This window comes from Paramacrobiotus metropolitanus, unplaced genomic scaffold, assembly GCF_019649055.1.
Source record: "Paramacrobiotus metropolitanus isolate TYO unplaced genomic scaffold, Prichtersi_v1.0 Parri_scaffold0000078, whole genome shotgun sequence".
Taxonomy (NCBI): Eukaryota; Metazoa; Tardigrada; class Eutardigrada; order Parachela; family Macrobiotidae; genus Paramacrobiotus; species Paramacrobiotus metropolitanus.
In genome coordinates this window covers 1-110,081 of record NW_026570298.1, presented here as the reverse complement: position 1 = coordinate 110,081, position 110,081 = coordinate 1, and the positions used below count along the sequence as shown (strand labels likewise).

The window sequence follows — 110,081 nt, the reverse complement described above, 5'->3', positions numbered from 1 at the left end:
TTTTGGAATATCAGGGAGTAAACTGCTAACGGGTTGACTAAAAACTTCCTAACAATGACGAGTTAGGCATTTGCAACAAAAAAAAATTTAATTTGTTCACCTTGTCATTTTGTCACCCGTCTGTCAGTTTGTCTAACGCTTTTCAAATTGGCATCCAACCTATAAACTTCGCTCAGCTTTCTTCAAAAATTACGTTCCTAGATTCGTTTGACGTGTTTCCTGTTTTGAAGCGAAAATCAGTTTGTTCTTTTTAGCAAAAGATGATTTTGAAATCTCTCCGTAAACATCCGGATGTTTCGAAGATATTGCTGTTACCATTCGGGTTTTTTGGAATATCAGAGAGTAAACCGCTACCGGGTTGACTAAAAACTTCCTAACAATGACGAGCTAGTCATTTGCAACAAAAAACAAATTTAATTTGTTCACCTTGTCATTTTGTCACCCGTCTGTCAATTTGTCTAACGCTTTTCAAATTGGCATCCAACCTATAAACTTCGCTCAGCTTTCTTCAAAAATTACGTCTCTAGATTCGTTTGACGTGTTTTCTGTTTTGAAGCGAAAATCAGTTTGTTCTTTTTAGCAAAAGATGATTTTGAAATCTTTCCGTAAACAACAAGTTGACAGACGGGTGACAAATTGACAAGGTGAACAAGTAAGTTTGTTTTTGTTGCAAATAACTAGCTCGTCATTGTTAGGAAGTTTTTAGTTAATCCGTCAGTAGTTTCCTCCCTGATATTCCAAAAAAACCGAATGGTAACAGCAATATCTTCGAAACATCCGGATCTTTACAGACAGGATTCAAAATATTCTTTTGCTAAAAGGAACAAGCTGGTTTTCGCTTCAAAACAAGAAACACGTCAAACGAATATCTAGACGTAAATTTTGAAGAAAGCTGAGCGAAGTTTATAGGTTGGATGCCAATTTTTAAAAAAGTTTGACAAATTGACTGACGGGTGACAAATTGACAGGGTGAACAAATAAATTCGTTTTTTGTTGCAAATGACTAGCTCGTCATTGTCAGGAAGTTTTTAGTTAATCCGTCAGTAGTTTCCTCCCTGATATTCCAAAAAAAGCGGAATGGTAACAGCAATATCTTTGAAACATCCAGTGTTTACAAGCAGATTTCAAAATTCTCTTTTGCTAAAAAGAATAAGCTGATTTTCGCTTCAAAACAAGAAACACGTCAAACGAATCTGGAGACGTAATTTTTGAAGAAAGCTGAGCGAAGTTTATAGGTTGAATGAAAATTTGAAAACAGTTTGACAAATTGACAGACGGGTGACAAATTGACCAGGTGAACAAATAAATTTGTTTTTTGTTGCAAATAACTAGCTTGTCATTGTCAGGAAGTTTTTAGTTAATCCGTCAGTAGTTTCCTCCCTGATATTCCAAAAAAACCGAATGGCAACAGCAATATTTTCGAAACATCCGGATGTTTAGTGACAGATTTCAGAATCTTCTTTTGTTCAAAAGAGCAAGCTGATTTTGTTTCCAAACAAGAAACACGTCAAACGAATCTAGATACGCAATTTTGGAAGAAAGCTGAGCGAAGTTTATAGGTTGGATGCCAATTTTTAAAAGAGTTTGACAAACTGACTGACGGGTGACAAATTGACAGAGTGAACAAATGAATTCGTTTCTTGTTGCAAATGACTAGCTCGTAATTGTCAGGAAGTTTTTAGTTAATCCGTCAGTAGTTTCCTCCCTGATATTCCAAGATAACCGAATGGCAACAGCAATATTTTCGAAACATCCGGATGTTTAGTGACAGATTTCAGAATCTTCTTTTGTGCAAAAGAGCAAGCTGATTTTGTGTCCAAACAAGAAACACGTCAAACGAATCTGGATACGCAATTTTGGAAGAAGGCTGAGCGAAGTTTATAGGTTGGATGCCAATTTGAAAAGAGTTCGACGAATTGACAGACGAGTGGCAAATCGACAAGGTAAAAAAATTAAATTGTTATTTGTTGCAAATGACTCGCTCGTTGTTGTTAGGAAGTTTTTAGTTAATCCGTCAGTAGTTTCCTTTCTGATATTCCAAAAAAAAACCGAATGGTAACTGCAATATCTTCGAAACATCCGGATGTTTACAGACAGATCTCAAAATCATCTTTTGCTAAAAGGAACAAACTGATTTTTGCTTCAAAACAGGAAACACGTCAAACGAATCTAGAGAAGTAATTTTTGAAGAAAGCTGAGCGAAGTTTCTAGGTTGGATGCCAATTTAAAAAGAGTTTGACAATTTGACTGACGGGTGACAAATTGACCAGGTGAACAAATAAATTGTTTTTTGTTGCAGATGACTAGCTCGTCATTGTTAGGAAGTTTTTAGTCAATCCGTCAGTAGTTTCCTCCCTGATATTCCAAAAAAACCGAATGGCAACAGCAATACTTTCGAAACATCCGGATGTTTACAGACAGATCTCAAAATCATCTTTTGCTAAAAGGAACAAACTGATTTTTGCTTCAAAACAGGAAACACGTCAAACGAATCTAGAGAAATAATTTTGAAGAAAGCTGAGCGAAGTTTCTAGGTTGGATGCCAATTTAAAAGAGTTTGACAATTTGACTGACGGGTGACAAATCGACAAGGTGAACAAATAAATTTGTTATTTGTTGCATATGACTAGTTCGTCATTGTTAGGAAGTTTTAGTCAATCCGTCAGTAATTTCCTCCCTGCTATTCCAAAAAAAACCGAATGGCAACAGCAATATTTTTGAAACATCCGGATGTTTACAGACAGATTTCAAAATCCTCTTCTGCTTGAAACATCAAACCGATTTTCGTTTTAAAACAAGAAACACGTCAAACGAATCTGGTGACGCACTCTTTGAAGAAAGCTGAGCGAAGTTTATAGGTTACTTGCCAATTTGAAAAGAGTTTGACAAATTGACAGACGGGTGACAAATTGACAAGGTGAACAAGTAAATTCGTTTTTTGTGCAAATAACTAGCTCGTCATTGCCAGGAAGTTTTTAGTTAACCCCTCAGTAGTTTCCTCCTTGATATTCCGAAAAAAAGCGGAATGGTAACAGCAATATCTTTGAAACATCCAGTGTTTACAAGCAGATTTCAAAATCCTCTTCTGCTTGTAACATCAAACCGATTTTCGTTTCAAAACAAGAAATACGTCAAACGAATCTGGTGACGTACTCTTTGAAGAAAGCTGAGCGAAGTTTATAGGTTACTTGCCAATTTGAAAAGAGTTTGACAAATTGACAGACGGGTGACAAATTGACAAGGTGAACAAGTAAATTCGTTTTTTGTTGCTAATAACTAGCTCGTCATTGTTAGGAAGTTTTTAGTCAATCCGTCAGTAGTTTCCTCCCTGATATTCCGAAAAAAACCGAATGGCAACAGCAATATTTTGAAACATCCGGATGTTTACAGGCAGATTTCAAAATCCTCTTCTGCTTGAAACATCAAACCGATTTTCGTTTTAAAACAAGAAATACGTCAAACGAATCTGGTGACGCACTCTTTGAAGAAAGCTGAGCGAAGTTTATAGGTTACTTGCCAATTTGAAAAGAGTTTGACAAATTGACAGACGGGTGACAAATTGACCAGGTGAACAAGTAAATTCGTTTTTTGTGCAAATAACTAGCTCGTCATTGCCAGGAAGTTTTTAGTTAATCCCTCAGTAGTTTCCTCCTTGAAATTCCGAAAAAAAGCGGAATGGTTAGAGCAATATCTTCGAAACATCCAGTGTTTACAAGCAGATTTCAAAATCCTCTTCTGCTTGTAACATCAAACCGATTTTCGTTTCAAAACAAGAAATACGTCAAACGAATCTGGTGACGTACTCTTTGAAGAAAGCTGAGCGAAGTTTATAGGTTACTTGCCAATTTGAAAAGAGTTTGACAAATTGACAGACGGGTGACAAATTGACAAGGTGAACAAGTAAATTCGTTTTTTGTTGCAAATAACTAGCTCGTCATTGTTAGGAAGTTTTTAGTCAATCCGTCAGTAGTTTCCTCCCTGATATTCCAAAAAAACCGAATGGCAACAGCAATATTTTTGAAACATCCGGATGTTTACAGGCAGATTTCAAAATCCTCTTCTGCTTGAAACATCAAACCGATTTTCGTTTTAAAACAAGAAATACGTCAAACGAATCTGGTGACGCACTCTTTGAAGAAAGCTGAGCGAAGTTTATAGGTTACTTGCCAATTTGAAAAGAGTTTGACAAATTGACAGACGGGTGACAAATTGACAAGGTGAACAAGTAAATTCGTTTTTGTGCAAATAACTAGCTCGTCATTGTCAGGAAGTTTTAGTTAATCCCTCAGTAGTTTCCTCCTTGAAATTCCGAAAAAAAGCGGAATGGTAACAGCAATATCTTCGAAACATCCAGTGTTTACAAGCAGATTTCAAAATCCTCTTCTGCTTGTAACATCAAACCGATTTTCGTTTCAAAACAAGAAATACGTCAAACGAATCTGGTGACGTACTCTTTGAAGAAAGCTGAGCGAAGTTTATAGGTTACTTGCCAATTTGAAAAGAGTTTGACAAATTGACAGACGGGTGACAAATTGACCAGGTGAACAAATAAATTTGTTTTTTGTTGCAAATAACTAGCTTGTCATTTTCAGGAAATTTTTAGTTAATCCGTCAGTGGTTTCCTCCCTGATATTCCAAAAAAACCGAATGGTAACAGCAATATCTTCGAAACATCCGGATGTTTACAGACAGATTTCAAAGTCATCTTTTGCTAAAAAGAACTAGCTGATTTTCGAATCGAAAAAAGAAACACGTCAAACGAATCTCTAGACGTAATTTTTGAAGAAAGCTGAGCGAAATTTATAAGTTGGATGCCAATTTGAAAAGAGTTTGACAAATTGACAGATGGTCGACAGATTGACAAGACAAACAAATAAATTTGTTTTTGGTTGCAAGTGACTAGCTCGTCATTGTTAGGAAGTTTTCAGTTAATCCCTCAGAAGTTTCCTCCCTGATATTCCAAAAAAACCGAATGGTAACAGTAATATCTTCGAAACATCCGGATGTTTACAGACAGATTTGAAGATAATCTTTTGCTAAAAGAACAAGCTGATTTTGTTTCCAAACAACAAATACGTCAAACGAATCTAGGCGTAATTTTCGAAGAAGGCTGAGCGAAGTTTAAAGGTTGGATGCCAATTTGAAAAGAGTTTGACAAATTGACAGACGGGTTACAAATTGACAAGTTGAACTAATAAATTTGTTTTTTTGTTGCAAATGACTAGCACCCTCCTGACGTTCCAAAAAAGGGGAATGGTAACAGCAGTATCTTTGAAACATCCTGTGTTTTTAAGCAGATTTCAAAATTCTCTTTTGCTAAAAGAACAACCTGATTTTCGCTTCAAAACAAGAAACACGTCAAACGAATCTGGAGACGTAATTTTTGAAGAAAGCTGAGCGAAGTTTATAGGCTGAATGAAAATTTGAAAACAGTTTGACAAATTGACAGACGGGTGACAAATTGACCAGGTGAACAAATAAATTTGTTTTTTGTTGCAAATAACTAGCTTGTCATTGTCAGGAAATTTTTAGTTAATCCGTCAGTGGTTTCCTCCTGATATTCCAAAAAAAACCGAATGGCAACAGCAATATTTTCGAAACATCCGGATGTTTACAGACAGATTTCAAAATCCTTTTCTGCTTGAAACATCAAACTGATTTTCGTTTCAAAACAAGAAATACGTCAAACGAATCTGGTGACGTACTCTTCGAAGAAAGCTGAGCGAAGTTTATAGGTTACTTGCCACTTTGAAAGAGTTTGACAAATTGACAGACGGGTGACAAATTGACAAGGTGAACAAGTAAATTCGTTTTTTGTTGCAAATAACTAGCTTGTCATTGTCAGGAAGTTTTAGTTAATCCGTCAGTGGTTTCCTCCCTGATATTCCAAAAAAACCGAATGGTAACAGCAATATCTTCGAAACATCCGGATGTTTACAGACAGATTTCAAAGTCATCTTTTGCTAAAAGAACTAGCTGATTTTCGAATCGAAAAAGAAACACGTCAAACGAATCTCTAGACGTAATTTTTGAAGAAAGCTGAGCGAAATTTATAAGTTGGATGCCAATTTGAAAAGAGTTTGACAAATTGACAGATGGTCGACAGATTGACAAGAAAAACAAATAAATTTGTTTTTGGTTGCAAGTGACTAGCTCGTCATTGTTAGGAAGTTTTCAGTTAATCCCTCAGAAGTTTCCTCCCTGATATTCCAAAAAAACCGAATGGTAACAGTAATATCTTCGAAACATCCGGATGTTTACAGACAGATTTGAAGATAATCTTTTGCTAAAAGAACAAGCTGATTTTGTTTCCAAACAACAAATACGTCAAACGAATCTAGGCGTAATTTTCGAAGAAGGCTGAGCGAAGTTTAAAGGTTGGATGCCAATTTGAAAAGAGTTTGACAAATTGACAGACGGGTTACAAATTGACAAGTTGAACTAATAAATTTGTTTTTTGTTGCAAATGACTAGCACCCTCCCTGACGTTCCAAAAAAAGGGGAATGGTAACAGCAGTATCTTTGAAACATCCTGTGTTTTTAAGCAGATTTCAAAATTCTCTTTTGCTAAAAAGAACAAGCTGATTTTCGCTTCAAAACAAGAAACACGTCAAACGAATCTGGAGACGTAATTTTTGAAGAAAGCTGAGCGAAGTTTATAGGCTGAATGAAAATTTGAAAACAGTTTGACAAATTGACAGACGGGTGACAAATTGACCAGGTGAACAAATAAATTTGTTTTTTGTTGCAAATAACTAGCTTGTCATTGTCAGGAAATTTTTAGTTAATCCGTCAGTGGTTTCATCCCTGATATTCCAAAAAAAACCGAATGGCAACAGCAATATTTTCGAAACATCCGGATGTTTACAGACAGATTTCAAAATCCTTTTCTGCTTGAAACATCAAACTGATTTTCGTTTCAAAACAAGAAATACGTCAAACGAATCTGGTGACGTACTCTTCGAAGAAAGCTGAGCGAAGTTTATAGGTTACTTGCCAATTTGAAAAGAGTTTGACAAATTGACAGACGGGTGACAAATTGACAAGGTGAACAAGTAAATTCGTTTTTTTGTTGCAAATAACTAGCTTGTCATTGTCAGGAAGTTTTTAGTTAATCCGTCAGTGGTTTCCTCCCTGATATTCCAAAAAAACCGAATGGTAACAGCAATATCTTCGAAACATCCGGATGTTTACAGACAGAATTCAAAGTCATCGTTTGCTAAAAGAACTAGCTGATTTTCGAATCGAAAAAAAGAAACACGTCAAACGAATCTCTAGACGTAATTTTTGAAGAAAGCTGAGCGAAATTTATAAGTTGGATGCCAATTTGAAAAGAGTTTGACAAATTGACAGATGGTCGACAGATTGACAAGACAAACAAATAAATTTGTTTTTTGGTTGCAAGTGACTAGCTCGTCATTGTTAGGAAGTTTTCAGTTAATCCCTCAGAAGTTTCCTCCCTGATATTCCAAAAAAACCGAATGGTAACAGTAATATCTTCGAAACATCCGGATGTTTACAGACAGATTTGAAGATAATCTTTTGCTAAAAAGAACAAGCTGATTTTGTTTCCAAACAACAAATACGTCAAACGAATCTAGGCGTAATTTTCGAAGAAGGCTGAGCGAAGTTTAAAGGTTGGATGCCAATTTGAAAAGAGTTTGACAAATTGACAGACGGGTTACAAATTGACAAGTTGAACTAATAAATTTGTTTTTGTTGCAAATGACTAGCACCCTCCCTGACGTTCCAAAAAAAAGGGAATGGTAACAGCAGTATCTTTGAAACATCCTGTGTTTTAAGCAGATTTCAAAATTCTCTTTTGCTAAAAAGAACAAGCTGATTTTCGCTTCAAAACAAGAAACACGTCAAACGAATCTGGAGACGTAATTTTTGAAGAAAGCTGAGCGAAGTTTATAGGCTGAATGAAAATTTGAAAACAGTTTGACAAATTGACAGACGGGTGACAAATTGACCAGGTGAACAAATAAATTTGTTTTTTGTTGCAAATAACTAGCTTGTCATTGTCAGGAAATTTTTAGTTAATCCGTCAGTGGTTTCCTCCTGATATTCCAAAAAAACCGAATGGCAACAGCAATATTTTCGAAACATCCGGATGTTTACAGACAGATTTCAAAATCCTTTTCTGCTTGAAACATCAAACTGATTTTCGTTTCAAAACAAGAAATACGTCAAACGAATCTGGTGACGTACTCTTCGAAGAAAGCTGAGCGAAGTTTATAGGTTACTTGCCAATTTGAAAAGAGTTTGACAAATTGACAGACGGGTGACAAATTGACAAGGTGAACAAGTAAATTCGTTTTTTGTTGCAAATAACTAGCTTGTCATTGTCAGGAAGTTTTTAGTTAATCCGTCAGTGGTTTCCTCCCTGATATTCCAAAAAAACCGAATGGTAACAGCAATATCTTCGAAACATCCGGATGTTTACAGACAGAATTCAAAGTCATCGTTTGCTAAAAAGAACTAGCTGATTTTCGAATCGAAAAAAGAAACACGTCAAACGAATCTCTAGACGTAATTTTTGAAGAAAGCTGAGCGAAATTTATAAGTTGGATGCCAATTTGAAAAGAGTTTGACAAATTGACAGATGGTCGACAGATTGACAAGACAAACAAATAAATTTGTTTTTGGTTGCAAGTGACTAGCTCGTCATTGTTAGGAAGTTTTCAGTTAATCCTCAGAAGTTTCCTCCCTGATATTCCAAAAAAACCGAATGGTAACAGTAATATCTTCGAAACATCCGGATGTTTACAGACAGATTTGAAGATAATCTTTTGCTAAAAGAACAAGCTGATTTTGTTTCCAAACAACAAATACGTCAAACGAATCTAGGCGTAATTTTCGAAGAAGGCTGAGCGAAGTTTAAAGGTTGGATGCCAATTTGAAAAGAGTTTGACAAATTGACAGACGGGTTACAAATTGACAAGTTGAACTAATAAATTTGTTTTTTGTTGCAAATGACTAGCACCCTCCCTGACGTTCCAAAAAAAGGGGAATGGTAACAGCAGTATCTTTGAAACATCCTGTGTTTTTAAGCAGATTTCAAAATTCTCTTTTGCTAAAAGAACAAGCTGATTTTCGCTTCAAAACAAGAAACACGTCAAACGAATCTGGAGACGTAATTTTGAAGAAAGCTGAGCGAAGTTTATAGGCTGAATGAAAATTTGAAAACAGTTTGACAAATTGACAGACGGGTGACAAATTGACCAGGTGAACAAATAAATTTGTTTTTTGTTGCAAATAACTAGCTTGTCATTGTCAGGAAATTTTAGTTAATCCGTCAGTGGTTTCCTCCCTGATATTCCAAAAAAAACCGAATGGCAACAGCAATATTTTCGAAACATCCGGATGTTTACAGACAGATTTCAAAATCCTTTTCTGCTTGAAACATCAAACTGATTTTCGTTTCAAAACAAGAAATACGTCAAACGAATCTGGTGACGTACTCTTCGAAGAAAGCTGAGCGAAGTTTATAGGTTACTTGCCAATTTGAAAAGAGTTTGACAAATTGACAGACGGGTGACAAATTGACAAGGTGAACAAGTAAATTCGTTTTTTGTTGCAAATAACTAGCTTGTCATTGTCAGGAAGTTTTAGTTAATCCGTCAGTGGTTTCCTCCCTGATATTCCAAAAAAACCGAATGGTAACAGCAATATCTTCGAAACATCCGGATGTTTACAGACAGAATTCAAAGTCATCTTTTGCTAAAAGAACTAGCTGATTTTCGAATCGAAAAAGAAACACGTCAAACGAATCTCTAGACGTAATTTTTGAAGAAAGCTGAGCGAAATTTATAAGTTGGATGCCAATTTGAAAAGAGTTTGACAAATTGACAGATGGTCGACAGATTGACAAGACAAACAAATAAATTTGTTTTTTGGTTGCAAGTGACTAGCTCGTCATTGTTAGGAAGTTTTCAGTTAATCCCTCAGAAGTTTCCTCCCTGATATTCCAAAAAAAACCGAATGGTAACAGTAATATCTTCGAAACATCCGGATGTTTACAGACAGATTTGAAGATAATCTTTTGCTAAAAAGAACAAGCTGATTTTGTTTCCAAACAACAAATACGTCAAACGAATCTAGGCGTAATTTTCGAAGAAGGCTGAGCGAAGTTTAAAGGTTGGATGCCAATTTGAAAAGAGTTTGACAAATTGACAGACGGGTTACAAATTGACAAGTTGAACTAATAAATTTGTTTTTTGTTGCAAATGACTAGCACCCTCCCTGACGTTCCAAAAAAAGGGGAATGGTAACAGCAGTATCTTTGAAACATCCTGTGTTTTTAAGCAGATTTCAAAATTCTCTTTTGCTAAAAAGAACAACCTGATTTTCGCTTCAAAACAAGAAACACGTCAAACGAATCTGGAGACGTAATTTTTGAAGAAAGCTGAGCGAAGTTTATAGGCTGAATGAAAATTTGAAAACAGTTTGACAAATTGACAGACGGGTGACAAATTGACCAGGTGAACAAATAAATTTGTTTTTGTTGCAAATAACTAGCTTGTCATTGTCAGGAAATTTTTAGTTAATCCGTCAGTGGTTTCCTCCTGATATTCCAAAAAAACCGAATGGCAACAGCAATATTTTCGAAACATCCGGATGTTTACAGACAGATTTCAAAATCCTTTTCTGCTTGAAACATCAAACTGATTTTCGTTTCAAAACAAGAAATACGTCAAACGAATCTGGTGACGTACTCTTCGAAGAAAGCTGAGCGAAGTTTATAGGTTACTTGCCACTTTGAAAAGAGTTTGACAAATTGACAGACGGGTGACAAATTGACAAGGTGAACAAGTAAATTCGTTTTTTGTTGCAAATAACTAGCTTGTCATTGTCAGGAAGTTTTTAGTTAATCCGTCAGTGGTTTCCTCCCTGATATTCCAAAAAAACCGAATGGTAACAGCAATATCTTCGAAACATCCGGATGTTTACAGACAGATTTCAAAGTCATCTTTTGCTAAAAGAACTAGCTGATTTTCGAATCGAAAAAAAAACACGTCAAACGAATCTCTAGACGTAATTTTTGAAGAAAGCTGAGCGAAATTTATAAGTTGGATGCCAATTTGAAAAGAGTTTGACAAATTGACAGATGGTCGACAGATTGACAAGAAAAACAAATAAATTTGTTTTTGGTTGCAAGTGACTAGCTCGTCATTGTTAGGAAGTTTTCAGTTAATCCCTCAGAAGTTTCCTCCCTGATATTCCAAAAAAACCGAATGGTAACAGTAATATCTTCGAAACATCCGGATGTTTACAGACAGATTTGAAGATCATCTTTTGCTAAAAAGAACAAGCTGATTTTGTTTCCAAACAACAAATACGTCAAACGAATCTAGGCGTAATTTTCGAAGAAGGCTGAGCGAAGTTTAAAGGTTGGATGCCAATTTGAAAAGAGTTTGACAAATTGACAGACGGGTTACAAATTGACAAGTTGAACTAATAAATTTGTTTTTTGTTGCAAATGACTAGCACCCTCCCTGACGTTCCAAAAAAAGCGGAATGGTTACAGCAGTATCTTTGAAACATCCTGTGTTTTTAAGCAGATTTCAAAATTCTCTTTTGCTAAAAAGAACAACCTGATTTTCGCTTCAAAACAAGAAACACGTCAAACGAATCTGGAGACGTAATTTTTGAAGAAAGCTGAGCGAAGTTTATAGGCTGAATGAAAATTTGAAAACAGTTTGACAAATTGACAGACGGGTGACAAATTGACCAGGTGAACAAATAAATTTGTTTTTTGTTGCAAATAACTAGCTTGTCATTGTCAGGAAGTTTTTAGTTAATCCGTCAGTGGTTTCCTCCCTGATATTCCAAAAAAACTGAATGGTAACAGCAATATCTTCGAAACATCCGGATGTTTACAGACAGATTTCAAAGTCATCTTTTGCTAAAAAGAACTAGCTGATTTTCGAATCGAAAAAAGAAACACGTCAAACGAATCTCTAGACGTAATTTTTGAAGAAAGCTGAGCGAAGTTTATAAGTTGGATGCCAATTTGAAAAGAGTTTGACAAATTGACAGATGGTCGACAGATTGACAAGACAAACAAATAAATTTGTTTTTGGTTGCAAGTGACTAGCTCGTCATTGTTAGGAAGTTTTCAGTTAATCCTCAGAAGTTTCCTCCTGATATTCCAAAAAAACCGAATGGTAACAGTAATATCTTCGAAACATCCGGATGTTTACAGACAGATTTGAAAATCATCTTTTGCTAAAAAGAACAAGCTGATTTTGTTTCCAAACAACAAATACGTCAAACGAATCTAGGCGTAATTTTCGAAGAAGGCTGAGCGAAGTTTAAAGGTTGGATGCCAATTTCCTCCCTGATATTCCAAGATAACCGAATGGCAACAGCAATATTTTCGAAACATCCGGATGTTTAGTGACAGATTTCAGAATCTTCTTTTGTGCAAAAGAGCAAGCTGATTTTGTGTCCAAACAAGAAACACGTCAAACGAATCTGGATACGCAATTTTGGAAGAAGGCTGAGCGAAGTTTATAGGTTGGATGCCAATTTGAAAAGAGTTCGACGAATTGACAGACGAGTGGCAAATCGACAAGGTAAAAAAATTAAATTGTTATTTGTTGCAAATGACTCGCTCGTTGTTGTTAGGAAGTTTTTAGTTAATCCGTCAGTAGTTTCCTTTCTGATATTCCAAAAAAAAACCGAATGGTAACTGCAATATCTTCGAAACATCCGGATGTTTACAGACAGATCTCAAAATCATCTTTTGCTAAAAGGAACAAACTGATTTTTGCTTCAAAACAGGAAACACGTCAAACGAATCTAGAGAAGTAATTTTTGAAGAAAGCTGAGCGAAGTTTCTAGGTTGGATGCCAATTTAAAAAGAGTTTGACAATTTGACTGACGGGTGACAAATTGACCAGGTGAACAAATAAATTGTTTTTTGTTGCAGATGACTAGCTCGTCATTGTTAGGAAGTTTTTAGTCAATCCGTCAGTAGTTTCCTCCCTGATATTCCAAAAAAACCGAATGGCAACAGCAATACTTTCGAAACATCCGGATGTTTACAGACAGATCTCAAAATCATCTTTTGCTAAAAGGAACAAACTGATTTTTGCTTCAAAACAGGAAACACGTCAAACGAATCTAGAGAAATAATTTTTGAAGAAAGCTGAGCGAAGTTTCTAGGTTGGATGCCAATTTAAAAAGAGTTTGACAATTTGACTGACGGGTGACAAATCGACAAGGTGAACAAATAAATTTGTTATTTGTTGCATATGACTAGTTCGTCATTGTTAGGAAGTTTTTAGTCAATCCGTCAGTAATTTCCTCCCTGCTATTCCAAAAAAACCGAATGGCAACAGCAATATTTTTGAAACATCCGGATGTTTACAGACAGATTTCAAAATCCTCTTCTGCTTGAAACATCAAACCGATTTTCGTTTTAAAACAAGAAACACGTCAAACGAATCTGGTGACGCACTCTTTGAAGAAAGCTGAGCGAAGTTTATAGGTTACTTGCCAATTTGAAAAGAGTTTGACAAATTGACAGACGGGTGACAAATTGACAAGGTGAACAAGTAAATTCGTTTTTTGTGCAAATAACTAGCTCGTCATTGCCAGGAAGTTTTTAGTTAACCCCTCAGTAGTTTCCTCCTTGATATTCCGAAAAAAAGCGGAATGGTAACAGCAATATCTTTGGAAACATCCAGTGTTTACAAGCAGATTTCAAAATCCTCTTCTGCTTGTAACATCAAACCGATTTTCGTTTCAAAACAAGAAATACGTCAAACGAATCTGGTGACGTACTCTTTGAAGAAAGCTGAGCGAAGTTTATAGGTTACTTGCCAATTTGAAAAGAGTTTGACAAATTGACAGACGGGTGACAAATTGACAAGGTGAACAAGTAAATTCGTTTTTTGTTGCAAATAACTAGCTCGTCATTGTTAGGAAGTTTTTAGTCAATCCGTCAGTAGTTTCCTCCCTGATATTCCAAAAAAACCGAATGGCAACAGCAATATTTTTGAAACATCCGGATGTTTACAGGCAGATTTCAAAATCCTCTTCTGCTTGAAACATCAAACCGATTTTCGTTTTAAAACAAGAAATACGTCAAACGAATCTGGTGACGCACTCTTTGAAGAAAGCTGAGCGAAGTTTATAGGTTACTTGCCAATTTGAAAAGAGTTTGACAAATTGACAGACGGGTGACAAATTGACCAGGTGAACAAGTAAATTCGTTTTTTGTGCAAATAACTAGCTCGTCATTGCCAGGAAGTTTTTAGTTAATCCTCAGTAGTTTCTCCTTGAAATTCCGAAAAAAAGCGGAATGGTTAGAGCAATATCTTCGAAACATCCAGTGTTTACAAGCAGATTTCAAAATCCTCTTCTGCTTGTAACATCAAACCGATTTTCGTTTCAAAACAAGAAATACGTCAAACGAATCTGGTGACGTACTCTTTGAAGAAAGCTGAGCGAAGTTTATAGGTTACTTGCCAATTTGAAAAGAGTTTGACAAATTGACAGACGGGTGACAAATTGACAAGGTGAACAAGTAAATTCGTTTTTTGTTGCAAATAACTAGCTCGTCATTGTTAGGAAGTTTTAGTCAATCCGTCAGTAGTTTCCTCCCTGATATTCCAAAAAAAACCGAATGGCAACAGCAATATTTTTGAAACATCCGGATGTTTACAGGCAGATTTCAAAATCCTCTTCTGCTTGAAACATCAAACCGATTTTCGTTTTAAAACAAGAAATACGTCAAACGAATCTGGTGACGCACTCTTTGAAGAAAGCTGAGCGAAGTTTATAGGTTACTTGCCAATTTGAAAAGAGTTTGACAAATTGACAGACGGGTGACAAATTGACAAGGTGAACAAGTAAATTCGTTTTTTGTGCAAATAACTAGCTCGTCATTGTCAGGAAGTTTTTAGTTAATCCCTCAGTAGTTTCCTCCTTGAAATTCCGAAAAAAAGCGGAATGGTAACAGCAATATCTTCGAAACATCCAGTGTTTACAAGCAGATTTCAAAATCCTCTTCTGCTTGTAACATCAAACCGATTTTCGTTTCAAAACAAGAAATACGTCAAACGAATCTGGTGACGTACTCTTTGAAGAAAGCTGAGCGAAGTTTATAGGTTACTTGCCAATTTGAAAAGAGTTTGACAAATTGACAGACGGGTGACAAATTGACCAGGTGAACAAATAAATTTGTTTTTTGTTGCAAATAACTAGCTTGTCATTTTCAGGAAATTTTTAGTTAATCCGTCAGTGGTTTCCTCCCTGATATTCCAAAAAAACCGAATGGTAACAGCAATATCTTCGAAACATCCGGATGTTTACAGACAGATTTCAAAGTCATCTTTTGCTAAAAAGAACTAGCTGATTTTCGAATCGAAAAAAGAAACACGTCAAACGAATCTCTAGACGTAATTTTTGGAAGAAAGCTGAGCGAAATTTATAAGTTGGATGCCAATTTGAAAAGAGTTTGACAAATTGACAGATGGTCGACAGATTGACAAGACAAACAAATAAATTTGTTTTGGTTGCAAGTGACTAGCTCGTCATTGTTAGGAAGTTTTCAGTTAATCCCTCAGAAGTTTCCTCCTGATATTCCAAAAAAACCGAATGGTAACAGTAATATCTTCGAAACATCCGGATGTTTACAGACAGATTTGAAGATAATCTTTTGCTAAAAAGAACAAGCTGATTTTGTTTCCAAACAACAAATACGTCAAACGAATCTAGGCGTAATTTTCGAAGAAGGCTGAGCGAAGTTTAAGGTTGGATGCCAATTTGAAAAGAGTTTGACAAATTGACAGACGGGTTACAAATTGACAAGTTGAACTAATAAATTTGTTTTTTTGTTGCAAATGACTAGCACCCTCCCTGACGTTCCAAAAAAAGGGAATGGTAACAGCAGTATCTTTGAAACATCCTGTGTTTTTAAGCAGATTTCAAAATTCTCTTTTGCTAAAAGAACAACCTGATTTTCGCTTCAAAACAAGAAACACGTCAAACGAATCTGGAGACGTAATTTTTGAAGAAAAGCTGAGCGAAGTTTATAGGCTGAATGAAAATTTGAAAACAGTTTGACAAATTGACAGACGGGTGACAAATTGACCAGGTGAACAAATAAATTTGTTTTTTGTTGCAAATAACTAGCTTGTCATTGTCAGGAAATTTTTAGTTAATCCGTCAGTGGTTTCCTCCTGATATTCCAAAAAAACCGAATGGCAACAGCAATATTTTCGAAACATCCGGATGTTTACAGACAGATTTCAAAATCCTTTTCTGCTTGAAACATCAAACTGATTTTCGTTTCAAAACAAGAAATACGTCAAACGAATCTGGTGACGTACTCTTCGAAGAAAGCTGAGCGAAGTTTATAGGTTACTTGCCACTTTGAAAAGAGTTTGACAAATTGACAGACGGGTGACAAATTGACAAGGTGAACAAGTAAATTCGTTTTTTGTTGCAAATAACTAGCTTGTCATTGTCAGGAAGTTTTAGTTAATCCGTCAGTGGTTTCCTCCCTGATATTCCAAAAAAACCGAATGGTAACAGCAATATCTTCGAAACATCCGGATGTTTACAGACAGATTTCAAAGTCATCTTTTGCTAAAAAGAACTAGCTGATTTTCGAATCGAAAAAAGAAACACGTCAAACGAATCTCTAGACGTAATTTTTGAAGAAAGCTGAGCGAAATTTATAAGTTGGATGCCAATTTGAAAAGAGTTTGACAAATTGACAGATGGTCGACAGATTGACAAGAAAAACAAATAAATTTGTTTTTGGTTGCAAGTGACTAGCTCGTCATTGTTAGGAAGTTTTCAGTTAATCCCTCAGAAGTTTCCTCCCTGATATTCCAAAAAAACCGAATGGTAACAGTAATATCTTCGAAACATCCGGATGTTTACAGACAGATTTGAAGATAATCTTTTGCTAAAAAGAACAAGCTGATTTTGTTTCCAAACAACAAATACGTCAAACGAATCTAGGCGTAATTTTCGAAGAAGGCTGAGCGAAGTTTAAAGGTTGGATGCCAATTTGAAAAGAGTTTGACAAATTGACAGACGGGTTACAAATTGACAAGTTGAACTAATAAATTTGTTTTTTGTTGCAAATGACTAGCACCCTCCCTGACGTTCCAAAAAAAGCGGAATGGTAACAGCAGTATCTTTGAAACATCCTGTGTTTTTAAGCAGATTTCAAAATTCTCTTTTGCTAAAAAGAACAAGCTGATTTTCGCTTCAAAACAAGAAACACGTCAAACGAATCTGGAGACGTAATTTTTGAAGAAAGCTGAGCGAAGTTTATAGGCTGAATGAAAATTTGAAAACAGTTTGACAAATTGACAGACGGGTGACAAATTGACCAGGTGAACAAATAAATTTGTTTTTTTGTTGCAAATAACTAGCTTGTCATTGTCAGGAAATTTTTAGTTAATCCGTCAGTGGTTTCCTCCTGATATTCCAAAAAAACCGAATGGCAATAGCAATATTTTCGAAACATCCGGATGTTTACAGACAGATTTCAAAATCCTTTTCTGCTTGAAACATCAAACTGATTTTCGTTTCAAAACAAGAAATACGTCAAACGAATCTGGTGACGTACTCTTCGAAGAAAGCTGAGCGAAGTTTATAGGTTACTTGCCAATTTGAAAAGAGTTTGACAAATTGACAGACGGGTGACAAATTGACAAGGTGAACAAGTAAATTCGTTTTTTGTTGCAAATAACTAGCTTGTCATTGTCAGGAAGTTTTTAGTTAATCCGTCAGTGGTTTCCTCCCTGATATTCCAAAAAAACCGAATGGTAACAGCAATATCTTCGAAACATCCGGATGTTTACAGACAGAATTCAAAGTCATCGTTTGCTAAAAAGAACTAGCTGATTTTCGAATCGAAAAAAGAAACACGTCAAACGAATCTCTAGACGTAATTTTTGAAGAAAGCTGAGCGAAATTTATAAGTTGGATGCCAATTTGAAAAGAGTTTGACAAATTGACAGATGGTCGACAGATTGACAAGACAAACAAATAAATTTGTTTTTGGTTGCAAGTGACTAGCTCGTCATTGTTAGGAAGTTTTCAGTTAATCCTCAGAAGTTTCCTCCTGATATTCCAAAAAAACCGAATGGTAACAGTAATATCTTCGAAACATCCGGATGTTTACAGACAGATTTGAAGATAATCTTTTGCTAAAAGAACAAGCTGATTTTGTTTCCAAACAACAAATACGTCAAACGAATCTAGGCGTAATTTTCGAAGAAGGCTGAGCGAAGTTTAAAGGTTGGATGCCAATTTGAAAAGAGTTTGACAAATTGACAGACGGGTTACAAATTGACAAGTTGAACTAATAAATTTGTTTTTTGTTGCAAATGACTAGCACCCTCCTGACGTTCCAAAAAAGGGGAATGGTAACAGCAGTATCTTTGAAACATCCTGTGTTTTTAAGCAGATTTCAAAATTCTCTTTTGCTAAAAAGAACAAGCTGATTTTCGCTTCAAAACAAGAAACACGTCAAACGAATCTGGAGACGTAATTTTTGAAGAAAGCTGAGCGAAGTTTATAGGCTGAATGAAAATTTGAAAACAGTTTGACAAATTGACAGACGGGTGACAAATTGACCAGGTGAACAAATAAATTTGTTTTTTGTTGCAAATAACTAGCTTGTCATTGTCAGGAAATTTTTAGTTAATCCGTCAGTGGTTTCCTCCCTGATATTCCAAAAAAACCGAATGGCAACAGCAATATTTTCGAAACATCCGGATGTTTACAGACAGATTTCAAAATCCTTTTCTGCTTGAAACATCAAACTGATTTTCGTTTCAAAACAAGAAATACGTCAAACGAATCTGGTGACGTACTCTTCGAAGAAAGCTGAGCGAAGTTTATAGGTTACTTGCCAATTTGAAAAGAGTTTGACAAATTGACAGACGGGTGACAAATTGACAAGGTGAACAAGTAAATTCGTTTTTGTTGCAAATAACTAGCTTGTCATTGTCAGGAAGTTTTAGTTAATCCGTCAGTGGTTTCCTCCCTGATATTCCAAAAAAAACCGAATGGTAACAGCAATATCTTCGAAACATCCGGATGTTTACAGACAGAATTCAAAGTCATCGTTTGCTAAAAGAACTAGCTGATTTTCGAATCGAAAAAGAAACACGTCAAACGAATCTCTAGACGTAATTTTGAAGAAAGCTGAGCGAAATTTATAAGTTGGATGCCAATTTGAAAAGAGTTTGACAAATTGACAGATGGTCGACAGATTGACAAGACAAACAAATAAATTTGTTTTTGGTTGCAAGTGACTAGCTCGTCATTGTTAGGAAGTTTTCAGTTAATCCCTCAGAAGTTTCCTCCCTGATATTCCAAAAAAAACCGAATGGTAACAGTAATATCTTCGAAACATCCGGATGTTTACAGACAGATTTGAAGATAATCTTTTGCTAAAAGAACAAGCTGATTTTGTTTCCAAACAACAAATACGTCAAACGAATCTAGGCGTAATTTTCGAAGAAGGCTGAGCGAAGTTTAAAGGTTGGATGCCAATTTGAAAAGAGTTTGACAAATTGACAGACGGGTTACAAATTGACAAGTTGAACTAATAAATTTGTTTTTTGTTGCAAATGACTAGCACCCTCCCTGACGTTCCAAAAAAAGGGGAATGGTAACAGCAGTATCTTTGAAACATCCTGTGTTTTTAAGCAGATTTCAAAATTCTCTTTTGCTAAAAAGAACAAGCTGATTTTCGCTTCAAAACAAGAAACACGTCAAACGAATCTGGAGACGTAATTTTTGAAGAAAGCTGAGCGAAGTTTATAGGCTGAATGAAAATTTGAAAACAGTTTGACAAATTGACAGACGGGTGACAAATTGACCAGGTGAACAAATAAATTTGTTTTTTGTTGCAAATAACTAGCTTGTCATTGTCAGGAAATTTTTAGTTAATCCGTCAGTGGTTTCCTCCCTGATATTCCAAAAAAACCGAATGGCAACAGCAATATTTTCGAAACATCCGGATGTTTACAGACAGATTTCAAAATCCTTTTCTGCTTGAAACATCAAACTGATTTTCGTTTCAAAACAAGAAATACGTCAAACGAATCTGGTGACGTACTCTTCGAAGAAAGCTGAGCGAAGTTTATAGGTTACTTGCCAATTTGAAAAGAGTTTGACAAATTGACAGACGGGTGACAAATTGACAAGGTGAACAAGTAAATTCGTTTTTTTGTTGCAAATAACTAGCTTGTCATTGTCAGGAAGTTTTTAGTTAATCCGTCAGTGGTTTCCTCCCTGATATTCCAAAAAAACCGAATGGTAACAGCAATATCTTCGAAACATCCGGATGTTTACAGACAGAATTCAAAGTCATCTTTTGCTAAAAAGAACTAGCTGATTTTCGAATCGAAAAAAGAAACACGTCAAACGAATCTCTAGACGTAATTTTTGAAGAAAGCTGAGCGAAATTTATAAGTTGGATGCCAATTTGAAAAGAGTTTGACAAATTGACAGATGGTCGACAGATTGACAAGACAAACAAATAAATTTGTTTTTGGTTGCAAGTGACTAGCTCGTCATTGTTAGGAAGTTTTCAGTTAATCCCTCAGAAGTTTCCTCCCTGATATTCCAAAAAAACCGAATGGTAACAGTAATATCTTCGAAACATCCGGATGTTTACAGACAGATTTGAAGATAATCTTTTGCTAAAAGAACAAGCTGATTTTGTTTCCAAACAACAAATACGTCAAACGAATCTAGGCGTAATTTTCGAAGAAGGCTGAGCGAAGTTTAAAGGTTGGATGCCAATTTGAAAAGAGTTTGACAAATTGACAGACGGGTTACAAATTGACAAGTTGAACTAATAAATTTGTTTTTTGTTGCAAATGACTAGCACCCTCCTGACGTTCCAAAAAAAGGGGAATGGTAACAGCAGTATCTTTGAAACATCCTGTGTTTTTAAGCAGATTTCAAAATTCTCTTTTGCTAAAAAGAACAACCTGATTTTCGCTTCAAAACAAGAAACACGTCAAACGAATCTGGAGACGTAATTTTTGAAGAAAGCTGAGCGAAGTTTATAGGCTGAATGAAAATTTGAAAACAGTTTGACAAATTGACAGACGGGTGACAAATTGACCAGGTGAACAAATAAATTTGTTTTTTTGTTGCAAATAACTAGCTTGTCATTGTCAGGAAATTTTTAGTTAATCCGTCAGTGGTTTCCTCCCTGATATTCCAAAAAAACCGAATGGCAACAGCAATATTTTCGAAACATCCGGATGTTTACAGACAGATTTCAAAATCCTTTTCTGCTTGAAACATCAAACTGATTTTCGTTTCAAAACAAGAAATACGTCAAACGAATCTGGTGACGTACTCTTCGAAGAAAGCTGAGCGAAGTTTATAGGTTACTTGCCACTTTGAAAAGAGTTTGACAAATTGACAGACGGGTGACAAATTGACAAGGTGAACAAGTAAATTCGTTTTTTGTTGCAAATAACTAGCTTGTCATTGTCAGGAAGTTTTTAGTTAATCCGTCAGTGGTTTCCTCCCTGATATTCCAAAAAAACCGAATGGTAACAGCAATATCTTCGAAACATCCGGATGTTTACAGACAGATTTCAAAGTCATCTTTTGCTAAAAAGAACTAGCTGATTTTCGAATCGAAAAAAAAAACACGTCAAACGAATCTCTAGACGTAATTTTTGAAGAAAGCTGAGCGAAATTTATAAGTTGGATGCCAATTTGAAAAGAGTTTGACAAATTGACAGATGGTCGACAGATTGACAAGAAAAACAAATAAATTTGTTTTTGGTTGCAAGTGACTAGCTCGTCATTGTTAGGAAGTTTTCAGTTAATCCCTCAGAAGTTTCCTCCCTGATATTCCAAAAAAAACCGAATGGTAACAGTAATATCTTCGAAACATCCGGATGTTTACAGACAGATTTGAAGATCATCTTTTGCTAAAAGAACAAGCTGATTTTGTTTCCAAACAACAAATACGTCAAACGAATCTAGGCGTAATTTTCGAAGAAGGCTGAGCGAAGTTTAAAGGTTGGATGCCAATTTGAAAAGAGTTTGACAAATTGACAGACGGGTTACAAATTGACAAGTTGAACTAATAAATTTGTTTTTTTGTTGCAAATGACTAGCACCCTCCTGACGTTCCAAAAAAAAGCGGAATGGTTACAGCAGTATCTTTGAAACATCCTGTGTTTTTAAGCAGATTTCAAAATTCTCTTTTGCTAAAAGAACAACCTGATTTTCGCTTCAAAACAAGAAACACGTCAAACGAATCTGGAGACGTAATTTTTGAAGAAAGCTGAGCGAAGTTTATAGGCTGAATGAAAATTTGAAAACAGTTTGACAAATTGACAGACGGGTGACAAATTGACCAGGTGAACAAATAAATTTGTTTTTGTTGCAAATAACTAGCTTGTCATTGTCAGGAAGTTTTTAGTTAATCCGTCAGTGGTTTCCTCCCTGATATTCCAAAAAAACTGAATGGTAACAGCAATATATTCGAAACATCCGGATGTTTACAGACAGATTTCAAAGTCATCTTTTGCTAAAAAGAACTAGCTGATTTTCGAATCGAAAAAGAAACACGTCAAACGAATCTCTAGACGTAATTTTTGAAGAAAGCTGAGCGAAGTTTATAAGTTGGATGCCAATTTGAAAAGAGTTTGACAAATTGACAGATGGTCGACAGATTGACAAGACAAACAAATAAATTTGTTTTTGGTTGCAAGTGACTAGCTCGTCATTGTTAGGAAGTTTTCAGTTAATCCCTCAGAAGTTTCCTCCCTGATATTCCAAAAAAACCGAATGGTAACAGTAATATCTTCGAAACATCCGGATGTTTACAGACAGATTTGAAAATCATCTTTTGCTAAAAAGAACAAGCTGATTTTGTTTCCAAACAACAAATACGTCAAACGAATCTAGGCGTAATTTTCGAAGAAGGCTGAGCGAAGTTTAAAGGTTGGATGCCAATTTGAAAAGAGTTTGACAAATTGACAGACGGGTTACAAATTGACAAGTTGAACTAATAAATTTGTTTTTTGTTGCAAATGACTAGCACCCTCCCTGACGTTCCAAAAAAAGCGGAATGGTAACAGCAATATCTTTGAAACATCCTGTGTTTTTAAGCAGATTTCAAAATTCTCTTTTGCTAAAAAGAACAAGCTGATTTTCGCTTCAAAACAAGAAACACGTCAAACGAATCTGGAGACGTAATTTTTGAAGAAAGCTGAGCGAAGTTTATCGGCTGAATGAAAATTTGAAAACAGTTTGACAAATTGACAGACGGGTGACAAATTGACCAGGTGAACAAATAAATTTGTTTTTTGTTGCAAATAACTAGCTTGTCATTGTCAGGAAGTTTTTAGTTAATCCGTCAGTGGTTTCCTCCCTGATATTCCAAAAAAACCGAATGGTAACAGCAATATCTTCGAAACATCCGGATGTTTACAGACAGATTTCAAAGTCATCTTTTGCTAAAAAGAACTAGCTGATTTTCGAATCGAAAAAAAAACACGTCAAACGAATCTCTAGACGTAATTTTTGAAGAAAGCTGAGCGAAATTTATAAGTTGGATGCCAATTTGAAAAGAGTTTGACAAATTGACAGATGGTCGACAGATTGACAAGACAAACAAATAAATTTGTTTTTGGTTGCAAGTGACTAGCTCGTCATTGTTAGGAAGTTTTCAGTTAATCCCTCAGAAGTTTCCTCCCTGATATTCCAAAAAAACCGAATGGTAACAGTAATATCTTCGAAACATCCGGATGTTTACAGACAGATTTGAAAATCATCTTTTGCTAAAAAGAACAAGCTGATTTTGTTTCCAAACAACAAATACGTCAAACGAATCTAGGCGCAATTTTTGAAGAAGGCTGAGCGAAGTTTAAAGGTTGGATGCCAATTTGAAAACAGTTTGACAAATTGACAGACGGGTTACAAATTGACAAATTGAACTAATAAATTTGTTTTTTGTTGCAAATGACTAGCTCGTCATTGTTAGGAAGTTTTTAGTCAATCCGTCAGTAGTTTCCTCCCGGATATTCCAAAAAAACCGAATGGTAACAGCAAAATCTTCGAAACATCCAGATGTTTACAGACAGATTACAAAATCATCTTTTGCTAAAAAAAACAGGCTGGTTGTCACTTCAAAACAGGAAATACGTCAAACGAATCTCTAGACGTAATTTTTGAAGAAAGCTGAGCGAAGTTTATAGGTTGGATGCCAATTTTTAAAAGAGTTTGACAAACTGACTGACGGGTGACAAATTGACAGGGTGAACAAATAAATTCGTTTTTCGTTGCAAATGACTAGCTCGTCATTGTCAGGAAGTTTTTAGTTAATCCGTCAAAAGTTTCCACCCTGATATTCCAAAAAAAGCGGAATGGTAACAGCAATATCTTTGAAACATCCAGTGTTTACAAGCAGATTTCAAAATTCTCTTTTGCTAAAAAGAACAAGCTGATTTTCGCTTCAAAACAAGAAACACGTCAAACGAATCTGGAGACGTAATTTTTGAAGAAAGCTGAGCGAAGTTTATAGGCTGAATGAAAATTTGAAAACAGTTTGACAAATTGACAGACGGGTGACAAATTGACCAGGTGAACAAATAAATTTGTTTTTTGTTGCAAATAACTAGCTTGTCATTGTCAGGAAGTTTTTAGTTAATCCGTCAGTGGTTTCCTCCCTGATATTCCAAAAAAACCGAATGGCAACAGCAATATTTTCGAAACATCCGGATGTTTACAGACAGATTTCAAAATCCCCTTTTGCTAAAAGGAACAAACTGATTTTCGCTTCAAAACAAGAAACACGTCAAACGAATCTCTAGACGTAATTTTTGAAGAAAGCTGAGCGAAGTTTATAGGCTGAATGAAAATTTGAAAACAGTTTGACAAATTGACAGACGGGTGACAAATTGACCAGGTGAACAAATAAATTTGTTTTTTGTTGCAAATAACTAGCTCGTCATTGTCAGGAAGTTTTTAGTTAATCCGTCAGTGGTTTCCTCCCTGATATTCCAAAAAAACCGAATGGCAACAGCAATATTTTCGAAACATCTGGATGTTTACAGACAGATCTCAAAATCATCTTTTGCTAAAAGGAACAAAGGCTGATTTTCGCTTCGAAACAAGAAACACGTCAAACGAATCTCTAGACGTAATTTTTGAAGAAAGCTGAGCGAAGTTTATAGGTTGGATGCCAATTTTTAAAAGAGTTTGACAAACTGACTGACGGGTGACAAATTGACCAAGTGAACAAATAAGTTTGTTTTTTGTTGCAGATGACTAGCTCGTCATTGTTAGGAAGTTTTTAGTCAATCCGTCAGTAGTTTCCTCCCTGATATTCCAAAAAAAACTGAATGGTAACAGTAATATCTTCGAAACATCCGGATGTTCACGGAGAGATTTCAAAATCATCTTTTGCTAAAAAGAACAAACTGATTTTTGCTTCAAAACAGGAAACACGTCAAACGAATCTAGAGAAGTAATTTTTGAAGAAAGCTGAGCGAAGTTTCTAGGTTGGATGCCAATTTAAAAAGAGTTTGACAATTTGACTGACGGGTGACAAATCGACAAGGTGAACAAATAAATTTGTTTTTTGTTGCAAATAACTAGCTTGTCATTGTCAGGAAGTTTTTAGTTAATCCGTTAGTAGTTTCCTCCCTGCTATTCCAAAAAAACCGAATGGCAACAGCAATATTTTTGAAACATCCGGATGTTTACAGACAGATTTCAAAATCCTCTTCTGCTTGAAACATCAAACCGATTTTCGTTTCAAAACAAGAAATACGTCAAACGAATCTCTTGACGTACTCTTTGAAAAAAGCTGAGCGAAGTTTATAGGTTACTTGCCAATTTGAAAAGAGTTTGACAAATTGACAGACGGGTGACAAATTGACAAGGTGAACAAGTAAATTCGTTTTTTGTTGCAAATAACTAGCTCGTCATTGCCAGGAAGTTTTAAGTTAATCCGTCAGTAGTTTCCTCCTTGATATTCCAAAAAAACCGAATGGTAACAGTAATATCTTCGAAACATCCGGATGTTTACAGACAGATTTCAAAGTCATCTTTTGCTAAAAAGAACTAGCTGATTTTCGAATCGAAAAAAAAACACGTCAAACGAATCTCTAGACGTAATTTTTGAAGAAAGCTGAGCGAAATTTATAAGTTGGATGCCAATTTGAAAAGAGTTTGACAAATTGACAGATGGTCGACAGATTGACAAGACAAACAAATAAATTTGTTTTTGGTTGCAAGTGACTAGCTCGTCATTGTTAGGAAGTTTTCAGTTAATCCCTCAGAAGTTTCCTCCCTGATATTCCAAAAAAACCGAATGGTAACAGTAATATCTTCGAAACATCCGGATGTTTACAGACAGATTTGAAAATCATCTTTTGCTAAAAAGAACAAGCTGATTTTGTTTCCAAACAACAAATACGTCAAACGAATCTAGGCGCAATTTTTGAAGAAGGCTGAGCGAAGTTTAAAGGTTGGATGCCAATTTGAAAACAGTTTGACAAATTGACAGACACAAATTGACAAATTGAACTAATAAATTTGTTTTTTGTTGCAAATGACTAGCTCGTCATTGTTAGGAAGTTTTTAGTCAATCCGTCAGTGGTTTCCTCCCGGATATTCCAAAAAAACCGAATAGTAACAACATTAAAATCTTTGAAACATCAGATGTTTACAGACAGATTACAAAATCATCTTTTGCTAAAAAAACAGGCTGGTTGTCACTTCAAAACAGGAAATACGTCAAACGAATCTCTAGACGTAATTTTTGAAGAAAGCTGAGCGAAGTTTATAGGTTGGATGCCAATTTGAAAAGAGTTTGACAAATTGACAGACGGGTGACAAATTGACAGGGTGAACAAATAAATTCGTTTTTCGTTGCAAATGACTAGCTCGTCATTGTCAGGAAGTTTTAGTTAATCCGTCAAAGTTTCCACCCTGATATTCCAAAAAAAAAGCGGAATGGTAACAGCAATATCTTTGAAACATCCAGTGTTTACAAGCAGATTTCAAAATTCTCTTTTGCTAAAAAGAACAAGCTGATTTTCGCTTCAAAACAAGAAACACGTCAAACGAATCTGGAGACGTAATTTTTGAAGAAAGCTGAGCGAAGTTTATAGGCTGAATGAAAATTTGAAAACAGTTTGACAAATTGACAGACGGGTGACAAATTGACCAGGTGAACAAATAAATTTGTTTTTTGTTGCAAATAACTAGCTTGTCATTGTCAGGAAGTTTTTAGTCAATCCGTCAGTGGTTTCCTCCCTGATATTCCAAAAAACCGAATGGCAACAGCAATATTTTCGAAACATCCGGATGTTTACAGACAGATTTCAAAATCCCCTTTTGCTAAAAAGGAACAAACTGATTTTCGCTTCAAAACAAGAAACACGTCAAACGAATCTCTAGACGTAATTTTTGAAGAAAGCTGAGCGAAGTTTATAGGCTGAATGAAAATTTGAAAACAGTTTGACAAATTGACAGACGGGTGACAAATTGACCAGGTGAACAAATAAATTTGTTTTTTGTTGCAAATAACTAGCTCGTCATTGTCAGGAAGTTTTTAGTTAATCCGTCAGTGGTTTCCTCCCTGATATTCCAAAAAAACCGAATGGCAACAGCAATATTTTCGAAACATCTGGATGTTTACAGACAGATCTCAAAATCATCTTTTGCTAAAAGGAACAAAGGCTGATTTTCGCTTCGAAACAAGAAACACGTCAAACGAATCTCTAGACGTAATTTTTGAAGAAAGCTGAGCGAAGTTTATAGGTTGGATGCCAATTTTTGAAAAGAGTTTGACAAACTGACTGACGGGTGACAAATTGACCAAGTGAACAAATAAGTTTGTTTTTTGTTGCAGATGACTAGCTCGTCATTGTTAGGAAGTTTTTAGTCAATCCGTCAGTAGTTTCCTCCCTGATATTCCAAAAAAAACTGAATGGTAACAGTAATATCTTCGAAACATCCGGATGTTCACGGAGAGATTTCAAAATCATCTTTTGCTAAAAAGAACAAACTGATTTTTGCTTCAAAACAGGAAACACGTCAAACGAATCTAGAGAAGTAATTTTTGAAGAAAGCTGAGCGAAGTTTCTAGGTTGGATGCCAATTTAAAAAGAGTTTGACAATTTGACTGACGGGTGACAAATCGACAAGGTGAACAAATAAATTTGTTTTTTGTTGCAAATAACTAGCTTGTCATTGTCAGGAAGTTTTTAGTTAATCCGTTAGTAGTTTCCTCCCTGCTATTCCAAAAAAACCGAATGGCAACAGCAATATTTTTGAAACATCCGGATGTTTACAGACAGATTTCAAAATCTCTTCTGCTTGAAACATCAAACCGATTTTCGTTTCAAAACAAGAAATACGTCAAACGAATCTCTTGACGTACTCTTTGAAAAAAGCTGAGCGAAGTTTATAGGTTACTTGCCAATTTGAAAAGAGTTTGACAAATTGACAGACGGGTGACAAATTGACAAGGTGAACAAGTAAATTCGTTTTTTGTTGCAAATAACTAGCTCGTCATTGCCAGGAAGTTTTAAGTTAATCCGTCAGTAGTTTCCTCCTTGATATTCCAAAAAAACCGAATGGTAACAGCAATATCTTTGGAAACATCCAGTGTTTACAAGCAGATTTCAAAACTCTCTTTTGCTAAAAAGAATAAGCTGATTTTCGCTTCAAAATAAGAAACACGTCAAACGAATCTAGAGACGGAATTTCTGAAGAAAGCTGAGCGAAGTTTATAGGCTGAATGAAAATTTGAAAACAGTTTGACAAATTGACAGACGGGTGACAAATTGACCAGGTGAACAAATAAATTTGTTTTTTGTTGCAAATAACTAGCTTGTCATTGTCAGGAAGTTTTTAGTTAATCCGTCAAAAGTTTCCACCCTGATATTCCAAAAAAGCGGAATGGTAACAGCAATATCTTTGAAACATCCAGTGTTTACAAGCAGATTTCAAAATTCTCTTTTGCTAAAAAGAACAAGCTGATTTACGCTTCAAAACAAGAAACACGTCAAACGAATCTGGAGACGTAATTTTTGAAGAAAGCTGAGCGAAGTTTATAGGCTGAATGAAAATTTGAAAACAGTTTGACAAATTGACAGACGGGTGACAAATTGACCAGGTGAACAAATAAATTTGTTTTTTGTTGCAAATAACTAGCTTGTCATTGTCAGGAAGTTTTTAGTTAATCCGTCAGTGGTTTCCTCCCTGATATTCCAAAAAAACCGAATGGCAACAGCAATATTTTCGAAACATCCGGATGTTTACAGACAGATTTCAAAATCCCCTTTTGCTAAAAGGAACAAACTGATTTTCGCTTCAAAACAAGAAACACGTCAAACGAATCTCTAGACGTAATTTTTGAAGAAAGCTGAGCGAAGTTTATAGGCTGAATGAAAATTTGAAAACAGTTTGACAAATTGACAGACGGGTGACAAATTGACCAGGTGAACAAATAAATTTGTTTTTTGTTGCAAATAACTAGCTTGTCATTGTCAGGAAGTTTTTAGTTAATCCGTCAGTGGTTTCCTCCCTGATATTCCAAAAAAACCGAATGGCAACAGCAATATTTTCGAAACATCCGGATGTTTACAGACAGATCTCAAAATCATCTTTTGCTAAAAGGAACAAAGGCTGATTTTCGCTTCAAAACAAGAAACACGTCAAACGAATCTCTAGACGTAATTTTTGAAGAAAGCTGAGCGAAGTTTATAGGTTGGATGCCAATTTTTAAAAGAGTTTGACAAACTGACTGACGGGTGACAAATTGACCAGGTGAACAAATAAATTTGTTTTTTGTTGCAGATGACTAGCTCGTCATTGTTAGGAAGTTTTTAGTCAATCCGTCAGTAGTTTCCTCCCTGCTATTCCAAAAAAACCGAATGGCAACAGCAATATTTTTGAAACATCCGGATGTTTACAGACAGATTTCAAAATCATCTTTTGCTAAAAGGAACAAGCTGATTTTCGCTTCAAAACAAGAAACACGTCAAACGAATCTGGAGACGTAATTTTTGAAGAAAGCTGAGCGAAGTTTATAGGCTGAATGAACATTTGAAAACAGTTTGACAAATTGACAGACGGGTGACAAATTGACCAGGTGAACAAATAAATTTGTTTTTTGTTCCAAATAACTAGCTTGTCATTGTCAGGAAATTTTTAGTTAATCCGTCAGTGGTTTCCTCCCTGATATTCCAAAAAAGGCGGAATGGTAACAGCAATATCTTTGAAACATCCAGTTTTTACAAGCAGATTTCAAAACTCTCTTTTGCTAAAAAGAATAAGCTGATTTTCGCTTCAAAATAAGAAACACGTCAAACGAATCTAGAGACGGAATTTTTGAAGAAAGCTGAGCGAAGTTAATAGGTTGACTGAAGATTTGAAAACAGTTTGACAAATTGACAGACGGGTGACAAATTGACCAGGTGAACAAATAAATTTGTTTTTTGTTCCAAATAACTAGCTTGTCATTGTCAGGAAATTTTTAGTTAATCCGTCAGTAGTTTCCTCTCTGATATTCAAAAAAAACCGAATGGCAACAGCAATATCTTCGAAACATCCAGATGTTTACAGACAGATTTCAAAATCCTCTTCTGCTTGAAACATCAAACCGATTTTCGTTTCAAAACAAGAAATACGTCAAACGAATCTGGGGACGTACTCTTTGAAGAAAGCTGAGCGAAGTTTATAGGTTACTTGCCAATTTGAAAAGAGTTTGACAAATTGACAGACGGGTGACAAATTGACAAGGTGAACAAGTAAATTCGTTTTTTGTTGCAAATAACTAGCTCGTCATTGCCAGGAAGTTTTTAGTTAATCCGTCAGTAGTTTCCTCCTTGATATTCCAAAAAAGGCGGAATGGTAACAGCAATATCTTTGAAACATCCAGTTTTTACAAGCAGATTTCAAAACTCTCTTTTGCTAAAAAGAATAAGCTGATTTTCGCTTCAAAATAAGAAACACGTCAAACGAATCTAGAGACGGAATTTTTGAAGAAAGCTGAGCGAAGTTTATAGGTTGACAGAAGATTTGAAAACAGTTTCACAAATTGACAGACGGGTGACAAATTGACCAGGTGAACAAATAAATTTGTTTTTTGTTGCAGATGACTAGCTCGTCATTGTTAAGAAGTTTTTAGTCAATCCGTCAGTGGTTTCCTCCCTGATATTCCAAAAAAACCGAATGGCAACAGCAATATTTTCGAAACATCCGGATGTTTATGGAGAGATTTCAAAATCATCTTTTGCTAAAAAGAACAAACTGATTTTCGCTTCAAAACAGGAAACACGTCAAAGGAATCTAGAGAAGTGATTTTTGAAGAAAGCTGAGCGAAGTTTCTAGGTTGGATGCCAATTTGAAAAGAGTTTGACAATTTGACTGACGGGTGAAAAATCGACAAGGTGAACAAATAAATTTGTTATTTGTATATGACTATTTGCATATGACTAGTTCGTCATTGTTAGGAAGTTTTTAGTCAATCCGTCAGTAGTTTCCTCCCTGATATTCCAAAAAACCCGAATGGTAACAGCAATATCTTTGAAACATCCGTATAAAACTCTTTTCAAATTGGCATCCAACCTATAAACTTCGCTCAGCTTTCTTCAAAGAGTACGTCACCAGATTCGTTTGACGTATTTCCTGTTTTGAAGTGAAAACAAGCCTGCTCTTTTTAGCAAAAGATGATTTTGAAATCTGTCTGTAAACATCCGGATGTTTCGAAAATATTGCTGTTGCCATTCGGTTTTTTTGGAATATCAGGGAGGAAACTACTGACGGATTAACTGAAAACTTCATGAAAATGACGAGCTGGTTATTTGCAACAAAAAACAAATTTAGTTGTTCACCTTGTCAATTTGTCTGTCAATTTGTCAAACGATTTCAAGTTGGCATTTAACCTATAAACTTCGCTCAGCTTTCTTCAGAGAGTACGTCACCAGATTCGCTTGACGCATTTCTTGTTTAGAAACGAAAATCGGTTTGATCTTTCAAGCAGATGAGGATTTTGAAATCTGTCTGTAAACAACCGGATGTTTCGAAGATATTGCAGTTACCATTCGGTTTTTTTTGAAATATCAGAAAGGAAACTACTGACGGATTTACTAAAAACTTCCTGGCAATGACGAGCTAGTTATTTGCAACAAAAAACGAATTTACTTGTTCACCTTGTCAATTTGTCACCCGTCTGTCAATTTGTCAAACTCTTTTTAAATTGGCAAGTAACCTATAAACTTCGCTCAGCTTGTTTCAAAGAGTACGTCACCAGATTCGTTTGACGTATTTCTTGTTTAGAAACGAAAATCGGTTTGATCTTTCAAGCAGAAGATGATTTTGAAGTCTGTCTGTAAACATCCGGATGTTTCGAAAATATTGCTGTTGCCATTCGGTTTTTTTGGAATATCAGGGAGGAAACCACTGACGGATTAACTAAAAACTTCCTGGCAATGACGAGCTAGTTATTTGCAACAAAAAACATTTTATTTGTTCACCTTGTCAGTTTGTCACCCGTCTGTCAATTTGTCAAACTCTTTTCAAATTGGCATTCAACCTATAAACTTCGCTCACCTTTCTTCAAAGAGTACGTCTAGAGATTCGTTTGACGTATTTCCTGTTTTGAAGTGAAAACCAGCCTGCTCTTTTTAGCAAAAGATGGCTTTGTAATCTGTCTGTAAACATCTGGATGTTTCGAAGATATTGCAGTTACCATTCGGTTTTTTTTGAAATATCAGAAAGGAAACTACTGACGGATTTACTAAAAACTTCCTGGCAATGACGAGCTAGTTATTTGCAACAAAAAACGAATTTACTTGTTCACCTTGTCAATTTGTCACCCGTCTGTCAATTTGTCAAACTCTTTTCAAATTGGCAAGTAACCTATAAACTTCGCTCAGCTTTCTTCAAAGAGTACGTCACCAGATTCGCTTGACGCATTTCTTGTTTAGAAACGAAAATCGGTTTGATCTTTCAAGCAGAAGAGGATTTTGAAATCTGTCTGTAAACAACCGGATGTTTCGAAGATATTGCAGTTACCATTCGGTTTTTTTTTTGAAATATCAGAAAGGAAACTACTGACGGATTTACTACCAGGAAAATGCACTTTTGTTTGCATTGGCAGACCGGAGCGCAGCTTATAATGTATGAGATAATTTTTTACTGATTTTTTAACTCGTTGACCCAAAAAAGAATTTGCTTTGCAATTCTATAAGAGGATCAACTTCTTTGTGTTTTGGTGTGCTTTAAATTTAGACACATAGAAATTTATTTTAAGCGGTTTAAACGGTCTTCTTCTTTGATTCTTTGAATGGTGGTCTTCTTCGTCTTTATACTGGAGAGGAGGAAAAACGGAAATGTCGGTTCCAAAGCTAGCCCCTTCCAGGATTTAACACGTGATACAGCCACATAAATTAAACCCGACGCAAATTCCTTCAGACCTAGGTGAACAACGGCCCGATCGCATGTAATACCTTGGGCCTTGTGGACAGTAATTGCCCACGACAGCGCTAGGGGAAACTGAGTACGGACGCACTTCTGGCCACCGTCAATCCATTCGGATGTAATAGGGCATATCGGCACACAGTTGTTGGCAAATGTTGGGCCTTTATATTTGTCAAACTCCACAAGAACAGCAAGCGGCATTGCATTTTCTGGAGACGTGCCCGGCGCATATATAATGTCCCGAACGAAGCCCAAAGCGCCATTCACAAGTCCTTTATGCGTCCACAGGTTGCGCTTGAGCATCACACGAGATCCCCTTGACAAATAAAGAACCGAATCCAGCCCCATAGCTTGCTGGTCATTCCCTATACAATAGTAAACGTTAAAAATAATAGAACAATGTGATACTGGCCTTGCAGTGATTACTAACCTCTGCCGGCCGCCTTGTTGTTGTGCTTTGCTTTTATTTTCGCCACCGGCATTCGAAGGTCAGTGAGGGCTTTAATGTTATACTGGCGCGCTGGCTCACGCTCAGTAAACAGGCGGATGGCACTTTTAAAAGATTCGCGCTCTTCTTCGGGTAGCAGGCCATAATTGCGGGACATCATTTTGTCGTAATCCAGCATTGTGGACTGCCCAACGCTCAGTCGGTCTAATGCATCGCGAAAATGTTGTTGTTCCGGTTCTGCTCCGCTCTGCCGCTGGGACGTGGTGAATATAAAGGCCTTGGTGAATGCTATTCGGTAGATCAGTTGCCCGTGGTTAGCGAGTCGTTTTTGTATCCATCGCCATAAAGCGGCCGATCCAACACTGGCGGCAACTGTTTGATGTCACCAAAAAGGTAAACTATCAAGCCTCCAAACGGCTGATCACCTTGATTGGGTTTGGCTTGCCGCAGTCGTTTATCGATTTTTCCCAGTAAACTGCACCCGATCAAACTGAACTCATCGATCATGATTACTCTGACGCTGAGCATCTCTTCTTGAAACCGGTGGAGTTCTTCGCCTTCGAGTTCTCGAAAAGCGCGATTAACGGGAACTCGAAGTTTAGAGTGGATTGTTGTGCCGTTGATATTATCAGCGGCAACGCCAGGTGGTCCAAGTAGAAGATAAGAAGTACTTCCGTATTCTGGTGTTATACTCAAAAGGCTTTGCATAGCTGATAGGAGAACGGACTTTCCGCTTCCTGCCTTTCCTTGCACGATACAGCATTTATCGATGACTTTTTCAGTTACTTGTCGTTCGAAAAATGTGAGTGCATTTTTTTGCTCGTCGGACAATTGGAAATTTGGCATTGCCGGTGCATCTTCTACAGTGTCGGAGTTCTGTCTAGCCGTTTCAAGGAAAGAGCAAATTTCACCAATATTTTCATACTGATTCGCGGCCGCTGACCAGTCTGTTTCACGGTCGATTTGTCGCAAGCCCAGTTCAATAGTTGGTACAGTAGATCTCGGACCTAGTCCTTGTACAACCATATACTCGTCCTGCTCGAAGTCCTGTTCTTGTGTAGCGGCTTCGTCTTCACTGCTGTCGGTATTGTGGTCGTTCGTGGCTTCGGGAGTGTTAATTTCAGAAATTAATTGGTGGTCTTCGTATATTTCTTCCCACATTTGCCCATTTGCAACACTGGAAACATCCCGCCACGGAATTTAAAGCAGTACCTGCTGGCGGTAATATTCTTCCCTGATGGACGATTCTTCGGTTAACTGTAATTTTGGAAATAACCGGACGACTGCTTCTTTTCCTCGGACTCGTTTTTTCCATTCATTTTTTATCCACCGGTATTGCTGTGCAATTTCCAAGAGAGAAACATTTTCGAGAGCAGGATGACGGGCAGCATACTTCTGAAGAATCGTTTTACTCTCCTTACCAGCTTCGCCCTCATCACTTGCCAAGTCTGCTACTGGTATCCATTCGTCAGACTTCAAAACGATTGTAACAAACGAACGAGAACTGCTGTAAAGGTCATGTCCAAGTAATAAATGACAGCATTCCTGCGCTGAGTAGTCTCGTTCGGAAATAGATTTTATAAGAAGTTTCTGTACGGCTTTCCTTCCAGGATCCGCATCGGTCACGTCCGTGCGAAGAATATTTTGCAAAATTTCGGCATATGTCGCTGATCGGGGCTCAGATTTTGACGCATATTTTGAAACATAGTTCAAAACAGCATATCGGTCAACAATCGGTGAAAAATCAATGTTTGCCCGCCAGATACGTAAACTGAATTCGTTGTGCCGGTTAACTCTGGGATCGTTACGCTTTTGCTCCAGTTTCCATTTGCTGGCGACCTCTAGCAATTCGGAAATCTCCTTAATATCTTTCGGAAACTCATAGCGGCAAAGCAGCTGCCCATTTTTCATTCGAAGACAGGCGCCCAGTTTACAAATCGTGTGTCGCTCTAACCGGTTGACGAGCTTAATGTAGTCTGCTTTACTGTCAGTTACTTTAGACAACTTCTGGGATGATGGGTGAATATTTGAAGGAGGACTATTAATTCCTGGATTCATTGAGCTAACCAATTTGTCGAAGTAGTCAACAACAACCTGTCTTTCTTCTGGAGCCATCTCGCTTAGCCGTGCCGTATCCGGTGCATTCTCCAACCACAGTAATCCATGTAGATGGACGCTCCCTCGATGCTGAAACTCAAACCGATACCAGTAGTCCACGATGTGTAAATGCGGTTTGAGGACATCGTGAATAAAGATTTTAGCCCGTTCAACAAAGAACCAGTCTGCTAAAGCCGGGTTGTTTTGCAGCAGTTTGTTCCTTTCCGTGTATGACTGAGGAGAGTTGTCGTTTAAGAGATCTTTATTCGGTGCCATAATTTCCAGCAATTCTGGCCAGTATAAATCTGCAGCTGATAATGTGAAAAATAGTGTAGGCATACCGATGTCATGAACCATGTCCACTAATTCGCCACTTCTTTTCATCCAATAAGAGCGTGTACCGCGGAGGTTTGACCCAAAGCTGGTTATCTGTTTAATCAGGCCCGGCGATGCTTCCAGTCTATGCCGCAATTCAGCTACAGTAACTGATCCAAAGATGTTCTTCCTTACAAATAACTGGCCAATACTCATAGCTTGCCATCGCATTAGACTGTTGAGCGCAAAGAAACGAAAAGTAGGATGTGATGCAAACCTCTTGTCCTTATACCTCATCAAGTGTCTGAAATATTCAGATTCCGTAACTTTCTGGTTTCGTTCTCGTAAATCGCGAAGATCAGCTTTGCCCGACGGAAAAAGGGACGGAAATGCGCAAGCAATATAACCTGCTGTAGTAAATTCATCTACAGGTTGGGTGGACATTTCGGGATATGGAACTGTAGGCGGCTCAATTCCCACGGATTCACGAATTTGGTCGGACTGTTTCACTTGTTGCAGAACAGGAACTCCGGTGTCATGTAACCACGCACGTACAGCTAGCTATATGTGTGAAGAAGGTTAAAAGGAATAATCAGCACACTCTAACATTCCATACCTCCAATTTGGTCATCGGCTTTCTTTCGTTTCTGATGCCGTTTGGAATGTGGAACTTTGCGTTTCATTTTATGAAAAATGACAACAACATTGCTGACTCTTCAGCGCACGTTAATTGGCTTGAGTAATACTGTACCGTGGAACGTAATATACATTGTTGTGGTTTCCTGTTTTACTGATTTGCTTGTAACAGTGGTGGTATCCTAGGTAATAATACTTGATGACAATACTTCCCTATCATTACTTAATATCCCTATCCCTATCTGTATCCCTATCATTACATTACTTAACAGTACCATTATACTGAATGTTTATTGTGCTTCCTTATACCACCCCCTTACTTCTTAAACCTAAGAAACCGGGTGACTACAGTATGTCTACAGTGGTGTCTACCGGCTGTCTACAGGTGACTGCCAGTGTATACGGGCACAGTATCGAGCTAAACTTAAGAAGGGCTTCCTTACTTCCTTGTATGACGACATTACTTCCTTATGCCACCCCCTTACTTCCTTATATGACGACATTACTTCCTTATGCCACCCCCTTACTTCCTTATATGACGACATTACTTCCTTGTATGACGTAATTTGTTACTTCCGTAACCGACAGACAGACAGACACTTTTTAATTTTGGCTGAATTAGAGGACCTTCGCTGCGCTCCGGTCGAAAAACCTCCTAACAATAACGAGCGAGTCATTTGAAACAAATAACAATTTTATTTTTTTACCTTGTCGATTTGCCACTCGTCTGTCAATTCGTCTTTTCAAATTGGCATCCAACCTATAAAATTCGCTCAGCTTTTTTCAAAAATTACGTCTAGAGATTCGTTTGACGTGTTTCTTGTTTGGAAACAAAATCAGCTTGCTCTTTTGAACAAAAGAAGATTCTGAAATCTGTCACTAAACATCCGGATGTTTCGAAGATATTGCTGTTAACATTCCGTTTTTTGGAACATCAGGGAGGAAACTAATGACGTATTAAGTAAAAACTTCCTAATAATGACGAGCTTTTTATGTGCAACAAAAAACGAATTTATTTGTTCACCTTGTCAATTTGTCACCCGTCTGTCAATTTGTCAAACTCTTCTCAAATTGGCATCCAACCTATAAACTTCGCTTCGCTTTCTTCAAAAAGAGTACGTCACCAGATTTGCTTGACGTATTTCTTGTTTTGAAACGAAAATCGGTTTGCTCTTTTAAGCAGAAGAGGATTTTGAAATCTGTCTGTAAACATCCGGATGTTTCGAAGATATTGCTGTTATCATTCCGCTTTTTGGAATATTAGGGGGAAAACTACTGACGGATTAACTAAAAACTACCTAACAATGACGGGCTAGTCATTTGCAACAAAAAACATTTTATTTGTTCACCTTGTCAGTTTGTCACCCGTCTGTCAATTTGTCAAACTCTTTTTAAATTGGCATTCAACCTATAAACTTCGCTCACCTGTCTTCAAAGAGTACGTCTAGAGATTCGTTTGACGTGTTTCTTGTTTTGAAGCGACAATCTGCTTATTTTTTTTCGCGAATGAAGATTTTGAAATCTGCTTCTAAACATCCTGATGTTTCAAAGATATTGCTGTTACCATTTAGTTTTTTTGGAATATCAAGGAGGAAGCTGCTGACCAAATAAGTAAAAACTTACTAAGTATGATGAGCTAGTCATTTGCAAAAAAAACAAACTTATTTATATACCTTATCAATTTGTCACCCGTCTGTTAATTTGTCAATCGCTTTTCAAATTGTCATCCAACCTATAAACTTCGCTCAGCTTTCTTCCAAAATTGCGTATCTAGATTCGTTTGACGTGTTTCTTGTTTGGAAACAAAATCAGCTTGCTCTTTTGAACAAAAGAAGATTCTGAAATCTGTCACTAAACATCCGGATGTTTCGAAGGTATTGCTGTTACCATTCAGTATTTTTGGAATATCAGGGAAGAAACAACTGACGGATTAAATAAAAACTCATCAAATATGATGAGCAAGTCATTTAAAAAAAAAACAAGATTATTTATTCACATAGTCAATGTGTCACCTGTCTGTTAATTCGTCTAGCACCGTTCGAATTTTCATTCAGCGTACAAACTTCGCTTAGCTCTCTTTAAGGTTTGAGCCCCTAGATTTCTTTGACGTAAATATTCTTTTGAAACGATATTGAGCCTGTTCTTTTACGCAGAAGTAGATTTTGAAATCTGTCTCTAAACATCCGGAAGTTTCGAATATATTGCTGTTTAGCACTTACACTAATGCTGCTACATTATTTTGTAAGTTGATGATCTGCAGGTGCGTATTTACTATTTAGTTAAGAAGTGGCAAGATGTCCTAGAATGATTGTATTGACAGGTCAGTTATTCAAAAATATAATTAATGAAATTTGCAGTGATAGGGAGTAACAAACACTATGCACGTAAAATATCGTTTTACTGTCAAATCAGGAATATGTAGTTTGGCAAGTCATTGCTAACCTAAGTACTAGTTTGTTCGAACGGGCAAGTTCCGATCTACCTCTTTTTTTTTGTTTCAGCGTTTAAGTTTAGAGATTTGGCGTGGAAATGCTCAGTTGGATTTGGCCATCGTCCCCTCACGCTCGAATTTGGATCACGTTTTCATTTGAATTGTTGATGTTGTCTTTTAGACGCTGTCCACTACAGTCAAAGTAAATAAAAGTAAAAATATGTCCTGCAGACACATCTCCTACGCGAGATCTTTGACTCAATTAGGACTGTTAAATATCAGCAGCCCGCTTGTATCTGCGGCACGACTGCTGCGCACGTATCGGTTACTCAGTGGTGGGAACATGTTTCAATTTTTTTCTCTTAGTCATAGCGGAAAAATGAATAACCGATACGTGCGCAGCAGTCGTGCCGCAGATACAAGCGGGCTGCTGATATTTGACAGTCCTAAATGGATAGCGTCAGCCGGCTGAAACTACGCCGTGTGTATCCGCTGGGGAATTCCGTCTTGACTAGCGCCGGTAACGGTGAAACCGTCCGCGTGTCCTTCGCGTTGAACCCCTTCTTCCCCATGGATTCCAAGAAATTAAACCGTGTGTACGGGGCTGTCGGTGGGATGCTCCACTGCATTACCAAATCAACGCAACGGCTGATTGTCGAGCATATGACGGCCGTGAACGTGGATTACGCAGTGATGGTGATTTATTGGATGTTGCGGCATGTCGGTGTCCGCATTAAACAGCTGGTCTTTAATCACGTAGAAGTCAGCTGGCATGCTTTGGTCATACGAAATGATGGGGGAAGAGAGGATTATGGTGGAGCCTGGGGAGTCGGCTCCGTGCTTATTGGACGTCAGGTGGCGGCGTTGGAAAGCTTAGCGCCGTGTTGTGCTGAAATCCGGCTGCGACAGTGTGAATTTACCTGCAGTGGAGAGATGAAGGCAGATATTCCGCAGGCGATTATCAGGCTGGATGCAGCGGATATTGAAGCACAATTCTGGGATCTCTACGATGCCAATCTGTCCCGCGAAGGACTGAATGTGTAGGAAATTGCAGAATGGATTCGCACAGGACCGGAAGCGTTTCGCCGTTTTGCTGCTAACGTAAAAATGACGCGTTAACAATTAACTTGGACCGGATTCACAATTCATGGGCCAGAAAGTTTATTAATCAGCAGGAAAAGCGCGTTGTGCTGCTATTCTTAAGGGTCAATTTTGTTAAGTCGCGCAACATACTCTAGCATGCAGACACTCCGTACACTATGGCAATATATGAGCTCATGCTTAACGGTCTTAAGGGTAGTGGCCCGGTACATGGCACCCAATGCGTGTGCATGCATGAAACTTCACTTCCGCGCACTCCCCAACACTTCTTTGCTTTGTTTTATGACATTCTGTAGTCAGATGATGCGTATACGTAAGCGTGACATCCGGTAGTTTGTGCGGAAAATAGTTTGAGCGCCGGAAAATAGTTTGTGTGCCCAACACCCGGTTCGGGAGTTTTGTCTGTAAGAAAATGCCAAAACATTTAAATGCATTCAGGTGAACCAAAAGTCTCATTATTGGCCGATCTTCTTTAGATTTCGCACATAAAAGCTTGCAAGTGTGAAGATCGTTTTACACCGAACTAAAGGTGTACCATTTTTTTTAAATTGTAAAATTAATTTCAAAATTTTAAAATTCATTTTGAAATCTGAAAAAAAATGCTAGAACCGTGGCTCGGTGTAAAACCGAACTTCTTGCAAATGTGCAACGAACGAATATTGGTAATTGTCATGGGAGAGAAAGCTGGAAAAGGTAGGTTACTGACGAGAACGTTGGTACACCGGAAGGCATTTAAACTCTTTGGCTTTCTCTTATAGCCATATCTCGAGAACCGCATGTTGCGCGCACAACGGTTTTCTGCACGCTAACGTATACGAATCATCTGGCTACGGGATGTCATACTACATCGCAAAAAAATGTTCGGGAGTGCCCGAAAGCGAAATTTTTGTTCGTGCACGAATCTGGTACCACGTACCGATCCACTTCGCTTAACCTTGCAACCCGCGGGAAGATAGAGATTTTGGATTTTTTTAATGTTTTGATTTCTAATAACTGGTGTGCCCGCGCTCGTGCTCGTACAGCCGTACCGTTCTGGAGAAATTTTTGAAAATGAATGTATTTTTTGCAATATGCTTTTCAATGTGCAGTGACGTACAGTAACACTCAGCCTGTAACAGTATGTCCAGTAACAGTGGATGTTTGTCGGCGGCAGCTTCTCCGAGGTTATCAGGGTGGGGATCCCCGATCGACGACGCATTATCGTGACCGCGCCTGGACTGCAGAGAATATGAAGGATCTGGATGTTCGTAAGCTGACCGGCATCACGCTGCGAAAGTTGAAAAAAAGTATGCACGAATATTGGTAATTGGCATGGGAGAGGAATTCGACGAAGATTCCTGCCAACAACTTCTGCAGTGTCAAATGAATGGGTAATAAACGTTTTTATTCAGTTTGATGTGGAAAATGGACATTTCCTGAGCTTAATTTGGCACTTAGTAGCGCACTTAGCTGACATTAGCATACTTTTTTAAGTGAACCGTTTGACCCCTTGGTGCTGACGTGCCACTAGTTTTAATGCAGCTAAGCGTATTGTTTGTTTTGCAATTTGCGATAAAATTTCTGTCCATCACAACGAAAGCTTCGGCGCGCGAACTGTTGTGAAAGAGCCGTTAAGCAATTCGCTGCTTCTGTCCTTTGGGAATCTTATTACTGTTCGTAATAACATTTATTCGTTTGGGATTCGCAGTATTTGTTTTAAAAGTGGTATAAACCGTTCTGCCGCAGCGCAACCCGAGCCCGAACCACATTGTCACGGGTACACCCGTGATAAACGTGTTCTTTGCCCTTCCGGGCATGTTTGTTTTCATATTTATATCGGCGTAGCTGCCGATATCAGTTCGGTTGTTCTTGGTTTTGTGTCTGCTCAACAACAAACGCTCACGGTTGCTCGCGTTCTGTCGTTTCGCCACACATAGCGAGTCGCAGCATCTCCTGCGACATTGGGAGGCCGTACAGTGCGAACACCCTACCACCTAAAGGTCACTGATTCATAGTCTGCTTACTTGCGTTAACAACGTTAACCACCTTCCCCAGCCCGCCAAACATTTACATCGATCGCTACTACACCTACCGTCCCAGACGTTACCGTAAGTCCAGTCCTACCGGGTAAGTGAAGTACACCCTGGCGTCTAAACGCCGTAATACTGAAAACAGTTTCGACCCGTTCTTACAAAATAAGACCCCGTTTGAAGTATCTAGAGAGTGTGAAGAACGTATTAACCAAGCTCGTAAAGAAAAATTAGCACTAAGGCGTGCCCAGAAAAACGCGCAGATTCAGACTTCACCTTCAGAGTCTGATATCGAGCTAGATTCACCCGAAGATCAGTCGTCAGATAACACGTCGGATAACGCAAACGAAACAATAATAATGAACACCGAAGATTTAGCAAAAATTATTAAGTCGGTTACTGACAGCACTGCAGCTCAACAGACGGTTACCAATGACGTTCTGACTCGACTAGTCGATCAGGCTAACCGAGCACCTAAATTGCAAATTAAAGATCTACCAACTTTTCATGCATTTCCACATGAAGATGCCGTCGAGTTTCTTAGTCGATTTAACAACGTTTGTGTAGCTAATAAAATAAGACGTGATGACTATCTTGATTATTTCAAACTTGCCATACAGGGTAACGCTCTAAAATGGTTTAATGCTAATCCGACCGTTCAAACGTTTGACGACGCAAAGGCTGAATTTCGTAAAACTTTTCGCAAAAATCGTCATGAGATCGTATTGCAACATCAACCCGAAAAAGTACTGGATGATCCAATGGGATACGTGTTCCAAGTTTTGAGTTATTTTGAGATTGACAACCCCCAGGCAGATGACTTAACAAAAACGCATAAATTGCTAGATGGATTACCACGCCAACTCCAAATTGAATTTCTTGATAAAGACCCTAAAACACCACAAGAATTCACAGAAAAATTGAAATTATTGGCAGTTAAACACCAATTACTGAAACAACCCGAACAAACAAGCCCGAATAAGGCCGTCATCAGTAGTTCACAGGTGGCTCAGCAGAATTTGGCAAACACTGCCAATGCGTTGACTCACGATCTAGCCGCATTAGGACCGCAATTGCAATCGATGATTAATAACAAATCCATTAACGCGTACGCAACACTGCCAAATAATCCGATAATGCCAAATAACCAACTTGTCGATCAAATAACACACATTGTTAAAGACGCAAATAAGGATGCCCAAATTGACGCCTTGCGGGCAGAGTAGCAGCAATCAAACTCGCCACCAATTTTCGAAACAACAACTATCGTGGTCGTGGCAACGGTCGGTTAATGAGTAATCGCGAGGGTTACAGCACCTACCGCCGCCAGAACCCTAATATCTCTATAGCTCCTGACGGTCAACCAATTTGCTACGATTGTGGAGGCATAGGTCATATTCAGCGCTCTTGCCCGCAGCGGATTGCGCAACCGCCCGGGTCAGAGCCGCCGATAAATTACCGCTTCAATCCGCGTAGTAATTCTCTTCACTCGCTACCGCCTCCGCCTCCACCACCGCCGCACAACCAGTTGCCAACGCCTCCTCTCACATTACAACTAACGCAGCAGCCATCGAGAACTATCCCACAGTACTTCGTAAACTCTGGACAGGGCTCGTCCGATTACGATTCTGTGCCATTTATTATGCCGCAGCCGGAAAACTAATGCCTGTCATGCTTTCTAGGGCACGTATGACAGACAAACAGCGCCCTACACGTAACACACCTGTCACTTGTTACATCCGTGCAATGCATAGACTCGCAGTAGCCGTTATCGATACCGGCAGTGGCATCAGTATTGTTTCACGTGATTTCGCTAACAGATATTGCCGTATTTTTGAAAGGGATCCCGCCGTCGTTTCCGTTGTTTCCGGTCAGACCATTCCGTTAATGCACGCAGCCGACGTTTATGTAGAGTTACTAGGGTATTATATATATCACGTCTTCGCCATAGTAGAATCATTCCCATTCGACTTCTTGTTGGGGATGGACTTCCTCAACGACACGCCGTTCGTTTTGAATTTTGAAACGCTAATTTTGGCAAACCCGCGCAGTCAACAATGCACTTCCGTTTACGCAATGTTTCCACTCGTGGCACTTCCGACTTTCGTCACTCTACCCACCAGTCCAATCGTAACTGAACCTATCCATACACCTGAAACTGTCAATGATGACCAATTATCCTCCCATCCGTTAGAGGGTACCGTTCAACATTACATCGATGATTTTTCAATCGCACCTAACCAGGCGGAATCCGCCGAACAACCTATTTTTTCTTCATGTGAAAATTATTTCGATAACAGCGACGATGACCCTGATACGCCTTTTGATTCATGGTTTGACGACAAAGCGGCACTTCCTGTTCCCCTTACCGACGACGAATGGGAACAACTTAATTTCTGCCCCGATTTAACGCCGCACCAGAAAGCAGAATATCTAAAACTACTTAAACGATACGCTGACGTTTTTCCCACCAATAACAGCGCAGCTGGCCACTGTACGTTAGTAGAGCATCACATAGACACCGGCAATTCACTGCCCATTCGTGAACAACTGAGAAATTTCAGTCCATTCCATCGAAGAGAAATCGCTCGCCAAGTACGAAAATTGCTTGCGGCCGATATCATTCAGCCTTCACACAGCGACTATGCTGCCAACGTTCTGCTCATTCGAAAAAAATCAAAAAAATACCGCCTATGCGTTGATTCCCGCCCGCTTAACAGCGTAACGATCAAAGATAGTTATCCAATGGGTAATATTCAAGCAATGCTGGATTCCCTTCATGGCGCTCAAATTTTCACTCAATTCGACTTGTATAATGGATTTCATAATATATCAATCGCAGAGTGCGATCGACACAAAACCGCTTTTCTCGTGCCGTCGTCACCCGGCTTTCCAGGCGGCTTGTACGAGTACAAACGCATGTGTTTTGGGTTAACAAATGCACCCGCTACATTCTGCCGCCTAATTGATAGGCTGTTCGGCGATCTAAAGCAGTTCTACTGTTTCCTTTACGTAGATGATTTTCAGGTTTATTTTTCTTCATTCGAAGATCATTTAATACACGTAGAAGAAGTTCTGAACCGACTAAAATATTCGGGACTTAAAATCAAACCAAGCACATGCTCTTTCGGTTTTTCGACCGTGACCTTTCTTGGTCATCGAATAACCAAAGAGGGTTTGTCACCAGATCCCGAAAAAGTAAAAGCTATTTCCGAATTTCCCCGTCCTCATAATTTAAAATCGCTCAGAGGGTTTTTGGGAACAACGAGCTATTTTCGCCGATTCATTGAAAATTACGCGAAACTTGCTTCCCCGTTAATCAGTCTTCTTCACAAAAATGTCATTTTCGACTGGACGGAAAAACAAGAAAGTGCATTTATTCAGCTGAAAAATCGCCTGATTTCTGCCCCAATACTAGTCCATTCCGATGAAAATTTACCATGCGAAATTCATACCGATGCGTCAGCAGTAGGTGTCGGTGCTGTGCTCATACAAAAAAAAGCCGATCGAGATTGTGCAATTGCTTACGCTAGCAAATCTCTCAATAAAGCGCAGCGAAATTACGGCGCGACAGAGCTAGAGTTATTCGCCGTTGTTTTTGGTATCGACAAAATTCATTATTATATCTCAGGCCCTAACCAATTCAAAGTCATTACCGAACACTCCGCTGTCGGAGCCTTGCTCAAAGTTAAAAATCCGACAAACCGGCTCGCACGCTGGATTATGCGCTTAACGCCGTACAATTTTACCGTAATCTATCGACCAGGCAAACACAATTCACTTGCGGATGCTTTATCGCGATTTCCCATTGAGAACGATCACCCAATTCGTAATCTATTCACAACCCCTTTATTTTTTACCCCGAAATTAGACTTGCAAAACCTACAAGAAAATGATCCTTTCTGCAAGAACATTTTGCCAATTATTAACGATCCTACTCATCTAAAATTCAAGACTCGGACACCAGCATACATAAAAAAAGACGGCATTCTTTATCGTAAAGTCATCAGAGATGGCCGCTACCATCTCTTGCTTGTTGTCCCTAAGTCAGTCTGGCCGACCATGCTGGCTGAGGCACATGACGCCATTAACAGTGGACATTTAGGCGTCGCACGAACATACGCCCGTATAAAGGATCGTTATTATTTCCCAGGCAGTTTAGAAAGTGTAGCTCGGTGTGTGGCTTCTTGTGAAGTTGCCAACACCGTAATGATCCACCTCAACGCCCCGGAGGCTTTTTACAGCCACTTCGTGTCTCTGGCCCATTTGTGCGTGTCCATATGGACTATTGCGGACCGTTCGTTATAACACCTCGCAGACATAAATACATACTGTTAGCAATTTGTCCCATGACAAAATTTGTCATTGCGAAACCCGTTCAGAAAGCCACTACTACAACAGCCGCGAATTTTATCATCGAAGACATTATATTGTCACATGGGTGCATTAGGGAGTTATTCACCGATCGTGGGCGGCATTTCACAGGTCACATCGTACAAGAAATTCTTGAATTACTCGATATCAAACACCTCCTAACCACCGCTTATCACGCCCAAGCGGATGGCATGGCAGAAAGAGCGTTAAAAACTCTTGTTAATATCATCAGTCATTACACCAACACCGACCAGAAGAACTGGGATCTCGCAGTCAAATATGCAGCATTTGTCATGAATACTAGTAAATCCGAAACGACCGGCTATACACCATTCGAACTGGTGTACGGCCGGCCGGCATTGCTGCCCGTCGATGTGGCATTCGAATTTGATGGATACGAAGAAGTCGCCGACCCAGCCGATTACGTTTCCGCTATTCAAAATTGGGTACATAAAGCCAGAGAGATCACAATCGAAAAAGTTAATCAAACCTACGATAAAGAAGCGCCGCGCTTTAATGCAAAGCGCAGCGATAGTCCGCTGTTTAAGACCGGCGATCTGGTGCTAGAGTGGCGCCGGATTACCGCCCAGGGACTGTCGAATAAATTACTTCGTAAACGGACCGGTCCACTCACAGTAATCGAACAGACGAGCCCCGTTAATTACAAATTAAATCCATTAACTGGTAAACGTAAGCCGTATATCGTACACGTTGAACGCTTGAAGAAGTATTTTGCTCGAGAAAACGATGAATTACCTTCCGAAAAAAATATTGACATAATTCCAGCAACCGATTTGGCATCAGTCGCTAATGATAATGATAACGATAATGGCATTGTTGACAAAGATGAACTAGATAATGACATACCATCGGAGCCTTCCGACGCTCCGAGCGACGAAACCGAAAGTTCCGAAAGTTCCGACAAGGATAAAAGCGACACACCGACTTCCGAAGTGCATCAGTTACAGTCTTCAGTTGTCCGAAGATCTGCCCGGGAACGCCATAAGCCATCACGCCTTATCGAAACGTAGCATATTGTCAACGACAGCGGGATATTTATCGTGCCGTGACCTTTCCTCATCGCTTTTCATCAGTACCGGCCGCTCTCGTGTGACCTTTCCATTCCTGTAACGGTACCGTACCATCCCATAATGGGAACATTTGTTGTCATGTTTTTGTACGTTTTGTTTTTCCGTAATGTACTGGCCATATCCGTGTCGGTGTGTGCTTGTACGGACGTTGTGCGCGTAGGAGTCATCGATTTAGGGCAGTACCAGAGTTGCAATTCGGCACCGATTAAGAGTCAAGCAGTGAGCATCACGTATTCACTGACGAACACAACAGGGTTGAACGAAAAATACCAGGCTATGCGTGTAAAGCAGTCAAGTTGGGAGTTAAAGTAGATACATTTTGGTCCGGATCGACAGACACCGTTAATTATCAGAATCCAGCCCCGCTGTCGGAGCAGGATTGTTGGCGTTTAGTGCAGACCGGTAATTGTTTCGGTAATCCAATGCATAAGTCGGGCAATGTGTGGGAATTTAAGGCCACTCCTACCGCAGAATGGAGGTATTTTCGAACGGTGGTCCATGAAGTCATAGACTGTGTATATGAACAAATCACACTTGAAGAAATCAACGGAACGCTGTGGTCCGTTACCGGTGAAATTGCTCAGTCAAGGAATACGGGATATGCCTACTCGCATGCAACAACCTACGTGTGGCAAAGTGATAAATTAGGTCAGAAATCTGAGTGCAATGTTAAACAGGTGTACCAAGGGCCAGCTATTTTGTCAACCAAACAGGTCGTAGCCGGCATTAAGAGGATTAAGGATGCGCAGAACCAGGTAGACTTTTCTATTAATACAACCGAGATTACTGTCTGCAATGAGACCTAACACGCAGTAGTTAACGACCCGTATTTATTACTTCGCTTTACCACGACTAATTTTTTTGCTCGATTCACAGAAAGAACATGTACTGCCAGACAGGGGTTTGATGTGGGTTCACAATAGCACTTGGCTAGCAATGCGAAACAATATCTATGAACCGATGATGGCCCATTTTCAGTTTTATGAAGACAAAAAGGTTGAGTGTTTCAACTTTCTTGCCGATAATTTACATTATTCAGATTGTTTGAGCGATCGAACTCAAAGCGCGACATTCTTTATCCTTTCGCAGCTCAGCCCCGTTATGGCAGCACAGTTAGCCGGCTTCACTGAATGTCATCGATTACAGTCGTTTGGCCATCAGGGTATACTAACTCAGTGTCAAGTTCGTCAAGTTCAATTTTCAGGCATTAAAACTTCTTGCGGAACCGAGCCGATTAACCGTTCAGACAAAGGAAATTTCACTATTGCTAGCGACGGCGAAACCCTGATCGTGTTTCAACCTTGCTATCGTGCCAACTCGTTGGCTAATTTCAGAGGTAATCTATATCGTTTTGATTCTGGTGACTGGACACCGATTAAGCCTACCTAGCTTCTCGTCGTCACGCATATGCCCAGTTCAAACAGGTTATCGATCGCTCTGACCGGCTATTCTTAGATTCCGTTTCAACAGAGACCGACGAAATGTACCACATTTTGAGTGAGCTTAATGGGCTAATTAACGAGCAAGCATCGCCGTCTATAGGCCAGTTCATCCAAACTACGCAGGAAAGAACAGCAATTCTGACAGTCGTGTCAACAGCGAAGCACATCGTTATGTGGGTCTCAATCGCGATCGCTATCATTCTCGTTTCCGCAATTATAGTCTATTTGTGCTACCAATTTAGCGCTGTCACATACGTGTCGCTTTGGATTATTTGGCTGTTTACACGTTGTCGCGCTCGAATTAACAGTGGCCGAGCGCCCAGCCGACGCAGCCATGTTTACGAACCAGTTTCCGCACCCGATCAGCCTCCTATTTATAATAGCGGTACTTTTACTAGAGATACGTTAGTACGATACCAACCAGGTCGAGAGACAGTATCAGCACCAGCCGTTGCAAAGGAGTATCCCCACTTGCCGACCGAAATCGAGCCAGCTTTACCGTTGCCGCAAACCGGCACGCAAACCGGTCACTAAATTTATGACGCATTTTCTTTATTTTCTCCCTTTTAATTTTGTTCTTTTGTTTTCTTTGTATTTTTTTTATATAAAAATTTCCCAAAAGATACTCCAAAAAAAATATATAAAAGAGCGCAAATAATTAAGAAGGGGGAGTCACTAATTGTTAAGTTCCGATATTAAGCCGTCGAATCGTCTTCATCGTCCATGTGTTATGAGTACAATATGCGTCCAGTGAAGGATAAAAACGGCAAAAAGTCAAACTCAGCTGCAACACCACACCGCGTCTAATCGGCTCTGCACCCACGTCGGCGTCGCCTCGTATGAGGTTAGCCATAAGCTGGCAAAACGTTAATTTTGGTCAATTGATGTGACTGGCACCCACATCGGCCTAAATTCCTTCTCATTTCACTATGACGGATCTCATCCACCCGTCAAAGGAATCGTCCAGCTTAGCGGTTAAAAGAGTTCCAGATCGTAAGCTGTGTTACGTGCGTGCTCATAATACCCATCATCATCTCGCCCTGGAATCTTAATAGCGGAACGTAGTCTTAACTTCAATGCGCCTAAATATTATAAATCTTAACATTTTAACCGGTTATGGTAAGTACATCAGCATGCTCTTCGGTCTTGACTACACCTCGCTGTCTCTCGTTGGTAAGTATTTGTTTAATTCTTTATTTCCAGTTCGTTAGTTTTTATAATCTTCAATTTTTTTTGTCTCTAATATTTTCTTATTCTTTAATCGGAAAATAAAAAAAAATGCTTTCGGAAACGTGATTCGACCATTCAATCAAGACTCCGCCAAAACTCCACCCTTTCGCACACTCACTAATGTTACGACTGCATTCGCAATCGCACGAATACTTGGCTACAATTGTGACTTTTTCGATTTCACCCGTACGCCGCAAAGTGACGGCCGTTTTACCGCAGCAGTAGTACAGTAGCCATGCACTTATTAGCCCGTACGCCGCAAAGTGACGGCCGTTTTACCGCAGCCGTAGTACAGTAGCCATGCACTTATTACCCCGTACGCCGCAAAGTGACGGCTGCTTACCGTCCAGCTTCGTACTGTGTCCATTCAGCCATATACTAGGCGCAGAACGCATAGTATATTTGGACACAGCGACAGAGAGAGACACAATCAGGCAGACCACTGGCTTGCACGCGCGCACGTGGTATCACTCACATCACGCGATCGCCATTTTACCATAGCAACGCTTAAGTAAACAGTTCTCCATATTCGTAATTTGTACTTTGCATATTTTCGTGTTCGTTAACATACAATCATGGTTCGCCAAGACAGACTAAACAGTTATGAAGTTGAACTCCTGGAACTTGCTCTTCCACATATCGTGCGCCAGCGGATGAAGCCTGCTCGCCTGGAGCCATCCGAACGCCCCGACATGACTTTAGTGCGTTACATCATCCTGAACGATCTCAGGAAACATGTCGCACCTTTTACGGGCATCCAAGGTGCGGGCGACCGCGTATTCCAGCGTATCTTGGTAAACTCCATCAAAGACGTTTTCCCAAACGTCTTCCGTGCCAAGGACAGAGTCACCGACAGCAGCAGGCTGTACGGTTTACAGCTGATCCGCCTGTCCTTCCATCTCCAGCCTGAGATCTACATGCCCACCGACTTACGACAGTGCCCGCGCTCCCAGTCCCCAGAAATAGAGGAACGCTTTGGTGCTTTGTTTTTGCAGGACAATAACGCAAATGGCGAGCCTTCGCTCTCAGACAGCGGGGAAGAGGATGAGGCGTTGCCTCAGGAGGCGCAGGATGAAGCCATGCCAGAGGGCCCGCCCAACACCTGGAGGATGATGAGGGGGCCGTATCGTCACGCCTTCGACCGCGGCTACCAGTAGCCAACGTCGAAGACGTGGCACCACCGATCCAGTACGCATGCACACACGAAGTGGAATGCGCCGTGCCCGTCTCCACTCATCCGGATCCCATGGACACCTCCGATCAACCGGCCCGACCTGATCCGGACTAACGGATCCGCATTGCCGCCGCCCATTATATGAATCTTAAACAACCGGACGGCGTTACTCCCGACATCCTGAAAAGCGCCCTAGAGTACGCGCGCGGAGAGTCAACGCTTGTTTTTCGCGAGATCGAGCGCCTGAAGGTGGCGAAATGGGAGAAGGCGGAAGCCACAGTCATCTGGCGTGTCACCCAAGAGCACCGCCATAAAGAAGCAATGGAACACCTCGACTGCCAGGAAGCAGAACAGGAGCGACGCGAGGATATGGAATGGATCGAGGAAGAAGAAGACGCCCGACAAGCGCGCGACGATCCTGAATATCCCCCTCCCCGTCCATCTCGTAAGCGCCCATATCACCGTTAATTGAATTATAAATTATTTTATCACGATTTAGGGCTGCAGACTGCACCATGCGTGGGTGGCTGACCACGATGGCCTTTCTAAAGCCATTTCTATTTTATTTAGCAATTTTTGTTCTTTATTACGTTTTCTTTCCTTTTTCTATATCAACCGTGTGCCTATCATTTTATTTTCATTTTTATTCCTGTTTTCGGCTCAGGTGGCTGAGCCTTTTTGAGAGAGACCGGGTAGTGTCACGGGTACACCCGTGATATACGTGTTCTTTGCCCTTCCGGGCATGTTTGTTTTCATATTTATATCGGCGTAGCCGCCGATATCAGTTCGGTTCTTCTTGGTTTTGTGTCTGCTCAACAACAAACGCTCACGGTTGCTCGCGTTCTGTCGTTTCGCCACACATAGCGAGTCGCAGCATCTCCTGCGACAACATCGTGAAAGGTAAGGGGAAAAGTCAAAAGGTCGCTTGGTGCCAAATAATTCGATAGTTGTTGCGAACAGCGTAAATCGATTATCATTCTAAGTTTTCTCATAGACTCAGCACTAGGTTCTCCGCGTACTCTGTTGAACCGTCACTGAGTTCCTGTGCTAATTTCACGAGAAACATAAATACTGTCCTAAATTACAATAATTGACACAAACAGCAATTTGTTTGGTACCATAAAGATATCATTACTTAATAACTCAAAAGAATAAATATATATTGTAGCGTATTATAGCAACACAGCTAACCGAGATATTCTCTACATACCTTTTAACTTCCTGCCCATTTCCCTTTAACGTTTGGGTTGTCATCTGCCGACAATCTCAAGCGGTCGTGTCCCCTAGGCTTTCTGTCAGAGTGTCAAAAACGCGATATCACTTACGCTGCCTTTTTATTGGTTAACGCACGATATACATTGCGTACCGCCATTCCAGAAGAAGCACCAGTGCAGGGACTATCTGTACGAGCAGATTTCCATCATGTCGTAGAAATACCGGAAACACACACAAGAAGGGAAAGTCAGGCTTTATGGGTCAACGTACAGGCTGGTTCTTGTACCGCTTTTACCAACAACTTTTTCCCACAAGTTGGCTCCCGGAAGCCACAAGGCTTGAAGTGCCGAACTTCCGGACAGACGTCACGATCTATTTCCATGTCGCAACGGCTAATTGAAAAACCGGTGATTGCTTGCGTAAGCGGATAGGACTCCACCAATAATTATTGGTAAACCTAAACCATAATAACTACTGTGCTTGTGACTTTTTTTACTTTTGTCGTACCGACAACAAGTTCACACGATGCTGATCACAGGATGTGAGAGAATTGAATTATCACAATCTACCAAAAGGCCAGCCAGTTGCACTGTATGGTATTCCACGGCGACAACGGCAACGGTCGGCGGCTCGTCCACGTCCAACCAGGATAACCCGGCTTACATACGTAAAGATCGCAACCAAGAAGCATTTATATATTTTAATTAGTCTCAGTATACAAGCCGGTCCGGATTAACAGCACGAAAGAAAACAGCGACAAATATAAACTCATGGCTTATGCCAAACTATATGCTACGGCGAGTCACGCTAGATTATTTGACCGGGTTTAGCTTGACTGGTGCATGATAAGTATTTTGTAAACCTCGTATAACAAGTAAATTTGAAACAAAGTAATGGTGGGAAACATGGTCGTGCGCATTATTTTCTGCCAGGAAAAGGATTGATGCCATTGCCAGCTGGTAGCCGCAAGGGTACTTATGTGTTCCTACGCTGCAGCTCTATGAGCTTCTCATTGTGTGTTCTATTTTCAGAGATTTTCACTCCTCTACCAAGTTAGATCGAATTATCTCATCAACAGGATAAACACTGGAAGTAATCTGAAACGGAACAAATGCAGTTTAAAACGGAGCAAATGCAGTTTAATTATTAAAATGCAGTTTTTCTCCACACAAGTCTTGCAGGTTAAGTTCGTTAATGCATCTTGTCGATTGCAGGCTTGCAGCACACATATGGGCAGGCGTGGCATCATCGAAGCTTTTCGTTTCTTTTGACCGTGAAGGTTATTCTTTTCTCGTTGCCTCAGTACCAACTTCAACTTGAAATCATTATTAAATTAAATACTAACAAAATTGCAGCCACAAGGGCTTGAGAAAACAGCCAAACGTCCCAACTAAACCGGCCAACACCGTGGTCCGTGTACAACCATAACGTTCCTAGACCCTAGAGTAGGCCTTATGGAGTAAGAACTTTGATTCTGACGGTTTTCTCAGCGCCTTTGAAAAAGTCAGCACTATGTAACGAACAAATGTGATATTAATGATGGCAACGTGCCGCCGACGTGACTGCAACGCTCCTTGCAACAGATGGCAAGTCTGCGCAATGCCCAACCACCCTCTGACGGTGACCGAGCGTAATGGGGTGTACATGGGACAGTACGAGTGTGTTTGAGCACGGCAGAGCAGTTAGCCAAAGAAGTTTGCAGTTTTATCATGTTGGGCTATTCTTTTCTACAGTATCGTAAGTTTAATTCTGGGTTCCTTCGCCTTCGTCAACCGCGATCTTTGTTTTTTTCTGTAAGATGGCTGTACACAACCAGTAGCTTGATATATTGAGTAGTTGATAATGCATCTTTATGGAGAAAAATCCTTTGCCTCTGATCTTGTGTACCAGTGGAATTCGGTGGATGTGCTGACGGAGAGCGGACAGTTCCAGCACGGCGAAGTGGTCGACCACTCGACGTGGCGGAGAGCGGTCTGATCGTGGATTTCCACTGCAGCGGACAGCGAGCGCAGTTAGTCCGCCACGATAAAATCTTCCACGCATCATTCGCCCCGCATTCGCGGCCGTACCGAGATTGGCACGAAGAACTGCGGCGTAGTCCCGCCGTGACGGAGAACGCCAGCGTGCAGGTGCTGTGGCGCGCTCATCCGGGCGGTCCATGGATGTGGTATCCGGGTCGACTTGCCCGTAAGCCCATATTTTCGTCACCCGAAGACAGCGGCTTATTCGTAGTCCAAGTCGAGCAGGATGGCGGGCAGCAAGGGGAATTGTTCCCCGCACACCAGGTGCGTTTCCCGCCGTCCCAGAAACATCTGGACAGACAAACGCGCAGGCCAAACTTCTTCATAGAGAGAGAGTGTCGTTTGCCGAAGGATTATTGGTTAACCGTCACATCCGCGATCGCTGATCGCTTTCGTAAGGAAATCGAGAGGAAGAACTACGTGTGTATTGTGTCTGTTCACAGTCAGATGTTCAAGTATCTTCAGCGACGTCCTGATCATCCTTTAAAGGAAAACAACGTGGTGCGTGCCGGTAATTTATACCAAACAGCATAATACGTACGTAAATCAAATAATCATTTAGGTAGTTTCTAGAGTCCTGCGTGAGCGGTAAATGCTTGCTCATGGTAGTTTGATTTCGCCAATTTTTCCTCAGCTCGCTCGTGCTGTCTCGCTTGTTCAGCTCGTTTCGGCATGTTGCACTGCTCAGATCGCTCGGCTCGTAAAGCAGATCATTTTTTCTGCTCAGTTAACTCACAAGCAAATTAATAAAAAATTATTGCATTTTCAGTGTTTAAATTTTCACTCAACTAAAGGTATTTTCTATCAGCGCATGTACTAGTATTTTGTCATGTGGACATTGCAAGTATAATTGAAGTATTGTCAGTTATATCCTGAATGCACCCCATTTTATGGTTTTCGATAAGAGACTCTAAAGTCCAAACTGGCAAAGCCCGTGGTATTATTTTATTTGTATGGAAACAAACCCAGCAGAGGCAGCTCGATGCAGACCAACGGGCAATGGCGTAATGAGATGGCGCGAAAACGATAGGTTTTTTTCGACGAGATTGTTCAAGCCCGCGCTTTTCGATTGGGTATATACTGACCGATGCTCCAGAGTGACTGGTAGCGTCACCAGCATGTGCCGCGCAGCGCAGTTTTTCAGGGACAACACGAAATGTATTGCTCAGCTCGCTCGAGCTCCTTGAGCGCCGCTCGTTCGGCTCACTCGTTGGTCGATGACCAACAACTCTGCTCGGCCCGTGGACAAACTGGTAGTAAAGATAATATTTCGCTGATTCGGCTCGCGAGCGGCGGCCCATTTGACTCGCGAGCGCTCGCTATTAGCGAGCCAAATGAGCCGAGGCTCAGCGCTCACGCAGGGCTCTAGAACTTTCTGTAGTCTGACCACGTAATACATACATCTTTTCACATGCGATCATTTTCTAATTGTTTTTCTCATTTTTTTTGTAGAAAAAGGCGTACGAGGCGGTCTTGAAGGTCACTGCCCAGTCGCAGACCCGGGAGGATGACCAACAGGACGACTCTGACACGCTGCCCTCAACAGCGACGCGGAAACGCCGACACTCCGCGGAAGCCGTATACACGGAGACGGGAGGGGCAATTCCCACGGAGGCCCATCTTCTGCGCGAGATCTTCCAGTCACTGGACAGCGTCAGCCGTTGGAAACTGCGTCGCGTGTGCCCACTGTGGAATTCCGTCTTGACCGATGCGGATAGCGGCAAAACCGTTCGGGTGTCCTTCGCGGCCAACCCCTTCTTTCCCAAGGATCCAGAGAATGGCGCGGAGGTGTACGGCGTCATTGGTGGTATGTTCAGGTGCATTAATAAATCAACGCAGCATCTGATCGTCCAGCACATGCCCCGCGCCAACGTCGAATGCGTCTTACCGAACATTGGCTGGATGCTGCGGATGCGGAATATTCGCATTAAACAGCTCATCTTCCACCATGTGGAAGCCGTCTATGATGGCCTGTTCTTAAAGGAAGACGCCGTAGACGGCCCGATGATTGTGTGGGATGGCAGCGTCCACAAGGGTATCCGGCGTCTGGCGGTGGCACTCCACAGCTTGGCACCGGTGTGTGCTGAACTGCGGTTGTATCAGAGTGAGTTCAGTTGCAGCGACCAGATACACGGAGATATTCCGCAGGCTGCGGTCCAACTGGATGCGCCGGATGTTGAGTCGCAGTTGTGGGATCTCTATGAGACCCGTCTGCCGCGCGATGAAGTGAACGTCAAGACATTGGCCGAGCGGATTCACACCGGGCCGAAAGGACTGCGCAGAGTGGTGGCTAAGGTAAAGATAAGGTGAAGGTGGGAAGTTGCGAACATTGCGTACGGAATCGGCAGTAGAGATTGTTGTTAATAAAATTAAGGTATTTCACCTACCTAGTGTCAATGTATATTGACAAGAGGAAGAATAGACCCAAATGCTGGCAGCCTGGTACACTGCGTTAAACTTTGAACATTAAAGAAGTGTGGCTTCTTTCGGGTTAAATGGTCAAGGATTACCGTAATTATCGAATTAGAAGCCCAGGGCTACAAATATTTCAAATGACCCACGGGGTGGGCTCCAATTACGGGAATGCGCTTGTATTTAGGGCGGGGGGGGGGGCTTCAATTTTTCAAACCAGCTTTTTGGTATTTTTTAATATGAGCTCTACGGTATTTAATTAAGCCCATGGGCCTCTATTTCGGGGGGGGGGGGGCTTATAACTTTCAAACGACCTTAAGAGTGGGCTCTAATTACGGGGGGCTTCCAGTTCAATAATTACGGTACATGGTAAAGGACTCAAAAACCGGCAGTTGTTGTACCTTCTTAATCAGTTTTTAATTTACCCTCGCCGAAATTCCACTGTATTAGTTTGAGTTGTGCCACTCACGGGACAGTTTATCCTGAGAGCTGAGATACAAAATTGTCACCTAGGCTCCTTGGTAATAAATTTTAATGGGAATAAGTGATCAGGTCCTGAAAATTGGATATTGATTTTGTGCAGTGTCTGAATGACTGGCAAAGTTCTGATCCGCGATCAACGACGCAGTATCGCGACCGCGAGTGGACCGTGGAGAATACCCAAGATGTAGATTTGTCCAGGCTAACCGCGCTCACGCTGCGAGCTTTGAAAGACATTGTTTCGGGAGGTTGGAGGTGGTATGATGGGGTGGATTATTTCCAAGTTGACGAGTGATGACGGTAAATGATTCCTGCTAACATGGTGGAAAGTTGGACACCTAGAGTAACAGTTCTTCAGTTATTTTCTAATTTATCATAAGAAATAATCCTTGCTGTCCGTAATGGGTTTCAGTGGCTGCATTCAGTGCATTGTATATGCTGAACGCACGAAGTATTTGCTGCTTTTAAGTCGTAACAAAGAAAAGTGACGCATGAAACGTGGTCTTAGATGGCACTTGTGGCCTGGAGTAGGAATGATAATTCGTATTACTTGTTTAACTTTGGTTACCGCTAAAGTATTATCCCGGCCGCATGTAAAATCAAATAAATTGCGTAATATGTACCAGTTCATGGGTGTTCAGGTGTACCGCTTCAAAAATGAATAATTAATCGTGTGGGTAACAGTCCACAATTAATGAATTAATGGCATGGGTATTGAGTTAGTGTCCTTTTTATATTCCAGATGAAGTCTTGAATATCACATGTTGTTAAAGTTTCCTTTAAAGATTTCTTAGGTTTTTTAAGGTTTTCTTACAACAATCTTGTTAGGTTGTCGATATTCAGTTGCTTTGTCCGCACTCGGTGGCAGGTCAGTATTAAACGTGTTACCGACCAGATTCAACTTGTCACATACATATCTGCGGTTAATAACTCAGCAGAATACACAAACTAATTAAGAGGTTATCCACTGCCAAGACGAATTAATAGTCCATGCATTTAAAGCGTCACCGGCGCCTTTTATTTATGCAGACGAATCCCTTTATGACCCGCCAATATCCGGGAGATTATCTACATACTTTTTAAACTTCCTCTGCAATCTCCCTTTAACGCTTTTGGTTAGTAAGCTGCCGTCAATCTCAAGCGCTTTCTTTCTGTATATGTGTCGAGGCTGCTGTTTCTTACGTTGAGCTTTTTTTACCTCTATTGGTTAACGCACGATGTATACCGTAGAACCGGTGCAGGGGCTATCTGCACGTGCGGATTTGCGTTGTGTCATAAGGAAACAGGAAACCCACTCAAAAGAGGAAAGTCACTTTTTCATGGCTCAGCGTACTGGCAGGTTCCTGTGCCGCTTTTACCAACAGCTTTTTACCACAATCTGGCTCACGGAAGCAACAAGGCTTGAAGTGTCGAACTTCCGGACAGACTTCGTGATTCATTTCGATGTGGCAACGGCTCGCTCAGAAACCGAAGTTTGCTTTGCGTAAACGGATATGACTCCACCAATTGCTATGTGTACACCTTACAGCAGTGCTCACCAGTAAAGTTCAAAACAGCGCATATTGACCAAAATATGAGACTTATACCACCTTGTAGTATAAAATCTGTAGTATTTGGATAAATTTTTTATTTTCCGGTAAGTATTACTAATTTTGTGTAATAATCATCGAAAGTAAGTATGGGAGAACGTTCGGTGACGTCTACGCGCGTACATCAAATATGCCGCCCATCGCGCACCTGTGATAAGGATCATCTCTAATGCTGATCGCGGATATGCTGCATCGCATGGTTATCTGTTGGCAGATCATATCCGCGGATTCAGTGCGAGCTGAAGTGAAGTCAGCTGTATGTTCTGAGCACTGAACGGCATAATTTTGATTCTGGTTCGTAAAACCAGCGTAACTGCAATTCGAAAATTTCTAAACTTAAAAACTTATGAAAATATTATTTATGTGTCGACGCCCTGTGTAAACGAAAATTAGAGCGAATAAAAATTATTCTTTTATCGCTAACGCAGCTGCCGTACAGGCAGGCCAGCGCTCAAGATCAGAGTGAAGATCGGTATCTCAGGTGCGCGATGGGCGGCATCTTTGATCTGCGCGCGTAGACGTCACGGAACGCTTTCCCATACTTGGTTTAGATGATTATTACACAAAATTAGCAATACTTACCGGAAAACAAAAAAATTTATCCAAATACTGCAGATTTTATATTACAAGGTGGCATAAGTCTCATATTTTGGTCAATATGCGCTGATTTGAACTTTACTGGTCAGCATCATCCAAAGTACAAACTTGCATCGAATAAAAGATTAGGTACCTTATGCTAATTGCTGTACAGCCATTTCCTTTTGTGCGTTCTAAGCGGTCATTGCCAGAACTAGTGCAATTTTAAGGGCAAAGGTCATCTACCAATATCACCATGAATAATACATCGGATTATTACATTCCCGATGGCTGTATCGCCAACGAATCACTGGCGAGTAATTGCACTGACCAGATGGTATACTACAGTATTGCTTCAAGCGATCCCGATGCCAGCAGATTGGACCTTTTCGAGTCGATCGCATTATGCGATCGACTCCAAAAGGAGATTCGCATATCCATTCCTTCTGGTTTACTGTACCCTTGGCAACACCGTAAACATTGCCGTGTTGAAGTTAGTCAAAAAGCGTACCAGCACCACTGTACATGACGGCTATCAATGTCGCCGCCTTGATAGCGCTGTAAGTGTAAGATACCGTAAGTCCGTAATAACAGCCACTAACTGAATGGGCAGAATAATCGTTTTGTTCATCCCAGGTGGGTTACTTTCCCAACATATGTCTGGGGAATGCTCGTCGACTCGGAGGAGTTCCGGGAATGGATGGAAATTCATTGTGCCGTGGGTTTTGGATGACAGGGATGATAACTGACTACCTGCGCAACATATGTATGCAAATATGCGATTGGTAAGCCATAATAGCTACTAAGCTTCTGGACTTTGGGAATTAGGTCCCTTTGCTGTATTACCTGCAGTCCTTTAGGACAGCTGTAATGTTAAAACCAAAATTATTGTTTAAATGCCATTTTTTGAATGCGTAGGAGAAATTATTACGGTATTTTTCGGACTTCAATTGCATTCGCAGTAGCACGATTGTTATCTTGCACCAATCGATTTGGTGTGATCCTGTACTGATTTCTTTACAACTTGTTTGGAAGAAAACGGTTCAAGCTTTTTAAAAAATTTCAAGTACTATGTAAAGTGTACATCCTGTTTACTCGGGTGAGGAAAAATAAAACAATCCAAAAGAAAATCGGTATGTGAAAAATAATATTTCGCTTGTCTCACTTAAACGACCATCGCTCATTCACTTATCACAGTGTTTCTCTTAAACGACCATACGAATATCCCTCGTAATGCTTATTAGCGAAGTAGCGGTAAATTCATTTGTGCGTATCATCAGTCAAAGCAGTATTTCAGTTTAGCTGTGGAATTATCAGTACTATGCAAGGATGTCATATGAATGACAGGAAATAAAACTGCAGAATTGCGATACTGCAAAGGGGAGAGGAAAAGAAAGAAGAAGAATTTCTTGGAATAAATTGCTGATGAGGGCGTGGAAGTAATCTTACTAATGTTGCATGCAGGATGGTTGGACATGCTGGATACACTTCTGCTTGGTTAAGTATAAGATATTGGATACATCACACAGGATATTGGATGCAGGCGGATTTCACTTCCGTTGCAGCTGGTGCTTCCAAGCGTCAAGCAGTTCTTACGCTTTTTATTCTGCAGAGTGAGGTGAAACCGCCGCGCAGCCAAACTTTGTGCATGCATGTGTCATCAGTAACTGTAGTGGGAACAGCAACACAACAATTATATTAATCGGATTTTGTTTTGTGTTAAGATCAAAATAATTTATTAATCGCCACTCGCGGATCAGGCATCTGTTAGCCTTGTTCCATGCGGTGTTTACTGTTTCCCAAATCGCCGTCACTGCAGCGGAATTTTTGGCGGGATATGATGGAACAGCGATTTGCCGCTGCGAACATATATCAAGAATAGCGCTTATCGCATACATAATAGGACAAAACTGGAAGCAATCCAGTTGTAATGGCCGCCGTTTCGAACACAACCACCACCAATGCCACAGTAAAAGCAGCGTTTGATGCCCGCAGCATGGCGTCCAGCGCCGTTGCCATTGCCGCCCTGATATGCAAACAGTCTGGTGTTTTTGGTCTTTCTTATCCGCAGAGAACTGCTGATCTCCTTCAACCTGTATCTTGTCAATATTCTCTTGGGTAACATCCTGTACATCTTGTCCGGGGCCCTGCTCGACATAGTGGCCGGGCTGTACCCGGCATGGTGGCTGGGGCCCAGTTGGTGCATTTGGTACACCTACGGTATCTGGACGTTGGCTTGCATCCCGATATTATCCCATTTATCCATTGCCTTCAACCGCATCTGCGCGTTATATGCGCCACTGTTATACCGAGCTGCCCAGAGCATGAAGGCTTCGCTGTGCGTTTGTGCAGCTGTGTGGGCAGTGGCGCACGCCCTGACATTGCCGATTGTAGTGACGAAAGCCGTTTATTATGTTTATGACAATTGTGATCCCAATGCGGAAGAATCACCGTTTCTGCATGTGTGGGAGCTGCTGATCTTTGTCGTTAACATTGTCAGCGCAAGTACAATTATTTTGACAGCACCTCTGGTGTTGTGCCGGTTACAATGGCGCATTAGGGTCACGGCCGGCAATGGTCCGCTTCAGCGTCTGCGAACGGAGGAAAGCACCCGAAAACGGCAAACTGTGGTGTTCTTAATCTTAACTATGAGTATCTGTGTCTTCTGGACACCGCTTTTTTTGACATTAACGGTGGCTAACTTTGCAGAAGTCAGCGGCGAGCTGATATCGGGCTTGGCCATTTTGTATAATGTGCAGATGTTCATGGATCCCATTCTCTTTATTTGCACCATGAAGGGTTTACGCACCGCTCTGATGTCGTTGTTTTGTATGGTGTAGTGCCGTCCGAATTCTTTCATCAGCACCGGCCAGTTCACTCAGCCGCGAGCCGTACCTGTACCGTTTGCAAAAACACATTCATGAATCATCATCAGTCGCTTTGTCACAAAATCTGTCATCTAGGCTGCACGAGGACTATTGTAATGTTATTTCTAGTTTTCCCTGGTTTCCCCTGGGCGGGTGACCTGTGATGGCATTCCGTTAAGCCGTTCCGGCCGCACAAGCGTCTCTGAGAAGCAGACGCATTCTACCAAGTCACTTAACTTACTATGTACAGTGGCAACAGTGCCGATGTCACGGAAAGCGGTTACCATTGCTGAAATGTAACGAAAAGCTACTCATATGTATCCTAATGATACATGTGCTTGTTACGAGTACTTATTATGCAGTATTGCTTAAACTTTCGTAGCTATTTCGAATTATTTACTGGGCCAAATGGATCACTACGCTACTGGATTCCTCCAGTTATGACTGCTCGTACGTCGACAATTATCTCCAGTTACGATTTTTCAGTTATCGTACGTTTCTGGATATACTCGTACTGGTAATTTTTGTCATTTACCTACATTTATTGGACGAATTGTTTAGAGAAGGCACAAGATGGGGACTGCGAGCATGGGACCGTAAACACTTAAGTGAATCATTGAATATGCTAATGTAATGGCGGTGTCGGCCGGTCGACCTTGAAGTTATCGGGATCCTATTGCATGTCAAGTATGTTGGTTGTTCCAGTGACTAATCAGGTGGAAATTATAGCGGAAACAGACTAAACCAGTGATGCGGCCACCTACTTGGGATTTTTGGTTACAATAACAAAATATAACATACATTTCGTTCCAACCCCTTGGGACTCGATATAATGTGCCTCAACGGGGCAATGTTGCCATCGATGTTTGCCGTCACATTGTGAATTCCAAAGAAATTATCTTTCCCTGTACAGTTTAAGGAAACCCCCTGCACTCCACCCTCGTTCGTGGATCAATAGAACCGGAAATTCGAGCATGTCATGTATTGTATTTAGTGATCAGTTGGAATCTTGCACATCCATTCATATACGTGACAACAGTCAAACAAATAATTCTTACAATGAACACCCACAAGCGTTTAATGCTTCTCGATAAATCAAAACAGGGTCTCGACGTTAACTTGCATTTGTCTCAGCTATAAATTTATGATAATCTCCCAATCATTCAGTTCGATTCGTAAATATCACGGCAGTAACCAGACACTAGGGTTTCAAAATCAAGTTATATTTTTAGCAATAGCAATTTCCTTGTCGCTAGGCTAGCGTGTGTTCAGTTTGAATTTTCAATATTACCGTACGGTGGAGTATACCGCACAGGTTACGTAAGGCAACATGGCAAATAATCTTTCGCTAAATATTTCAGCAGCCGAATCGAATTCAACCTTAACTACGGGATCTGCGAGCGAGCCCTCATTATCTCGCGGTTTAAGCAGTTCGACAGTCGTGACCTTGCTCTTTAAAATGTGGTGTCCTTATCATTCTTCTGCGTGAGAGAAAACAGCTACGGCCTTTTGATGTGTACATCCTTGCACTGTTATGCAGCAATATTCTCTACGTCGGAATAGCTAATCCTCTAAATATTTTTGTCCCTTCACCGTATACTTCGTGGCCTGTTGGGAGCGTGGCATGCACGATTTACATTTAAACTGCAATTATCTGTATGTTTGTCGCAGCCCTTACGGTACATATTCATCTGCTCATCAGCATCAATCGTGGTTGGGCACTGTTTTGGCCGCTGTCTTATAAAGCGCGGCAAACCTCCGTCCTCGCCGAGTTTCTGTGTTTGTGTGTTTGGGAACGATGATCTACGGGCATATCTTATTACTGCCCGGTATCATTCTGGACGTTTCTTATTACCAAAGTCCAGCTGATAAAGGGTGTTGGGTGAATCCGTCACCGCAGTTCACTTGGTACATGTTCATAACCGCTGCCGTGTACGATGAGCCCAAGCTGCTTATTCCTGCGTGTTATCCAGTACTGTTATGGAAAGCTATGCGACGGAGCACACTTACTTGATAGTTCTCGCATTGACACCGTAACCATTAGCGCACACCGTAAGCGGGGGGGGGGTTCCATCACAGTCTACCAAAAGGTCAGCCACTCGCATTGCATCGTATTCCACGGCGACAACGGCAACGGTCGGCGGCGCGCGTTCTGTCCACGTCCAACCAGAGTTAACCGGCATCCATACGTAAGGCCACAATCAAGAAGCATTTAGGTTTTAATCAGTTTCAGTATGCAGGCCGGTCCGGACGAAGAGCACGAAAGAAAACAGCGACAAATATACATTCACCGCTTATGCCATACTATATACTACGGTGCGCCACGGTAGACAATTTTACCGGTTAAAAAGGTTTTGCATGGCTGGTGCAGGATAACTGTTTAGTAATACTCGTATAAAGGGTCACAACAACCGTAATCTCCTTGTGGGAGGTGGTGAACAGAGGTGTTCTAACTGCGGTGCACAGTTTTCCATCGCAACAGTTATACCGTAGTGGCCATCTTTCAAAGCGCTAACAAAGTACTCAGCATGTACTAGCTCTATCTTTACGTGCTGAATTTTGAGACCGGCTAGTACATTGTGCAGTAATTATATCATACAGATTTAGGAAATTAGGAGTAAATCTGTGCATACTTTTTGCAATAACACTGAAATAAGCGTTTGATTGGAGCCCTTATTCTGCTGTTTCACCCACTCTATTCTTTTTTTCTCCCAAAAAGTTGTGAGATTTCTAACGATAACATTTTAAACCGTGTTTTCATTAAAGTTACCGTATTGGGTGCACAGTTTATGTTTATATGTCGCATTGCATCGGTCTCCTCGACAAAGATCATGAGCGGCCATGACCAGCGTCCCAAATCCATTCAGATAGGAACCCCGTGGATATTGTAAAGGTCTGCACTCCCAAGCCATCTCCATTTCAATCTGCTATGTCTAAAAAGTTATACTTCTATAAAATGTTGTCGACTTTTCCCTGTGGTAATTTTGTCTTTGTTTCGATACAAAGAAACAAATACCTTGATAATTAAATATAAGATACACGGTTAATTCAAACACGTAGTGAAAGGTATGGCATTAGTCAAACCGCGACAAAAGGTTAGCCAGTCTGTCAAGTTTCGTATTCCAGAATTACCCGCGAAATCCCAAACTGTTACTGTTCTACGGTTGACTGTTACCGAATAAAATCAAAAATAAAAAGGATAAAAGTTTTCAAATTAAGCTAAAAAGTTTCTAATAGCTGATCAACGTCTCCGTAAATGGATCTTGTCAACTGTCGTTCCAAGAATGATAATGGCAATAATTATTATTCTTCCATTCCAGCGCCATCGTGTTGGGCTTCAGGAATATCCCCGTTCCCATCCTCCCAATTAAGTGTGAGATGATGTTCCAATACAAGCAGCGTGATGGTGTTAAGCTTAGAAACGTCCACATCGTTCAGAGTTTCCACCGTCCACTCGCGACCACGATAAGCATTCGGCAAGCGCGGATCTTGGCTCTGATAATTGTACAGAATCTGCAAGTGGCCAACATGCAAGTTTTAGTGATTCTATACGCATTTTGCTTCATGAAACTTCCCTTAAAAATGAAACTTCCCTTTATGAAACCGGGTCACTTCTCTTATAAATGATACGGTGCCGGTTCAGGGTACTGATTTCATAACTCATATACATCGATATCCAGCAGAACAACTGCTTTTGCGCACTCCGAAGCACACTGGTGCTGTGTTTCACAACATTCTACAGCCGAATGATTTCTACTTAATGGCCGTGAAATCGTTTATGCGCGCAACGTCCAGGAAGTGAGGGTTATAACGGGAATTCTGATACACACCGATGGATTGAACTTTGTGTCCATATCGCGACAACCGGATGCTACGCGCTCAAACCGTTATCAGGCCAAATGCAAAATGCTTATCGGCTTTAGAATGACACATAACGCCACAAAAAATTGTTTTGGAATGCGCGAAAGCGAACTTTTTGGTGGATTTAAAATCATAAGAAACTGGTACCATGCAGTGACGGCATGTACTGCACCTAATGCAGGGCTAGTACACGTTAATTTTTTCGGGCATGTGTTTTGACTTGCCTTCACAGTATCCCGCAGTAGCCTCTACGTATCCTTTATGCATCCCGAATGTATTCCAAGTTCCACTATGACAGCTATCCGCATGACTGAAAATTTGAAAGATACTAAAAGGATGCAGTAGGGATACGAGCAGTTATTGATAAGCCTCAAACTTGTATTCAACAAGATACATGGAGGATACTTAGAGAATACAGTGCAAGCCAGGCATATGAAGGAACAGATTGAGCAAATAAAGGAAGAGGAACAGCAAAAAGAGGAACAGCGCACTGTCAGCACTAAAATGATGACCAGTACAGTTGCAACACTACCACTGATGTGAACCGTGATTTTGTATTTATCGCTGTTTCAGTTCATGCTCAATTTGTAGTACGGCTTTGTACATGCTGATGCGGTTGCGGAGGGGTACAAGTAAAAAAACATGCCCAGATATATTTAAAGTGTACGCAGTCGTCCACATCAGAATCTAATGTACAGTGGCGGGTCATACCCTTAACCTTCTTTTCTGTGTCCCATAAAAATTTAACCCAAAAATTGAAAATTTACTCTGAAATGAGAGAATGTCCAAGTTAGGACATTAGTAGATTGGTTCTGAACCACATGGCACCACCAAGGAACCACAAGTGAACCAAGTCCGCTCTTACTTGCCGACATGCCTGCACACTACCTCTGTATCCCGTGAACCAATGGAACCAATGGAACCTAATGGAACCGCCATGGAACCACAAGTGAACAAAGTCCGCTCTTACTTGCCGACATGCCTGCACACTACCTCTGTATTCCGTGAACCAATGGAACCAATGGAACCTAATAGAACCACCATGGAACCATAAGTGAACCAAGTCCTCTTACTTGCCGACATGCCTGCACACTACCTCTGTATCCCGTGAGCCAATGGAACCAACGGAACCTAATGGAACCACCATGGAACCACAAGTAAACCAAGTCCGCTCTTACTTGCAGACATGCTTGCACACTACCTCTGTATGCCGTGAACCAATGGAACCAACGGAACCTAATGGAACCACCATGGAACCACAAGTGAACCAAGTCCGCTCTTACTTGCAGACATGCTTGCACACTACCTCTGTGTGCCGTGAACCAATGGAACCAATGGAACCTAATGGAATCACCATGGAACCACAAGTGAACCAAGTCCGCTCTTTTTGGTAGACGTGCTTGCACGTTACCTCTGTACGCCGTGAATTTGGCGAAGTTGCTTTTTTTATAATAACTGCAAGTGTCGTCATTGTTTTGCGTATTTTGTAGTTGGCGAGCTAGGTAAATTGAGTTTTGTCGTAATATTTGGTATTTGTTTTGATAACGTAAGAAAAGATAATATTTACGAGAATGACGTTTTCCTATGTGCTCTCTTGGCTGGTAATGGTCATTTGCAAGTTCATTTCTGCAATGTAGACGCTTTGGCATTCAAAATCCGTACCCAACAGACAACAAAAGTGGGAAACACCGGGCCGTAAAAAAAGTTCCAAGGCGCCCGCAATTTGCGTGCCGGTCATGTTCGCATCAAATGCCGATATGGCAATAAGAATGTATTTCTCGGCATTTAAATTTTTATGTCATTGTTACACATTTTCTGCACAGTTGAATTCGTGCTGGAGAGACGCAACAAGCCACTTTTACTGACACCGCTGGTACTTACTATTTAGTTTTTGCGCTACTGCCCAATGAATTAATTTTTCTAATTTTTTTGGCCGTGAGTAACCAGTGGTGACTTCGATGACCACTGAAACATGATCATTAAGAAGAGCAAAGTTAGTACGATTTTGTGATTGCGCATGCACATTTTTACCCTGCATGCAGATTTGTACACTCCAGGCTTAAAACAGTAGCACACTCATTTGTACCAAATCAGGAACAGAATTTTTCAAGGATCGCAGTCGGACGGTGTCCGGCTACGTGTGTTTGAACTGCTCATCTTTAGATAAAGTCCTAAGCATACATGGTGTTTTTTTTCATTATTATCTGATGCGGGACTCATTTGGCTATTAGCCAAGGACACCGCGAACCCGTTCAGCTCCGTTTTGATCACTTCAGGCAACCACCGGACTCAACGAGTATCTAGTTAATCAGTGTCTTAGTTTTTATCTTGCTCTTCAACATCCCTAGAGGCAGCTCCCTGATCGATTATTTGTCTCACAAATTATCAATAGTTTAGTCTACTGTCTAACACTACTTTAATCCTGCACTTAAACAAATTTTATGCAAATACCAGCGATCGAATACTGCAGAGACTTTAAACAGTATAAATCGAGAATTTTCTCGAACAACATTTTTGCACTATGCAGAACTATGCACACAAATTTGTCCGAGGCAAGCGTGTGTAGCCGGCAGGAAGGTTGACGTTCAATGAAGGACATCAGCCTTTTTCTAAAGGTCATCAACCTTTTCACCAACCTTTCGGTCTTTTCCTAAAGGTCATTAACCTTTCCATCAGCCGTTTTGCCGAACGTCGTCAACGTTTGTTTAATGATCTTCAATCATTCTGCCGAAGATCTTCAAGCTTTAAGGCTCTCATGTTTTCTGTACAGTAAAGGTCTCAGAGACACAGGACAGGGCACGCCATAAAGGGGCAAAAACACGGGCGCACTTTGCGGTTGCTTTATTCGGCATTTTGTTTCGGAAATTTCGGCTAGTTGTTACAGGCTGCCAACCGTAAGACATACTGCCAGTGCCGTTTGCAGCATCGGCAGGGCACGATCGCAGATCAAACACAAACATATCGTAATTATCGGATGAGAGCCCCAGGGTTACAAATATTTCAAACGCCTCACGTGGTGGGCTCCAATTACGGGCATGGGCTTGTATTTCGGAGGGGGCTTCAGTTTTTCAAACTAACTTTTTTGGCGTTCGCTAACATGGGCTATACAGCATTTAATTAAGCCCATGGGCTTATATTTCGGGGGGAGCTTATAATTTTCAAATGACCTTAAGGGTGGGCTCTAATTACGGGGGGAGCTTCTATTTCGGGGAAAGCTTATAATTCGATAGTTACGGTACGTCATTATGGTTAAGTGTGAGTGTCTGGTGATTGTGATTTATGGATATCGCACAAATTACAAACACGTTTTCTATATATAGCGCTCGACTTGAAAGGCTCCTCTTAATGCATATGCATTTAAATTTCACCAGATATGAAATTTTTAAACACGAAAAACATTTTGCAAATCTGTTCGTTTCTTGGAAGCTGTTGTATCACGTAGTGCGATAGGAAAAAGGAAATCTGAAAGACCCCAGAAGTCAGTTGCGCGCTTCCGTTAAATACTCGGTACACTGCCACTTTAAGAGCGGTCTTATATAAATTGGTAAGGGCCGTTGTTAAGCGATGGATATGGCTTCTTTCGGCCAAAGCTTCTCACGCAAGAAGATTGCACAGTAAATCGGCAATGGCAAATCAAGGATACGGTAAAAAACATTGGGTGTGCTGGGCTACAAAACTGGCAGGTAACCAACCTTTACCTACAGGTCATCAACCTTTCCCTTAAGGTCATCAGCCTTTCTGTAAAGGTCATCAAACCTTTCTGCCGGCGATGAGCATTGATCTTATTGTGCTCATTGTAATTCATCGCGCGAAAAAATATTTCGCCACTCGGTTAAGTAATATGTCTACGATGTTCGTTGCTACCTGTTTGATCATAAGTATCTGTACTGTAAGCGGTTTAACTGATAAGGCGATACCCATTGTAAAAACTGTGAAATGTTTGCAATTGCGCAAAAGCTTAATAAATGGATGCCGCCACCGCTTTGGGAGAAAGGTGGATGCATCCGTACGCCTTTTGCGATTTGGTCGTTAAACAGGGCAAAGTCTGTTTTGGTCGTTTTTTAAATGAAATTTTGAGATACAAATGAAAAAATTTGCCACCGATTAATCGTAAAACGGAGCACTTTGTACTATTTTTCACATCCACGGAGAAATCTTTCTCCATTCTTAACTTTCTGCGGGACAACTCGCGGGTCTTGTTGCCCTTTCCGCGCCTTACGTTCCAGTAACAGGCCTTACGCAATCGAACACACATACGTCTTGTAATAAACAAAAACTAAACTATTTGCCTCCGCAAAATTAACGTAGATACACATAATGACTTCGAGGTAAATCAGTGAATGCCACTGGCGGAAAGGTGGAAGACCTTTACAGAAAGGTTGATGACCTTTGGTGAAAGGTTGATGTCCTGCCAGCCTTACAGCTCAACTCCCCATCATGTTTTTTTCCTTATCTTTGGCACTATAATACTTGTTTGCACGGTGTCCACAATCACCTTACGCTCGCACTTTACACGTACGTTTGTGTGTGATCTGCTATAGTGCCCTGCCGATGCTGAAAGCGCCAGTATGGGTTGTGAACTTGCGGCCGACTGCTGGCTGGCAGGAGCAGCTAGCCAAATAAATTCTCAAATAATAACTAGCCGAATAAATTTTCGAAATAACTAGCCCAACAAAGTACGTAATCGCAAAGAACGGCTGTGTTTTTGCCCGCTTATTGCGTGCCCCGGCCTGTGTCTCTGAGACCTTTGCTGTACAGAAACATGAGAGCCTTTCGAGAAAGGTTGAAGATAGCAGCAGAAAGATTCATGATTATGAAAAAATGTTGACGAGGTTAGGCAGAAAGGCAGATGACCTTTAGGGAAAGGATAGTGGTAAGGTTGATGACCTGTAGAGAGAGGTCGATGACCTTCATAAAACGTCAACCATCAACCCGTCAACCTTGATGCTGGCTACAAGCGTGCAGTAAAATTTTAGACACACAAAGATGTTTTCGTTGGGTTGTTTTATTATCGCAACTCTAACAGTTGAATTGTCAACTTTGTCGCCGCATGAGGTCCGAATTTTCTCACTTTACGCGCTTGCATTTCCGTCGCTTTTGATCGGGATGAGCGGAATCCAGGAAATGCAAAATTAGATAATCAGGATTTCGCGTTTCTAACTTCCAAATAATGATTCAAACAATGCGGTATCTATTTATGCTGCTCCAAAATAATCACGGGCATTTAACGTGGATGCCCAAAGCACTGCATGGGACTGCGCAACTCGTCCGCTGGATTCAATAATGCCCGTCGCATTTACAAGGAAAAGATATTTTTGTACGATTGCATGTCGGCAAGTAAAACTACACCTGTGTTTCCAAGCTGGTTCCATTGGTTCACGTAGTGTGCAGGCATGTCGGCAAGTATGGTTCACTTGTGGTTCCCTGCTGGTTCCATTAAGTTCCATTGGATCCGTTGGTTCAGGGGTGCAGAGGTAGTGTGCAGGCATGTCGGCAAGTAAGAGCGGACTTGGTTCACTTGTGGTTCCATGGTGGTTACATTAGGTTCCATTGGTTCCATTGGTTCACGGGATACAGAGGTAGTGTGCAGGCATGTCGGCAAGTAAGAGCGGACTTGATTCACTTGTGGTTCCATGGTGGTTCCATTAGGTTCCATTGGTTCCATTGGTTCACGGGATACAGAGGTAGTGTGCAGGCATGTCGGCAAGTAAGAGCGGACTTGGTTCACTTGTGGTTCCATGGTGGTTCCATTAGGTTCCATTGGTTCCATTGGTTCACGGGATACAGAGGTAGTGTGCAGGCATGTCGGCAAGTAAGAGCGGACTTGGTTCACTTGTGGTTCCATGGTGGTTCAATTAGGTTCCATTGGTTCCATTGGTTCACGGGATACAGAGGTAGTGTGCAGGCATGTCGGCAAGTAAGAGCGGACTTGGTTCACTTGTGGTTCCATGGTGGTTCCATTAGGTTCCATTGGTTCCATTGGTTCCATTGGTTCACGGGGTACAGAGGTAGTGTGCAAGCATGTCGGCAAGTAAGAGCGGACTTGGTTCACTTGTGGTTCCATGGTGGTTCCATTAGGTTCCATTGGTTCCATTGGTTCCATTGGTTCACGGGATATAGAGGTAGTGTGCAGGCATGTCGGCAAGTAAGAGCGGACTTGGTTCACTTGTGGTTCCATGGTGGTTCCATTAGGTTCCATTGGTTGACGTGAATCTGTTTAACGTCAGCGTTTTCTTTGCTTGGTTCCATGGGTTCAGAACCAATTGAACCACTTGTGTCCTGGTCTATGGGTTCATTCCTATGGAACCACTAATGTCCTAACTTGGACATTCTATGTGCGAAGTGGCTATTTTGCCGCAGTGTTTGCGGCAAAATAGCCATTAGCTATTTTACCGCACTATGGTCGGTAAAATAGCCTTTTGCTGTTTTGCCGCACACTGCGTTACAATAGTCGTTAGCTATTTTGCCGCAGTATGGATGGCAAAATAGCCTTCAACTATTTTGCCGCCGTTTCCGGTTAACGTAGAACAATTTAAGTAGCTATTGATAAGTATCTGTCTACGGAAAAATCGGAAGCGTAGTGCGGGCACTGCAATGCTCTTGGATCCCATTTACGGGTGCAACCATCCATAGGTTCCAGACGTCCGCGAGACGATAAAGTTCATAAACCGTCCAGCAATTTGCGGGCTTCCAAAGCGTTTAGCGTAAATTTTACCCATGCAGTGCTTTTCGCGTTTTCCTTCGAAAATTCCCCGGTTTCCTTTGAAAATCGTATCCGAACGTTCTGCTCTGTGAGTACAATCACCACACATTTGGCCTTCGTAGAATACCCGGTGTACTTCGGCCTGGCCACAGCAGAATACTGTCCGACCGGTGCCTGAAACATCGGATCAGTCGGGTCAAGTTGTCTTTCATCTGCCTTAAAAATCGATTCCGCGTTTCCGTCAACCGGCGACACAGGAACAAAACCGGCTCGACAAGTGCCGAGCGGTGACGGTTTTGTCGGGTTGTCTGTCAGAAGGTCGACCGAGCTCCCCGTTGAGCTCTGCTGGGTGAGTCTGTGAGCCTCATACGAGACTGCGTGGTACCTACGCTTTACTTGGCGTATGCGCACGCACGCATACATGCTGTATTTGCCTCTCTTTTGTACGTGTGTGTGATGCTGCACTGCACTCTCCGCTAAAGCGGATATACCGCGTGCGCACACACTGAGCATACTTACTCTCCCGTTCGTCTATCGCAGTACGACTGTAACCGACTAAAACGTCCGGACGACCAAAACGTCCGGCGAACGTTTTGGTCGGTAAACCGACCAAACCGTCCGGGGGCCAAAAAAACGTCCACTGTAAATTTTGCCCACCCAAACTTTTTTGCATTCTCAGCCCGGACACCTTGGTCGGAGCAATGTTTCAGCACGGACACTTTGGTCGGAGCTCTGTCTAAGCCCAGCCACTTTGGTCGGAGCAATATGTCAGCCCGGACACTTTGATCGGAGCATGACGCTTTGGTCGGAGCATACTTTCAGCCGTGACACTTTAATAGAAGGACTAAGTCAACCCGAACGCTTTAGTCGAAGCACCATGTCAGCCCAAAAACTTTGGCTGGAGCACTATTCACGCTCGGGCGTTTTGATCAGCATTATTTATACCCGGACACTTTGGTGGGGGACCCAAAAGAGCTCTCCGTAAAATTAAATGCGATTGCAGGATGCCTATTTTATTTGACGCCGATTCGATAATGACTTGTACGGATTGCGGGATGTTGTACCATCGCTGCGCGTTTCGAACAAGAAAGCGCACGACCCTTACCAAACTAAAGTCGACGCCTGGAAGTGTAGTGAAAGCAAAGCTGAATGTCTGGTATAGAGTTTCTTGGAAATAAGAATTATTCTAGCCTGCTGTAAATTCGGTTTCAGATTTATTCCTGTTATCCTAGAGTTGCAATTTCATCCTTTTAAACAGCTTACATCAATAAATTACGAACTTCATTGTAGAAGAAAATGGAACTGATAAGTGTGCCGCCCCCTTGCTTGATATCATCACTGCAAGCCCGTCACCGAATCGTCAGGGTCGTTACTGGACGGCACCAGCAGGTTGCCCCAGAAGTCTAGAAATACATGCACCGGTTTGGGCCAGCGGGGTAGATGCGAATGGATGAGAACATCAGCCCAGCGAAAGATGGAAACGATATTATTGTATCGTCATCTTTTAAAGTTCATTCTCTGCTTTAATAATAATTTTTCATATCTGACATAATGAATAGCGTAACTGAACAGTTCTGGAAAGCAGTTTATTACTGTAAATGTATCGGGCGAATCAAATACCTTAGTGAACTATAGTATCGATTACGAGTATAGACGTCCGAACTGATGTAGACGTACTCCTACTCGTACAATACGTAGCAAATTTTTGTACATTCCATTGTACCAGAAGCAGATTACTATACACGATGACGTTTGCTAAGTCTAAGGAAGTTTAGTGCCGTATAGAACTTTTAGCACACCAATTTCCGTTTAAACTTTATTTTACTTACAAGTGCGGTCCACCGTCTCAATAGAAATACAAAACTGTTTACCAGGCAAAAACATTTTAAACGCAATCTAGATATCGCTAACTAGCGTTTTTGGGTCTTTTGCACTTTACCACACCACGGTTAAAGCTTCACAGAAAAACATGCGAAACCGCGGTAGATCCTGGAATGATTTTTGTTAAGTGCGTGGCATAGAACTATACCAGGAAGCCTACATACAAACTTTCGTTAAGAAAATGGCTCCAGAAATCGTATTCTTTTTAAGGGTAATCCAATTTAAGAGTCCGACAAATCTCACAGTCCCGTGTACTGTTTCAGATCCGACCAAAGTGTCCCGGCCGAAAATAATGCTCCGACCAAAGTGTCCGGGTTTGAGAATGCAAAAAATTTTGGGTGGGCAAAATTTACGGTTGACGTTTTTTTTTGCCCCCGGACGGTTTGGTCGGTTTAACGACCAAAACGTCCGCCGGACGTCTTGGTCGTCCGGACGTTTTGTTCGGTTACAGTCGTACTGCGATAGACGAACGAGTGAGTAAGTATGCTCCGTGTGTGCGCACGCGGTATATCCCTTCAGCGGAGACCATCACGCACACTGTCTGGCTAGCACGACGTTGCCGCCATTCTTTTACGCCTTGACGGACACTCAAAACTTTCTAGTGTGTACATCGATATCGGGCCAGACGGGCTTCTGTGATCTCTTCCCCCATATCACGCGGTATTTGTATCGCCTTTATTTGTCAATGAAGACTTGCTGTGGTCTACTTGCGCTTGCCTGTTACCTGGTAAGCAGATCGTCTAGTTTTCTTTCCACGAATCTCTGAGGAGACGGTGAAGGCATCTTTTGGAGTACCCGGAAGAATCCACTGTAGTCGTTCAGATAGACTGCAAACGCAGCCTCTGCTTCGACCGTTGATCAATTTGATCTTACCGTCTTAACACTGTGGAAACACTTGTTGACCGCAAAAGCGATCCCTGCCACTGTTAGTGAGCCACAGTTCTTCGTCTCTTCCACACAAGAAAACAGCCAGACAGAGCAGTTTCCCCGCACACACGGTAATTTCCCCATCTCAACAGACGGACCAGGCTCGCCACGAGACCCTGCAGCGCGATTGGATTACGCCTTCATACGGGGACCTTCGCCTTGAATAGCGACCCACAACTTTATCAGCGGACTACGTCCGAGAAAGGGCGGATAACCGACCTCCAAACAGCGGATCGCCGACCTCCACGGAATCGCAACAAACCATTAAAGCTGTGGTTGCAGGTCGATACAGGTCGATCTTAGATGGAATTTCTAGTTTCTAACGGTGAATTCTTATTTCTAACAGCTGAAATTAATTTTCGACCGATAAAAGTAAATTTTGTTGAAGAAACCGACCTAAAACTTACTTTACCGACCTTTTTTTGATTAACTGACCACTATGGTTAACCGACAAGAGGTCGGTCATTTCCTTTGTCTTTCCATTTTGACGAATTTCCTAACGTCAAAAAAACTCCTAAAATCCTAATCCAGCTTCTAACGACTTAAAACATAAAATTTCGACCAAATAACAACTTTGGTCGACCAAAAAATATTTTATTTTTCTGTGGAAATATTGCGCCAAAATCGTTAAACTTCCTTATGACGTCAAAAACGCTCGACTTTTAGAGCTTTAGCGTCAGCCAATCAGAGGGCAGGGGAAACTTTTCATAGGCTTAACAGAAGCGTGTATCGTCATTTCTTATATTTTTGCACGCATCTCGTTATCCGTGACGTAGGCGGTGAAGTGCAAAACCACAACCCTGTGATGTTATACTCGTTAGCACAATAATATAGGACGTACGTCAACCGTATTACTATAAAATACGGTACTGTATTATCATATTGTATTGTAACCTTGCGTACTGAGTCATACACAGACACAAAATAAAGTCAAACGAACCTGACCCTCGAAGTTCCTGAACCCAAAGATGATCCTGATCTCATCAAACATCACAACGCAAGGGATTGTTCGATATACGGTACACAAGCAAAAGGCCTTTTGTGGCTCTCCGGGAGCTGCCATTCGCAACCATGTCAAAGCAACCGGATATTTACGTGAAGGAGTACCCGAGCACATACTCCAGGCGTAATCAGCCGGATCGTATCCACTTCAGCACGCCCGCCGGGACGACTCACAAAGTAGGACCGACTCATAAAGTAGGCAGAGGCAAGGGAGAAGCGTAACGAGCGGATCTTCCTCGCCGTCGCGAACCCGACTTCGGATTTCGGATGACAGCTTCGAGGACGCCCAGGAGCCCTACGCCCGGGAGCCCCCAAGGGTACATTTCTGGAGCCCCAAGCTGACTCGGCAGCCCCGTCCAACCCAAGCGGGGGAGATGCGGTACAGCTGCAGGCTGACAAGACAATGTTTCTTGCCGGTCAGGAGCACCGACTTGGCGCACCGACCACCTCTGACTTAACTGGAAGAACAGTAAACCGGCAGTCGCCCCACTTGGGTGAGCGGGCTCACTCGGGCTCAACAAATCCAAAGACTTGGTGAAAGCTTCAACAGCCGCCGGAATCGGACGCCAATCACCTAACTAGACGGATGAGAAGCGGAAGTCAACCTCGCCCGACTTCGGCTCAGCGACTTCACCGACCAACCTAACTCGGACGGAGGTAGGTCAAAAGCAACCGACCTCGAAAGTCGGTCAACCCCAACCGGCCAAGGTAGTCGGACCTCCACCGACCACACAAGGCGGAACTGGAGTCGGCCAACGACAACCGACCGAAGGAGGTCGAACTTTCACCGACCAACCAGATCGAATCTCTACCGGCCAGACAGGTCGGACTTCCACCGACCATGAAGGTCGGTCAACAGCAACCGACCACGGAGGTCGGTCAAAGCCCACCGACCAGTCCAAGCCAGAGGTCGACCTTGAAGGTCGGAATCTCACTGGTCAACAAGTGGGAAACTCAGATCCAGCCAACCAAACCGACGGTCAAAATGGAAGAAACCGAGGCACCGCCACGAAGCGATCCTCTCCCGGCTGGATCAACGACCAACATACCGGCACCTAACAAGAGTCGTATTACCGTATCACCGGCATTTCACCGTTAAGTCGACTTTCGCCGACTGGAAGCGAGTCGAAACGGGCCACAGAAGCCCTGCAAACGGTGAGGTCGACCAAGTCACCGACAAATCGACCAGTCGACCTACCGACGAAACTAGCACCACCTATGTTCAAACTGGGCGGATCGGGTAGTGAGTGGACTCCATCACCGATTGTTGAAGTCTGCGACACGACCACCACAGAATTGGTTTTCCGAACACCGGTGGCGCCCCACTACGGCGCCCGCGGGTACCAAGCAAGTACCCTTGAGTGTTCCGCAACGATAGATCACGGTAGCAATGCGCTTGCGCCGGAACGGATCAAAGACATCGAACACCTCCGTGAACGATCCCAACAACTGACAAGTGACTACCCAAGCCGTATTGTATTGGTGGATAAAATTGTTCTCTCTACGGAGAGATTGATCAAGCAAATTAACGAAACCCACCGACTCGAACTGAAAAAGGAGGAAACCGACCTGGCAGCCGCTAACAAAGCGACTGCCGACCAACAACGCGAGGTCGATCGACTAAGCGCCCAACTGAAACGGGTCGACCAATCTTGCCGACACGGCACGGAAGAAGTACCCCAACTTAAAGGCTAGCTAATGGGTCAACGGAAGCCGTCTTCGAACTGAAAAAAGAACTTGCCGAAACTTGCCGACAGCGCTCGTCGCCTCAGAAGCGGCAGCAGCGCAGTTTCAAGAAATGTTGAATCGCTCAAACTAAGAAACCGATGTATACCGTGGCGAGGTTGATCGATACATAGTGGCTCTCAGGGAAGCCGACAACGAAGTCGGCCAACTACAACAGTTTACCGATCAACGGCAGTAGGAGATGGAAATCGCACTGGCAAGGGCGGACAACAATTGCTGACTCACATTAGCCAGCAACCGACATCCACCGACTAGAGGTCGGCCATCACGACCTCGAACAAGCCAATGCCCAACTAACCGACAAAGCATGCGAACTGAACGACGGACTGAAGAAGGAGCAGAAACCCCGGGCACAGCTAAGCCACGACCCAGCCAAAGCTCAGAAGGTAAGCGAACCGCATCGGAGCCGCATCGCCTACCTCGAACCACGCGAAGTCGAACTATATGATTTTGGCTCAGACGCAGCCAAGAACATCATAGGAATGATGCTACAAATGGATGAGATGGGCACCGAAATGCGATGTCTGTAGGAGGAAAAGAAGTACTGTAGAGTAACCCTGCACTTGAAAGCTTTTTTTACAGCTTAGAGAGACGTACGCTGTACGAGCACATTCACCATTCAGATATGCTGCCTGTGACTAGGCAGGCAGCACATGTGAGAGCAGTGCAGTCGGCTCTGAGCCAGCTTAACGTTTGCCAATACTACAGTGCAGTATAGTTCCTGTCGTACGAAAAGGCTGGCAAGTGCAGGGTTACTCTACAGTACTTCGAACAAGCCAGGGACGAACTTCCATCCTACAAAACGTCCAAGGCAACCGATTACTATCTTTCGGATATGCGGCCAACAAAGAGGGAGAGGGTCGTCCCATGGACAATGATACGGGCATGTGGCCGCGGACGTAGGTAACCCCTACCGGAATTCGATGGCGACCAAAACAAGGTCGACGGATGGATCAAGCAGATTCGTCGGTTTCATGCCGCAGCCCAGGAATGGCATGAAAAAGATGTTCGCTTCATGACCGACCTCGTCGCCCAACTAACACGGCAAACTGAGGAATGGCATAGAAACATCGTCAGCAAAAAACCACTCGGAGGATGGCCAGTAAACGTATGGCTGACGAAATTCGAGAAACCGTTCGAGGACAAAAGTAGTAAGGCAATAGGGATAGCAGCATTTTCAAGAAAAGTGCGGCAGTCTGGCTGCTTCTCTGATTGGCTGCTCACGAATGAGACCGAGACAGAACCGCGGATCTGTCTCCTACCGGCTAGCGGTGGCCTACTGACTGGGCTGCACTGGCTAGCGGTGTCCCGATGCCTGGCGCCGACCTAGTGACCTACTGTCTGCTTTTGTCTGACTGTCTAGTGAAGGTCTCCCTGCCGGTAATAATTAAAAAGACAACCTACTGTAGTTAGCTAATCTTTTTATTTATTTAACTGGCACAATTTGCGGAGCACACGCACAATACACACTTCGCAAAATAAAAGGCACATTCACATAATGAACAATGAATGTCGCTTATACAGCTGTCGTCGCTTATAGCGCTGCTGGCCGAACTCTTCGTCGTCCTCTCGCGGTCGCTTCTTTCGGGCACACTTTTCCTTGGCTTCATGCCGAATGAAAGGATGGTATCCCTTTTGTCCGGTAGCATCCTCCTCAAAATCAGAGTCCTCCGAACTGTCCGACTCTGATGCCACGGAATCATATGATGCGGTACCATCCGATTCCGGCAGCGAATCAGAAGATCCCGATTCACTACCAGAATCATCCAAGTTGTCGATGCACTCCGTAAAACCGGTCAAGAGCAGCCCCGCCGATCGCTAAGAGTTAACGATGTGGTCGTACATGCACATCTTGTTTATTGCATTTTCCTACCCTAATGGTTCTGATTGTACTAATCAGTAAGACATTCGGGTAAGAAATGGCAATAAACAGGATGTGTACATACGGCCACATCGCTAACTCTCGAAGCTAAGCGGTCGGCTTCCGGATCTCCCACATGGGCTTTTAACCGCAGTCGGAGGGCTCCCGCGCCTTCTTTAAAGGCGATGCTCCTGCGCACTCGTTCGTCAATCGGGGAAGTGCGCCACTCGCGGTCCATAAACTCCGTCCCCTAAAACATCTTAGGTTTTAAAACAATTAAACCAGCTTCGCTGTTTTTAAAATGTTTTAAAATTACATAAAGTAATGTTATTTGAGGGAAAGAAAACGCTATTTCTAAAACAAAATTAATTTGAGAAAAATATTAATAAATATAAACTCACCACGAATAACTTTGAGTGATGGCATTTTCTTTTTTAAGTAAGGAAAAAATAAGGAAAAAACTCAAAAGAAAAAACGTAAGACAAAACTCTGAGCGTATACTGTTCAGCAAACTAGCTGCAGAAGTTCTAACATAATCGTGCGGTATCTGATACCAAATTTTTTCTTTTTATAGTTAATGAAGAGGACGTACCCCCATTTGATGAAAAATATCTGGGGCACATGTCCTGTACTGTGTATTAAACTAGGTTAGAATACGGTGCAAAGAGTAGTAACAGGGTACACACCGCGCACATACAGATTCGGTCGGTAGAGTGGTCCCGTACTAACTGAACTGAAACGATGTGTAAACTTGCGTTACCGGGTTACATCCTTTTATTTGTTTCATTTTCCTACTTTTTTTGTGGTTTCCCCGTGCAAGGTTAAAAAGGGTACTGGGCCGATACTCCCAACAACGCCAACAGGAATACAGAGTTTCCTGCTAGTGAGTTGCAAGGATCGGGCTTTCGTAGCCTCTTTTGCAATAACAACTACAATTGTGAACAACACAACATACCGCTTATGAATAGAAAAAAAAAGTAGTTTATTCAGTATCAAACAACCAAACTACCCTGGTTATAACAGCTAGTGTTCTAGTATAAAAATTGGATCAAAGATAAAACAGCTTATTATTTAGTACCGAAAGGTAGTGTCGTAAAGTCGGCAAGCAGCATGCGTTTGTCGTAAACCATTTTCAGCTTCTTGAACAAACGAACCGTGTTGATCTCTTGGGTCTTGCCATTACGTTTAATGTATTCAGGATAGATGATTTGAACATGGGATTCCGTCCCGTCCAAAAGGCGCTTCAGTTTTTCAAAGTCCAAGGCCTGTCCAGTCCTGGCAAAGGATTTGGTGACCTCATCAAAGTCCAAGATGTCCTCAGTGTACCCGTTTTGTGTAAGGCCTCTTGCCTATGAATAGTAGATGTACTGCATACACTGTAATTACTGTAAATACAACTTGGGCATACCTTTAGCTCGATCCGACCGGTGTCAGTCTCGTAGCTGTACACCTTTGGGCCGCAGGACACGAACTTCACAATGTGGCTCTCACCGGACTGCAACTCGTTGTCCCAGTCGCCCAGGATACTGCACGTCTCCGGCACCCAGTCCCCAGGGCGAGTGAGAAAGACGACCGAATCAGTATCATAGTACATGAGGCGATCGCCCAGCTTCTCCATCATGTCCAGGAGGATGAGACGGGCATTGGAAGTAGTGAACGCTGCCAGGTCGACGTTCGTAGCGTTACTACCTTCGTTGTAGTCTTCTCCCTTTGAATACGTCACCATGAGGCAATCCTCGTTGATGGCAAAAACATCATGAATTTCAACGGTCTTGGAGCGGATCATGTCCAAATAATCCTTAGTTTCGTAGACGAATTTGGTCATAGTCATATCGTCCCGCTGTCCTTGCTTGCCCCACAAATAGTTCAGGCAGTTCTTGGCCGCATTACGGCGCCCAGCATCGTAGATCATGGCTTCCGGATCAAGGTCAATCCCCTCACGCTCTTTGACCTGGCGGATGAAGTCATCTTTCTGTTGGGGAGTTTTACACCAGCTAGGCCATCCACTGCCCTCCATCTTGATTTTCAGAAACTTGTTGATGTACGCAGCATAAACGCCGGCTTCCAAGGTGTCTCAATGCCATACCTCGTACACTTCCTGCACGATGTAACCCCGGTCGATGGCGTGGTGGAGCTCCGGTGTGGTCCATACCCCCTCGAGGCAGCGGTCAGCGTCGCTATGCTGGCAGTAGTCGTTGTTTTTAGTGTCCGCACACAAACGGCAAAGCGCGAACACCAATTTCTTGTTGATGGTTGCAGGAAGAACAGGATACAAGCACTGCGGAGGCGGCAGTACCTTACAGGAAACTAAGCCATAATTCTCTTTCACGTCCTTGAAATCCGACAAAACAATGGTGGGGTGGCCGATGGGGTACGTCTTGGTCTTGTTAACGAAAGGGTACAGGCTGACAATGTCGAAGTGCATAATTACTTCTCCCGGCTTCACGGCGTAGTACAAGCGACTATCATTAGTACGACCACCTTTGAAGGCGTCTCGGGCATTCAGTGGCTCGCGGAGGCTTTGGCCAGACAAGAAAGTAGCGATGTCCGTATCTTTCCGCTCTTTGATCCACTCACACTCCTACTTGGTAACTACTGTATACTTCACATCTTCCAGGGAGCGCACACGGTCCAGGTATTCCTCGTACACCTCACTCATCTTTTTACGAGAGAATGGTGACCGATCTTCTTCTTCGGTACATTCGGGATGTCCGTGGAACACGCAACCGTTATACTCGTATGCTGTACGAGTAGCGGCATCGTAGCCGTCTACGTAGTACGGTCCAATGTGCACTTCCTTGCCATTCCGACCATGCTGAATACGTCCACCCAAGTCACGGTTCAACACTTCCAACCACTGAGTTGCTTGGACACTTGTACGTCGGTTCCGGTGAGGTCCATGAGAGGACAGTACAGCCAGTTTCTCGGGTTCCAAATGAAAAGTGCGGTAGTAACGGTTGCAGGCAGATGACATGGTGATACTATCCAGCGGATTTAGATAAGTCAGAGCGACAAAATCATCTACAAACTTCAAGGCACAACGCCGGAGCACGGTAACGTCATTCGAGCAATAGGCCATGATTTCCGCACGGAAGTCGAACTGCCCACCCGCAGCGGCTTTTGCTTCAGCGTGCCAATTTAGAAATTCCTCTTTATCTTTCATTTTCAGACCGTCAAAAACGTACATTTCCGGTTCGGGCCACGGCAGTACTTTATTCCAGTTTTCAGGTCGGTTGAAGTGATGAGGGAAATCTCCCTTCTTGACCTCCACTTCCAAACCAACTGCTTTCGGCAAATTGCTAAGTTTCATAGGCAAGAAGTTTAGTGTGTCACGGAAACACATATTCAAGCACCGATAACGCAGTTCCAGAAGCTGGGTTCCTCTCTTAATAACTTCGACACCACGCAGAATATTGTCCAAAAGGTGCTTCAGGAGAAAGTGACCGTCATATCCCCGGAAGTTATGAGCAATGATCGTGTAGTGATTGTGCTGCTCTGAAAACAGCCATTCACCAAACTGCTGGGCGACGTCTCTTGTCATTGGTTGACCGTCCGCCGGAAATCGGAATTCGGTCCCGTCTTCATATTGCGCCACGACACAACTCGGTGTGTGTCCATTCACTAGATCGTTAAATGTCTCGTAATCGAAGAAGATGTATCGCTTCGGTCGCTCTGGTTGATCCGGTGAGGGTGGTAATGGCTTTGGAAAAGTTTTGATGTAACACTTATGTGTGGCTTGAGGAGTCCATTTGCGGCAGACTGTGCAAAACATCTCCCCACACTGGTGCTTTTCATTTGGGCGGCGTGTTAAGTTCACAAAGCGTCGGCAGTCTTTACAGTAGAAGATCTGGGAACAGAAGGTTTTTCCATTGCGGCGAACAGCTTTGTGAACGTTGTAACATTCCTGGTTGTTGAATGTACGACGACAATCACCACAGTAAACAGCGGGCCCCTCGACGCGGTCATTAACTGACCGATAACACAAGCGACATTTTCCACCGCATCGATGCCGCCCCTTGTGACTGTAAGGTACATCGCACTCGGAGCAGAAATATGATGAGTTAAAAATACCGGTGGCAGTCGTTACGAGTTCGAAGTGATTCTTCTCCAGCAAGACAAAGATCTCCTGCATCGCCTTTGTTTTCTTTTCCGGTACGTGGGCGATAATAGTATTGCCATGATCCGCCGAAATAACCTTCACTTGAAATTCGGGGAAGCACTCTTCCTGAATAGCTGATAAGTCATTGAGGTCATAACACCGACCTGATGGTAAATCAGCTAACTGAATAATCTCTCCGGCATGGCCTGTCAGCTTGTTGACCCCCTTTTCACTGTACAGATGTTTCCACTGGCTTTTGTACACTCCTTGAACATCATGCGTCAGACGGTATTTGCCCAAATACAATGCGGCAGGTAAACAGTAAATGTTATGCACCCGAACTGTAACAATGGACTTGCTGAAACGCTTGGCATCGCGCGCTACGTGACGATAGAGACACCTCCAGTTCCCCCCGCTTGGCATGATGGTACGGAAAATGCGGACTGAGAAGGTATCGTCAAGCACTATCCGGCCGGAGTTGGCCTTGGCACAGACAGCAACCAGGTCGTCGACGCTGAAGTCCGACAATTTCCGCATAGACAAGTAAATTGGGAATTCTAGTGACGCACAGCTAATGGAAATGGTAACGCGGTCCGACGATTGAAACTGAGCTACGCAGAGATTCATTATGGATTCCAGAAGTAAAGGCATGAGCAGTACAGTTTCTTCCTGGGAGAAAATACGCGGCAGGGTAGCGACTTCCACACGGTACTCGTACTCGGTGCTGTTGAATTTCTTGAATTGGCGCTCTTTGTTCTTAGTCAGGCTGAATAGAGCTGAGAAATCCGGAATATCGCTAATTTCTTCAAGCGTCTACAGATAATAATATGTATTACAAGAAGAACGGCTTATTAATTGCGAAAGAAAAATACTAGAACAATTAAAATATTAGTGAGCTGCGTATTACGTAAATTTTCTTTAATTGTTGTACAAAACCGACTTGTTTGTTTTGGGAAAACAACTAATTGTAACAAAATAATTTTTCGGCTTTATTGAGCAAATGTCGTTTTTATTTTAATGTTTTTTTAGCTTACCAGTGGCATTCCCGAAACTACGTCTGGAATATCAATGTCCATGGCACCATCCGTCGCTTTCCCCGCGCCTCCCTGATCAGCGTTCCTTAACACCTATATCGTTGGAACTTGGTGAGTTTTCAGTATATTGTGTTATTCAAGTAATGTTTTAACTAAGACAAATGTCTCTACACAAGCTGGTGCTCATCTAAACAACTTTTATTTTAATTAGGCCAAAAGTCTGACTGGCGTGGAAGACTATTGTTCTAACTAGGACAGATCCGTATTCACAATATTACCGTGTCCATCAAAACAAACAATTGTTCTAAGTAGGTCAAAAGACTGACTGGCGTCGAAGACTATTGCTCTAACCAGGACACATCCGTATTCACAATACAATATCGCCCAAAACAAACTATTGTTCTAAGTAGGTCAAAAGACTGACTGGCATCGATGATTACTGTTATCAATAGATGAATCAGTATTCTTAGTATCGGCCACAACAGATTATAATATTCTGGAAAGGTCAGTGACGTATAAAGCGAAAGACTGCTGATTATTAAAAACAATAGCTTGATGGTTTAATTATTTACCAGGACGCAGTGTATCAGCTTACTGATATTTATATATATATATATATATATATATATATATATATATATGTTATTATTATTATAAACTTATTTTTTTTGCATTTGTTATCAGCAAATGCTTGTTCAAGGTGGAAAAAAAAGTAAATCATTATCGATTTTGCAAATAATTTAAATAATTTAACTAGCTTAAATATTTAGCAAGCTACAGTCTACTAGAAGGTTTTTATTCCAATATTCTAAATGTATCAAACGACCACCTTTTGTCGATGATTATAATTTTATTCGAAGTCTTTATCGCATAAACAATCGCTGACTGGTGGTAAAAAATGGTTTCCTCCTAGTTTTTATTTGTCGAAAAATCTTTACTTCGAAATAGAGGTATTAAAATTTAGAGTAGTTATTAGTTACGATCGTTTCAGAAAAGAAAATCCAGATAAGCCAGTGTTGAAATTTAAGCTATTTTTTAACAAAAAACTATTTTTATCTTCAAAGGTCACTCACCCAGTCATCCCAGTCACCAGTCGCAAGTATGGCATTGGTATCCTGACGATCCGCATCGGTGATAATGTACGGTGTCGATGGTGGAAGATTCCATGACCCTTCGTCGAAAATAGCATCAGTGTCCATACGATCAACATCCGTAAGCTGATAGTCGTCCATGATGAGCGTCCAAAAATAAGCTTCAACTGCAGGTCAGCCTCAGCGACACACGGCTTTTAAATAATTTTGATCGCTAGCGGTACTGGCGGTTGACCTAGTTTGTGTCTAGTCTCATTCAGCTGGACTGGCGATTGACCTAGTTCCTGTCTGGTCTCATGTGTTGAAACTGTCGATAACCGCCTACCATTCACGGCTATTGGTCGCCACACATGTTTGAACATGTACGCATTTTACCCCCTTTCTTTTGTTAATTTTTCCCCACCCCTTTCTCTTTATTGGTTGTTTTATGGCATTTAGTTTAACAAATAAAAATTGTATTCCACTCCAAGACACGAGTGCGACAAATAGGACAATGATACATACGCATAGAACAAGCATCGCAACAGGCTGCATGACCACAAGGTTGAAAAGCACACTTTATATCAGCATTCAAACAAACAGTACATTGCGGCTTCTCTGAAGTCTCTTTACGCTCAGCGTAGACGGCAGCCGCCGCGGTGGCCACTTGCTCCGATTTGGCAAAGGCTTTGGCGATGATTTCTTCCGCATATTGTAATCCTTTTTCCTGTTTCACGAAGCTGCAGTTGTACGACCTAACACCATGACGCGCGTGTTCCTCCCACGGAATATCCTCCACCTTCCAGTTTTCCAGATAAATGTTACAAGAAAAACACTGGACCCGATCCTTTAATCCAGTAAAAAAGAATCCCGCTTCGGCCATTTCTCGAGGGTGTTGCTTGTATGTCCAGTTGTAAAATGTAGCAAATCTTGCTTTAACATCAGCCATTGGGGTGTGTAACAAACATTCTACTCTGGGGCAATCGGTTGATTCCATGTCGTGTCGCAGTACAAGGTTTTCATCCCCTTCCCAGTCACGCGCAGTCCACGCACAATATGCACAACCGACTTCATCCGGAAACTGCTTAAAGAACAGTCCGGCAAGTACCAGCCTGGATGGAGCCGTCAAAGGCCATGGCCAACTGACAAAAGAACGAACACGGTTTTCAACAATTGTCATATCTGGTCGCGCCATTTTGAACGAATGATATTTATTACACGCTTCGCGAACGTTAAGTACTGTCGCCATCGCCAGTTGGTACTGCTGGTGAGTCATCACTCATCATTACATCTAGCACATTCTTTGTAAGCTGGGTGGATTCCGTTATTTCGCGTTACGTTGGGTTTAGCGAAGTGGCCACATATTTCTGAAATATTAAAAATCAATAATAATTTACTGATGAAAATTCTAAAAATAATGGAAATTATCTCTTTTATTGTAGGTTTATCCATGATTTATTAGTGATTTTATGAAATCGTTGTCTCTCAGTTTTGTGCTCATGCGGAAGAATTTATTGATAAATTTACACACAAATTTATCATTCACCTCTTTATGCTTGGTGAATGCTGACATCAGGTCTTTATAACAAAAACCGTAACACCGCAATAATACGAAAAACATGCAGTACTGCCCGCATACGGTGCTGTCAATGTTCTGTCTTGTAGTATTAGACATAATGAGGTAGTCATCAGCCATCCATTCTGCAATATCCGACGAATATTCCGCAGGGTTTCGACCATACGAATCAAACGCTTCTAGTATGTTTGGACGAACGCAGAAGAAAGCCACCCAGTGCTCCCCGGGATTCCCCGTTTTTTGTGTGTTTACTATATATGCTCATACGGATATTGTTTTTCTGGTATAGTTTCACTAGAAAAAACCCCAACAAAAATTTCGCGAACTTTGGGATCTGAAAGAAGGCAATTTTTAATTTCTAAATTATTCATGGTGCAAAATAAAAAAGTACCTGTCTATTATTGTTTATTTCGATAATATAATCGCAAACCAGCATTGCGATACATACAGCAGCTTCTGGTAATGGTTTGGAAAAACGCATGCTCATATTTAAATTACCTTGCCGTATGAGCGACAGAGCACCACGCCCTGTATGACCTCTCGTAAAATCAAAGCCATAAATACAAAATCCACCCAAATTATAATCAGATCTATCAAACGGCAGCTCACCAAAACCTTCGTGAAGGCGCTCCAGTGTATCAAAAAGACCTTCGTACGGCTCTAAACTTGCCCTGTTTTTCATAATCCATATTATACCCGCGAGTGGGAAATATTTGCCCGTCGATTTCTGCATGCAAATACGCCAAACTAAAATGATTGAAGACATACGGCGTTGAAGTATATTCCCCATTGAATGCCCTACTCGGTATCATAGCAAAGAACATAACCTTGGGAAATTGACCAATAACTAGATTGGGCCAAGTATGTTGCTGCTGTCCGGCAAACAGCGTGGTTTGCCGCATGGCATCACGTTCAATGTGGTACTTTGCATTTGTTGAAACTAACTGCTTAGTTAGAGCCCCTAGAAAATCGGGCGACGGCTCGTATTTTCTAATTTTTAAACGAGGGTTTTTGATGATTACTGATTTTGGTTTTGATAAATCGCTGTCCGTCATGAAGACTAGACTGTTTTTATTGCGCACCAATTTAATACTCAACTCGACACCCGGTATCAGGGGTTTGTCCTGTTGAAACAGATCGCAATGCAGCTTTCCAGATAATTGCAATGGGCGACAAGCTCGTAGCCGCATTCGTCTAAGTTCTGCTCCTTTGCTAAAGAAGATCTTTTCATTGTTAACTTTTGCCTCGTAATATGGATCTTGCTTCCACAGTAACGTATCCATGGCAAACCCAGACAGTTGTAATTGTGAAGCCTGCGCCTGCATGGTGTAGCCTAAAAGATTTTCAATGTACCCCCGCATATGGTACATGGAGCTGCTGTCAGAAATATTACGACCACCCAGAGTGACAATTACCTGTTCAAATAAACTATCGAGAATATTATTTACGGTTGTCAAGCAGGCATCATCCGTGGGCATATCCCCTTTAGAGTCAGTTGCATACAGATCACAAGAAAATCGGACATCTGCCAAACTAATAAGTTTAGTTTGACACGGAGCAATGGTAAAAACATAATCGTTGGATGTGTCCGACGGGGCTTGTGTTAGCCCGACATCATAATCGCGGGTATTCCACCTTTCGGTAAGAGTCGCAGGAAGATAAAATAAATGGCTCTCTAGGAGCATAGAAGGTTCGGAACCGCTTTCGATAAGAGCCATTACAGTTTGTCTTTAAGTGCGTCAATTGCAAGTTGTCGTTTTGTAAGGACTACTTTATGTCGTTTTCGGCCCTTAATACCCGATCCTTGCTGTTGTTTCAGTTTGTCACTAACATGTTCTACAGCTTTGTCGATTGCCGATTCCACTGCTTTATGTGCCATGTTTTTCATATGCGGTTGGGGTTTTGTTATTAAACTGCTTATATGGGCCCGGCTTTGCTGAAAATACCTTTAGCAAAACCGATAACTTTCCCCCAAAAGCCAGCACCGGTCATGGGGGCACCGCGGTATACCGGCATCCCAAACCCATGTGGCCGGCTGAAGGCTTGTAAATAACGATTTTCATCAAACTTGTGCTCTTGAAGTACCATTTTTTCAGCGTTTCTTGGGTCAAAAATGTAACTGTATTATCGTGGTACCGGGATGAAACGATACTTCCGTCCCTAAATTATCTGCGAGTTTTAATTCGATGGTCTGGAAGGTGTGTTTGGCAAGTGGCACATAATGCGGATTTTCGTAAATTAATGTAGTCTCGGTGTGAGAACTGGCGACGGTTGCGATTGTTCGCAGCAACGATACCGTTGCATCGCCGACGAACCCGTGCTCAATAATGTCGCAATAAAAATGCACAACACGACTCTGTTTGCGCGGTCGTAAGTGGTACGTTTGACCACCGGCATCGGCGTAAAAGTGCTCTTGCAATAGACCCAGCGCCCTCGTATACTCTGATCCCTGAAACGTGAGCTCGGCATCAGGATTTACCACCAGCTGTGCGGAGCTACCAGTCACGTCAATATGTCCAAAGATGGTGTCTTTGTCACGCAGTAGAAGGTTTATTTTCCGAATTAGTTGATTCTCGTCATTGTATGACTCTTTATTTTTAAATACCGACTTTGTCTCGGCGTAGTCGTGGTTTTAACTAGCACTGCCAAACCCTCAGTAAACCTGAGACGCATCGGTGGTAAAATAATTTCGGAAAAACCGTCTTCCCAGTTTCCATCAAGATCAATACCTTTGGCTAGCAAAGTTGTGAATTTTCCACAACGATTTGCGGGATAAATATTGTGAGATGCGGAAGACGGTAGTGTCATATAAAAACTCATTTTAGATCTTCTTTGTTTTCCCAAGAGTCGTAAGCGGTACCTTAACCGTACCAACGTATAAGATATTGCTGTTTTCCCTTGTACATTCTCTCCCTTAATATACGTGATATAGGATAAAACGGTCGCTCGGCCATAATAAATTTTGACAGTTCGCTGGCATAAAAATTTCCATCAATTTTCTCACCTCCTAGGTCCTCCAAAGCGTTAATGTAATGATCCTGTCGTTTTATAACTTGTACAATTTTAAAAATTTCTTCAGTGTAATTGGTTTCGTATCCCTTTTCGAACGTCTGCTTGCGTTTTGCTATACGCACGTGATCCCCAACCTGGAAAACAGGATGTTTTGCCTGTGGCTCTTCTATCTATCTTGACGTATAATGCGCGCTTCATCCACATCCACTTGACTGGGGGAAAAAAACCCTGTACTAGAGTGAACAGAATCATTATATGATTCTAAGATCTCAGGTAAAATATCGAGGTACTTGTAAGTATTTTTCTCTGTCATGTACACGTACAGACGTTCCTTAATTGTTCGGTTAAATCGCTCTACCATGGCACATTTAACATCGTCGTTCTTTGTTGTAAAAAGCCTGATATTGTGATCAGTAAAAAAGTTTTTCAGTTGTTTATTCACGAATTCTTTACCGTTATCGCTTTGATAGCGCAGTGGTCGATCAGATTCTTTATAAATATTACACAGAGCACGAATAATTTCTTCGGGTTTCTTGGATTTGACGGGCTCGGCCCAGCCGTAGCGAAAAAACAATCGACACAAATCAGTAAAGACTTAGCTTCTTTATTGTCATTCGCAAATTTTTGCATATCTGCCAAGTCAATTTGGTGCTGGTCACCAATATTAAATGAAAAAATCTTCCGACGTTTAAATTTTGACCGAAAAGGTTTATGTTGAGTATAAGCGTCTTTACTTTGCAAATACTCTTCCACCTGCTGACGAGAAAATCCATGATGTTGCGCTTCCCGGTACAAACGCTCGATGCCTCCCAGACTACCAGGATTAGAAGCATCTAAATAAATATCGTCCAGCGTTGCCATTATGCGTAGCTGAGCCAACCACCCTTCTGTGTCTTTTGCTTCTTTCTAAGAGCACCAGTAGATTTTGTGGTTTTACGCTTTAATAAGTCATAGCTCTTTTCAACGCCATTCTTGAGGGGGCGTGTTTCCGTTGCTTCTGTATACGTCAACGCTTTGGGTGTCGGAGCCGCTGGTAAAGCCTGTGAAGTTGATGGGGCGGGCAAAGCTTTTAAATTTTCCGGTACAGGTAAGGCCTGTGAAGTCGAAGCGGCCGGTAACTCCAAATGCGGTACCCTGGATGTAATCGCTTTTCTATCGGGAACCTTATACGGAGCCGCTTTTTTGCTGCGTGTAATTGACCCAGAGCTTCGCGGTGCAACTACAACGTCAATCCGGTCTGTAGGTAGCGACACGGGAAGTGGTTCAATTCGGGAGGTACATACTCTAATGAACCAGCATCAGGAAACTCAACGATGGGTGAGGATGGTAGCTTCTTTTTTGGTTTCGCCCTTTGGATACTGGCTTGGGGCGTGGACTTTTATACACATGTTTTACCAGTGTCTCTCTAGGTACGTACTGTGGTACGTATTGTACAATTGGTTCACGTTCGATATACTGCACAACGGGATCGCGCTCGATATACTGCACAATAGGTTCGCGTTCAATATATTGTATTGTGGGCTCACTTTGGATATATACCGGCTCACTTGGTAGATACTAAATAACCGGAGGTTCGGTCGCTTGTATTAGTCCATCAGTAAGAAGAGGCGCAGCTTGAGCACCATAGTTCCTTTGCGAAGGTACGTTTGGTTTGTGTTCGTTAAATTCAGATTTAATAACGCGTGGTTCATAGTCTGCAGAATTAGTCTGATACGCGGCACGAGCCAGCAAATCATGAGTCATGGCACTACGAATTTCTTCAGTCTTTTTCCATGATGTGGCTTTGGTCTTGCCGGGCGCAGAAAATTCGGACTCAGGTACAAGAACGTAGGTCTTCATTTTGTTATAAATGATGCAACCAGTGTTCCTAGAATTGGAAGTAGAGCAGCTAAGAATCCTCCTTTTTGCGCTAAAATTGTTCGCTTTTTAACGTGTGAAAGTTTTCTGTCGGCTAAAGGCTTAATTATCGGTGCAAAACGTCGTGCTCTGGCTAAATCAACTTTACTCAAAGCCGTTGGTTGCTTTACCAAATTTAAACAAGCTTCTTCAATTGCTAAAATTTGTTTTTTAGAAGCAACCTGCAAAAAATACTACGCTGTCGTGGATTCATAATTCCCAAAGCGCGTAGTATACTGAGAACGTCTTCTGGATTCATTTTCCCATGTATATTTTCCGGTAGTCAAATATGTTTGACTGTAGCCTTAGCTTGTCAGGTGTATCAGGACGGAGATTTATTACCAAATAACCAAAAGGCTCCTTTATAGCCTTTTTGTATGCATCACACAAATGCGGCATACCTAGATGGCGAGAAAGTAGTTTAATCTGTTGTACATCACGTACAGATTTAAATAAAATTAAGTATTGTGAGTTAAGAGTGATATCTCTCCTGCTTTTACCTTGTTTGTGCAAATTTTGCGATATAAAGATAACGGAAACATTTTTATGATGCACATCTCTAGTAAATATTGTCGAACACTTTGCGTTTTTTGATATTTCTTCCATGAGATCATCAAGAATAAGTAGCGTAGGCGTATTTCTATCAAAAAAAATTTCGTCTTCCAAGATTTTATCCATTCCTGGCAGCAGCTCGATGGACTTATCAAAATTACTGAATGCCTCTTGCCATGTACCGTACGCATATACTATACGTATGGGCGCGGGTGTGAAATTATTGGGAATACTCCGTAAAAGTTGCACCGTAAATGTCGATTTTCCGGACATAGTTGGACCAGAAATATAAAGCGAACAAGGAGTTTTAAATCTGAAATCAAAAGTCACCTTTTCCATTTTAAAAAACTCCGTTTTCAAACCGCTATTTGTATGCTTTATTTAGGAGAAATTTTTTTCAAGAAACTCCTGATTTCGACTTTGAAAAATTCCGTTATTGATTAAGATTCTGGAGTTTTCAGTTGAAGAATCTAGGAGTTTTATTATAAATTCAAAAACTTCTCGAATCTGCTCCGAAGAAGTACAACCAAGGACTACACAGCTACCGGTATGGAAAATATGAATGTTGGCGTACGAAAGCCTTAATTTTAGTGCTGGAAACAGCTCTGGTTCTAATAGACGTTGCACGGAAAAGTTTTTTGCTTTCTCGTAAAGCTTTACCAAGTTAACATTGTGTGTATGTTTGTACGTGCAAACGGTATTTGCGACACTGCTGTCCTTAATGTTTAACTCTATGCCTTGAGTATAAAGCATCATTTGATAACATTTTAGAAGTGAATACAACCCTGTAATACTTTTAGCACCGTTTATTATAGCCTTACCATTAGGAAACAATTGACAGAACGTTTTGTTTTGTAAACTTAAAGTGACAGCATTAAATCCTTTAACGGACTTTGTATTAAGTGGAAATGATTTCCAAACTTTCTCAAAACAAATCGCTTTGTCGAATTGGCCGGAAAGAACGACGTTACGGATATCCATGGCTACGAGCATTAATTGCGACAGTGTCAACTTGGAACCTTTATATACCTTTCAAGCTAAGACTGATAGAAGAAATGGCTTCTTAGCCTTTTTTTCACAACAAACAGAACAAGGTAAATGCTAAGCAAGATGTGCTAATAAAAATTGAAGCATCCATTCAGACAACAATATCCCGTCCCCAGTGCTCGATGTAGATTTCCTCCATGAGATTGATGAATCCCTGATATGGTAGTTGAATGGTGCGCCGAGGTTGAGAGAAACGAATCATGCGTCCGTATTTCGGGTGGATGCTGACAGTAACATCCACACAGCCCTGACCCGGCAGAGAAAACTTTTCAGGACTCTTGTCGATAATGGCCCGGTCCAGACAATCCTGCAGTGTCTCGTTTCTAATCATCCCCAACAAACAGTTGATATCGGCATACGCCAGGCAAACTCCTTTGTCCATGGCCTTCTTCAGCCCAGAACCGTCCGGTTTGGCATCGAACACTAAAAAGAAGCAAACATCCTTGGGGTTCCAAAACATACTAAAACACAGCGTTGATTTTGTAGATAGTAAAATCTTCATGCACCCCCAAAACTTCCAAAGCCCGTACTGAAGCCATTTTGATGTGAACAGGAGAGCGGTCGATATCAAACTAAATATTTTTTGAAATGTAGCTACGCTTGAAGACTTACGATGTCGAAATTCCACTGGCAAAAGAATTCGACTGGCGATGGAGCGCCAGTGACGTCATGGGCGCCGTATTTGGACAGTGTATCGATGTACTTCGTTTCTAAGCGGTAAAGCAAAGCCTCGTCCTGTGCAATTTTCCACACGTCACCATTCGTTTGGTCGTTGGCAAGCGAAACAATGGCCGAGGCGCATTCGTGATGGAATTCCAAGGGTGACGGATGAAAATTAAAGTTCTGAATGGATGCCAGTGAACGACGTAAATCATCCCACTTTAGAGCTCTCAATAAAGTAATTCCTTTTTTTGGGAATTCTCGCGCGACTATCAGAATTCGCATCGGTACTTGTAAAACGGTCGATTTGAATGACAATGACCCCGTTAACAGTTATGCGTTTCACCAATAAGCCATTGCCGAAATCTTTCGTGAACGAGGATTTGTTGTGACAACGATCGCCGTCAACAGAAACAGGTATGTTGTACGAATCATCACGCACAAAACTGTGAATCTGCAAAAATTCCGCGATTGAAAGTGACAAAGAGTTCTTGTAACAACGAAAGCCGATGATTTGAATTCCTCCAGAATCTAAAAACTTTAAATGGAACGATCCAGAAGAGTATTTCCGTTGCGCTGGAGTAAAGTTAATTCTGAAAGGTCAAAATCCATTCTGAAAGCGCAGTGCCGAAACACTAACTGTCGACAGCAACTATCTTGTGGAGAATTCGTAATAGCTGAAGAAAACGTGGTCATCGCCAGTTTGGATTATCGATTGTCAAATGAGAGAGAACGAGACAGAATCTAGGTCAGCGACAGTTTGGATTACCCATTGTCAAATGAGAGAGAATGTGGGAGAGCGCCAGTTTGGATTAGCTAAGGAACAAAGAATCAAGGTCAGCGCCAGTTTGGATTACTCATTGTCAAATGAGAGAGAATAAGACAGGATGCGGGTCAGCGCCAGTTTGGATTAGCTAAGGAACAAAGAATCTAGGTCAGCGCCAGTTTGGATTACTCATTGTCAAATGAGAGAGAATGTGGGTCAGCGCCAGTTTGATTTCTGAAAACGACGTGGTCTTTCTTAGCTGGCTGGAATAGGAATTCATTCGCAATTCTGAAAGCCATGGATCAGTACAAAGGTTGTTTATTAGGCGCTTTGATTGGAGAATGCATCGGAACACCCCTGAGACGCCCTACCTCCTGCCACATGAACTTGGCAGGAGTGCGGAGCAAGGTCTCGACTTACTGGGAGAAATTCTTAATAACGCACGCTTACGCCAGGTCTCTACTGGATACCGGCTTCTTTTCTTTGGAGAATGCCGCACGACAACGTAGCCAAACCTTTTACCACAACTACACTAAACGCCAAGCTTTTGGTGAACTGACCACCATTATTGCCAGTTGGAAACATTCTCCCCAAAAGACTGGACCGCTGCGGCTACGACAGTCCGTAACCGGGGCACAGAGTGTAACGCTGCCACTTGGATAACAGCGTTTCCCTTGTACTTCTACAATCGTACGGAGCAGATGAGTTTCTCTGTAGACCGTGTAGCCCGACTCACCCACTCTTCCAATGATGCCGCCGCTGGGGCACAGTTGCAGGCCTACGCCGTCAGTCTGGTTCTAAAGAATAAGAAGATGAAGGAGCTTGAGTTTCTCTCCGCACTTGTTGAATACAGCAATAAATCTCTCCCCGATTCTGTACGTCAGAAATTTTATGCACGTATGATGATGGTGCTGGACTAGGCGCAACGCGCTGAACCGAATGAGAAATTGTTCAAAGCCATTGGCAATGGCACCAGCCCTTTGGACGCAGTTCCCGTTGCCATTTACTGTGCTGCTATTGGTCGCCGCAGCGATTGCCCTTTTGAAGCCACCCTTCATGCGGCAATGTTGACCGTAGGATGCACCGATGCCATTGGGACCATGGCTTGTGCCGTTGCAGGAGCCTGGTCCGGATTCTCAGGTACCTGACGAAATGGTGCGCATCTGGGACGGCCAGGAGCAGGTGTATACCATAGCCGAAGAACTGTACAAGTACGTTTCCACACTGCACGACCCCAACGGACCACTCAGTACTTTTGAAAATTGGCCACACCTCCTGCCTTCTGCCGGCGCCATGGCGAAGATCGGACTGTACTACACCGGATCTGATGATACAGTTGAATGTCATTTCTGTCGGTTTACAATGAGCAACTGGACACCGGGAGATCCATACAATGACCATCAGAAATTTAACCGAAATTGTATTTTTGTCGAAGATTGTACTGCTACTCCTGCGTATGTTCGTGCGGTCTGATTTGTTTTACTTTGTTCGTTGTCATTCGGTGAAAACAAAATAAAAGAGGGTGGGGAAAAATAAACAAAAGAAAGGGGTAAAGTACGGTTCGGCCGGTCTCGGTTCGGTTCTGGGCGGTTCGGTTCTGGGCGGTTCGGTTCTGATCGGTTCGGTTCCGATCAGAGAAGGGGGCGTGTCTGACCAATTACAGAAGGGTGGAGTCAGCCAATCAGAGAAGCAGCCAGACTGCTGCACTTTTTTTGAAAATGCTGCTATCCCTATTGCCTTACTACTGACAAAAACAAAGAGATTAATGCCGTGCTTACTATGGCCGAGCGAAAATACCGCTTCGGAGAAGAGACACCGGCACAATTTTACGATATCACGATGAACAATAAACCACGAGTCCGAAACATCGCCGACGAGATAGCACTTCACTACTTGAAGGAGAACATCCTCGAACCCAGACTACGGGAAGCCCTGAAACAGCCCGACGGACATTAGGATTCTAGGTGATATTGCAAACGATCGGGCGACGACGTCGATCCGTGCGACATGGCATCGCGGCCCAGTTTCGGATACCAGCCCGAGATGGCACCTCCCGGCTATCCCGGAGGAGAGCTGCCCAACCCGGTCCAACCGGTGTGTGCTGGAATTTTTCGGACAACTGGTTAGCGCGATATATCAGCTGGCCGTTATGGCGCAGCTTCCCGACATAACGGTTCAAAAACCCGTCAATACGGGAAAACAGTTTGCCTTGACCGGATTACAGCCCGGCCCGGCACAGCGGCCAGCTGTTGGGGAACAGTGATCGGCCGCGGTTGCGGAACAACTCGACGATGTAGCCCGCCGACCCGAACGGACAGTGCGGCAACCGGAAAACGTACCACGCCGACTAGCACAGACGCTGCGGCAACCACTTCCAATGCAAATGCGGGATCGGTCACAGGATCAACAGGATCGATAGGAAAGCTGTCGCAACCGGATAACGACAGTCATAGCCACGTCGACCGATATCAAGGAAGACCGTCGCCGCCGATATAGGCGGGCCCGACCTTGGCAAGACGTAGGGGAATTGCAGTCGAAGGGAGTGACCAAAGAGCGATCGCGCCGCCGACACGACCTGACTAGCCATAAAAGGGAGGTGAGGAGAGAGAAGAGGTGTAGAGCAGAAAGCGTGTCGTGGGACCATGACCGCGGGCACGTTAGGCGTGCTGTTCGTCGTAACAATTGGTGGGACGGCCGACCCGACGCCGATGTAGAGCACCGGCTCGGTCGGAAGGATGAGGGAAGCGAGCGGGCCGGCATTGACAGGAATCGGCAAAACATCATCAAATCGCAGATGGTCGGGCGAGCGCTGCTGCTGCTGACTACCAGTCGGACATGGATTTTTTTATGTTTGATAGTGACATGCTGAAAGCGGACGGATCAACCCGCTTCCCCAGTTGCACCGACAACAAGAAGGCATCGATACCGACGAGGATGCTGAATCCATATTCGAGGTGAGCGGGGCTTTCAGCGATAATGCGGCGGACTGGGACCAGGAACCAACGGCGGCCGAAAAGGAGGAAGGCTGGCCGTAGAAGTTTGGTTGACCAAGTTCTTGACAAAATTCGGCAGTAGGAAGAAGGACAAGAACGCCTTGGCGGAGGCCACAGACCTTTCGTTGAATGCACTTCAGGGCGTACATACACTCAGTGCAAGCCGTCCGCTCGCGACTTGATCCATGCACAACCTTCTGTCCCAGTTGTAAAAGAACCTTCCCAAGAATGCGCTTTTACGAATTCCAGCGAGAAAAGTCAAAGTCGGCTTACGGCAACAGCTCAAATCTAGTAGAAAATGTAGCTCTAGATGGCCGTGCCCTTTACGCATTACTGTGGCGAATTAGCTGCGACCATAGTGCGGCAAAATAGCAAAAGGCTGTTTGAACGCAGTGTGCGGCAAATTAGCAAATGGCTATTTTGCCTACCGTACTGCGGCAAAATAGCTAAAGGCTATTTTAACGCAGTGTGCGGCAAAATAGCAAAGGCTATTATGACACACTGTAGAAAACTGCGGCAAAATAGCCTTAGCCTTCTATGTGGATATGTCTCATATTATGGTCGCTTTAAGTATGCGGTTTCATAATTCGGTCATCGGTCACTTACACCACCCCCCCAAACGGTGCGCTACATGAATAAAGGTTTTACTTTGAAAACTATTTGTTTCTGATATTTTTGTTTGTCCGAAAATTCTGACAGCAGAACTTGACCGAAATATGAAACCGTATACTAGTGAGTATGCGGTATCCGCCGTAAACCGTAAAACGGGCACCGGTTTTAATCAAAAGTACAGAGTTAGACAGAGCGTGTGTCTAACGAATTTCTGTCTGCTCCCTTGATTAAATGCGTTTTACGGCGCCCGGTTGCTTCCCCAGGCGGACATCGCAGGCTCACTACTTAAAGTGACCGAAATTTGAGATACATCCAAGTACACTAATAAATAACTTGCAAAACCATAAGTATTCGTGTTTCCTAGCAAAAAAATCTACCAAATGTCGAGGCAATACAAAATCCTAACCAAATGTGTGCGAGTCGTCTATCTTAACGGATACTCACGTAAATAGCATTCCAGCGAAACATTCCTGGTCCTGTGCGAATTCACTGAGCAATTTCTCCCAAATTTATCGCATCTCGGGACAAATGCGCTTCATAAATATCCCAGAACTGTGCCTCAATATCTCCGGGATCCAGAAGCTTAATCCTCGCTTGCGGAATAGATGCCTCCATCCAGCTTGTACAAAAGAATAAACAATCATACATCATCAGTTCACCGCAGAACGGTGTCAAATTGTCGAAGGCCACCGTGATGGGCCGGATCCACGCCCCGACTACCAGACTGTGCTGTGCCGTTGTATACAGTTCCCAATCGATACCCACATCGTGTAAGATGAGCTGTTTAATGTGGACATGTCGCAGCATCCAGCCAAGCACCGTCAAGACATTCTCCACGGCTTCGCTCATCACGTGCTCTACAATCAGCCGTTGCGTCTCACTGCTGACGCACTTGGATACACCATTTACAGCGCCGCACACTCTCTTCGTTTCCGGTGGGACCAGGGGGTTCGTCGCAAAGGAAATACGAACGGTTTTACCGCTGCCCGGGCCAGTCAAGATGCTATTCCACAAAGAACACACGCGGCGTAGTTTCTCGCGGCTGATGGTGTCCAGTGAGTCGAAGGTCTCGCGCAAGAGATGCATTGCCGTGGGAATCACGCCGCCCGTATGCGGCTGTGCATCGTCATCTCCGGGATGTTGCCGCTTCTTCCCGATGTCCGAGGACGGCAGGCCTAAGTCGGCTCGTTTTTCGGCCTCTGATTTACGAATGGCTTCGCGAATCGCTTCGTAATTGTTTTTCTGCGGAAAATTAGAAAAATAAACGTTGGTAAAGAAATAAGCGGGCGAGAAAAGTTAAAAAGAAAATAAAAAAATCAAATTTAAAAAAATTAAGCAGCGAGTGCTCTAAGAAAACGCAAAAACGAAACCTGCGAAAACCGTTCAGTGCTAGCAATTATGAAGGTAAATTAAGAAGGTCAATTCGTCTAGCAATTATGAAAGGAAATGCCGCAGCTGTTTTGGGCATTTTGCCAGGAAAAATAAATTTGCTGGCGGCAAAGCTTTTGCCTGTTTCTTTCAGTCTTTACGTGTTACGTGTACTGTAGTTTTGTTAACCCATCGTGAATCTACGAAACCATATTACCAATAAAAATTAAATTCATTTTTACGTAATTTGTACGGATTCATCTTAAGTTACCCTCAAGATATTGGCTGTGCTTATGCATGTTTATATATATATGTACGAGTACGGCTGATACTCTCATATCCTGAATGTATCCCATGTGTGTCGCATGTTTCGCAGATCCCTGTTTTTAAAGGAGGCGCTGCTTCGCGGCAAGGCACAGTAAATATTATTAAAAAAGAAAGGGGAAAGAAAAGGGCTGAGTGACTGCCATCGCTCCACCTTTGCACTTCGTAAAGTAGCTCACTGCATTTTCTCCTCAAAACATTATTTGCACACCACTTATTCGCAGATGCGGTACGTACCACTATCTCCGTCAATGGCTGCTCATCACTTCGCTGGAAAAACATCAAGCTCCGGCCGGTAATCGACACAACATGCACGCGCTGTGTCTTCTGGATGATTAGCCCATAGCGATCGACGAACCCGGGTGGCACGGTCGACTCATGATCCTTCGGCAGCCGGCAGGCAGGGTGTAAAAGGTGGCAGTGGCACCTGCCACTGGCAGTTGCCACCGGCAATGGCACGTGCCATTTTGCGACTGGCAAGGGGTAAAACATGGCAATTTTCGAAAACGCAGAAATAATCAACTAGAAATCAATCTGCCATTAAAAAAAGATTTATATAGCAAAATCAATTTCTTTAAAATTGATCTTTCTACACTCAGCGGCCAGCTTACGACCTCTATCGCGCCTACCAACGCAACGAGCGCTACAATGCCGCAAAATAAATTTGTGGGTAGCGCACACATGTCTTAAATTTTTGAATTTCTTACATTTTTTATGTTTTCTTATGTTTGTTAGGTGTTTTATTTTTTTATGTTTTATTAGGTTTCATGTTTTCTTGTGTTTTTGGTTTTCCGTACTCTGTAACACGGTCGGTCGGTTTTCTGTAATTTTTAATTTTAAACGGTCGTCTTCTTGGTTTCTTTGATTTTATTTGGTTCTCTCAGACGGAAAAGCAAACTGTAGTTCGACAAAACAATTTTTCGAACACATCGGGCAACAAAATTGTGGAAACGCAAATAGCGGCGAATTGTCGGTCAGTATTCTGTCGGTCTGCGGGTTGGGTTATTCATTGATATGTCGTCGTACAAAAAGTCGGGAGGCAATACAGAATCAAACGGCCCGCGCTCAGACTCTGAATCTGACTGCTCAAAGTCTTACTCTGACTGTCCAAAGTCAGATTCTGACAACTCAAACTCTGGCTCTTAAAGTATGGCTCTGACCGCAGCACTCGAACCACTAAAACTTGACCACCAATAAAATAGATTCTAAGGTTTCTTCGGTTTACAGTGTGTTTCTTACGTTCTTAAGTTTCTTAGGTTGTTGTGTACTGCACCTTTAATAAGTATTGTAGCCGTAGAATCATGTTCTACAGATTGTCATTGGTAACAACTCAACCGGAAACAGATGTACCGCCTATCTCAGTAGAATTGTGAATCCATGTTATCGGTTGTGAAGAATTCTGAGATGTTCTGACTTTTCTGGATGTGAAATCAGTAGACGTGCTCACGCTGCCTCGACCGGCAGACGGTTGACTTTTCCACATGTTCTTGCTCTTGCCCTTGCCCTTGCACTTGCTCTGATTTTGATTAAACTGATGATGATGTTCCTGAATTCGCGCGTTACGTAAGATTGTGATTTACTTAAGATCTGGGTAATTACCGACGAACCATCGAACCTCGTTTTATCGTGGTACGGGTGGATTAACCCAACCCACTAGGGGCAGCTTAGAAGTTGCCATTGCAGTATCATGATACGAGTACAAACTATGTACCAAAACGAAACAGCATTTATAACAGAAACACTTCTTCTATGCTGTCTTGATCGGGGATCGTTAGGTTGTTAGGTCATCCTTAAGTTGTTAGGTCATTCTTAGGTTTCTTAGGTTTAGAATAAATTTCTTAGGTTCTTCGGTCGTATTGTAATTCTTTGGTTATACCAACGTGACTAAGGTCACTAACGTTATTTTAGTTTTCTTAGGATTTCAAAAAACATCCCGACAATCCGAAAAATAACCCAAGAATCACGTAAGTAACCTAAGAGACCAAGAAATCCTAAGAAACCAAAGAATAGCTCAAGAAACTTAAGAATAACCTAAGAAGCCTAAGAAGCCCAAGAAAATTAAGATACTTAATACTAACCTAAGAAACTTAAGAATAACCTAAAAAACCTAAGAAGCCTAAGAATAACCTAAGAAAACTGAAAGACCTAAGAATAACCTAAGAAACCAAAGAATAACTTAAAAAATCTGAGAACCTAAGATCACTTAAGGGAAGTTGTCCGGTACATGGTGCCAAATTCGTGTACGTGCACGAAAACTTTCACTTTCGCGCACTCCCAAACACATTTTTCTTTCGGTTTATGACATTCTGTAGCCACAAGATTTGTATACACTGTGAAAACCGTTTGTGCGCAACATCCGGTTCGGGAGTTACGGCTGTTAGAAAATTCAAAAGTTTAAATGCATTCAGGTGTGCCAAAGTCTCGTTATGGACCGATCTTCCTCAAATTTTGCACGTAAATGCACATAACCACGAAGAACGTTTTACACCGATCCACTGTTCTCGCATGTTTTCAAATTTTGAAATGAATTTCAAAAAATTTTAAAATTCATTTTAAAATTTGAAAAAAATCATGGAAGTATGGATCGGTGTAAAACGATCTTCATGGACTTGCGCATTTACCTGCAAAATTGATGGAGATCAGTCCATAACGAGACTTGCACCTGAATGCATTTAACCAATTTTCTGACAACCATAACTCCCGAACCGGCAAACGGTTTTCACGCCAGTGTATAAATCTTCTGACTACAGAATGTCATAAACCGAAAAAAATGTGTTTGGAGTGCGAAAGTTTTCGTGCATGTTTACTCCTTAAGAATAAACTAAGAACCTAAGAAATTTAAAATATTAAGAAACTTTTGTGCTACATAAATATTTAGCGCTCATTCCTTTGGTAGGCGGGTATAGAGCGTTGGCTAATGGCTGGCCACAGAGTAGAAAACGATTATTTAACAGTAATGTGATAACCGTTTCTTTCACATATATCTTTAGTGTATAGGGTAATGGCGTTTTATGAAACAAAAAACTACATAGAAATCGATTCCGTTTTATCATTCACTTTTCTGGGTGGCAGGCAAATTTTTAATTATTTCTGCACTTTGAGAAATTGCCATGTTTTACCGCTTGCCAGTCGCGAAATGCCACATGCCACTGCCGGTGGCAACTGCCACTGGCAGGTGCCACTGCCACCTCTTACACCCTGCCCAGCCGGCACTCTCTCAACACGAACGCGTTCGGCTGCAGCGCTCGTTTGGCCAAGAGTTTCTTGGAAAGCGGAAAACGCACTTGGTAGAGGGAAAACAGTTCAGCTTGTTGCAGTTCGCCATCCTGCTGCAACTGAACGATGATAAGACCGATTTTGTCCGGATGAAAGAACATGGCCGGACTGAGCAGTCGGCCGGGATACCACAGCCATGCAGCATCCGGATGCGAGCGATACAGCACTTCCACGCTATGATTCGCCGCCGATTCCTCACTCTCCTCCAGTTCTGCATACTTCTTCTTGAAATTCGTGGAAGATGGGGCGACGGCAGAGTGGAAGATTTTGTCGCAGCTGACAAACTGCGCTCGCTGTCCGCTGCAGTCGAAATCCACGATCAGTCCGTCCTCCGCCACGTCGACCACTTCGCCGTGCTGGAAGAGCCCGTTTTCCGTCAACACGTCGACCGAATTCCACTGGTACACGCGGCGAAGGTTCTTATCGTTTTCTGAGTCTTCTCCATACACAAGCATTTTCAGGCTTTCAGATAATATAAACTGATAATAATAAACACGTCAAAATTTCACTGACTTTCTTGGCAGATCGTGATGGACTGAGTTCAGAGAGGCGAATTTAGAATGAAAGCGATTTGAACTAATCATGTATTTGCAGAAATCTTAAGGACGGCCTTCAAACTTTTCCACTATGGTGACTGACAGTAAACAGTAAACACATAATGGATGGATGCAAATATTTGCCAAATAATAATGGATGCAAATACTTACTTGCATTACTAAGTTACTTTAATAATGGATGCAACTACTTGCCAGCTTGGCTCAGCTTGCTCGCAGTCAAAAAGTATGTGCAACTTTCGGATCGTGTATCTGCGTATGCTGCGTCCATCAACTGCCTTCGAAGAGCGGTGGGTAACTGTGCTGGCCAACCACCGTATTTTCATATATAAAGCCGACTACCTAATGGTAAGTGTACTCGTACCTAGTGTAGTGTTCTTGTGTACAGATAAGTACCTAACGTAAGAAACAAGAAGCAAATGACATCTTTTGGAATTGTAATATCATAATTATTATTATTGTAACCAACCACATATTGTAGCATATCTATATAGCATATTGTAACACAGCACTACATAATCAACTATAGTTGGTTATGTAGTGCTGTGTTACAATATGCTATATAGATATGCTACAAATACAATATACTGTACATACATATTGTAGCACATAGCATGTTGTAACCAACTACGTACTTAACTTTATGCTTTATGGGATTAACCAGCTGTTCGGGGTTGAACCGAATGGCTAAAATCAGACGAAAACGGATGTGGAAAAACCAGGGGTAAAAATGAAGTGATTTTTTTGGCATACAGTTTCGTAGCGGATTAGCAAACTCCCAGTCTCCTAGTTTGCGGTATAGTGCCGGCTCAGATCTTTGGACAGACTGTGTGCATACTTCTCGCAATGACACCGAAGATAAGCGTTTGGTGGAGCCTTACCTAGTTCCACTATTTGACTATTTCCCCCACGGTTTTCTGTATCACCTCACAAAGTTGTGAGATTTTCTAAAGGTAACATGTTTAACCGTGTTCCCATTAAGTTACCGTACTGTTTTCACGCAGTTTATATGCATATGTTGCACTGCATCGTCCTTCACGGCAACAATCATGAACGGCCACGGCCAGCGTCCCACGTTCTATCTTTATTCAAACAAGCACCGGCATGGATGTCACGATGTGTAAAGGTCTGCACTCCAAAGCAGTCTCCCCATTTCAAACTGCTTTACCCAATTAAATATACAGTACTTTTAGCAGCACATGTGCATTACCTGCGCTTTCTGTAGTTTAGACTAATCGTAAGTTACGTACTCATCAGTAATCGGCAGTGCGGCACAAAAGCAAACCCGTGGAGGCATAACTCTGCACCAATGCTTCCTAATTAACAAACAAATTATGATGCCTGATTACGTTAAGTACTTGCATTGTTAGGGCTTTATGCACGGAATTCGGACTTTATAATAATACTCTTACTAGTTTGACTTTTTTGCATTACCAGTACATGCACTTGTGTACGGGTACAGTAACTTATCACGGGCAGTAACAGTAAAAGGTACACAAAACTGAGTAAAAAATGGCCTGAATGTGCACTGTAGCAAAGATCCTCGAGATTGTTCCTCTAAACGGTATATCTACAGGTATATTTTCTCTTTTACGCTAACGCGCCGTGTTGGCACGTGTTGAATTAGAGTACCGACAAAACAAACACTGACAAAACAAAACCGAGCATGGACAAGCAACAAGCAAGCTCTGATTCCCGCTTTTAGCAGCAGATGTCAGACGTCACATTTTTTCGTGTTTGCATTGGTAGTTATTCGTGCGCGACTGGAAAATGTGATAACATTTTTGACTTTTCTATTTTTACTTTCTTTCTACTCATGTATTGCATTAACAAGGTTATATTGTGCATTTTTATGTTTTAGTCGGTAAGTAGCGTTCAGTATAATCGGCATTCTAAAACCATGGAAAATCTGTAGTCAACTGTAAAACTGCGCAAGCCTTTCTGATATTGCTGTATGGGAACGGGCTTCAACGGGTTTCAAATGTTGACCTGGTGCCTCAGAAGATAATGCAAGCAAAGCGACGCCGACGTGACTACTATCCTCCTTGCGCAGAATACAGAATCTGATGACAGATGGCAATACCTTACCACCCTATGACGGCGACCGAATGGGAATTGAGAAACTCCTTGACTCATACGTAGTAATACGTAGTAATGCAAGACTGTACCGGAACGTGTTTGAGCGTGTCAGGACATGATTGCCAAAACGTGATTTCGGGTTTTTCCTTTTGTACGGTGGAACTCTCGAACTCTTGAATTTTCTGATTCCCTTCGCCTTCGCCAACCACGGCCTTTGTTTTCGTTAAATTAATAACTGTACAGGAGCAGTAGCGGCTTGCTGCTAAGTAATTCTCTTGTTTACAATGCTTCTTTACGGAGAAAAATTCTTAGCCACTGATCCTGTGTACCAGTGGAACTCTGTGGATGTGCTGACGGAGAGCGGACTCTTCCAGCACGGCGAAGTGATCGACGCGGCAGAGAACGGGCTGATCGTGGATTTCCACTGCAACGGACAGCGAGCGCAGTTAGTCGACTTCGACAAAATCTTCCACGCCGTAGCTGCTCCGCATTCCCGACCGTACGTTGACTGGTACGACGAACGGCGAAGGAGTCCCGCCGTGAAGGAGAACATTAGCGTGCAAGTGTTGTGTCGCGAGCGTCCGGACGCTGCCTGGCTGTGGTACCCGGGTCGGCTTCTTCGTAAAGCGATCTACTCTGCCCTCAACGACAGCGGCCTTTTCGTCGTTCAAGTAGAGCAGGATGGCTGGCAGCAGGCGGAACTGTTTCCCGGCGACCAGATTCGTTTGCCGCCGTCCAAGAAGCATCTGGACAAACAAACGCGGAGGTCGAACTATTTCGTGCGCAGAGAGTGTCGTTTGCCGAAGCATTATTGGTCGACCGTCACGCCCACAATCGCTGATCGCTTCCGAAACGAAATCGAGGGGGAGTACTATGTGCGTATTGTGTCTGTTTACAGTCAGATGTTCAAGTACCTGCAGCGGCGTCCTGATCATCCACTGAAGGAAAACGACTTGGTGCGTGCATATAATTTCTTTGACGTTTAATTTAATTTTCGAAGTGGCTATTTTGCCGCAGTGTTTGCGGCTAAATAGCCAGTTGGCTATTTTGCCGCACAAAGGTGGGCGAAATAGCTTGTTGGCTATTTTACCGCACACTGCGTTAAAATAGCTGCTCAGCTATTTTGCCGCACCATGGTCGGCAAAATAGTCAGTTGGCTATTTTGCCACACCATTACTGCAGCCTGTCTCGCCGCGCACTTTTAATTAGCTCTGTACGGTAAATTGCCAGAAGTTCTGTAAAACAGCGTTACTTACTTCAAACAGAACCTTACAGAGCGTTACAGAGCAACGAGACACTCCAACTCAAAATCGAGGCTATGTATGAGTGGCTTCGCCTTCCGCCTTCTCCTCCGCCTGTGCCTTTTGAGCGGTACGCATTCGCCTTCGCGGCTTCGCCCTCCAAAAGATGCACTTTTCATTGGTCCTCTTATGTAATTCTTAAGTTACTTGAGCTGTATTCCATTTTCCGAGGGAATATTGTTGTTTTTCTTATGTTTATGTTTTCCTAGCCGTTAATCGAATTAAAACTTATTTTCAAAGCAACCATGCGTCGACGGTTTTAGTCCGGCTTTCAGTACGTACTGTTATCGGCAGCACAACATAGAGGCTAACGATGGGCAAGTACATTGTTAACAATATCACAGCAAAGCTGCCAAGAGAAACAACATCGGGCACTAATTATTCCCGACCAGCCAATCTAAATGCTAAAAAAACATCCTCGTTGTCTCTCATGTCATTAAAAGTACCGAGGACAGACACTGCACTTACTCGTTGTATCTCAGTACTGAATCTCTGGCGCAAAAACTCCCCCGACCGTGGGTTACCGCTACATTCATAAATCTTCCTCGATAACTCAGCTTGAAAATTTCTTTGTTAGCGGCTAACGATTGTAAACAGCTATATTGAGAAATCAATAAACTGGAGCAACCAAGCAGCACGAAAATGCCAATCTGGAGCGTTCTGCACCGAACCTGGTGGCTGTAGCGCTGTATTTTATGGTTTCACCAGAGCAAAACCCGTAGGCTCACCTGTAGCCTGCTGGCTACATACAATCTGACCAAAACAAACAAAACTACAATAAAGCATCCGCTTTCCGAAGTTCAGCTATTCGTCACTCTGTGAGTCAAATACCGCAAAAGAATTATCCATCAATCATTATGGGCAACCGTAAGCGTAATGACTTTACTTTAGAGAAAATG

General features: G+C 41.9%; 3 protein-coding genes across 3 annotated transcripts; 1 reads left to right on the top strand and 2 right to left on the bottom strand.

Moving 5' to 3' along the window:
- Nucleotides 1-33,297: 33,297 nt before the first annotated feature.
- Nucleotides 33,298-36,376, bottom strand: LOC129595467 (uncharacterized). The gene is made up of 3 exons (XM_055492490.1): nucleotides 35,731-36,376; nucleotides 33,905-34,294; nucleotides 33,298-33,839 (listed from the first exon to the last, which is right to left on the bottom strand). The coding sequence occupies exons 1-3, from the start codon at nucleotides 36,374-36,376 to the stop codon at nucleotides 33,298-33,300; spliced, it is 1,578 nt and encodes a 525-aa protein (XP_055348465.1).
- A 20,530-nt stretch (nucleotides 36,377-56,906) lies between these two features.
- LOC129595491 (uncharacterized) lies at nucleotides 56,907-58,366 on the top strand. Its single transcript, XM_055492516.1, has 2 exons — nucleotides 56,907-57,353; nucleotides 58,054-58,366. Exons 1-2 carry the CDS (start codon nucleotides 56,916-56,918, stop codon nucleotides 58,243-58,245), a joined length of 630 nt encoding a protein of 209 aa, XP_055348491.1. The 5' UTR covers nucleotides 56,907-56,915; the 3' UTR covers nucleotides 58,246-58,366.
- Nucleotides 58,367-66,379: 8,013 nt separating this feature from the next.
- Nucleotides 66,380-105,973, bottom strand: LOC129595466 (uncharacterized). The gene is made up of 4 exons (XM_055492488.1): nucleotides 105,170-105,973; nucleotides 102,210-102,356; nucleotides 100,725-101,522; nucleotides 66,380-66,495 (listed from the first exon to the last, which is right to left on the bottom strand). Exons 1-3 carry the CDS (start codon nucleotides 105,701-105,703, stop codon nucleotides 100,767-100,769), a joined length of 1,437 nt encoding a protein of 478 aa, XP_055348463.1. The 5' UTR covers nucleotides 105,704-105,973; the 3' UTR covers nucleotides 66,380-66,495; nucleotides 100,725-100,766.
- Between the last annotated feature and the right edge of the window lie 4,108 nt (nucleotides 105,974-110,081).

What these genes read in the sequence shown, in the direction of transcription:
- LOC129595467 (XM_055492490.1), bottom strand. Translation starts at nt 36,376, where the DNA reads ATGGTTCATGACATCGGTATGCCTACACTATTTTTCACATTATCAGCT. An exon ending in ATGGAAACTGGAGCAAAAGC is followed by an intron (nt 34,295 to 35,730) that starts GTAACGATCCCA and finishes GACATCAAACAG; the next exon opens with TTGCCGCCAGTGTTGGATCG. An exon ending in CAACAAGGCGGCCGGCAGAG is followed by an intron (nt 33,840 to 33,904) that starts GTTAGTAATCAC and finishes ACTATTGTATAG; the next exon opens with GGAATGACCAGCAAGCTATG.
- LOC129595491 (XM_055492516.1), top strand. Translation starts at nt 56,916, where the DNA reads ATGCCCCGCGCCAACGTCGAATGCGTCTTACCGAACATTGGCTGGATG. An exon ending in TGCGCAGAGTGGTGGCTAAG is followed by an intron (nt 57,354 to 58,053) that starts GTAAAGATAAGG and finishes GATTTTGTGCAG; the next exon opens with TGTCTGAATGACTGGCAAAG.
- LOC129595466 (XM_055492488.1), bottom strand. Translation starts at nt 105,703, where the DNA reads ATGCTTGTGTATGGAGAAGACTCAGAAAACGATAAGAACCTTCGCCGC. An exon ending in GAGAGTGCCGGCTGGGCAGG is followed by an intron (nt 102,357 to 105,169) that starts GTGTAAGAGGTG and finishes CGGCTGCCGAAG; the next exon opens with GATCATGAGTCGACCGTGCC. An exon ending in AGCCATTGACGGAGATAGTG is followed by an intron (nt 101,523 to 102,209) that starts GTACGTACCGCA and finishes AATTTTCCGCAG; the next exon opens with AAAAACAATTACGAAGCGAT.